The sequence below is a fragment of the Elaeis guineensis genome, chromosome 8 (genome assembly GCF_000442705.2).
Source record: "Elaeis guineensis isolate ETL-2024a chromosome 8, EG11, whole genome shotgun sequence".
NCBI lineage: Eukaryota > Viridiplantae > Streptophyta > Magnoliopsida > Arecales > Arecaceae > Elaeis > Elaeis guineensis.
In genome coordinates, this window is record NC_026000.2 from 128741149 (window position 1) to 128885327 (window position 144179).

Consider the following 144179-nt stretch of genomic DNA (forward strand, 5'->3'; position numbering starts at 1 on the left):
TATAGCCGATGAGCATCCAAAGTCATCCTCTGTATTTCTAAATAACCTTATCTCATTAGTTAAGTTCCCCTATAAGTTTGGATTACCAAATGAATACCTCTCTATGACATTTAAGAGTCCAGAAACACTACGAGGATGTTTATCTATAAGTTTTGAGTCACATCGAAAATAGGATTCAACCAAAACCCCGCTGCATGAAAATTTTAGTATAATTGCAAATCCCATCGAGAATCAATTATCCTCAAATATCCTCAAATAAGGTTTAACTATAACCTTTCTCCTTCTAAATCTCTTGATCCTTTCATCTCTAGCTTGATGTATAGCATGATACAAGTAACCCATTGAAGATCTATCATCACTGTCAACAATCTTCAAAACTCGAATTAAAGGCTCTATTAGTTTAACAATGGTTGCACATTCATTCCAAAAAAAAGAATTAAGCACATCATTGGTGACCCTTTTTTTCCTTTACTATTCTTAGCATAAGCTGAAGTTGTCTACTCTCTAGAAGTCACCATGGCTCTTAATACATCTTTATGGCCCAATATGCTTTGTAAAGCAATAAAATTGATAGCAAAATATGTAGATGCCAGGCGAATTATCTCCACTCTACCAGTAAATTTTCTCATCAAATACAAAGGATAACAATGGTTATAAATATATTTTATGATACTTGCAGCATGGGCTATAGTGTTCTTAACTGAAACTAACTTATCAATATTTTGCATGATGAGATTAAGACAATGAGTAACACAAGATAACCAAAAAAGCATAAAAAAGTTTGCTCCAACTTCTTACCAGCAGCAACATAGTTTGCAGCATTATCGTCACTACATGAACCATATTTTCAGAACCAACAGACATAACAATTTCTTTGAACAACTTGTGCAATATATCAGCTGTCTTTGAGGTATTTGAAGCATCCATACTCTTCAAAAATACGATTCCTCTAGGACAATAAACTAAAATATTAATCAAAGTTCTCCTACACTGATCTATCCATTTATCAACCATGATTGTGCATCCTATTTTCTTCCATATGGCGTGAAAACTTTCAACATACTTTTTCACCTCATCAACTTCTTGGTTAACAAATAACCACAAACAGAATAAAAATTTGGAGCTTTGTAATCAGGCTCCATACTAGATATGGCATCTATCATGCATTGATAATACTTAGAGTTAACAGTATTAAATGGCATATATGTATCTATCATCCATTTTGCCACTGCAAGATCACACCTTTCAACTGCTTCTTTATTTTGCAACAAGCTTTTTATAGTTGGTTGAGCACCAAGAGTTGTTCTTAGCATGAAATAATTTTCAATTATTCTTGATTGTTTTCCTTTTCCATCTTCTATGTTTTTACTTTTTGCATTATCTGTAGACTTGTTTAATGAGGGAGAAATTTCTTGTATGTCATTATCTTCACCTAATTATCTATAATATATTTATTTCTCATGTTCCTTATGCCTTGCACTAAAAGAATTGTAATCTTCACCCATTTCCTTTGCTCTTTTCTTCTTCTCACCAATAGCTTGAATATTTTGTATCATTTGATAGCGAATATCCACCGACACCTTGTGGCATAATTCTACTTCTCCTTTTACTTTTACAAGATGTTGTTTGAAGCGATTGAGCCCACTACCAGCAAATGCTTTTCATAATACAAGCATGCCAACTTCATCCTTTTGGTATTACCACTAAGTTCAGGAGCTCCTCTACAATGATTCCATGCAGGATCACTTTTACATCTAACTCCATTTATTTGAGAGGAGAGGATGAAGTATTATTTGAATCACCCATGGATGGCATAATCTCCTCAATAAAGGCCATTTTGATAATCTACAAAAAAAAATTAAATTGAGCTATAATTTACAAGTAGAAGGTAAAACAACAGCATCAAGCCATCGACATCTTTTTCCACTCCTAACAAAAGAAAAAAAATTTCCCATGGTCCTATAGAGTCAGACTCACGGTCACGGGTCACAGGCAGCAGTTAGACTTGAAAAAGTGGTGCTTCACTGTGACATAGCAATCAGCACCATTAAAAAATATTTTTTTTCCTCCATACTGTCCACGGCTCCTAAGTCCCAACCTCCCAATCCCATGAAGGCAACAGTAAGTCTTCGGTCTTCCAGCCATCATTACCTAGACGGAGGAGGAGGTGGAGGGGGGAGGGGGCCGAGCGGAGGTGGAGGAGGTGGAGGGAGGAGATCCCATATGGAGGAAGAGGAGGAGGTGGAGGGGGGATAGAGCTGAGCGAAGGAGGAGGAGGCAGAGGGAGGATATCCCAGACAGTGGAGAAGGAGGCGGAGGGGGGAGGGGGTCGAGCGGAGGGGAAGGGGGTTGAGCGGAGGATGTCCCGGATGGCAGAGGAGGAGGAGGTGGTGGGGGAAAAGGACCGAGCGGAGGTGGAAGAGGCGGTGGGAGGAGATCCCATACAGAGGAAGAGGAGGAGGTGGAGGGGGGAGGGAGCCGAGCAGAGGAGGAGGTGGAGAGAGGATATCCTGGATGGTGGAGAAGGAGGTGGAGGGGGGAGGGGGTCGAGCGGAGGAAGAGGAGGCGGAGGGAGGATGCCTGGATGGCATAGAAGGAGGAGGCAGAGAGAGGTCCCGAACGGCAGAGAAGGAGGTAGAGGGAGGTCCCGAACGGCAGACAAGGAGGCAGAGGGGGTCAATCGAAGGTCGCAGATGGAGGAGGAGGAGGAGGCGGAGGGGCCAATTTCGGGCCCTATTCATCAAAGATTTGAAAAAAAAAAGAATTGACAGTTACTCACCAGAGAAGGAAGCTCCGATCATCCTCATCGGCTCATCCTCAGTCCCCACCATCGTCGGTTGCTCGGTCTTCCTCCTTCATTGCCGCCACCGCCGACTTGGTCACCAAGGAAGGGAAGACAGGATGGGGTCTTAAACTCGAGAAGTCGAAGGGATTCAAGAGATGATGGACCAATGCACAGTAATTTTTTTAAGATTAAACCGATTTGTTAGCTCAACCGAGTTACTTCGAATCAAACGGTTCGCGGCTAACCGGCCAATTCACATGGGTTTGGCTGGGTTTTAAACGTAAGTGGTTCAATTAGGTTACCGGCTCGATCCCATGGCCAGATCATCGAATTTTCGGTCCGACCGATCGAGCCAGGTCAGATTTAATAACCATGCTATATAAAATTAAATAAGATTATAAATAGAATCGAATATTTGGATATAAATTGTCTATCATATCTTTTTTTCTTTGATGCATATAGTTGTAGATATAAATATTAGTCAGATGCTTAAATTTCTATCCATATTCAAATAGATTTGGATATGAAAACAGATTTTGATGGATATTATCCAATCTACTTTTCACCCCTACCTGCACAATAAAGTTGATGAGGCTATGGAAATATTATTGTTTTATCTAAAAGGAAGAGTCGATCTAGTGGTACCTAACAAGACCCTAAAGAAGAGATGCAAGATGGATAGATAGGTACGCACACGGGTATAATATAAATGTCATGGCCCGGCCCATTGGGCCTTCAACCCAGCCCAATACACAAATGAAAAAAAAAGAAAAGAAGAAACAGAGGAGATCCTCCTCTCACCGACTCCCAACTGGAGTTGGAAAGAGGCCCCCTCCGGCTCTATTTAAGGAGGGGATCCCTCCTCTCTTCCCTCACCGAAAATCCCGAAGTTCATCAGCGGCAATCGTCGGAAAATCATCGCGGAAGACCGACTCTGTGTCCATCCAATTTTCTCGCCAGAAAGCCTCGCCGGCGTCGAAGGTGAGCCTCCTCCCTTTCCTCTCTTCTCCTCCTTTCTTTCCATGCTGGTGTGCAAGCTCGTCGGCGACCGAAGTCGCCGAATTTCTTTGAGAAAGGGTTTCGATTTCATTTGGGTTTGGACGTCGGTGGTCACTGCCGGCCATCGGATTTGTGTTTCCTTAGGTGGTGGGTCGCCGCCCTCCTGCCGATAGTCGCCCCCATGCTAGCATGCGCCACTGATCGGCCGACTAATCGAGGGGACTGTGAGGTCCCCTGTTTCGGCCCAAGTTAAGCCGTGGGAAGAAGAAAAGAAAACGAAGAAGAAGAAGCAAAAGAAAAGAAAAAGAAAAAGAAAAGAAAAAGAAAAAAAATAGAAAAAAAAGAAGAAGAAAAATAAAAAAAAATATATAGACTCTCTGCTTTCTCTCTCTCTCTTCTTCTCTCTACTTTCTCTTTCTCTCTCTAGTCACTCTCTATTTTCTTTCTCTACTTTCTCTCTCTAGATTATTTCTCTCTCCTAAGATTTTTTTTAGAATTTTGAGAAGAATGATGATGAATTTAAATGATCCTAGTGATGAATTTTTGATCTGTGATCATCGGACGGTACACCAGCACCCACTTTAATCAGATCAGGTATTTTTTAGATTTTATTTTTTATGATTTTATTGAATTATCCATATGATAATTTTAGCATGATTTGATCTGATCGATCAGATTTATTGAATTATATCATTTGAAGAGTCCAAGATGAATTTTTCTCTAAAATTTTTTCTCTCTAAAATTTTTTCTCTCTAAAACTGTTTCTCTCTCTTGATCGATTTATCAATGAAATTTTTTTTTTAATATTTCTAATCTGATGAAGAATCCTGATCTATGATTGTCGAACAGCATACTTTTACCTATCTTGATCAGATCAAATATCTTTAGATTTTATCACCCATTATTCTATTGAATTATCCATGTGATAATTTCAACATGATTTGATTAATTTATCTTGATCTGATCAATCAAATTTGTTAACCGTATCATCTAATTAGTACAGATTCATCTTCATGAATTTTTCTCTGTAGAATTATATCTCTTTAGAAGTTTATTTTTTTAAAATTTATCAAGAAAAAAAATTTTGTTTTGATGAGTTTGAGTGATGATGAATTTGAATGAGTCTAGTGAAAGCATCATGATCCATGGTTGTCAAGTAGTATGCCAGCACCTTGATCAGACCATGAATCTTTAGATTTGATCATCCATGATCCCGATCTAGCCATGACTTGATTAGATCATGTTGATTTCACCAATCGAGATATTGGACTAATCGTAATGATGGATTGTGTCACCTGATCAATTCGAATGTACCTCATAAATTCTCTCTCCTCTAATTTTCTCTCTCTACTTGATTTTATGAAACCAATGAAGAAACCTCAGTCCTATCACTTCGAATCTGATTTGATCTGATAGTCAAATTTTGGATCGTTTATGTCCTAATTAGATTTTGAGTAGATGAAATTAGATGATCGGACCTAATCTAAACCATTGAAATATAGTATTCATATTTTTTTAATTATTAAATTTAATTTTGTATAGGTATCGTTGACATCTGATAATCGGATATTGTGATATGATTTATGAACTGAAGAATTTTGAAAGAAAATTTATAGAATTATGTGAATTTATTAGAATGCGTTCGAGATAAGTAATATTTTACTTTTTTAGATTTATTGATAAATTATAATATATTTTTCTGATATAATTTATAAAATGATGCATGAATTGGATGAATGATATTTTATTATAAAAATATCATATTTTGATATGTTATGATAAAACATGATTGAACATATTAATTTCATGATGCATTACATTGATTGATTTTGATACTACATGATTATATATTTTTTATCAAAATTAGAATATAAAATATGATTTATGAAGAATTCTGATATAAGAATAATATGAATTAACAATCTGACTATGTAAAGGACCCCACCAATGGAGGCATATATGTTGGTAATTGATTTATCCTGAGGGTTTATGTCGTCAGAGAGACCAGCGACAAACCGTCAGAGAGACCAGCGATTTCGAAAGACTTTGCTGTCAGATGATTCGCAGCTCACCGCAAGAAGATACGTGATGTTATGATCCTGCCACAGAAAAAATATGGTCATAGCTCATGGTTGACGAAAAGAACTTAAGAATGAAAGAAATTAAAATCTCGAAAGAAACTTAAATTTTTTTTAAAAAAATAAATTTGGCATGAATTAGGTTACATAATTGAAATTGATTTCGAATTAATGAATTCTATATGCTTATTTTTATAAATAATTATTTATTTTAATGCCTAGTAAAATCTGTTGAAAGTAATCATTGCTTACTGGACTATCTAGTGTTGGAAAATATGTCCTAAAGCCAATTATCTAAGTGGTAGATGATTGGAATTAGTATATGAATTATCTAATAATAATAGTTATTTGGCAGATTCATCATAAAAGTTCTATCTTCCTTAAATGAACTCTTAAATTATGATGAAGTCTTTAAAACCATAATCAATCGATAAAGAAAGATTTATCGGATGGTTCTTAAATTATTCACGATCAAATGATAAGTTATTAATAAGGATGATAACTTATCAAGTGTAGGTCGCTGTATGCCATATGCGTTGGTTGTCTTCGTAACCAAGTGGTGTGGAGACACTGGTATGGCATCCAGATGAGATGTAGGAGTACATCTGTATTGAACGTGACCAATGTAACACTCTACTATCAAGAGTAGTTAGCTAAGACCAATGGGTATAAGTGTCCCTCCGACTTGAGATCACCATGGTGACTTGCAAGCAACTCACTGTGCTTTGATGTCGGATTGCCTGTATTTTTAATATAGGTTTGAAAGATTTTTGGGTACAGTCAAGTACTTGTGAAGTCGATGTGTGAGTCAAGATGAGATTAACCACTCCTGATTAATTTCAGAAAAAGAATGTCTCGCTGTGTTTCAATTTAGCAAAACCTAGGCCTGGATAATCCTCGTGAGGAGTCACGAAATTTGTAAAATTTTGAGACACAATAGAGATGACTTGTATGAGTGATTGACAGCATACTCGAAGTCATCTTAAGCATTATTAATCAAAAGGATGAATTATATGGTAACCATGGATCAGGGTTCTTAGAATGTTGCTTTGCATACATTTGATCTATTTGGACGTCGAAAATCATTGCTAGATGGTTACTTCGACTGGTATAGAAATTGATTTCTGTGCTACCAGCTTAGGTTCGAACCTATAGGATCACACACACAAGAGGTTGTAACCTAATCAGATGGTTAATCGACGATTGAGAATCATTCTAAGGTTAAACAATCAATGTGATTGATGTTTGATCTAATGCAAGTGTTCCAGGAGGATCATTAGCAATTGGATTGCTAAGTGGCTCAATCTGATTGAGCAATTGGGCTGAGATCAAGTCTAATTGAATATGATTCAATTAGAATTAGTTTAAATTTAATTGGATTAAGTCTAATTGATTTATTGGATAAGCCAGTTGCAAGGGAGAATAAGTCCCTGTTTGACTAGGACTTGTATGCATCTAATTCTTAATTAAGTTAGGATTTAAATTAAATATAATTTAATCTAATTTAATTAAACTCCTAGTTGGACTAGGATTCCATCTTCTCTTGTGCCACCTAAGAAAATCAAAGCCCACACCCATTAATTAATTTTAGATAATTTTTTTATGATTTCTACATCTAAGGGAAGTAATCTCATACCACTTATTTTAAAGATTTAAATCAGATTTAATCTGGTTCAATATAAAAATTAATTTAGTTCATTGTGGAAAGTGGTTTAGCCTATTTCTCTTTTTGAAAGAGTCCCTCTTCACAAGGACTCTTTCCTCCCTCTCTTGCGCCAACTTTCCCCATGTTTATCTTTTTTTTTGTTGCCCCTTTTGTGGTTATTTTCATGCTATCCACAAAATAAATGAGATAGGGGGCGTCCAAGAGTTGGACGCCCCAAGGACTCCTTGTTAGACTAGGTCTTATGACCTAATCTGCCATATAAAAGGAGGCCGCCCCATATGCCATGAAATAGGAGTCAAAAATTCATGAAAAATTGAGAGAATTACCAGAGGAGAATGAGGAAGACCTGAGAGGTTTTAGACACTAAAATCCATGGAGGAGAGTCCTCTAACAAGAGATCAAAAGTTGATGTCTTGTAGAGAAGAAAGATAAAAGAAAGATTATCTTCTTTTATTGGTTTTCTTTCATATTTTTTTCTCTTTGTTTTTGTATTTTTATGTGATAAAAATATGAGAGAGAAAGAAGAATTACATAGGTGGTTTGAGGTACCAAAATTCTTGGAGGAAAGTCTTCAATCAAGAGATCAAAGGTTGATGTCTTGTAGAGAGAAAGGTAAGAGAGAAGATTGTCTTCTCTTATTATTTTTTTCTTTCATATTAATATCTCTTTATTTTATATCTTTTTATATGATAAAAAATCTGAAAGAGAAAGAGGAATGGCGTGGTGAATTCATGCTCCAAAGAGTTGGAGCATGGTGATCTTATTTTGGACATGATATGATTATGTTCTGATGGAAGAAGAAGAAGAAAAGAAGGTCGTTTCTTAAAGTTTCTTTTAGAATCCTTCTTCTCCATAAATCATGAGATTTTTCTATGAGAAAAATTAGATATCATAAGATCTAAAAACTAAAAAAATATCAAGAGAAGAAGGTCTTCTCATGTCTTAGCATAGAGATATTTTTATGATATCAATTGTTGATGTACTGAAGGAGAAGATCTGTCTTCTCTTAGGATCCTTTTCTATTAAATATTAATTTTGATTTTAGGAAGGTCAAAAGGTTTAACTTCTTCCTTATTCCTCCTTATATTCTTCATCTCTTGAAATGTCCAAGAGATCCGAAGAATATTTTTTAGATTAACCATCCGGAGAGATCTGCAACAAGCTAACACTTCGAGTGGATCTTCGTTCGATGGACCTTCGATTTTGTTGCAGCCTCGTGTGGATCACCTGTAGAGGTCGGACGCATGTGCGGCTCCAAAGGCAATAAAAAAAATCAATCATAGAGTTCTCGACCTGCGTGAAGGTAAGAGATCTGATCTCTTCTTTTATCTAGATGTGATCTAAGTTTTAGATCTAAAAATATTTTAGATCTAGGGTATTGATTTGATCAATACCAAATTTTTTATTTTTTGATTTATAAATACAATATGACATGCTATAGATCCTAATTGTAGGGTTTAGTAATTTGATTACATGCATTTATAGATTAAATTATTTAATTTACATGTTTCGATGCGTTATATTTCAAAAAAATTTTGAAATTTACGCATGAAATCCTGCACCTTATCCAACAGTCTAGCTCATTACCTCCTATTTTACTATTTTTATAGATGTTGAAAAATTAAGATGATACAAGATATGAATGGAAGAGTGATTAGAAGTAGAATCTTTATACTTTTATTTTAAGTTGAAAGTCTTATTGAATTTGATGTAAGGCTATGAGTTATTATTAAATTTATTGAGATATTAAAAAAAAAATTAGATCGTTATATTTTAAATTTAAATTATTGACTAATTATTTCACTGTGAAGTATTGATATCATGATAAGATGCCTTGCATGCTTATGGAAAGAGTTTCCTATGAGTATGCGGTAGTTGCCATAATCCTCGATTCACAATCTCGGATCGCGTGCGTAACAATTAAGATAGTATTAAAGTATTAGTGGATGAACTATAACATATAGAATCAAATATAGAATAAGTGTTAGTAGATAGACACTAGAGATATTATGGTATAGATCTTTGATGATTGTAGTGTAAGAAATTTTTATAATTTTTTGTTAAACATTGAGATTATGTATGAAAAAATCATAAGAGATTATGATATATAGAATTTGAAATATGATGGATAATCTATGGATCATGATATGATTAATTAGATTTTGATCGAAAGTAATTACAAAAGAATTGACATAAAATTTTATTGTGCATTGTGGTTATTAATTTGATCATTGATTATTCAAGTGAATCGTAAGCTCAAATTCGATACAAGAATAATACTATGATATTACTTCTAGTTGAAAAGTTGACTATTATTGATAAAATAAAGATTTGATGATAAAATATTATTTCAGGATGGATTAAGAAAGTCTTTTATGATGCTTGATTAGAATATTTATCGAAATTGAATTTGGTATGTGGATCATATATAAAGTGGCATATTAAGATGAATGCATATTTGAGAGTATTGCAAAGAAGTCTATTTTTATTGATGAAATCGATTATGAGATTATAGGATATTCATTGTGCTGGAATCTTTAATTATCATCTTTAGATCTAAATAATAGATTTTATTTATGTTTTTTGGAGACTACATGATGTGTATAAAATTTTAATTTAAAAATTTTGTATCTAAGTTGATCAAAAGATTTTTTGATATTATTGTTGAGATTATTAATAAAAAATTGATATCTTTAGATTAAGATAAAAGATCTGATTTATATTTATTCGAGATTATGGATTTCATATGAATTTGTAATTTAAAATTTTTGGATTTAGAAATTGATATGAAGTTCTTTTATTTTTGTTAATGAGGTCTCTGATTGAATCTATTAAGTAGAGAATTAATTTTTTTGAGGCTTGTATGATTGTTACAAAAGGATACTTGATAGATATTGAAGATCCTGATGACAGAAACTTAAGAAAAGATAATGATTTGAAATTCATATATATTTTGATTATATCCTAACTCAATGGAGCATCGAAGAATTTTCTCGTTGATTTGACTTATAAAGATTTTGATTTGAAATTATCGAATTGAATTGATATAAAAATTAAGATTTGATTCATACTGATTATAGTAGACCTATATGATAGTTTTAAATATGATATTGGACTCAAAGGTTAATCAAGATTATTGTATACCAGCAAAAGTAGAAATGAGAATAGGAAGTAAATCTTTGGCTTCAATTAAAATTTGAGATTTTAGATCTTTTTCATTGATAAGATAAAGAAATAATTTGATCAAAATTTTTTTTGATGAACTTAAAAATTTTGATTGCTAGAATAGAGTGCGCAGTGGAAGCATGGTGATCTGGATTACTTTGAGTAAGTCAGGAATATTGACTCTTTGAGTTAAAGAATCATGATAAATGATATGATTTGATACAAAAAATTTATTGATATTAGAAAGAATAATATTTTTTTTAAAAAAAATTGGATATCCTTAATGTGATTTTTAAAAGTAGTGCTTCCACCTACTATGCTATAAAAATAATTAGCATCCTAATTCTAGAATGAGTGGACCCTTAATTTTTGATTTTTGATTTAGAATATTTAGAGATAATTTTTTTTATCTTAGAATTGAATTGAATAATTCTCTATTCATTAGAAAGAATTTGAGATTGTTTATCGAATAATAATTTTGATCTTAGATTTTCATACTCAAAAGTTTATCTATGGAGAATGTGATAAAATTTATTTATGATCTTGTGTTAAATTGATTAAATCATAAGCAGTTAAGAATTTTTGGTGAAAAATTTGATATCCTTATCTAGAATTGAGAGATTAATTTCGATGATCAGAAATAGTGATATTGATTCTAATCAACATTGATGATATTGATCTTCATGAAATGACTTAATAATGAAGTTACATCGAGAATTAAAATATCAAAAATTCGAGAATGAGATTGAAATGATAAATCTTCAACCTTTGAAAGTATGAATAAGAAAAAATATTTTTGAATTTTGATTGATTGAGATGTCATTGTATGATTCACATAAGTATGTTTTTCTATCTTATGATGGGTTGATTAATTAAGAGTGGTTAGTATTTTGAGAAAAAAAATGATGATGATGAATGAAATTCTTATTCAAAAATTAAGATATTAATTTTCTTCTATTTACAAGAGATAAGTTTGATTTTGATCTAGTCATGAGGTATTAAACATTATTTTACAAGAAATGAGAGCATGATTTTAAAATTTTAAAATATTAAAAATCTTTGAGATGTTGATTTTGATAATAAGAAATGAATGATTCTGTTTCAGATCGATATTTAATGTATTGATTTTTTTCTTATGAAATGATTTAAGAATGAATTTATATCAAGAATTAGAATATTGAAATATTTGAGAATGAGATTCAAGTAAGAAACTATGAAGACTCAAGAAAGAAAAATTTTGATGATGAAATTTCTTTTAGAGGGAAAGAATGTCATGGTCCGGCTCATTGGGCCTTCAACCCAACCTAATACATAAACGAAAAAAAAAAAAAGAAGAAACAGAGGAGAAGACTCCCAAAGGGAGGAGCCTTCTTCCTCCTCTCACCGACTCCCAATCGGAGTCGGAAAGAGGCCCCCTCTGGCTCTATTTAAGGAGGGGATCCCTCCTCTCTCCCTCTTACCAAAAATTCTGAAGTTGTCAGTGGCAATCATCGAAAAATCATCGCGGAAGACCGACTCTATGCCCGTCCAATTTTCTCGCCAGAAAGCCTCGCCGGCGTCGAAGGTAAGCATCCTCCCCTTCCTCTCTTCTCCTCCTTTCTTCCTGTGCCGGTGTGCACACTAACCGGCGATCGGAGTCGTCGGATTTCTTTGAGAAAGGGGTTTCGATTTTGTTTGGGTGCCGTTGGTCACCGCCGGCCACCAGATTTGTGTTTCCTTGGACGGTGGGTTGTCGCCCTCCTGTCGATGGCCACCCCCATGTTGGCTATGCCATCGATCGGCTGACTAATCGAGGGGACTGTGAGGTCCCCTGTTTCGGCCCAAGTTAAGCCGTGGGAAGAAGAAAAGAAAAAGAAGAAGAAGAAAGAAAAGAAAAGAAAAAAAAGAAAAGAAAAAGAAAAAAAAAGAAAAAGAAGAAGAAAAATAGAAAAAAATATAGACGCTCTGCTTTCTCTCTCTCCCTATTTTCTTCTCTCTACTTTCTCTTTCTCTCTCTAATCTCTCTCTACTTTTTCTCTTTAGGTTATTTCTCTCTTCTAAGATTTTTTTAAAATTTTGAGAAGAATGATGATGAATTTAAATGATTCTAGTAATGGATTTTTGATCTGTGATCGTCGGATGGTACACCGGCACCCACTTTGATCAGATCAGGTATCTTTTAGATTTTATTTTTTATGATTTTATTAAATTATTCATATAATAATTTTAGCATGATTTGATCTGATCAATCGGATTTATTGAATCATATCGTCTGAAGAGTCCAAGATAAATTTTTCTCTAAAATTTTTTCTCTCTAAAATTTTTTCTCTCTCTTGATTGATTTATCAATAATTTTTTTTTAATATTTTTGATCTGATGAAAAATTTTGATCTATGATTGTCAGACAACGTACTGGCACCCACCTTGATCAGATCAAATATCTTTAGATTTTATCACCCATGATTCTATTGAATTATCCATGTGGTAATTTCAGCATGATTTGATTAATTTATCTTGATCTGATCAATCGAATTTGTTGAACCGTATCATCTAATTAGTACAGATTTATTTTCATAAATTTCTCTCTCTAGAATTTATATCTCTCTAGAAGTTTATTTTTTTAGAATCTATCAAGAAAATAAATTTTATTTTGATGAGTTTGAGTGATGATGAGTTTAAATGATTCTAATGAAAGCATCATGATCCATGGTTGTCAGGTAGTATGCCAGCACCTTGATCAGACCATGAATCCTTAGATTTGATCATCCATGATCCTGATTTAGCCATGACTTGATTAGATCATGTTGATTTCATCAATCGAGATATTAGACCAATCATAATGATGGATTGTGTCACCTAATCAATTCGAATTGTACCTAATGAATTCTTTCTCCTCTGATTTTCTCTCTCTACTTGATTTTATGAAACCAATGAAGAAACCTCGGTCCTATCACTTTAAATCTGATTTGATTTGATAGTCAAACTTTGGATCGTTTATGTCCTAATTAGATTTTGAGTAGATGAAATTAGATGATCGGACCCAATCTAAACCGTTGAAATATGGTATTCGTATTCTTTTTGATTATTAAATTTGATCTCGTATAGATATCATTGACACTTGATAATCGGATATTGTGATATGATTTATGAATCGAAAAATTTTGAAAAAAAATTTATAGAATTATATGGATTTATTGGAATGCGTTCGAGGTAAGTAATGTTTCATTTTTTCTAGATTTATCGATAAATTATAATGTATTTTTCTAATATGATTTGTGAAACAATGCATAAATTGGATGAATGATATTTTATTATGAAAATATAATATTTTGATATATTATAATGAAGCATGATTGAATATATTAATTTCATGATGCATTATATTGATTGATTTTGATTTTATATGATTATATATTTTTTTATCAAAATTAAAATATGAAACACGATTTATGAAGAATTCTGATATAAGAACAATATGAATTGACAATCTGACTATGTAAAGGACCCCATCAATGAGGGCATATACGTTGGCAATTGATTTGTCCTAAGAGTTTATGTCGCCAGAGAGACCAGCGACAAACCGTCAGAGAGACCAACGGTTTCGAAGGACTTTGCTGTCAGATGATTCGCAGCTCACCGCAAGAAGATACGCAGTGTTATGATCCTGCTACAGGAAAAATATGATTATAGCTCATGGCTGAGGAAAAGAACTTAAGAATGAAAGAAATTGAAATTTCGAAAGAAACTCGAATTTTTAAAAAAAAATGAATTTGGCATGAATTAGGTTACATAATTGAAATTGATTTCGAATTGATGAACTCTATATGCATATTTTCTATAAATAATTATTTATTTTAATGCCTGATAAAATCTGTTGAAAGTGATCATTACTTACTGGGCTATCTAGCTCATTACCTTCTATTTTACTATTTTTACAGATGTTGAGGAATTAAGATGATACAAAATATGAATGGAAGAGTGATTAGAAGCAGAATCTTCATACTTTTATTTTAGGTTGAAAGTCTTATTGAATTTGATGTAAAACCTATGAATCATTTTTAAATTTATTGAGATATTAAAGAAGAAATTTAGATCGTTATATTTTGAATTTAAATTATTGACTAATTGTTCCGCTGTGGAGCATTGATATCGTGATAAGATGCCTTGCATGCTTATAGAAAAAAATTTCTATGAGTATACGGCGGTTGCCATGATCTTCGATTCATAATCTCGGATCGGAGACATGACAATAAATATATTATTTTTATGAAAAATATAATTAATAGAAAAAGATATTAAAAATTTATTTTTAATAATATTTTTAAAAAATAATAATTTATAGTATCCTTAAAATTAGGAGGTATATAAATATAAAAAGTCATAAAAAAGAGGTACACAAATGGAGCTTTTTGTAGGCAAATACTTCGTGAGGAGTCAAAATCATGGATGAGGAGTTCAAACAATTTTTCTTATAATAATTAAATATAATATGTGTGATACCATCTCCTCGATATCCTCTTGATTATTGCTATATGTGGATTATATTTCGCAAATCAAATTCCAATATTATATGCATGGCTTTAGCAAATATTTTTTTTTCCTAGTTTTCAGAAAAAAAAAAAAAATCTGTTCTCATCTCAAATCCAACCTATCCCCAGCAGCCTCTTGTTCTCAACCTTGACCTCTTTTTCAACTTTTTTTATTTTTTGTGAGTCACCAGCCTCGATGCATTTATAATATATTTAAAATAGTCCTACATATTTGACATCACTGTTTAAATTTTAGTTATAACTGAAACTGAATTTGGCTTTGGCAAATGAGATATAAAATACACATAAATTTAAATTACCTAACCCCTGAGCCATCGGGGGCATGGGGCATATATCAGTTCAATTAAATTAAAAAATATATATATATATATATAATAGATGAGATCACAACTTTTCATTAAATATTTTCATCTTTTTTCAATTATCAGATCCCGCAAAATCATAAACAAGCAAATTATTTATAAACTAACTCAAATTTAGCTCGCTTAATTAAAAAATGAGCTAGAGCTAAAATTAACCTATTTACGTTTGACACGAATTAACTGGAAATACTAATTTACAAATATTTATATATTATTATTTAATTATTATATATATAAATAATTATAAAATAATTATTTATTTTAAATTAATATATCATGCCAAATATAATAAATTTTGATAATAAAATCAAAATATATTAAAATTATTATTTTAAATTATATAAATAAAAATTTACAATAATTCCACACTGCTGGGTTTTGATAAACAACTCGATGTCTGCTCCATCTGTTAAACGGGCGTGTTTGGCTCGTTTCCTCCCCTATTTATAGTAGGAGACCACCGAATCTCTCTCGTGTCCCCCCACGCCTCTAAAGGAAACAAGCGAACGCGAGGAGGCGATCCAATCCCTAAACCCTAGGTCCGTGAGGCTCGCCGAAACCCTAACCACACCACCATGATCTACGATGTCAACTCCCCCCTCTTCCGCTCCTTCCTCAGCCAGAAGGGCGCCGCCGCCTCCGAGAAGCGGTACTCTCTTTATCCCCCTCCCCCCTCCATCTCTCCCTATCACAATCTTTGTTGTTTGAATAATTCCCATCGAAGGAATTTAGAAGCACCGATCTTATTGATTAGATTCTTAACCCGCAACAACGATTTCTCTTCATTCCTTTAGATTTGTTCTTTCACTGATTAGAAGACCTAGATCATGGATACTATGCTTTTTTCTATTTCGTTGCTTTGATTTCTAAAAGGATATCTTTTATTTGCCAAAATTAAGTTCCCTTTTCAGAAAATAGAAGTCTTTTTATTTCCTTCTTTCGCATTTGTTAAGCCAAGCTGTATAGGTTTGAGGGACGGAAGAAGGGGGTGAAAAATTAGAGTTTTTGATGTCGCTTATGTTGTGGCTTTATCTCGATCAAATTGTCATGCTCTCCATCTTTTCTTGAAAGGTTAATGAGGTGTTAAAGATGCTCAAAGGAGGTATTGTAGTTGCTATGATTTTTGTGTTTGAAGTTATGCTGTAAAGGAGCAAGCAGTAGCTCGAGAGAAAAGCTTATGCGAATATTTGGGAGGAAAAAAAAGGATGTATGCTAAAACTCTTGCTGGGAAAGCACCTTCCTTTGATAACAAAGGAGTGGAATTGGTTAGATGAGTATGGTGAAGAAGGCTACGGTCTAGAGTTGATGCAGCAAAAAGCAGGAATGAGCATATAAGTAGATTTATAGACGTGACAATGCTTTACCACTCTGGCTTGTAAGGTAGTGAGTGCTGAAGAGGTTCTAGTGGGTGTTGGAAAAAACTGATGTAGAAAATATTGCTTGAGATATACTTGAATGTAGTAGCATCAAACTGTAACCATTGGCTATTTCATTATTTTTGTTAGTTCATTGTCTCATTTCATGAAGATAGTGACTTTTGGGTGAATCTTGGTGATGAAAAAGTGTCATCAATGGAAGTTGCGTATTTAGAAAAAAATGGAGAATACCATCCATGAGAGGCAATGGATTTGTACCTTGAATATTCAAATGCTTAGATAAAGATGTGATGGATGCACTCAATAAATTACTATTGAGATTGGCGTTATATATATATATATATATATATATATATATATATATATATATATGTATGTATATATATATATATATATATATATATATATATATATATATATATGTATGTATGTATATATATATGTATGTATATATATATGTATGTATATGTATGTATGTATATATATATGTATGTATATATATGTATGTATGTATATGTATGTATGTATGTATATGTATATGTATATGTATGTATGTATATGTATATATGTATATGGTATATAATGAAGCTATACCCTCATATAAATCTTGAACCATGGTATAATAAGTAAACGGCTTCTTATGTCATTTTCTTGCTTGTCAACCTACGTATTTGTTAAGTACTAATCTGTGATGAATATTCATGAATATCACATACGATATTAATCAAACATCTAGAAGTAGCTTTCAAACATCATCTAGGGTTGTAAGCTTATGATTATCATAGGCCCATCCAAAAACATTCATCTCTGATAACTTTTTCAAGATTATACATGTTCTCTTCAATTGTTGCTTCTGGTCTCTAATTTCGTCCACTTAGTTTTGTTGTTGGAACCTTGGCATTCATTCACAATGTTGTGACATGCATCTTATTCGATCCATTTTGTGCTTGATATCTTGGAGAATTATGTTGACTTATTAAAGAAACTAGACTAGCCTTTTGCATGTGTTCGATTGGGCTCTATTTTTTTTTTTTTTTTTTGCTTCACCAAAAATTAATGCAGTAGTTCATGGCAATGTGAGGAATGCTTAACAAGCACTCGTGGAAAAAAATGTCACTGATTTGAAATGTCTATAAATAAATTCATTAACATCATTTGTAAATGCATCGATATGTATCAGAGGAATGGGTCTAAATTTGCACATGTTGCATTCATCCATTTTGTCCTCGGCACATTGGAGAAGTATGTTGACTTAGTAAAGAAAATAGATGAGCCTTTTGCATGTGCTCCACTGGGCTCTATTCTTCTTTTTTTTTTTGGCACCTAAAATTGATGCAATAGTTCATGGCCATGTGGGGAACGCTTAACAAGCAATCATGGAAAAGAATGTCACTAATTTGAAATGTCCATGAATATGTCTATTAACATAGCTTTTAAATGCATCAAGAAGTATTAGAGGAATGGATCTAAATTCACATATATTGCATTCATCCATCTTATGTTCACAAATCCACTCCATGCTCAAAAGAAAAAGCGACTCGAAAGATTGGAAAGTAAAACAATAATTAAGAAGCTCAAATTCACCAATCAATTCTACTCTAATCAAATCTTGTTTCAATAATAAGCAACTGAAACAACCAAACAGAAGTAAAAGGACTGTACCTTTCTAGTAAAAGTTGAACTTCTAACACAAATAAGATAACGAAAGCAACCACAAATCTCAAACATTTTCAATTATATAAATTCAAAACCCTCAATTTCAACATTAGCAAATAGGAGAAACAAAACGATCTCAGAGGGAAAAAGTAGGACAGAACTGAAGAAATAAACCAACATCATCTCCTCTGGTTAAACAGACTAGATGACTTATTGCAAAGAAGCCAGTGGACTGAGAGCTTCCTAGGGATCCACCATATGATGGGGGCAAGAGGTAAGAAAAGATTAGAGAAGACCTACTTCCTAGTATTTAGAGTGAAAGAAGAAGTGGAAGAAGGGAGAGGCTAAATACTTGGTAGACGGGAAATGATGGGACGAGGGAGAGGCTGGTGGAGTCTCAGAAATCCTCTCCTCTTTAAGGGAGAGGAGGTCAATGCCTTCTCCATGGGCTGCCATAGCTATGACCTTTGAGAGAGAAGGGGGGAATGCATCCACCATTATCAGCTTTAGTGCTTGCACTGTCATGGATGGTGGAGGCCATCAGTGCTGTTTCCATGGCCATGGTTGGTGGAGACCATGATTGGTTGGGGAAGATAGAAAGCATGGAGGACCCGTTGGGCCTGGTGATAGTTGGGCCCGATGAATGCTAGAATTCATTTTATGCCACTCTTAGTGAAGTATTTAGTCTATTCAGGATCATTTCCATACTCCAGATTCAGGACCCAAGCACCTCCATGAAGTTTTATCCAATGCACACTAATGATACGCTGGTATTCTTCGGCATCCAAGCTGGGCCTAAATGTAAAGTTGAACTGCATTGTGATGGATGTCTAGAAGAAGATTTTTTTTTCTGCACGTAACCTGTATAGCTACGCTCAAATGCCTTTAAACGTTGTTTGAATGTCCTGAATTTGATATCTTGACATGATCTCCTCTCTAGTAGTTTTTGATTGGGAATTTATTGCTTTCTTGGTAATAGGAAAGCTGAAGAGCAGAAGCCGAAGGAGCAGAAGCCAAAGGCAAGCGAGAACAAGCCTGTGATGACGGAATGACAGTAATTTGAGCAAATGAGCGTACTGCATTGGAACACTCGATTAAACAAGGACTGTATTGCTTATCTTGGTCTATATTGCCACACTGGATTCTGATGTGTGTACCTCATTTATCTGAACCAGCATAACTACTTAAATATCGCACTTTGGAAGTTGTGCATTTAGCATGTTGTTGCAAGGTTGTCCCGCATCTTCATGGAATGGTAGTTTTTCATGTTCTGTAAGTATTTACACTCCTATATCTCTTTGACTGTGACCCAGCTAGGAAGTTTATTGCAGAAAGAGAGAGGTGGAGGAAGCCATCACAAAGTATAACCAGAAAGAATGCGACAAAGCTGCCACCAGTAATCCATGTCTTAGTTCAAAAACTTAGAAATTTTTACTTTCAATGTTTATCTTGATCAGAGAAAATTATACGAAATCTGACCTGATGACGTACTGCAATCTCATTTTTATGGAGAACAAAAATTAGCCATACTGACTCAGAGGGAAGGGCCAACCAGAGTTAACGATAAATTTCTGGAAGATGTAACGCCGTCTAAAAGTATTTAAAGTTTGCATCGTTCTGGGCCTAACTTTGCCCTTGTCTATGCTGGGCTATTTCCATTCTGACAAGTTTGTAGCGGCATAATGTCCCTACGGTGGCGTTTGATATTGGGTAACCTATCAAAGATCAAAGGTGATATGGGTAAACGTGATAAGGTTATTGTATTGATTGCATTATGATAATCATAAGTGGCAGTGATTTCAAATTATTTATACTTTTCAAATCATCGCAATCTATTTTTTTTATGGTGATATTTTTTCGCACGTATATGCGATATTATTTATCCATGCCAGGTGAGTAGTTGGGACATCTTTTTCACAATAAAATCTTTCCTTCATCGTAACATATCTTTTTTTTCGTTGCGACATTTTTTTGCATGTAATCTATTAGATATCTTTCTAAATTTTTTCTATCCTAATCTTCAATCTCAACTTCAAAACTTTGTTGAGAGTGTGACTGAAAACGGTGATTTTATTTCTTCAATTCAATCACGGTAAGGTAATCTCAATTTCTCAATCCAATCACGGTAATCTGAGGTTTTCCTCTTCTTCTTTCTCTCCGTTGTTATTTTTTCTCTTTTCATCTGAGATTTGTCAGAAATATTTTTAATATTATATGGTCAGTGATCTTGGATTCCCATAGTATACCAAACAAGTACTTATACATATTCAGGGATTTTTAACCACTGGAGTATGGTCAATCAAATATAATGATCTTAGATCATTAGATTAGATCATCCCAAGATTTGGATCACCAGTGATCCTAAATTAATATGATGATCCATTTGGATCACCAAATACTCTCTAAGATTGGATAGCCTTTAACTGGAGAGCAGTTCTATCGGAACCCTTCTCAGGTGGTCTCTGCTATTTTGACAAGGATCACAATGATGGTTCTTGCACTTGGAGGCTTGAAAGATCTTGGAGTTTTTATTTATTGCAAACATATTCTTCGGATGAAATGAATATATTATGGAATAGTTTTATGATATTATCATCGGTAATATGAAGGGACCTACATAATTTTCTTAATGTCAGTTTTCTTTATTTGATATGCACAATTATGATTTGTAGCCTGTATAATTTCCCTGTAAAATTCTTCTCTCAATATGTGTGTTGCTATTATAAATCATAAGTTAGCAACAAAAAAAAAAAGGTGGGCTGGCCTACCTCAGTTTTGATTGAGTTTATGGGAATACATATAAGATGAGGTGATAAGACGGGAGCTATCAGTGACACAAGATACCCTAGACATCATTCAGATAGTAGATGGTTGAAAGATGGCAAACAGAATCAAAGTATATGTACTAATTGGCTGTATACTAGCAGAATTCCATGATGCTGAACTCAACAATGTAGCTGCAGACTATCTCCTGACGACTACCGTTCAAATGCCAATCATTTAACAGGGCATCTTCAACTGTTTCCTGAATTAATGTCTAACTAGAAACATGTAGTTTTCTTTCTACATATTGACATAAGAACAAGGATACATACAGATCTTACAAACAAGGCAATAAGAATCCAAGAATGAAAAGTCATCAAGAAAATATTTGGTAGCCAAAAAAAAAAAAGAGCAGAATTCCCTAGTTTTCATCCATGGGTCAAGTCTCCAATGAAAAATGTAGAGGCAGATACAGTCCTTCAAGGAACCTATGCTTTAGGACCGCACCATGGTCCTTGGGAAATGTAATGGCATGTCAAGAGTCACAGTGAAGTTTATCCCAATGAGAACTATTGTTTGAGTTGGCCTTTCCAACTGAACAAAACAGAATTCCCTCATTCTTCTGAAAAATTATAGCCAGGTCCTTTCTCTGTGCTCCACAAATATGGTCAGAAAAGATACCAGATTCATCTCCGTCTTACAAAAATTTCATGGGCTGTCTCATGAGAGTTTCAATTCAAAAATACGAGCCTTGAAGTGTTACTTGACAGACGACAACCTTGACCAAAGAAGGAGAAGAGTCTTTGCTGGTTCACAATTCCTACGAGTTGCTCAAAGCTGGAGGTTCTGTGGTTGAACTGTTACCCATATCTTTTGTCTTGTGAAGAAGGAAAGTTCCCGAAAGAATGGTAATGAACCCACATATTTCAGTCACAATCTGTGATGCATTCTGTGAGTTCCAGTCCTGGTTCATAACATAGTAAATCAGGATACAGAAATATGGAAGTAAGATTAATACTATGAAAAGATGCAGCTTTAGTAAACGACAGTTGTTGCTGAAAGTCTGGAACCAAGTCCAATTTTTACTAGGACATGGCATGTTGAGTGTAAGGCTGAACTGAAAAGCAACAAGGAATGCTGAAACCACATGATAAAGACAGGTTGACATTTTCAAAGAAACTAATGTCATGCATCAGTTTATCTATGAATGAATCACTAAATCTAGAAGCACTCATGGACAGTTATCAGCACAGCCACTAACGTAATCAACCCAATCAGCCAGCTCAAGCCAGATAATCATTGCATTGTTCAACTTGGGAGCTTGAAAGGTACTCTCAAAATTTTGATTAGTGACAGAACGTCATGTTTACATGTGGTGAAACCTATTCAGGAATTTTACAGTTTTTTCGCCATTCACATCAAAGAATTTGGTTATCAAACATTAATGTTTAGTGTTGGAACCTTAATTTCTGAATTGACAACTGGAGGAGTTTAACAGGTAAGGAAAGAAGTGGCCACATGCCAATCCTTTTCTTCAACATGGCAACCGTCCAGTCCTGATAGTGTTATGTGCTATTGACATAGGACAGAGCAAGCTCTGATACCAAATTGACACAGGATGGGCTCGAGGGGCAGGGAGAATAGGGTGCTCTGATACCAAATTGACATAGGATAGGAGGAGGAGGGAGAATGAGAGGAGGAAGGAGGAGGAGAAGGTTAAGAGAGAGCGTGCAACTTAATATCCTGTATTCTGAACTCTCAGTCATACAAACTGTATTCTCAATTAACACAGCAATGAGTTTATGTAGACAACCCCAAATCTTAATTAAAGTCCACATGGAAATAGAATTCTGGAATCTTAAAATTCTGGTCCTAAAGTCTACATAAAATAATTTCGAATTCCCAAATTAAATAAATTTTTCTAACTTCTGTATTTGTGCATATCAAAAGTGTGCCTGGATTTCTCATTAGATGGTCTTCCATCAACTATGCTCTGTTAGCCATTTTTCTCCACCTTCATTTGTGAACATTAATTCTTGCTGCACTTTTTCCCCCAATTCTATTGATATATTTATTCTCTAATCATTTCCGGTCTGTTGATGATAATCTGAATAATTTTTTTCTGGTGAACATGATAAACTAAACATGAATCTGAACAGCATCTACAAACATTAGCACTGAATGCACATGATGCTACTATTATGCAACTATTAATGCTTGTCAAATGTAAACATAAGACAGAGAAAGCTATATGTTTACTAAATCACCTTGAACATGATCATGCTAGCAAAAATGGTGAGAATGGTAAACATCACATAGTAGACTGGAGATATTACAGCGGTATTGAAGGTGTCCAATGCCTGCATAGATGAGTTAAACAGTTATTAAAGTTCCTAGAATATATGTTGATCCCTGGAGACTCGCAATTATATCAAAAAAATGAGAAAAACATTGATAACTTTATGATGGCAATCTGAGTCCCATTTGTCTGGGATATGTACGTATAGGGGAATATTTAATGGACTTCATCACATGAAATATTGAGACATGAGAAATGATGCATTTGCATTACCCATGTTACCATGCATGATTTTTACAGATATGGAATATGGATTATGCATTTCATTGAGTTAGTGAAGTAGCTATGCCCAGGTAGTGTAAGATCCAGTTAGCAAAGGCTGAGTACTTAAAAAACAACTACCCAGGCCTAAGGAAGCCATCATGTAAAGCCCTCTTGGTCTTAATGACATCTTACCTTGGCTACAAATACTCACCATTTCTTTTGGGGGAAGGGGACTGCAAAGCAGGAAGAATTGAGGGCATCCTTTGGGAATATTCACAACAAAGACTTTTAAAGATTTAAGAGGTAACTCCCAAATGCCCTTCCCTCCATCCCAAACAAGACCCCAGAAGGACCCTAAATTTCCTAGGCTCTGCTTGGTTGCTGAGAAAGTGGGAGAAAAAGGTCATTAGAGGAGAAAATGACTTTCCAATGTTTTGAAGGGGATATTCATAAAGAAAATATTCAGCAACAATTACAGTTTATATTATTTCTAGCCACCGTATATTTTTTTTCCCCCTCACCAAAGTGTAGTGTTTTTGGTTAAGAAAGCTAAAAGCTAAGTCATCTCATTTGGATAAGACAACAAAAAACTTGCCCATAATAAGCCACCTCCTGCACAACCAAAATAACAAAAATGTTCTCCACAGCTTCTTTGCTTTTCCTAGTGCAACCAAACAACTAAAAATATCCCACTTTTATTTTTTATTCAAGAAAACTTCTATTTTTCGTTCACTTCCTCAGCAACCAAACAGAGCCTTAAAGTGAAGGGAATTCAAAATCTTTTATCAATTAATATAAAACAGATACCTCCAATTAGATCTGAGATGAATGCAAGAAGAAAGTGATAGGAGGGAGATTGGAAAAGAGAAATGGAAAGTGGATCAATTCTCGAAAGCTCAAGGTTTATTCAACAAAATAAAAGAATCTCTCTCTGTGCTGTGTGTAAATAGTTTACAATGAGAAGAACGAAAAAACACTCATAACTTTAAACTGTTGGATGGGATCATTTTAATTACAATTGAAAATAACTTGCAAATACCAGAATACAAAAAGATTCATCCAGTGTTTCACAAGCTAGGTTCAACCTGGTTTTGCACTTGTTTCTGTCATTCTCTTAATGAAGCCCCAACCTTTTTCTTTTTTTTTTTTTTTGGAAAAAAAAGATTGCCCAACTATTATAAGGCCCCTAACATGGCTCCTACCCAACCACAGAACCACAAGCAACATCCATAATATCACTCTCAATGGTCCTTCAAAGAGGTGTGGTTATGAACAAATTTAACTTCTTTCATCATCTTCTTTCCAAAGGAATATCTTCTGTGTTAATCTGTTCCTCTAAAATCTATCTCGACATATATCTCTTTTCCCAAAGTAGTTGTGAAGATAATATACAATATTTTCCTCTAGTGTCCTCACTCCTCAGGATTTTAATTTATTGAAATAAGGATTTCAATCAAGAGATCTTGACTCGTACAGTTGCAAATATGATTTTCCACTTGGCACATGATAAAAAGGGTACAATATTCTCCTTATATCAAATCTTCTGCAAATTGTCATCTCCCACGAATCTATTTCATTCTGAACTATTTATAGTAAACTTTAAGGGCAATAATACTGTCTTCCATGATTAAGGATATCCTAGAATTCAGTAGCATCTACATTATCAAAGAAATACTATTCTTTTGCTTCTTTCTAATTTTATCTCTATTATATTTTTCTTTACTTCTATAAACAATTCCAACAACATTTTGCCCCTAGAAAATGTCCATTCTCTGCAAACCATGTAGTTCCAAAGCTCTCATATTCCAAAAACATTTTCTACGACTTAGATGGTCTTAGGATACCCAACCCCATCAATTGCTGTTTAACTTTCATCGACACACTGCAACCACAAATATTTATGCAGCAACTCCACTTCATACAACCCACTATTTTTTTTTTTTTTTTTCATTTTTTCATCTAACTCCTCAGTTTTCTTTATGATAGAGTCCAGATACTGGAAAGGTCATTCTGGAGTGTCTCTTGGCAACCAGGTTTGACTAAGCCTCATTGTCATTTGGTGTCCAAAGAAATGGCATTTCATGAATTCTTAGTGAAAAACTGGGAAAAAAAAAACAGTTGATGTAGGTAGCTTTTATCTTCCAAAACCATTTACTTGAAACTCAGCAGTCACACTTATTATTTGAACAGTCATCAATTAGTGCTTTGTTTTACAAAAATTGCATAAACAACAAATCTTCTTTCTTTATACAATCAGTCACTTCATCTATGACAAGTGTTAATGGCTAAAGCCAACAGTCTAAACAACTTAGTAAACTACCAATTAGACTCTTGTATTGTAACATGGGAATTATTTACCAAAGTGGAGAATAAATGGCCAACGTGTTAGGTATCATTTTGCTCTGAATGAGCAAAATTAATCTTTGAAAATACCTTGCAGATTAGTGCATTCATGTTCACAACCACTGATTACCTTGTTTAGATAGTTCATCTGCACAAGACAGCAGATAATTACGACAACTGTGAAAAACCAAGTCTGAGGAAAGACAAATTGATTCATTCCTTCAAACGTAAGCTTTAGGCCAATACCCATAGCTTTTACACCCATAACCTGCACCAAGAACACTAATGAATAATTAGATGCCGAAAGCATGGATACATGCAGATTAAATTAGTATATGAAAGCTGCTGAACATACTGTTAGGGAACCCATGAGCGAGCATATTCCGACATATACTAGCAAATGTGTTTGACCATAACGTGGTGCCATTTGGATGATGAGTAAAATAACCAAGAACACGACCACAACACTATATGCAATAAAACCTGTAGAAACAAAGACCTAGTTGTTAGTTTAATATCTATGAAAGCACCAAGGTTTCTGCAGCTTGGGAGATACACATATACATAAGTACATGTATGGATCTATGTATGTATATGTATATTTGTATGTGTATGTGTATGCAGGTCATGTAGTGCATGAGAAATAATCAAATGCAAACCAAGTGATTTACATTCAATATTTCTAAAGCACAGGATGATTAATCATGGATAATATCAAGCACAAGATGTTTAAAAAAAAAAAAGCTTTTAGAAGACTTCAATATTTCCACGAGCTAACATTCAAGATATAAATCAAACTAATATAATGAATTTGACTGAAGAAGCGATATCAATCTCATAATATAATGAATTTGACGAATGCAAAAAGGATAAACTGACCGTACTGATGTGAAAAACATTTGGTATATATTTGCCAAATTACCTGGTTCAGTAGCAAGATCCCACACTTGTGTAACTGATTCAATATCCCTTTCTTTTGGGGCATGTAGAACAATACTAGTAGAACCCACCACGCAGAGAATGCAACCAAGAACCCCAAATATGTGCAGTTTTTCCTTCAGTATAAAATGAGCTAGCACTGCACTGCATGAAAGTAACTCTCAGTACAGAAACATTGTGTATTTCTGTTCTAAACATTTTCAGTCTCCTTCTGTTTCTGTACCTGACAATAATACTAAGAGCTCCCAACGGAGTTACAAGAATTGCCGGAGCAAATGCATAAGCAGCAAAGTTCGCTATCTCACCAATTATCACTAGAAAACAAAGATGAATTTATAATTTAAGTCACCACAGCTGTCAGAGTATGCTTACATGGCTTTGAGAAAATGAAGGCTACAAGAAGATATGATGTTGGGTGTTGAGAAATTTCTTCAATGATACAGTTGTATAGCATGGAAAGCCAAATTAAAAAGGTTTCTCATCCCAAAGTACAAATGCCTCTACATTACAAGTAAGCTGAAGCAAGATAATCTATTTCTGATAAGCAACTTCCTTAAAAGTCAAAAGAAAGAAGCGTACTTTAACTTTAAGAAAATTTTGTTGGCATGCATTATTAAATAGGCAAGATTCATCTCAAAGTGCCAAGTAATTGGACCACATATTATGCAAACAGAGATAATCTTTGAATTCATATGCCAAGCTGTCAATCTTGATGTGAGAAGATATCTTGCACTACTCTAAAGGATGTCAATCTGTCCCAGGGGCAAAAATTTTCTGCACCTTACCCTTGGACACATTAAGATAAAATTTGCCCCTCAGGGCTTGCCCACCTATAGGCCTATTGAACATCAACTCCAGAAGGCCCCTTGTTTGCTTCTTCTCTCCATGATATAAAGTCAAGATATTCTATTAGAAGTTAATTGCTCCTTTTCAATGCATTTACTTGGCAGCAAAATTGTTTTGGCTCCTGAGACCCTGACTACACAAGTCCACATTTCTCATCATGATCACAGGCTCCATAAGTCCAATGTGCTGAAAGATAAGATCATAGAAGTATACAAGAAGGATGGGTTCAATCAAGAGGGCAATATAATTTGATGGGCTGAGAACTAGAATGGTAGACTTCCTGGTCAAATTTGGGGGATGACGATCAGATTCAAATCCAGATCCTTAGTACCAGCATCCAAAGTCTTTACCAACTGCACTAGTTGACACCCTCAAGTCTAGAAGTAATATTATTGAGCACCAACAATGTACAGGCTTTATCTGTAAGCAGTATGACTTAACCTTTTATAACTAAAGCATGTTGGAACCCCACAACATATGATGACACAGCTAGGTCAAGTCCACTGCACCCAACCAACTGCATGGCACCACATCCAATTATATCCATACATTGCTCATGAAATAATAACAATGACAAGGGGTGGAGCTGCTTTAAATACAAACATGTGCTCTCTGAAGGTTTAAATCTTTGTCAACGTTCAATTCTCCGCCTGCACCTTAGAAGTTCTGATGCTTGAAGCTCTCCAACATTTGTCCCAACAAATAAACATTGATAACTGAAAGAAATCAGAAAGGGTGAAGAACTACACCTAAAACCATCTAAGCGGTCGATCATTGTTCAAGAACATGGAAAATTGGATGTATCAAACCCAAAAATTTTCTCTTTCAAATCATTTCACACTCGTGGCCCATGGACATATTTCAGAATCTTGTAGGCTTGCCACCTAAAAACATGGATTAAAATTTGCATTTACTACAGTTTGATAACATCACATTGATCTGACACCTGGTGTTGGAAAGCTAAAAGATTTGGCAAAGTTCATATAAGTATGCATTTATGTGTGTATATGTACACACGGTTGGGGGGTGGGGGAGGGGGTGAGGGGGTGGGGTGGGGGTGAGACCTAAACTTTTCTCTTGCCTCCTGGTATTCCACAGAGACTCCTGTTTCTCTAACTAATTAGCCACTCAGTCCAGTCATCAAGTGAATCCATGAGTGTCCACTGTGGGTTTGCAGCAAGATTGGTCATCATGAGCTCGTTAGTTGTCATGTGGACATAAACTCAATTGAGAAAAGCAAGGATCCATTGTCAGGAATTCAGAAATGGTTACTGAAATACCTAAGCACTAGCTTATATCTTTGGTGACAGGCTCGATGGACTTGCTTTCCATACCAGAGCATAAGGAAATTAGGTGGGAATCCATGGATCAGCTGAAGGACCATACCAGTCATTTCGAAGAATCATACGCTCTTTTTTACAGATAATAACGACATGGGGAGGTCAGAGCCCATACAGGCTTTGGAAGCAGACGGTATGCATGACATTGTGTGCAAGTTCCCCGGCTATCACTATAGACCAAAAATCTGAGTATTTAGAGACTGGTGCTTCTTTGACCCTTTAACAAAGGCTGTATATTCCAGATGAAGTTTATGCCTCTAGCTCTCAAGTGGGCACATTAACTCTTATGAATGCACATAGGCAGAGCAAGTTTATATCTAAACCCATGCCAACATGTCAAGTATGGGCCACCATAGCCAGCTGAACTGAAAGGATTTGAGTAAGACAGCACCTATCATGAATGAATTATTGACATCACATGGTGAATTTACATTAATGCTCTCATCTAATTTTAAGAGATGAGACTTGCTTCTGCATGAGATCCAAATGTAAAAAAAATATCTATAATGCATTATAACACATTTGCACATTCTATAGAGAAAGTAAATATTAGAATGATTTTTTTTGAAAAAAAAAAACGAAGAATTTTCAATAGTTTGCTTACTAGTAATCATTCCAGCCCACCACATTGGCTCATATAAGTATGAATACCCTCCTGATCCTGCAATGAAGAAAAAGCAAAATGTTGTCACCATTTTCATTCAGTCACATTTCTTCAATTATCTCCTATCTAAACAAAACAAACGTTTCCGAAAGCACCATGCCTGAAGATGAGCCCCAATACCGTAGTACCAAACCCCACAAAAAAAACATATAAAAATATCAGCTTTTTGACAGCCAAATGAGTTCCGATCTTCCCGAATTCAAAAATAAAGAAAAAAATAGGAAAAAATAGATAAATTTGATGATTGATTCAACAAGAACCATATAGAAAAACCCAAATTTCTGAGAAAGATTCAACCTGCCCTGATTCCAGTTGCCCCTGCTTTCTTGAGCCCCTTCTTCTTAATAATAAAGCTGGACCCGATGAAAAAGCTCGACGACAGGGCCAATGCGAGTCCACGAAGATTGTCCGTGGACAACCCCGAGGCCCCATGGCCCCCATGGCAAAACTCAATTTAATTTCCTTCACCTGAATCCCTCGAAACCTAATCCCCTCAACCCAATCCAAATCAACCCAAATCCATAACAATAAATCGTCATTTCTCTCCCAAACATCAAAGAAACATCAAGAGAGAGGGAGAGAGAATGGGAGAAGAGCTCAGACCTTGGAATTTTTGGGTCAGAAACCCTATCAACAGCCACCGAAATGCTCGGGATGGATCGAGGGATTCAAAGGAGGGGGAGATTTGGTGGATTCCGCTGTGTTCATGGGATTTGGAGCTCGAGAGAGAGAGAGGGATGGGACGGGGGTAGACGCGCAGAGCAACGGGTATTTCGGTTACTCGTGGAGTCCAAGGGGATGGTTGCCTCCTCTCCACGATTTAAGATGGCCTCCGAGTCCCGCGTTCCCCCGTGCGGATTCCTGTGAATCTTCTACACCGTGATTTATCTCAGCTGCCTACGGATCCTCCGTCAGATTATTAACATACGGTGCTGATAGGTTATACAGGTGTTTCCATGTGGAGACTCTCACTTTGAGGTGCGGTTAAATTGTTTGCTGAGTTTCTGGAGAGCATCATCGGAGGGTGGGAAGATTTAACAGGTAAACTAAAAATTTTATTAGATTTTGGCACGTGGGAGACACATTGGAGGAGTGTGATCTTTCAGTTTAATTAAAATATTTTGTTTATATAAATTGAGAAATATATTTTCCTTCACAATTAAAAAGGACCAGGAATGTGTTTTCTCTTTTTTTTTTTTTTTTTAAGAACTAAAAAAGAGTGGTTATAATAGTGGACCTGGATGAACATTGGGTTGGAAGCTTTGGGGATGAGTGGCTGATTTTATAGGCTTTTTGAAAGAGTGTTCATTTGAATAAAGTGCTGAAGGAGAAGAGATTTTAAATTTGGGACAGCTAAAAGTATTAGAAATCTTTATATTAGAAATACATTAGAAATCTTTATATCAAGAATCTTTATGGTGTAAATCTTTATTATTTATGATGTAAATCTCTTTAGAAATCTTTATTATTTATTTATGATGTAAATCTTTATTATATTCTTGCTATAATTTAGAGAGAATTTAGGAGAAACTTATAGAAGGAGAATATAGCCTTTCTTCTTGTATAAATATGGTGATATGTTGACAAGTTAATGTAAGAAAAAATTATTTTAATTCTTTTATTTTATATGGTATCATAGTGAAGCTATCTTCTTTCGTTCTAATCTACTCAGTAAGCTCTTGCTGGCACCCATTTTCTTAATTGAAATATTTTTAGTCTCAGCAAGTTGTTACTAGACAAATCAGTCATGTCGAATGTCGACAAAATCAAAAGCCCCAATAGTTCTTCTTCAAGTGCAGCTCATGACCCATCATCACCATATTTATCTCCTCCTCAGAGAACACTCGAAATCCTCTTGTCTCGACCATTCTTAAAGAAGACAACTATATAGCATGGTGGCATGCTATGATTGCAGCCTTACGAGTCAAATGAAAGATCAACTTCGTTGATGGGACCCTCAGATGATCAAAGGATGATTCGCCAAACTAGTTCTTGTGGGACACTTGTAATTCTATAGTAATGTTCTGGTTTTATAGCTTTATTTCTCTTGAGGTCTATGATAGCATTTCATATATAGAATTAGCTCATGAAATATGGGTAGATCTAGAGGAGCATTATTCCCAAGGCAATGCACCTCGAATCTACGAATTAAAGATCCAAATTTGAAAATGTCATCACGAGGGCGGAATGTCTATCGTTTCGTATTATACATGCCTTTGGGGTCTATAGGAGGAACTTGCTGGATATTCAAAAATCTTGAGTTGTTCTTGTGGAGCAACAAAGGAACTCCATGCTGAAAGAGAAGAAAAGCATCTTCATCAATTTCTTTCCAGGCTATGAGATTCTTATGATTCATCACATGATCAGCTATTAACAATGGATCCCCTCCCAACTGTCAATAAGTGGGGGTGGCAATCGGATTGGGTCGGATCATAAACAGGTCGGGTCAGATACGGATTAGATCAAAAAACATCAAATCTGAACCCAGCCTGTTTATTAAATAGGTCAGATTTTCAAACCTGAACCCGACCCATTTAATAAACAGGTCACCCAACCTGACCTATTTAACCTGTTTATTAAACAGTTAACCTGTTTAACCGACCCGACCCAACCCATTTAATACGTTTATCATTTAACCTGTTTATTAAATAGTTAACCTGTTTAACCGATCCGATCCAACCCATTTAACCTGTTTAATAGATGAACAACCTATTTAACCAATCTGACCCAACCCGTTTAACCTATTTTTAAATAAGACAAACATCACAATTCACAAACAGCCAGCATATTTAATTTAAGACAAAATATATCATTTCAAACTGAAACACATTATCCTTAAAGGAGAACAAATGCTACCACTATTTAACATATGATCACTTTAAATAACATAAAGCATGAGGAGAAAATCTGCTCAAGAATTAAAAAAAAAAAAGCTTTCCAACAAAACAAGTAATCATAATGTTTTTAAGTCCAATCTCACATCATGCATGAAAGTATGAAACCTGCAATATCCTATTGTAGAACATAAAATACATATATCAAAATATTAAGTTAACATGTTACTGTAAATAACATCAGAATTCAAAACATATTTTTAAATTACAACCCAGTGATGACAAACAAGATCAACACTGCAATAGTAATTAATCGGAGATGCTTGGGGCTCATGTTGCCCATCATTATAGTTTATAGAAGCTCAGAGCTGATTTCTTAGAAGAAACTTATCCTGGTTCCTGCATGAAAAATTTATATTTTAGCAATGTTCAATTGAGTACAGAAAAAGTGAAGGATACAAATATATGGTACAACTTCAAACATAAGGATATGCTAATTCAGATTCTCATCCATCTCAAAAATGATAATAAGGTTGCTGCATCTAAAAAATATCAGAATAGTAAAGAATAGAAAAAAAAATCCATGCATATCTAGAAAAAGAAGACGAGGCTCAAATCTGATAAAGTGATAATTAATCCACAGCTAAATCAAAATGACTACAATCGATTGCCGATAGAAGAAAGCCATCCAAGATTGTTACCGTTAAAAATAGTTGAGTCATCAAATATATATCCAAAAATCATCATAGCCTCTACAATACATATACATGTTCAAAAACATGAACAATGCAATCCAAAAAAAAAAATGCATAACCATGAAACAACCTATTTAACCGATCCAACCCAACCCATTGAACCTATTTTTAAATAAGACAAACATCATAATTCACAAATATCTAGCATGTTCAATTCAAGACAAAATATACCATTTCAAACTGAAAGTCTAGAAACACATTATTCTTAAAGGAGAACAAATACTGTCACTATTTAACATATGATCACTTTAAATAACATAAAGCATAAGAAGAAAACCTGCTCAATAAAAAAAAAGCTTGCCAGCCAGGCAAGTAATTACAATATTTTTAAGTCCAATCTCATGTCATGTATGAAAGTATGAAACCTGCAATATCATATTATAGAACACAAAATATATATATCAAAATATTAAGTTAATATGTTACTGTAAATAATATCAAAATTCAGAATATATTCCTAAATTACAACCCAATGATGACAAAGAAGATAACAACGCTACAATAGTAACACATATAGAAGATTCAAATAGGATATAATGTTAACTCTAAGCCAAATTTCATTACCAACAATATGGTCAAATTAAACAGATGATAGCGGTCTAAAAGTCAAGATTTTATGAGTTTCAGCAATTAACTGGAGAGGCTCAGATCTGATAATTAATCCATAGCTAAATCAAAATGATTACAATCGGTTGCCTATATAAGAAGGCCATCCAAGATTGTCGCTGCTATAATTATTTGAGTCATCAAATATATACCCAACAATCATCATAGCCTCCACATATAAACTTTAAAACAATCTCAAAATTGCTTAAAACCCAAATAAGTACCTAAAATTTCAAACAAAAATAGCATAACAATATCCATTGTTCTTAATTAAATAAAAATCAAAAAGAAGTTCCAAATAAAACACAATATAACAAGATAATATGTCCGAAAAATATGAACAACACAATCCAAAAAAGAATACATAACCATAATTCATCTCATTATGGGTTGGGATCAATATTGGCCGAGCCTTGAGTTGATTGGACTTCATTGATGGAACTGGAGTTCATGACATCTTCTACAATCTCATCTAACTCGGACTCCAAAATATCTATATTGAAAGATTACAATAGTTAATAATAAACTCATTCTAAAAATATAATAGCAATACAATAATTAAATATTTAAATTATATACCTTTCTTTCCAAATATCTAATCTCGAGTGCAAATCATGGCCTCAACGCCATCTAGTTTAAGTGAACTACGATACTTATCAAGTACCCACCCATCAATACTAAAAGCAGATTCAGAGGCAACTGTAGATATTGAAATAGTTAAAATATCACGTACCATAAGAGAAAGATGAGGATATCGAAAATGATTAATTTTTTAAATTTCAAGGATGTCTAAATTGGACTTTCTATCAACTCTTGGCTCATCTAAATATAATTTTAATTCAAATTTCTGTGCAGTAGTTACAAATTTAAAGCTTTCAAATGTATTAAAATCCTACAACATTATAAAAATAAAATAAGTTATTAATTAGAACTAATATCATGTACAAGATAATAAATTTATTTTGATAAAAAAAAATTTATATTACTTTAGAAATATTTGCTTTTCTACATAGCTCAGAAGTCTCACAAGAAGTACCACTATCAATGTCTGCATTAGTTGATGTACCAACAGCTGGAGTTTTAAAAGAAAAAACTATACACTGATTGAAGAGAAAAAACATACAATCATGGATGCGACAGTCTCGATACAGCCATATCCATACAACTTTCTGTAACAATACTCTATAAACTGAAATTTATATCGAAGATCCAAAATAACTATCATGGCCAAGATTAAACAATAATCTAACCAATATTTTTTAAATTTTCTATACATTTGTCCTGTCATTCATTGTATGAAAGCATCTATACTCTCCATCTCTTGTCTTAAAGTGAGCTCAATCAAAAAAAATGAGAAAAGTATAAATTTGCTGTAGTATACTTAACTCAAGAAAATACAAGAGTAGCATCATAGAATACACTCAACAACTTGTTAATCTTCACAATTTTGTCACACTCTTCTTCAGATGGATAATACTTGTAATTGAAGTCACTTAATTTCAAATGAAAAAAAAATACGTCGATAAGCAAAAGCACTGTTTAGCATCAAATAAGTTGAATTTTACCTTGTGGGAACATCTTGCCTTAAACTTTTTCTACTTTCTAAAGATATTTGTCTAACACATTCTAAAAATTTTTGTTTCCAAACTTATGAACCTCTCACATATTTAACACTTTCATGAACCTTGTAAATAGATTCATCTATCTCTTTTAATCTCTCTTATATAATTAAATTAAGAATATGAGCATAACATCGAACATGAAAGAACTCACCATTTGAGTAAAATATATTTTTTAAATTAAGTTGGATCTTTAATGTATCAACAAAAATATTATTTACTAATGTATTATCCAACGTCATACAAAATAATTATTTTTTAATCTTCCAATCAATTAACAAACCATAGATCATTTCACATAAAGATATGCTATTATGTAGAAAGGCATGAAACGAAAATTAAGAACTTTCTTTTGCAACACCCATTCTTCATCAATAAAATGGACGGTTAAACATAAATATCCATCAGTGGTAATAGAGGTCCACAAATATGAAATCAAGCTTATCCTAGTAGAAATTTAGTGTAGCCATAATAATAACTTTTCTTTTTTTTTTTATACAATTTCAGCATATCTGTCTTAACAGTATTCCTTTATACTAACTTGACATCCTTACAAACATAAGCAAATAAGGATCTAATACCTTCATACTCAACAAATTGAAATGGTAGATCATGCTTGATAATTGCATATGTCAACAATTCATGAAATTTTTTTGGATTAAATTTACTAGACTGTATTGATATGGATCCTTGAGATTGTGATAAAATCATCTGTCCCACATCACGATTCTTCTTACAATTCTCTACATGCTGTTTCAAATTTTCAGTCCTAATCTTACCACCAAAATGATATTCCATGCTACACTTGATGTATTTGCATTTTTTGTTGCTTGATGTATTTGCATTTTTTTGTTGCTTCATGTATTTGAAAAAATTGATAAACTAGTAAAGTTAATTTTCTTTTACGTTTACCAATGGAATCACCAATTGTAGCTATATTTAAAGCTACAAGTGCCGATTCATTGGCACCATCATCATCACTTCTCAGACTAAATTGATGACAGACTTTTTATCCATTTATATCATATAATGAAAGCTTATATTAACCACAAAAAAAATTAAAAATAGTTAGAATATTGAAGAAAGGAAGAGGAAGAGGAAGCTCAGATTTAGTATTTCATCTACCACTGAATCAAAACAACAACAATCAGTTGTTTGTAGAAGAAGGCCATCCAAGTTTATTGATATTAGAAATAGTTGAATCAACAAAAAGATATTTTAAAATCATCATAGCCTCCCTACACAAATCTTAAAACAAACCTCTGCACATAAACCATATTGCACACTTTGACATTCAACATAAAAAATAAAAATAAAAAAAACTCTAAAATATCAGAAAATCAGCACCTTATACCCTCAATTACTGCATCAGAAAATAAAGTAGCAAAGCTATGAGATCAATCTATATCTAATGCCATAGAACAGCCATATCATTTGAGAACAATGAAATGAACAGCCATATCCAAATGCCAGATCGAACAACTATAAATTAGATCAAAATCAAGAAGAAAAAAAGAAATGACTACTAAAAAGGACTAAAATCCCTAATTTAAACCAGTCGAACATAGAGAATTTTAAATAATAAACCAAATCACTATGAGATCCCAAAAATCCTAACGTAAATCCAAGAAAAAATCAGTAAATCGATATATAAATGAGATAATATATAAATGAGACATGCAAGATAATATTTATTAAATAAATCATAAGAGAACAATGATCATCTGAGAGCTAGATCGAACAACCATATCTAAATACCATTGAACCCATAAATTGGAGCAAAATCAAAAAGAAAAAGAAATGACTATTAAAAAGGACTAAAACCTTCAATTTAAACCAGCCAAACAAAGAGAATACCAAATAATTATGAGATCCCAAAAATCCTAACATAAATCCTAGAAAAAAAAAATCCAACTTAAGAACAATCATCGGATCTAGATTGAACACCAACCCTAGATATCGGAAGGGAATACCTAAGCTTTGGACCAGCAGAATCTCATGATTCCTTCGAGTTTATCGTTGTCGTGATGTCACGCATCACAATAGCTAAAGATGGAGGCCAGGTCCTGACCGGTGCTCCCATGAGGGGAGACTAGGGAGGAGCAGCGTCTAAGGGAGGAGGTTGAGGAGGAGGAGGAGAGAAATACCTAAGCTTCGGACCAACGGAATCTTGCGATTCCTCCAAATTTTCTTCAGCACGATCATGAACGAAGAGGAACTGGTAGTAGATGGCTACCTATTGCCAACGGTGGGGAAGATGGTGGGGAATTCTGAGTCGAGAGGAGGGATGGGATGAAAAACCCTAGAGGAGGGAAGGCGAATAGCTGCGGAAGCAAAATCGATCGAACGACGAACAAGTGGATGATCGAAGAGGCGAAGAGTAAAAACTAAAACATTTATTCAGTTTACCCTAAGGCCTAAGGAGTAAAGGGTAAAGAAAAAAATATAACAGGTTAAACAGGTTATAACCCGACCCGATCCGATCCATTTATTAAATGGGTTAAACAAGTTAAACGGATCAGTTGTCTGAAACCTGAACCCGACCCGATTATTAAATAGATTAAATAGGTCGATCCATTTACGATCCAAATTTGTTTAATCCAAATCCAAACCTGTTTAAGATGAATCGAATGCGGGTCGGGTTGGCGGGTCGGATTGATTTTTGCCACCCCTATCAATAAGGCATGTGTGCTTCTTGTTCGAAGAGAGAAGCAGCGAGGGATGGCTGCTATCACCTTCCTCCAACCAACTCATCAGCTCTGGCGGTTAGATTGACTGATGAAAGGGCATATCGGTACAATCAATCACATGCATGATAAAAAGAGATAATCAGTCTCGAGATCATTCTAGAAAACAACTTCATTGTGATTATTGCAAAAAGACTGGACACACTCGAGATCGGTGTTTCGAGCTACACGGTTATCTTTCAAATCGACAACCTCAAAGAATTTCAAAGGACAAAGGCAAGTTGCCAAGATCTGAAGCATCAGAAAGTTCGGCCAATGTCACAAATGTACCAATGAGTTCAGAGGGATATTCTCAAATTCCTGATCTTTCTTTCACACAGTATCAACAGCTCGTGTCTCTCTTGGATCATGATAAAAGCTCAAACTCTGTAAATTTTGTTGGCAAAGTTTCTCCTAATACTTTTTCTCATGAGACTTAGATTCTTAATACCGGTGCTTCTAAGCATCTGACTTTCTGTAAGTCTATTATGCATGATGTTAAATTATTACCTACTGTCTTGCCCATTACTTTGTCTAATGGAACTCATATTCCCATTCATTCCATTGGAAAAGTGTCTCTCCCCAATGGAATCCTTTTGAATCATACTTTACATGCTTCTAATTTCACTCATAATCTTGTGTCCATTAGCAAACTCACACAAGACTGAAATTGTGTTGCTCTTTTCTTTCCCACTTTTTGTGTTCTGCAGGACCTTGCAACGAGGAAGCTAATTGGTCTGGGTGAACTCCGAGATGGCCTTTACTACTTTACAGGTACGGCAATACAAGTCTCAGCTAATAGGAAAGTCGCTTCTCCCGATATGTGGCATGCTCGTCTAGGACATTGTTTTCACAAGCATTTAAAACTCATTCGTTTTCTTTCTCAAATACATTTTGGTTCCAATAATTGTTATGACGTTTGTTATCGAGCAAAACAAACTTGTAGACCTTTTTCGTTAAGTTTTAATAAATCTATTTTTCATTTTCATTTAGTGCATCTCGATATATGGGGACCATATCGCACACCATCACACTTAGGTGCTCATTATTTTTTATGATAGTTGATAATTGCACTAGAACTACGTGAATATACCTTTTACATTGAAAATCTAAGGCATATCAATATTTTCTCCATTTTTATTCTATGGTCAAAACTCAATTTAATGCGATTATAAAATGTGTTCAGAGCGACAATGCATTAAAATTCATATCTGGCCCATTAAAATTGTATCTTCTCAAGTATGAAATAATTTTGCAAACTTCTTGTATAGGTACACCACAACAAAATAAAATAGTTAAACAAAAACACCGACACCTCTTAAATGTTGCACGTGCCTTAATATTTTATGCCAATTTACCTCTTTTTTTTGTGGAAGAGTGTATATTAACAGCAGCCTATTTAATAAATCTTACGCCTACTCCCAAATTAAATGAAAAATCTCCCTATGAAATACTTTTTCACAAGTTACCTTCATATGATCATTTTCGAATTTTTGACTGTGTTTGTTATGTGCATGAGGTTACACACGATAAGTTTAAATCATGATCTCGTAAATATATTTTTATTGGATATCAATTCGAGCAAAAGGGTTATCGTGTTTATGATCTTCAATCTAAACAAATTTTTACTTTAAGAGATGTTGTTTTTCACGAAAATATTTTTTTTTCAAAATAATGACAATTCATTACATGAGTCTGCACAAACTAGTCCACTTCCCAATCTTCTTACTACAGAATCTATACAATTGACATAGTCACCAATTCCAACACAAATATAGACCACTAATGAACATAATTCCGTCCAATCGACCAGTTCGATTCAATTAGCTGAATTTGATCAAATTCAAACTGCTGAATCTAACTAGCCTGTTGGATCTAATTTTTCTACTGCTCCTATTCAGCAGCCCCATCATGATCTATGGAGATCCTTGTGGCTAACGGACTACATTATTGACGTCTCTGGAGTAGGACAATCTTTAGATTCATCTGTCAATTTAGTTTCCTCGGGTAAGCCCTATCCTCTCTCTTGTCATCTTTCTTATTCTAAATTTTCTAATTTCTATCGAAATTTTTTTTCAACCATAACTACTCATGTTAAGCCAAGGACCTTTTCACAAACTATGAAAGACCCTCATTGGCAGTGAGATATGGCAACCAAAATATCTACCCTTCAGGGGAATGATACTTGGTTCTTAGTACCCTTACCTCCGAAACAAGAAACCAATCAGTTCACGCTGGGTATACAAGACCAAATATAAGCCCGATGGATTTATTGAGCGTTATAAAGCACGCTTGGTGATGAAGGATTACACACAAATTAAGAGACTTGACTACACTGAGACCTCTGCATTAGTTGCAAAGTTGACAACTGTTCATTATTTATTAGTGATTACCGCTGCCAAAAATTGGCAACTGCTTCAATTAGATGTCAATAATGCCTTTATTCATGATGATCTTTATGAGAAAGTTTACATGACACCACCTTCAGATTTTCTTAGCCTCGAAGATACTCATGTGTGTCAAGTGCACAAGTCTCTCTATGGTATCAAACAAGCCTTGCAACAGTGGTTTGAAAAGTTTTCAACTGCTCTTATCAAATTCGGTTGTATCCAATCAAAGGCAAACCACTCCCTTTTTACTAAACATGAAATGCACTCCTTTATTGTGATACTTGTTTATATTGATGATGTTATGATCCTTTGAAGTGTCAGGAGCTAAAAGCATTTTTGCGGCAGTATTTTTATATTAAGGACTTGGGCACCCTCAAATATTTTCTTGGATTGGAGATTGCGTGTTCTCTATGTGGGATCTTTGTCTCTCAAAAGAAGTACACACTTGATATTCTTCATGAGTGTGGTATGATGGGAAGCAAACTGGTTGACTTTTCGATGCAACAGCAACTCAAACTTCATTTGGACTCTGGGGAACCCCCTAATGATCTGAGACAATATCGTCGACTTATTGGTCATCTCATTTATTTGACGATCACTCATCCGGATATCACATACTCTGTATATATTCTTACACTCCTCGCGAACCCCATCTTGATGTTGCGCTACGAATTTTGTGATACTTGAAGGGATCACCAGGTCAGGGCATATTTTTTCCTAGCATTAATTCCTTTCAGCTACATGCGCCTATTGCGATGCAGACTAGGCAGGATGCCTGATGACGAGACATTCTACTACTAGATTTTATATTTTTTTAGGCAATGCTCCCATTTCTTGGTATGCCAAGAAGCAGACTACTGTCTCTCGTACTTCTACAAAGGCCGAATATCGTGCCATGGCCTATACCACTAGTGAGTTATTGTGGCTTCGGACTCTTCTATCTGACCTCAGTATTCCTCCTTCTGGGCCCACATTGCTTTATTGTGATAATCAAGCTATGCCATACATTGCTAAAATTTCAGTTTTTCACGAGAGGACCAAACATATCAAAATTGATTGTCACTTTGTTCGCGACTGTTGACAGTCTTGAGTGATTTCTACTCATCACATTCCTTCGCAGCGACAGCTTACAGATATTTTAAAGAAAGCCCTTGGTTGCAAGCATTTTTGAAATATTCTAAACAAGTTGGGCATTCGTAATCTACACGCTCCAACTTGAGGGGGAGAATTAGGAATCTTTATATTAGGAGTGCATTAGAAATCTTTATATGAGGAATCTTTATTATTTATGGGTGTAAATCTTGATTACTTATGGTGTAAATCTCGTTAGGAATCTTTATTATTTATGGTGTTACTCTTTATTATATTCTTGCTGTAATTAGGAGAGATTTTAGGAGAAACTTATGGAAGGCAAATATGGCCTTTCTTCTTGTATAAATATGATGATATATTGACAAGTTAATGTAAAGAAAAATTATTCCAATTCCTTTATTTTACCAAGAGTGCATTTTTTTTTTGTTTGTTTTATTTTAAAACTTGAAGAAAATTAACAAACTAGATGTCATTGACCTTTTCTTGTGCTGTAGAATTATGTAATTATATTTATTTATTTTTTTCTCATGGACAAGTGGATAAACAAAGACTATTCATTTAAAAAGGAAAACCTCTTAGAAAAAGTTAACACTAATGAAGGCCTCAATTACCACAAAAATATTTATCTTTAGTTTCATCAACTCTGGTCATACGTAATGTAGTATGTCATGTGGTATGCTTTTTGTTCATGGATTTCACCATCAATTGCATCTCTGGTCAATTATATATTCTTTGCTTCAAACTTATGTCCTTTGATACATCTTTGAATGGTCCTAGTTTTGTCAGACAATCTAGTCCTTTCTTTAAATTTTGGTCTCTGACCAATCCTTAGCTTTATGTTCACCTTTTAAAAGATTTCCCCTGCTTAGTTGTCCTAATGTTTTGAAACTGATTGTTTTTGTCACATAAATTTCCAAGTCCCATCTTGCATGTAAAAAGAATCTGTGCATCATGATGATGGGGTTAGTAGGTTTTATTTTTTGTGGTTAATAGGCTTTTTCTTTTTTTTTTTTTTTTTTTGCAAGTCCAGTCTTGCATGAAAAAAATCTGTATATCAAGCTAATGGCATTAGTAGGTTTTATTTTTGAGGCTAGTAGGCTTTTTTTTTTTTTTCAGCACACAATTTGCAATTTAATAGTTTTACCGCATGCTTATTAGCCTTTTATACTTAAAAATACTTGAGTCGCCTGCTTCAAAATTCATGACCTAACTTTTGCCATTTTGAGCATCCTCTGGTGGCTCTCTTGCCTAAACAAATCTTGTTGCAGAATTATCACTCTTATCTGCTTGTTGCTGTTTCTTGCCTACTTAGTTTGTTGTTTCTTACAAGCCAGGACATTGCACATCTCATCAATGCAGCATGTCCATGCCAGGTACCTTCCCAAAGGGGCTTTTAACTGTTGGAGCTTCATTTTCTAGGGTTCTTCCATGGTTGAACTTTACGGAGATATCAATCTAGTTGCCTTCAATGTCTTGCAAGCGTTTTGGGGATGCTAGTTCAGCTTTGAGAACCTTCTCCTATTAGAACCAGTTCGCATGCAGATTTTTGCTCTCACAAGCACCTTCTATCTTTGACCTTTGCTCATTGATTATATTGGTGTATTATACTTACTCTCACGAGTCATTTGTTGAATACGTGCATGCATCTTGGCTCATTTTGTGGAACTTGGCATCTTGGCCCACTTGTGTTTAATTTTCACATATCATTGCTTCAACTCCAAATTTCTTCATTCGCAATCAGCAACCTACATTCTATTGTCAGCACATTTATTCATCGGAAACACTTATTATATGATGTATCTCCAAATTTGCGGGAGTCATCCAAGAGGCATGTGGTAAATTTTTGCAAGCATTGGACATGGACATATTTAGCATGATGTCTTATTCATACATTCATTTCTTTGTGGTTCTATAATTTATACGCATACCCATATGCAATCTATATATATATATATATATATATATATATATATATATATGAAGGAAAAGAATACGGTTAAATAAGGCACTTCCAAACCTTTCTTAAAGATAGTGATTTCCCCTTTTATAAATGTAAAAAGACTCCTGAAAATTCTATCCCTAGAATACGATACCCAACACAAAGATGATATAAGATTGCACGTCTTAATAACCTTTAATCAAAAAACAACACCCCAAAAAATTAATGAAGTGCAGAAAGAAAATTTTAGAAAAGAAAAGCATAAAATAGAAAATCTGAATATGAAAACAGTTATTTTGGTTTCACATGTTTTGCAGATTTATAAAAGTTCAAAGATTGCATTAAGTTCAGAAGCGATGCGACTCTTTGGAGTCCGTTGCACACATTTCTTTTAAGAAAAGATGCAATTGAAATTTTTTTTTAAACATTATGGATGTTTCCCAACAGCCAATAACTATCCAAAAGTTTTAAACTTTTAGATAACATACTTCTTATCAGACATAAACACTTAACAGAGTTTTATCTCCTTAAAATCATTATTATCAAAAACACAATAAAATTGTAAATGGATTGTATGCAATAAGTTTGTGCATGCATGCTTTTCAGCTATTTTTTTGTAAAATGCACACCTTTGCAGGAGTTTCTATCTGAATTCATGCTCTAGCAAGATGGTGTGTGCAGTCCACTTGTTTCGCAAGTTTTAACTTTGTCTTCACTGCAAAACAGGAGCTGAAATCCTTTGGTGATGCTTTTATTTGCATTGTCTTCTATGTGAATCTAATGACATCTAATCGGGAAGGGATCATGGATGCGCCAACAACAGTTGGCCCTTGTTGCTTCCTCTGGCCACTAACAAATATTCAGATTTATAAGTTTTTCAAGACATGGAGGCACGTCTGCATATCAGTTGTGTGTAGGAATAATGATTTAATTACAAGTTTTATTGTGCCATATTGATCTAAACTTCTATGGTGAACTGGATTAGTGCATCAAAAACTATAATTGACAGTTGATTGCTCTGTAAGCGGGATTTTGTTATACTTTCAATCATCATAGAAGAATAGTACATAGTGAGTGTCTGAACATCCAATATCTTAGTTCTGGCCAATTGTGATGGAGATGAATGATGCCTATGATAAATTATTATATTATTTGGTGATATTTTCTTGACTTGCACCAAGTGCATATTTTGTTGTTTAGAATGGAATACTATAGTGAATAAACATTGTTTCTCGACATCCGGCAAATTTTATTGCTAGCTGCCTCTGAATCTGAGTTTTGCATGAAGATACACGATGATGAGATATTATATCTCATACAGTATGCACCATGTGGCCATACATACTGCGAATCACAACACTTGTTCCTATAGCGCCGCACTAAGATGACCACTGGATGAATGCAGATCCCCATCCAAACCCAAACTCCTTCCATGCCCAATATCTGTCCCCCACCCTTATCCATGGATATCTTTCTTCCCTTTAGATGTCCTGCCCCCTATCTCGGCCTGTGACATGACTGCCTTGTCTTCACCACCACCCATGCAACCATTTGGGTTTACATAGGTCAAGCCAATCTAAGTTTTCCACTGGGCCTGGGTTTTGGCAAAACTCAAATTCTAAATTCTCTGGGCTTAAACATGACCCCTTGGATCTGTGAAGAAAGAAAAGACTGATAATAAACTCAACAATCCAATAAATAATGAATATCTCAACTAATTTACTGAAATAATAATTATAAAAAAAATTTCTGTTGAAATTAAGAAAATGAGAAAGCACATTATATTTAAATAAGATAATTTTTATAATCAATAATATCCATATTTCCTTGGGTAAGAACAATTTAAAATAAGCAATAAGCTCAACAACCAAAATATCACATTTATACCCGGCTCCAACCCTACTCGGTGATGTTCGATTGGTTGTGATTGTGTCAGTGTTATGTGAACTAATATTCCCTGAATGGGAAGGTCGTTCATAAAATATTGTGTTCATATATTCTGGCTAAGAATTGACAAAGCATGTCCTCTCTGCTATATTAATTTCTTTATTTGTAAAACTAATTGCTATGGGGCGATTTGAACACTTTAATGGTGGTGCGTAGTTGAACTAAATGGCAGTTAAAGATCTATTGGAGCTGGTTATGGCTCTTTTTTGGAGTCAATTAAGAGAATTTACCAAATTTGTAGTTTCTTGTAGTGCCTTTTAGAGCTCTACTGAGAGTTATTTTGAGCTTTATAACCTCAACATAGGTCTTCAAAATTTCCTTGACATCAAATATGTAAATCTGAGAGAATTATTTCTGTTGGGAGTTGATCTCAGCTCCTTTCTTTGAATCTAAGGATTTACTTTGAATTCCGGCTTTAAAATCTTGGGTTATTTTGTTCTGGAATAAGAAAAAGTGAAAAGAGGAATAGCTGTTCCTTCTGTTCCCCTAAATTGTTTTATTCCGGGCTAGGATAAATCTAGGGCTAAGAGGAATTTCATATGCATGAGACAAAACATATAAAAGAGAACTTATTCCAGGAATGAAAGTTCAGCCCACTCGGAATGGTTATTTTAGAAATACGATGTTCGGCTGAAACAACCATTCCTTACGACATCTTCTATCCTTGTTTGATCATTTAGTGTTCGGCATGTGCAGATGGATGTTTACTTTGGGAATGTTAGGTATCATCCCATTTTGGATTTCGGGTTTGGACAATATGGGGAGCGTAAAGGGGACCTGGAAACCCAAATCTTAAAATATGTTGACCATTGGATGTTAACTTAGATTTGGTCAGTTTTGTTGGATGATAGAAGTTTAACACCAAGAATCTGAGCTGTTGAATGTAACCTACCATCTCTAAATTACTTACAAAAAAATCATTTGATTTGAAGATTTACAGCATACACATTAAGTGGTAAAAAAAATAAAAAGTTCAAATAATGCAATATGATGCGTATTTTTCACCATTTGATGCATGATTAAAGATCACTATATCATATAATTTTTTATGTGTAAGTAGTTTAGAGATGGTTGATTATCAAATAAACCATCTGCATTGTGCTTGATAATAATCCAACGGCAAATTTGTGATCTCAGCATTAGGCGTGCCACTCCCTCTGGCAGAGAGGAAACTCTGATAGGAAGTAGCAAAAACACCAATTTTGAGATGAAAAGAAGCCAGGGAACAGAACATAAATAAAACCTCATTCAGCCCTTTGTTAGCAAGAGTTCAAAAGATTTACAAGGTGTCCTTCAAACCTAAGCTGAACAGCCAACTACTAAAATTTCCCCACCAACACTACCTTCTATCTCTGTACTCCTTCCTAACTCTAAGAGAGTCCAAACAACAAAAGCTGACAGAAGCCTAACACCAACCTAGAGAGACTGAAACAAGAGCATAGAACTCTCCTCAATTCTTCAAGGAACGACAACTATCTGCCTCAAGGGATGTGCAATGTTAGTACCCCCAGCATGCCTCACGAACTCCTCTGGTGAAAAGGAGCTTCCATGGCAAACGCAAATGATGCTCACCTCTGACTTTGTGTAGGTGTAGAGGAAACCGGTGATGGTTCTTCCATTGGGTCCATTCCCTGTAGTTGAGACATAGGGCATTCGAGGTAGAGAGGATGAGCCATTTGGGTTCTGATCCTCTGCGCTCGAGATTGGTTTGTTCACCGAAGTTGCACGATCGAGTTTCCCCATCGCTGAAGTGGCCGAGTTCAACACCAAGCTAGACCCTGCAGTGCTGGTGATGATCTTCTCGGTGCCTTCGTCGCTGCCTTTGGGTAAAGGTGATGCATGCCTTTGAGAGTTGCTGACTTGTGATGATGGTTGCGAGCCAGGCTTCTCTGCCATGGTGTGGGTTGAATGGCTCCTTGTATCAGTGCTGATGCACGATCCTGAAGAATCAGAGAACAGTGATTAGTCCTAGAAACTGAGGAAGAGCTTATGTTCTGAATTCAGACATATAGGCATGAACAACGAGAGGATCAAATGCATTTGAGATCATTTCTGCCAAGAAGCAAATGGTAACTGATTAGAGTCTTCCAATATCATTCACATGATGACTTTAGATGCACAAATCGAAAGATTTAGACATAATCTCTTCCATACTTAAGGATTGAAGTCATATATGCATGCAACAGAATTTAAAGTCATAGCATCTCTAACACTGCAGACCTTATCAATCAACCATAGGATCTACCAGATATGAGTGTTTAATTCCAAATGTGCGGAGTGAGCATAGGATCTACTGGGTATGAGCGTTTAAGTCCAAAAAGTGAGGAGTGCAGTGAAGAGCTACATAAACAGGGCAATCATTCACATGATGCCTTTAGAGGCACAAATCGAAAAAGTTAGACATAATCTCTTCCATTCTCAAGGATTGAAGTCATATATGCAACAGAACTTAAAGTCATAGCATCTCTAGCACTGCAGACCTTGTCAATCAACCATAGGATCTACTGGATATGAGTGGTTATTTCCAAAATGTGCTGAGTGACCATAGGATCTATTGGATATAAGTGTTTCATTCCAAAAAGTGAGGAGTGCAGTAAAAAGCTACAAAAACAGGGCATCAAGGTCCCAACAAGTAACGCATCAGTTTCCAACATATAATCGCTCTGTTATTTGGTTAATGTTGCTAATAAATTGTTGGGCTTAATTGCGCGAACATCCTAAATTGCTGGGTACATTGCATTAATTGGCATTCCTTGTGTAGTTAAACTATGAAAGGAGGCAATTTAACACTAGAGTTACGTATACAAAGAACTTAGACATTCTAATCTAAATACAAGAGCCTATCTCGTATTGCTCTTGTTTTCTGGGTTTTTTTTTTCCAAATCACTTGTAAAATTTTCAGATCTTTTGTAAACAACGATGCCGAGCAGGCACTAAATTAGCCAAAGTAGCAAAGTTTGAAGTAAAAATTTAATTTTTTTTTAAAGAAATTCATGATAAAAAATGCATCAAAAATTCAAACCAGAAAAAGGTAAATGATATGTACCTGGAAGCGAACCACTCTTGTGATCGGAAAGCCCCGACGAGCAGCTCCTAGGAGAATTAATCGACAAAGGGGCTCCATTAACCCCAATTCCATTTCCACCCTTCATGTCCAAATAGCGAGCCCCACTGATGCCACCATCAGCACTCACTGCGGCACTGAAACCGGCGAGATCCGGCGAGCCACCTGCTGGAGCACATTCATCTCAGCATCGGTCGACCCATTGGAGGCCACCCGTGAAACCGCCGGAGCCCAGCAAGGCATCACAAAAGAAAATCCGAGCCCATTCGGGATCGGCAGGTACTGCACCCGGTGGTAAGGATACTGCATTGCCATCGCCGTGAACGGATGCGAACCGTACGCCACCGGATTTTGGTTATTAGGGTGAGGGCAAGGGATTCGAGCAATTCCGCCGATTCGGCCGTCGCTCTCCCTCCCCCTCCGGTCGGCCGCGAACGCCTCTCTCTCCCTCGCCTCCCGGTTTCTGGCTCTCAATTCCAGAGCCTGGACCTCCTGCGCCGCCCGATCGTCCACCGGAACGCCATTGCCACCACCAAAGAAACCATTTTTCTTCGCCTCCCGCCGCCGGAGATGGTCTCCGCCGTCGAAGGGAAGACCCTCGCCGGATCCTAACAGGGTAGCGGCTCCGTGACGGACTGGACCTGTATTCGTGGCCCTCCGGGAGCTCCCGCCGATGGAGAGCCCGAGGCTAAGCTCCACTCCTCCGTCCGCCGTCCCCGAATCCGAAAACTCCATTCTTTTCATATTTTTCGCCGCTAACGGGATCGGATCTAAGCTACAACTACATTGCTTCACAGAACTTAGGAAAAGAAATCTATCTCGGTAGAGGGTTGGGTTTTGGATTTGGATCTTGTTCTCTTCAATCTTCTTCTTTCATCGGAAAATTGAGGAACAGAGGCGAGGTGAAGGGCTTTTAAACGAAGTCCGGGCGGAGAAGGGAGCGTCCAGTACAAGCACCCGTCGCCGGATGATATGCCACGTGGCAGGAATTGCTAACTGATGGTCTCTCTGCCTGACACGTACTACCGTCTCCTTGAACTAGCTGGGAAACGTATTCCTCGGTCCTCCCGCTTCTCCTAGCGCCACCCAAAAAACTATCCCGGATCTGCTGAAAAGGGCGACTCACCATTGGATCATACGGAGCGTGGAAAATTCATTTGGATCATGGTGCGTATTTAGTGGGCCCGGGTGCTTCAGTCTCTTTCTTATACGTGGTGATCCTAGAGATGATTCACTACGGTACGTCGGTAGCTTATGATGAAGTCCTCGACTCAAGGTGTTTAACGTGGCCGCCCGCATGGCTGGAGGTCGCAACGTGGTCAAAAAAGTGGCTAAGAACTGGAATCTGACACGTGGCGGTCCTGCAGCTCCGTGCTCGGCGTGGCTTCCGGCGGTCTGGCGCTCGACGCCTGCGGCAAAGACACGCGTCGAGTGGCGAGTCCATGTGGCCTCGGGGCCTCGATACTGTCGCGCTACTCTAGAGGTTGCACTGGCGGGAGAAGTAGCCACCGCATGCAGAAGATACACGTGTCCGGCAGGTTGTGGGACGTTATGGCCTGACGGCTACGTGTCGGAGGGAGACGAGGTAGCTTCTGATTCGATACGGGCATTCTCGCAATGGATGAGACGGTGACTCGTGGGGACTTATGGGCCATTCCAATGCCGTACGTTGCCACGTTGTCAAGCAGGAAGGATTAGCACGAGAAGAGTGCGGGGCCCGCAGAATGTGATGGACGGGATCGGTGGTGACCGATGGCCGCGGCCCACCGGTTTGATTTACTTTGGGTACGCGTTTTGTATGTATTGGTTGGAAAGGTGGGTCCACGTTCTGTGGTAAGTAATACTGCAATCAAACAACGGCACGAGTCAGGAGGACTCTTTTGGTTCGGTCCACGTTCTGTGGTAAGTAATACTGCAATCAAACAACGGCACGAGTCAGGAGGACTCTTTTGGTTTCTTTCTTCAAGAGCGGCAAGAGTTTTTAGATGGTGTGGTTTGCAAATTATTGAAAGTATGCAAGTAGACAAAACATAAATAAAATTAAATTATATATAATTTTTTTAAAATAATAAAATATTAAATTAAATAAATTAGAGAATGATCTACAAGCGATGTACGTCTAAAGATACTATTCTAGAAGTGATATTATCTTCTCACGTGTGAGGCTACTAACAGCAGCTCGTAGAGATACAATGAGCCAACGGATGATCATTCGTTCCTTCCCATCAACATGGCTCTAAAAAAATTAGATGCAAACCGAAGAAACTTTCAAATCCAGCAAAATAAGAGAGCAAAGAAGTAGTAGAATTTCTTATATCTTTTTGTCCTATTTTAGCCAATATATAGATTAGCTACGAAGAGAAAGATGACTCATAAAAAGGAGATTCATAATAGCTAGTCTAATAGAAGCAGCCAAATGAGGAAGTTCCAATAAGTAGATCATTAATAGATCATTCTCAAATTTTTTAAGTTAGCTCATTGGATATTTACTTTATTTGGGCCAATCAAATAGGATAAAATATAAATGATAAAATAAAAAAAAATATTCACAAGATCACTATTCATTTAAAATTTTAAATCACAAAAAAATAATAAATCCAACAATCTTCCATATAACTTAAAATTTTAAGAAAATTAAGTTTGTTTAAAATCATAAAATAAATAAAAATCAATAAACATAAATCTCATATATTGAGCACCCTATAGTATGCAATAGGTAAGGTATTTTTTGGATTTGAACCTCCACTTAGCATTAACTATATATATCTGAAAGCATATGGTAGACTCCGCTTTGAACTAAGCCGGTGAATCAGAATTTTACAAGTTACATATATAGTACAGAGAATGGATCCTCTGCGGTACTCAAAAAGTACCGCAAATGCTGTATATATTTTGGAGATATCCATCAAAAGATGAGTGGGTGCGTGCGCTCACGCTAGCGCGTTAAAATACTAAGAAAAGAGAAATAGATAAATCCCAATTATATTTGAATAGTTTAGATAAACATCACATAACCGTTCTTTTTTTGATGGACGTCTCCGAAATATGTACAGCACCCTATGATACTTTTTGAGTACCACAGAGGATCCCGTTCCTTTAGTACAGCTACTTTATGGTTCAAAGCAAGTTACACTATTAGATGCCTTGCGCAAGTATCTTTTCATGCATATTTTAGGGAACAACCCTCTACTCCCATTGCTGCGGCCTCACAACTCCATGCATATAGTAGGTCTTTAAAGGATATTTGCAAGATAATGCTCTGCCTCATGCATATAATAGGTCTTTAATGGATATTTGTAAGATAAACCCTGCCTCATGGCTCCTCCATCCACCGTCTCTAATTCGAAAACTCCATTCTTTTCATATTTCTTGCTGCTAAGGGGATCGGATCTACGCTACAACTCCATTACTTCTCAGAACTTAGGAAAAGAAATCTATCTCGATTGAGGGTTGGGGTTTGGATTTGGATTTGGATCTTATTCCCTTCAATCTTCTTCTATGATAGGAAAATTGAGGAATAGAGGCAAGGTGAAGGGCTTTGAAACGAAGTCCAGGGCGGAGAAGGAAGCGTCCGGTACAAGCAGCCGTCGCCGGATGATATGCCACGTGGCAGAAATTGCTAACTAATTGTCTCTCTGCCTGACACGTTCTCCCGCTTCCTTGAACTAGCTGGAAAACGTATTCCTCGGTCCTCCCTCTTCTCCTAGCGCCACCCAAAAAACTATCCCGGATCTGCTGAAAAGGCGACTCACCATTGGATCATACTTTGCGGGGAAAATTCATTTGGATCATGGTGCATATTTAGTGGGCCCGGGTGCTTCAGTCTCTTTTTTATACGTGGTGATTCTACAGATGATTCACTACGGTACGTCGGTAGCTTATGATGAAGTACTCGACTCAAGGGGTTTAACGTGGCCGCCCGCATGGCTGGAGGTCGCAACGTGGTCAAAAAAGTGGCTAAGAACTGGAATCTGACACGTGGCGGTCCTCCGGCTCCGCGCTCGGCGTGGCTCCCGGCGGTAGCGCTCGACGCCTGCGGCAAAGACACGCGTCGAGTGGCGAGTCCATGTGGCCTCGGGGCCTCGATACTGTTGCACTGGCGGGAGAAGTAGCCACCGCATGCAGAAGATACACGTGTCCCGCAAGTTGTGGGACGTTATGGCCTGACGGCTACGTGTCGGAGGGAGACGAGGTAGCTTCTGATTCGATACGTGGCATTCTCGCAATGGATAAGACGGTGACTCGTGGGGAATTATGGGCCGAGTCCTTTTCCAGAATAATGTAAAAAAAAAATTTATTTATCAAAATATACTAAAACCAAACTTATTTACCAAACTAATGCAAAACGGAAAAACATCATTTTGAATGGCATTTTTTCCGCTTCCACATCACCCCCCATTTCCACGGTGGCATCCTTCCAAAAAAAAAAAAAAAAAAAAAAAAGAAACGCCATTGCAAATGGCGACTTTAAAAACGCCATTTTGAATGGCGTTTTTAAAAACGCCATTTTGATTGAAATTAATTAATAAGTTAAAATTATAATTTTGATTGAAATTTAAAATATAAAGATTTGAATTTGTAATTCATTAAAAAAATTAATTTAGATTTTTTATTTAAAATATTTTTTAAAAAATATTAAAAAAAATCTTAAGAAATAAAAAAAATATCATAGAAAATAAAAAAAGAGAAAGAAATATGAAAGAAATAATAATTTGAAATTTAATTGAAAAACATCGTTCGAAATGCTTGTCCTAAAATTTTTTTTAAAAAAAATTTAAATAATAAAAAAATTATAATTTAAAATTTAAAAGAAACAAAATTTTAGAGATTAATTGAAATAAAAATAAGCATTCAAATTACTTTGTCAAATTAAAATTAATTTATTTTAAAAATATTCAAAAAAATTGAAAAATAGGCTAAAAAATTTTTATAAAGACATAAAGAATTGAAAAAAAATAGAAATTATAATTATAATTGAAGAACAAAGTTTATAATTTTTAATTTTAAGAAATAAGAATTAAAATTTTAATTGAAATTAAAAATTACTTTTTAAATAACTAAATTAATTGAAATATAAATTTTTCAGAAATATTTTAAATAAAAGAAAAAAAATACGTAATAGAATATCAAAAATATAGAAATGGAAGAAAACTAAAATTAAAATTTAAAATTATAAAAATTATAAATTAGATTAGAAAAAATATATCATAAAAGAATAAAATTATAACGTAAATAATAATATATCAAATATTGGTCTTTGAATTGAATTTTAGAAAAAAAAAATTTTTTTGAAGTAAAGGAAAGAATACGTAATAGAATGCTAAAAAGATAAAAATAGAAGAAAACTGAAATTATAATTTCAAATGATAAAATTTAAAATTATAAAAATTATAAATTAGATTAGAAAAAATATATCATAAAAGAATAAAATAAAAATAAATTAATTATATTTTTTTTTAGGGTAATTTATAAATGTGACTTAAAAAATTTAAATTTGAATTAAATTTTGATAAAAAAAAATACATTAAAAAGTTTAAAAGAATGAGGAAAAGTTAAAAAGTGAAAATTTTTAAAAAGTCACAACAAATAAGGATTATAAATTAAAAATAAAAAAAAATTTAAAGTTTAATTGAAATAAAAATATTTTTTAAATATAATTTATAAAATTAAAATTTATTTAATTAAAAAAATTTTCAAATAAAATTTAAAAATATCTTAAAAAAATTTCATAAAAAGATAAAGAATTGAAAAAAAATAGAAATTGTAATTGTAATTGAAGAACAAAGTTTATAATTTTTAATTTTAAGAAAGAAGAATTAGTAATTGAAAATTAAAATAATATTTTAAATAACTAAATTAATTTAAACATTAATATTTAAAAAATATTTTAAATAAAGAAAAAAAAATGGGAGGAAAATTTAAAATTTAATTTTAATTAAATTTTGATCAAAAAATAAATACAGTGTAAAGTTAAAAAATGAGGAAAAATATGGAAAAAAATTTTGTAAATTAAACTTTAGAAAAAATAATATTTTTTTAATTAAAGGTAAAGAATACGTAATAGAATGCTAAAAAAAAAGAAATGGAAGAAAACTGAAATTATAATTTCAAATGATAACTATTTTAAAATAAATAAAAAAAGTATCATAAAAAAATAATAAAATAATAATAAAATAGGAATTGTAATTATTAATTTTAAAAAATTTAATTTTAATTTAAATTAAAAATTATCATTTAAATTATTATTTTTTTTATTTAATTTAATTTATTTTTTAAAAGATTACAAATACATAATTAAAGAATTAAAAAAAAAAAGGGGAAAACGCCATAGAGAATGGCGTTTTCCCTTCCCCAAACCCTTCTTCTTCCTTCTCCCCTCCTTCTCCCTTCTCCCTCTTCTCCTTCTCCCTTCTCTCTTCTCCTTCTCTCTTCTCCTTCTCGATCTTCTCCGGCGTCTCTCCGGCGGCACGGCGGCGGCGAGGTCTCGGCGGCGGTGAGCTCTTCCCCCTCTCTCTCCCTCTTCCTCTTTCTCTCTCCCTCTTCCCCTCTCTCTCTTTTTCTCATGTCGGCGGCGGGCCGCGCGTCCCGGCGGCGGGCCCGCATCCCGGCGGCGGGACCCGCATCCCGACGGTGGCCCCCGGCCCCCTCCTCTCTCTCTTCCTCTCTATCTCTCTCTCTTCCTCTCCCTCTCCCTTCTCCGTGGCCGTCGGCCACAGACCGCCGGCGGTGGGCCGCGCGCCCCGACGGCGGGTCCCGCATCCCGACGGTGGTCCCCGGCCCCCTCCTCTCTCTTCCTCTCTCTCTCTTCCTCTCTCTCTCCCTTCTTCTTGGCCGCCGGCCACAGACTGCCGGCGGCGGGCCGCGCATCCCGGCGGCGGGTCCCGCGTCCCGGCGGCGGGTCCCGCGTCCCGGCGGTGGCCCCCGGCCCCCTCCTTTCTCTCTCTCTCTCTTCCTCTCTCTCTCCCTTCTCCTTGGCCGCCGGCCACAACGGCCGGTGGCGGGCCGCGCGTCCCGGCGGCGGGTCCCGCGTCCCGGGGGCGGGTCCCGCGTCCCGGCGGTGGCCCCCGGCCCCTCCTCTCTCTCTTCCTCTCTCTCTCTTCCTCTCTCTCTGTCCCTCCTTGGCCGCCGGCCACAGACGGCCGGCGGCGGGTCCCGCATCCCGGCGGTGGCCCCCGGCCCCCTTCTCTCTCTCTCTTCCTCTCTCTCTCCCTTCTCCTTGGCCGCCCACAATCGGCCGGCGGCGGGCCGCGCGTCCCGGCGGCGGGTCGCGCGTCTCGACGGTGGCCCCGGCCCCCTCCTCTCTCTCTCTTCCTCTCTCCCTCTCTTCTCCTTGGCCGCCGGCCGTCTGGGCCGCGCGTCCCGGCGGTGGCCCCCGGCCCCCCTCCTCTCTCTCTCCCCTTCTCCCGTGGCCGCCGGCCACAGACCGCCGGCGGGGGCGCGCGCCCGGCGGCGGGTCCCGCGTCCCGGTGGTGGTCCCCGGCCCCCTCCTCTCTCTTCCTCTCTCTCTCTCTCTTCTTCTTGGCCGCCGGCCACAGACTGCCGGCGGCGGGCCCCGCGTCCCGCGGCGGGTCCCGCGTCCCGGCAGCGGGTCCCGCATCCCGGCGGTGGCCCCGGCCCCCTCCTTTCTCTCTCTCTCTTCCTCTCTCTCTCCCTTCTCCTTGGCCGCCGGCCACAGACGGCCGGCGGCGGGCCCCGCGTCCCGGCGGCGGGCCCCGCGTCCCGGGGCGGGCCCCGCGTCCCGGGGGCGGGTCCCGCGTCCCGACGGTGGCCCCCGGCCCCCTCCTCTCTCTCTCTCTCTCTCCCTTCTCCTTGGCCGCCGGCCACAGACGGCCGGCGGCGGGCCGCGCGTCCCGGCGGTGGGTCCCGCTCCTGGCGGCGGGTCCCGCGTCCCGACGGTGGCCCCGGCCCCCTTCTCTCTCTCTTCCTCTCTCTCTCTCCCTTCTCCTTGGCCGCCGCCCACAGTCGGCCGGTGGCGGGCCGAGGCCCCCTCCTCTCTCTCTTCCTCTCTCTCTCCCTTCTCCTTGGCCGCCGGCCACAGACGGTCGGCGGGCCATTCTTCCCGCGGCGAGCCCCGCATCCCGATGGCCAGGGCGGGCCCCACGGCCCGATGGCCAGGGCGGGCCCCGCGGCCCGACAGCGGTCCTCAGCCCCTCGCCTCTCCCAGCGGTGGGCCCCGCGTCTCGGCGGTGGGCCCAGACGGTTGGTGGGGCCGCATGCCCTGACGGTGGGCCCCGCGTGGCGATGGCTTCGATGCGATGGGTTGCGATGACGGTGGGGCCCACGGGTTCCGACGCTCGTTTTTTTTTATCTCATTAATTTATTTTTATTTTTATCTTTATCTAATTAGATCCAGTTGTATTTTAAATTTTTAAATATATTGCATTTCATGAAAACGTAGACCCGTCAATTGATCAATGTATAATATTCTACGTTATCCATATAAAATATATATGAAATATATATTTTTATATGGATATCGTAAAATACATACATTGGTCAATTGATTGTCCAGTTTGGACAGTTTGAGAATTGCATTTAATTCTATAGATAATTACATTATTCGAATGATATGCGGAGGGTTCGAGAGAAATTTCGGACAGTATTTTTCTTTAGTTCTCCCCACACATTTTGATCGTGTGGGGAGAACTAAGGAGAAATGCTGCCGAAATTTCTTTCGGTCCTTTTTGCGTATCGTTTGATTAATGTAATTAATCTATAGAATTAATGCAATTCTCGAATGGGATAGATCTATCTGTACCTATTTGTTGATGATATGATGCATGTATCATGTAAATTTTTTATAATGATAAAATAATTAATAATATTAAATATTTTAATCTTGATTTTATTATAGGTTTTTTTGAGAAAATGGCCGGTACTCAAGTTCGTGTTTTATTGTATTATGATGGCATGATACAGAATGATCAAACTGGTGTGCAGTATAGTCACCCTGCAAATCGTATGATTAGAATATCTTCATCATTATCACGTCAAGAATTATTGGATCATTTATACAGCAGTATTCCTGTAGACAAAGAAAAATATGAAATAAAGTTGAAATGGAGATCTCCTAATCTGTCGGGACAGTTAATGCAGAGTAAATATATCTTGGTTCCAATTGATGACGATGATGATGTCGAAGAAATGCTGACATTTCCTTTGAAATATTCAGAATGTCGATTTTTAGAATTATATATTGAAAAAGAAGATGTACCAAGCTTTGGATATCATAGTCGGTTTTTAACTCAAGCGGATAATAATGTTGGGCCTTCCTCACCTTTCGTAACTCCTATGATACAAATCGATAGTGCTGAGGCCGGTTTTGCAGAACAACATTCCACTACTGCCGGTCCTAGCTGTCCAATTATTCCAAGTGCTGTGGTGACTTCTCCTGTGTCTTCTGCTATGGTGACTTCTCCTTTGGTACAAGTAATGGCAAGTGCGGGAGACGACACTCATATAGGAAATGATGATTGGGTAGTCGGTGGAATAAATTCTGATAGTCTGGGTTTTGAGTCAGATGAAAATGAAGATGAAGATAGTTGGATGGATGAGGACAGTAGCAGTAATGATGATGATGAAGATGAGAATGATGATGAAGATGTTCAAGCTAATATTAATGTGGAAGAATCTCAATCTCATTTGCACGAACCTCCATAATATTTTAATGATATAAATTTAGATGATGGTGGTTATGTTAGTGCTGGTCGAAGATTGAATTCTGACAATCAATTTTGGGACTCTTCGATGACTGAATTTTCTAAAGGTTTAATGTTTGAGAGTAAAGATGATCTAAAGAGAGCTGTTGATCTTTATCACATTATGAAGCATCGGACATACAATGTAGTTCAGTCGCATTCGAAATTATGGTCCGTACGATGCGCATCATCAGATAATGTTCAGCATTGTAAATGGAGGCTTCGTGCTGCATTGTTGAAAAAATATGGATATTTTCAAATCACAAAATATGAGGGTCCTCATACTTGTTTGTTTACGGGATTGAGTCGAGACCACAAACATGTCAGTGGAAAGATGATTAGCACATTAGTCCGACATATTGTTGAGAAAGATCCCGGTGTTAAAGTTGAAGCTATAGTGGCAGCCGTGAATGATCAATTTCAATATACAGTATCATACAGGAAAGCATGGTGTGGAAAGCATAAGGCATTGGTTGATATTTATGGAGAATGGGAGCATCTTATGCTAAACTGCCGCAGATGTGTACAGTTGGACACGACATATGGACTGCTAGGGTGCCACTTATTTGTTTTGATGTGGTAGAGTGGCATCTTCCCGATCGTGTCCTGCGGCAGTTTGGTCAGACTCAGGGCATTCCAGAGCAGTTTGATACCAGCCAGGGACTTCATCGTATTGATCGACGAGGGAGAGCTCGTATCGACTGGCGTATCAGACATGCACAGTACATCGATATTTGGGATGCACGTCGAGATCACATTGTTCATGGTGATCCTATTTTGAGAGGCCGTTCATATACTGATGACTACATGGCTTGGTTTTTTAGCATTACGGTGCGAGTCATTGGACAGTCTCAGTATGCAGTTTCTGGATACGAGGGCGAGAGTTCTACTGTACGTCTTTTGGTAAGATTACGAAAATTACTTCATGTTATTTGTGTTATATTTTTTTTTATATTGTACACTATACTGATTGTTTTATACTAACAGTTCTATTTTTATTTTATAGACTGATTCTGTGTCGGATCTTGTGTTGGACACTCGTCGTGCTTTATCTACGACTGATGAGGACGAGCGGATTCAGATACTGCGGGAGATGGAGAGAACAGGTTCCGCAGCATTGGTGGCGATTGGTGTTGATCCACATACTGTGCGCCTTGGTATGGAGCAGTTCGGGCGCAGATATGAGTTATACGCCGTCACCATATGCTTCACATATGCCATCACCGCATATTCCGCATATGTCATCATTTGATGCTGCACAGATGCCACCGTCTTTTCATCCACAGATGGCAGCATCTTCTTCTTCCTACATCCCCCAGATGCCATCACGGGTACCAGTTGGCCACATGAGTATGATACTTTTTTTTCAGGTCCATCCGTGTATCCAGATGAGAGAGTTGAACGGGTCTCTCAGTCCGTAGATGATCCGACAGCATCAGTTATTCCTGAGCAGCATGATCAGCAGATCTCCTCCACTGATATAGGAGAGGAGCCATCACAGCAGGAGCAGCCGGCGAGGACCTTCCTGAGAAGGTCCAAGCGACCACGGGCGCCGCGACGTCCTTGTGGGACTTAGTCTTTGTTGTATTTGTATTTAGTATTTTTACATTTTTTTGTACTATTTTTTTTTTTGTACGTTTGACATTTTTATTCTATTGAATAATATTAAATATTGATTTCATTTTATATTATTTAATTTTAAATGATTGGATATTATGATCGGTGCATATGGATACACATACTCGAACGTGTCTCAGAACGTTAGGAGAGAAAATATTATGCTGAAAGGACTATAAAAATTATAACGTAAATAATAATATATCAAATGTTGCTTTTTGAATTGAATTTTAGAAAAAATAAATATTTTTTTAAGTAAAGAAAGGAATACGTAATAGAATGCTAAAAAGATAAAAATGAAAGAAAACTGAAATTATAATTTTAAATGATAAAATTTTTAAAATAAATTTAAAAAAATATCATAAAAAAATAATAAAATAATAATTATAATTATAAATTTAAAAAAATTAATTTTAATTTAAATTAAAAATTATCATTTAAATTATTATTTTTATTATTTAATTAAATTTATTTATTAAAGATTACAAATAAATAAGTAAAGAAATTTAAACATTCATGAGTCGACTCATTGTGTCAAGCAGCGTGCCAAGCAGCTCATTGTGCCATGAGTCGACTCATGAGTCGACTCATGCACTTAAAACATTCATAACTTCAAAAATATAAGTCCAAAAACAATGAAATTTTTACCAATAGATCACAAATCATTTGTTCTACCAAATGATACTATCAAATCAGGGTTTTGGTAAAATTATATTTTTGCCCCTGAAGAGCATAAAGACTTTTTCAAATAAAAAATATTTGTATCCCTTCAATCTGCTTTGTAATCATCAAAATCAATCTAGGAGCAACATAAATATATCATAAAAATAGTAAATAAAAGAGAAAAAATGGTAATAAAATAGATATTATAATTTAAAATAAAAATTTAACTTTAATTTAAATTAAAAATTATCATTCAAATTACTATCCTCATTAAAAAATTTAATAAATTAAAAAAAATAATTAAACAAATTATGAAAAAAATTTAAAAAAATTTAAGAAAAGAAAAAGAATAAAAAAACGCCGAAGGGAACGGCGTTTTTCCTTTCCTCCCTTCTTCTCTCCTTCTCCCTCTTCTCCTTTCTCCCTCTTCTCCCTCTTCTCCCTTCTCCGGCGTCTCTCCTACAGCACCGCGGTGAGCTGCCTCCTCTCTCTCTCTTCCTCTCTCTCCCCTCTTTTTAAAAAATTTTAAAAATAAAAATTACCAGAAAGAAAGTCAAGGGGTCGACTCACAGAGTGTGGCAGCCAAAAATTTTGCGTGCCGTTAAACTTTTTTAGCCATGAGTCGATTCATGGGGTCGACTAAAAAATATAAATCTATTTTTCTTAGAAAATATGCTTCCAAAAATATTGAAATTGCCTCTAATAGATTACACATCTTTTGTTCTTGCTTTTGAGACTTCAGAATTATATCTGATAAAATTATGATTTTTTTTCTTCATTTTTTAACTTTTTAATATATTTATTTTTTGATCAAAATTAATTAAATTAAAATTTTTTAAGTCACATTTATAAAATACCCGAAAAAACAAATTGTAATTAATTTAATTATTACATTTTATTCTTTTATGAAATATTTTTTTATAATTTTTATAATTTTTATTTTTATTTTTATTTTTATTTTTCTTCCACTTTTATTTTTTTTACATTCTATTACGTATTTTTTTTCTTTATTTAAAATATTTTTTAAATATTAATTTTAAATCAATTTAGTTATTTAAAATATTATTTTTAATTTCAATTATAATTTTAATTCTTACTTCTTAAAATTAAAAATTATAAACTTTGTTCTTCAATTACAATTAGAATTTCTATTTTTTTTCAATTCTTTATCTTTTTATGAAATTTTTTTAGGGATTTTTATATTTTATTTAGAAATTTTTTAATTAAATTAATTTTAATTTGAGAAATTAATTTTAAAAAATATTTTTATTTCATTAATCTTTAAAATTTTATTTTTTTAAAATTTTAAATTTATAATTCTTATTTTTTCTGACTTTTTACAAATTTTAACTTTTTAACTTTTTAACTTTTCATCATTTTTTAACTTATTAATGTATTTCTTTTTTTATCAAAATTTAATTCAAATTTAATTTTTTTAAGTCACATTTATAAAAACCCTAAAAATAAAATTATATTTAATTTATTTATTTTATTCTTTTATGATATATTTTTTCTAATCTAATTTATAATTTTTATAATTTTAAATTTTAATTTTAGTTTTCTTCCATTTCTATATTTTTGATATTCTATTACGTATTTTTTTTCTTTTATTTAAAATATTTCTGAAAAATTTATATTTCAATTAATTTAGTTATTTAAAAAGTAATTTTTAATTTCAATTAAAATTTTAATTCTTATTTCTTAAAATTAAAAATTATAAACTTTGTTCTTCAATTACAATTATAATTTCTATTTTTTTTCAATTCTTTATGTCTTTATAAAAATTTTTTAGCCTATTTTTTAATTTTTTTTGAATATTTTTAAAATAAATTAATTTTAATTTGACAAAGTAATTTGAATGCTTATTTTTATTTCAATTAATCTCTAAAATTTTGTTTCTTTTAAATTTTTAATTATAATTTTTTTTATTATTTAAATTTTTTTTAAAAAAAATTTAGGACAAGTATTTCGAATGATGTTTTTCAATTAAATTTCAAATTATTATTTCTTTCATATTTCTTTCTCTTTTTTTTATTTTCTATGATATTTTTTTTTATTTCTTAAGATTTTTTTTGACATCTTTTAAAAAATATTTTAAATAAAAAATCTAAATTAATTTTTTTAATGAATTACAAATTCAAATCTTTATATTTTAAATTTCAATCAAAATTACAATTTTAACTTATTAATTAATTTCAAATTTTAAAAAACCAATTTTTTTATTTTTTCACGATTTTTTTCTTTTTTTTTGGAAAAATATGAAAACGCCACCATGGAAATGGGGGTGACGTGGAAGAGGAAAAAACGCCATTCAAAATGGCGTTTTTCCGTTTTGCATTAGTTTGGTAAATAAGTTTGTTTTAGTATATTTTGATAAATAATTTTTTTTTTTGCATTTTACTGAAAAGGACTCATTATGGGCCATTTCAATGCCGTACGTTGCACGTTGTCAAGCAGGAAGGGTTAGCACGAGAAGAGTGCGGGGCCGCAGAATGTGATGGACGGGATCGGTGGTGACCGATGGCCGCGGCCCACCGGTTTGATTTACTTTTGGGTACGCGTTTTGTATGTATTGGTTGGAAAGGTGGGTCCACGTTCTGTGGTAAGTAATACTGCAATCAAACAACGGCACACGAGTGACGAGGCTCTTTTGGTTTCTTTCTTCAAGAGCGGCAAGAGTTTTTAGATGGTGTGGTTTGCAAATTGTTGGAAATACGACGGTAGACAAAAGATAGATATAATTAAATTATATATAATTTTTTTAAAATAATAAAATATTATATTAAAAAAATTAGAGAATGATTTACAATCGATATATGTCTAAAGGTACTATTCTAGAAGCGATATCATCTTCTCACGTGTGAGACTACTGACAGTAGCTCCTAGAGACAATGAGCCAACGGATGATCATTCGTTCCTTCCTATCAACATGGCTCCAAGAAAGTTAGATGCGAACCGAAGAAACTTTCAGGGCCCAGCAAAATAGAAGAGCGAGAAAGTAGTAGAATTTTCTATATCTTTTTATCCTATTTTAGCCAATATATAAATTAGTTACCGAGAGAAAGATGGCTCATAAAAAGGAAATCTACTAGCTAGTCTAATAGAAAGAGCCAAATAAGAAAGCTCTAATGAGTAGATCGTTAATAGATCATTCTCAAATCTTTTAAGTTAGCTCATTGGATCTTACCTTATGTGGGCCAATCAAATAGAATAAAATATGAATGATAGAATAAAAAAAAATATTCACAAGATCACTATTCATTTAAAATTTTAAATCATAAAAAAAATAATAAATCCAACAATCCCCCTTATAACTTAAAATTTTAAGAACATTAAGCTTGTTTATAATCATAAAATAAAAAAAATCAATAAACATAAATCTCATATACTGAGCATCCTATACTATGCAATAGGTAAGGTATCTTTCAGATTTGAACCTCCACTTAGTATTAACTATATACATCTGAAAGCACATGGTAGACTCCGCTTTGAACTAGGAGGTGAATCAGATTTTTATAAGTCACACATATAGTACAGCTACTTCATGGTTCAAAGCAGATTACACTATTAGATGCCTTGCGCAAGTATCTTTTTATGTATGTTTTAAGGAACAACCCTCTACTCCCATTGCTGCGGCCTCACGACTCCATGCATATAGTAGGTTCTTAAAGGGTATTTGCAAGATAACACCCTGCCTCATAGATCTCGAAACTATTTAGAGCTTAGGCTTTTACTATCACCTTATATTTAAGAGCACATCACCATATGGATAAAGAGTAAAAACAAAACATAGTGCTCCTCATGGTCTTATATTCGATTTATTTCCATCCACTGAATCTTTATCAGGTTGGGCTGCCACTGCTAAAGATCTTTTTATGGGCTTAACCCCATCTCCCTCGATGATTCTAGGACCACTATCCTATACAATCCTTTAGTTAGCTGATCAGATGGATTTCTTTCAAATGTTACAATATTCAAAGCAATTACATTATATTTAATCTTGTCTCTTATTGATTTATGTATTACTTTTACATGATGATTTATTTTTACATCTACATTTTATTGTACACATTTGTCAATTACAGCCCTCAATCACTATAAATAGAAATAGGAGGAAGATGTGTAACAAATAATGGAATGTCATATCAAAATTCTTTAAGCCACTTAGCCCTATTAACAGTTATATCTAGAGCAATCAATTTAGATTCTATAGTGCTTCTAGCAGCTACAGTTTGTTTGGAAGACAACCAAGAGACTGCTTCACCTTCTAGGAGGAACATAAATCCTATAGTAGATTTTATATCTAGTACATCACTAATCTAATTAGCATCACTATAGTCTTCTAGGACAGCAGGATAGCCATAAAAGTACAAACCATATGATATGGTACCCTTAAGTTATTTGAAAATTTTTTCTAAGGCATTCCAATGATCCCTATTCAGATTACAAGTGTATCTACTTAGTTTATTGACTGTATAGACAAGATCAGGTCTAATAAAGTTTATTAGGTATCCCAATGAAGCAATTAATTGAGCATACCTATTTTGTTTCAATGGTTTGCCTAGATTTTTTTTAAGTGTATATAGGAGTCATAAGGAGTAGACACGGGCTTATAGTCAAAATATCCCAAATTTTTTTAATAATTGTTCAACATAATGAGATTGAGACATAATAATTTTCTCAGATTTTCTAATAAATTTAATTTTAGGATCATATTAGCTTGCCCTAAGTCTTTCATGTCAAAATTTTGAAGGAAAAAACTTTGCACATCAATGATCACATTCATATTAGTGCCAAAAATTAGAATATCATCTACATATAAATACAAAATAACTTTTTGATCATTGACTTTATAGTACACACATTCATCAATCGTATGAACATGAAAATCATAAAATAAAATGGTTGCATCAAACTTTTCATGCCACTATTTAGGAACTTGCTTAAGTCCATACAAAGATCTAATTAATTTACATACTTTATGTTTTTGATCATAGACAATAAAATGCTTTGGCTAATTCATGAAAATCTCTTCTTGCAGATCACCATTAGAAAATGCCGTTTTCATATTTATTTGGTGAATTATGAGTTTGTGTATAAATACAAGTACAAGGAGAATCTTAATAGTAGTAGTCCTAGCCACAGATGCATACACATTAAAATAATCTACACCATGCTTTTGAGTGAAGCCCTCAGCAGCAAATCTAGCCTTGTATTTTTTTATGATTGAAGCAAAAATTTAGTGCAGGAGCAAAATGATAATTTTAAAATATTTTCAAAATTACTATTTTACAGCGAAATTATTAATTAATATCATTAATTAATACTAATTAGTCCTACACTAGGATCTAAATATGATACAATAGCATGCATTTAAATTTGAAATTCAAATTTGAATCAGTAAATATTTTACAGTGCTGTGTTCAGAACACATCACCTTTTGCGGGTAGTCGATCACCGCAATCTGATCACCGTCGAGGGGCTCTGATCATCATGTCGCAGTCACACAAATATTTGGCCTCTGCGGATCGTCCACACGAAGCTCCCGTCTGATCAGCTCCTCACGAATGCTAGTTCGTGATTTCACCCTTTTGATGGCAGATGTTGATCGAACTCCTTCGATCGATGTGTGCTGACTTCTCGGATGCTCCGGATCATCTGCACAGTTGCTTGAGAGGCTGATGGATCTCTCTCTGAAATTTGGTGGACTCACGACACTCGTGGCACACCAATCTCACTTCCCGAACCCTAGGTAGAAATCCTAGGGTACACACCAAAAACCCTGCGTCCAATTTTCTCTCTTTTCTTTCTTTTTCTCTCGAAAGGTTTTGGACCTTCACCTTGCGCAGAAGCCTTCCTCACGCCCCAAAGTTTCTCTCCTAAAATTTCTACGCATGTCCCACCTTTCTTCTCTTTTTAAAACAACATCGAACGTGTCTTATCCGCGTGAGAGGATAAAGACAAGAGGTTACACATTTGAATTCAAACAAAAATTAACTTATCCCTATCCTTTTGGGTGTGAGAAGAGAAGGGGCGTGGCTCTTTGTGCATGGAAAATATTTCATGAGAAACCTTTTCTCGTGTAAGTAATGTGGCGCACAAAATGGATAAGGATGAAAGGGCAAGTGATAAGTTATCCATTCAAATTCAAACATGCTTTGAATTTGAATGGCTAACTAATTATTTTATCCATCCATATGGCGCACAAATGAGGGCGTGGGGAAGGGTTTTGCGTGAGAAAAATTTCACGAGAAGTTTCTTCTCGTGAATTCAAATGGGTGCAAGAAAGTTGGGTGTCGCAGGGAATTTAAAACAAGGTGGTTTGATTCAAATTGAGCCAACCTAGTTTAAAATAGGTTAAGCACAATTAGACCAGATTAAACCTAACATAATTAGGCTTAATTAAGCTCAATAAAATCCTAATCAAATCAGGAATTAACTAAACCTAACCCCTGATCAAATCAGGGACTAAACCACCTTAGCGATTAGGTCAACATTTAACCTAATCGGGTCAATCCAAACTGAATCCAATTCAATTGAACTTGATCCAAAAATAATTACTCAATCAAATTGAGTTAATTAGTGATTAAATCACTAATTAAACCTCTCATAAATATTGAGTCCAAATCCGATGGGCAATCAGGCATCAGAGACCATCGATATGAAACCCTGATCAAAGAGTTCAAATTTCAAATTCAAAATTTGAAATTCAAAATTTTGATCCCGATATCCAAAATGTGTGGAACTCATGATTAGAGAATCCTAATTCTCAATCATAGAGTCCCAGATAGATAAGACTCATAATCAGCCATCAGATCAGAAAGAAACCTCTAATGTGTGTGACCCCGCAGGTTCGAACCTAAGCCGGTAGCACAGGAACCTGCAGACCCTGCATCGAATTACAAATATGATAAGGGCTTCCGGTATCCAATACCCAGGCAGTAGTATCACAAATCAAAAAGTTGCAAGGAGTTATCATATAATTACCTTGCTTCTTCTTTGGCCTGTTCGGGTCCAGGGAGGCAATGTATTAAGGACAGTTCCTCTTCCAATGCCCGTGCTTTATGCAAAAGAAGCACTCCGCCTGGCTCTGGTCGTGCTTGCGCTTCTTGGTCTGATCCCGTGCTACTGTCCCAGCATGAGATTGCACCTTCTTATTTTTCTTCTTCTTGTTCTTCTTCCCCTTCCCAAAGGGTTGACGACGAGAAGAAGACCCTCCCACTACATTCACCGACTCTTTATGGAGTGGGTGATCCTTCTCAAAGTTCTGCAGCAACCCCAACAATCCGTGGTAGTTTACTGCAGGCTTTGTCATTCGAAAATGAGTAAGGAATGAGAGGAAGGACTTGGGCAAGGAATTAAGGATCGCATCCTTACCGAGCTGCTCGTGCAGAGGAAAGCCCAATTTGCTTAGGCGCTCCATCATCTCGATCATGTACAGTACATGATCAGTGACTGAGGCTCCATCCCTCATCCGAGCATTGAAAATGGCACAACTAGTTTTGTGCCTTTCAACGTCGTCAGGCGTGCCAAAGGAGTCGTTCAACATTTGAAGCATCTCCTGTGGCTGGGCGTTCTCAAACCTTCGGCTGAACTCGTCATTCATTGCTGCCAGCATAATACATCGAACGGTGGTGCGATCATTGAGCCACTTCAAGTAAGTATCTCGGATCGCCTTACTAGCGTTCGGAGCTGGCTCCTCAGGTGCTGGATCCGTTACTACATAAAGGATCCGCTCATGCTCAAAGACGATTTTCAATTTTCGATACCAGCTATCGAAATTGGGTCCCATGAGCTTGTCATTATCTAATAATGACCGGAGCGACAGGGTAGTGGCCATAGCTGCTTAAAGAAAAACGAGACCTCTATTAGTACATAAATTAATACTAAAGACTTGGATTTTAGTCTAAAATTTTTTTCAATATTTTTACGAACTGGTAGCCTCATCCTCCAATTCGAGAATTACTTTAATTTCTTAATGGGTACTAGAATCCACACAGACTACACACGAGCCCAACTTTGGTTGGTCAACCCATGTGCATCTATGGGTAGGTTCTTAACCAGTTATTTCTCTAAACAACTTCTAGTAATTGATTTTGCCCCAGAACCTAATCAGTAGGCTTTGGCCTCCACTGAAAAGATCTGGTTAGGTCCAACCATTAACATGACTTAATTTAGTGAATCGGACTAATAAATGATCAGACCCGACTTTGGCCGGCCAACCTAACCACCATCAGAAAGACTCAATCAAATTATCATATTATGAATAATAATTCCATTAGCCAATGAGCACCAGGCCTTTGGGCCTCCAATGATCATTGAACTAATGGACTCATTATCACTCACTTAATGGGAGGCTATAACTTAGTTATCATTATAACTTAATCATTTTAGGGACCTAATAATTTTGAGGATTTTATTAAAGAATAGTAGAGAAGAAATCATCCAGCCAATTTCAATCCTCCCACTGACTTCATCAAGTCAGATTAAAAAAGGATTTAATTAAAGCTGGCATTAGGAGTACCTAAATCAGTCACACTGATTTACCTAATGACATGGGTGAGCTCTAATCACCAAGTGATCTAATCAAAATCTAACTTATCAGATTGGCCAGGTAAGTGAGATCAGTGGTGGAGATTTGCCATTAACTCGTCAATGATCGAATCAATGCGAGTAGCTCCCGCTTAAGAACCACTGGTCAAAACTGCCAAACTTACCTTAGACACCAACCGGTTCATTAGTTTTAATTTTGATCAACTTAGTAAATAGGGCTCCACCGCGTAGCCATGAATTAAGTCCATCTTGGTCTAGTTAAAGACATGGACCCATTCAACTACAACTATTGAAGTTGAGTCTAGAGTATTCTTGACCTAATCTAATTCAACTTTTGATTAGATTTGACCAATTACTCCATTTAGTCCATTTTTTAAACTAACCTTAGGTCTAACCCAATTATGGACCTAATTCATCTAACCCATTGACCCACAAGTTTATGCAATTGTCTTAGGTCTTAATTCACAATTCTAGACCTACTAGACAACACTTAATTCTTTTAATTAAGTACTTGGACTGATGGGTCAGGGTTTGGCATTTCGAAAATAATTTTCAAATTTGAAAGATTTTATTTTCTGTTCACCAAATGTGTTAACTCATTTCACAAACGGGTCAGCACATTTCATAAACAGCAATTCTATTGCTCATTTCATAACAGAAAATAACTCAAAATAAATCATAAATTTTCTTTTAGATCTAATCTAACACATTCATGATAAATTTCTTAATTATGTCCTTTCGCTGCTTCATCGGCATGGGATATAATTGCATCGGCACCCCTACCGCCATAGGAGACCCCATCGAATGGGAAGAGAGGGCCTTTAAATCCTACTTTTCTCCTATGACGGACGGCCATGGCAACCAACCCAATTAGATTACTTGCTACTTGGATCAAGTATATCTAAATATATCAATTTCAAAATTTAAATTTTGAATTTTAAATTTCAAATTTCAAATTTTAAATTTTAAATTTGAGATTTCAACCAAATTTCGAATTTCGAATTTCCAATCTTTGAATTTTAAATTTTGAATTTTAAATTTTGAATTTTAAATTTTAAATTTTAAATTTGAGATTTCAACCAAATTTCAAATTTTAAATTTTAAATTTTGAATTTCAAATTTCAAATTTTGAATTTCAAATTTCAAATTTTAAATTTGAGATTTCAACCAAATTTCAAATTTTAAATTTTGAATTTCAAATTTGAAACTTCTAACAAATTTCAAATTTTAAATTTCAAATCTTTTTGAATTTGAATTTCAAATTTTAAATTTCAAATTTAAACTTATAGATTACACCTTAATCTACGCATGCATATGTATATCATATTCTAGAACCTGGCTCTGATACCATTTGAAGCGAAAATTTAGTGCAGGGGCAAAATGGTAATTTTAAAACTTTTTCAAAATTACTATTTTACAGCGAAATTATTAATTAATATCATTAATTAATACTAATTAGCCCTACACTAGGATCTAAATATGATACAACAGCATGCATTTAAATTTGAAATTCAAATTTGAATCAGTAAACATTTTACAGTGCTGTGTTCAGAACACATCACCTTTTGCGGGTAGTCGATCACCGCAATCTGATCACCGTCGAGGGGCTCTGATCATCACGTCGCAGCCACATAAATATCTGACCTCTGCGGATCGTCCACACGAAGCTCCCGTCTGATCAGCTCCTCACGAATGCTAGTTCGTGATTTCATCCTTTTGATGGCAGATGTTGATCGAACTCCTTCGATCGATGTGTGCTGACTTCTCGGATGCTCCAGATCATCTGCACAATTGCTTGAGAGGCTGATGGATCTCTCCCTAAAATTTGGTGGACTCACGACACTCGTGGCACACCAATCTCACTTCCCGAACCCTAGGTAGAAACTCTAGGGTACACACCAAAAACCCTGCGCCCAATTTTCTCTCTTTTCTTTCTTTTTCTCTCGAAAGGTTTTGGACCTTCACCTTGCACAGAAGCCTTCCTCACGCCCCAAAGTTTCTCTCCTAAAATTTCTACGCATGTCCCACCTTTCTTCTCTTTTTAAAACAACATCGAACGTGTCTTATCCGCGTGAGAGGATAAAGATAAGAGGTTACACATTTGAATTCAAATCAAATTTGAATTCAAACAAAACCAACTTATCCCTATACTTTTGGACGTGAGAAGAGAAGGGGCGTGGCTCTTTGTGCGTGGAAAATGTTTCACGAGAAACCTTTTCTCGTGTAAGTAATGTGGCGCACAAAATGGATAAGGATGAAAGGGCAAGTGATAAGTTATCCATTCAAATTCAAACATGCTTTGAATTTGAATGGCTAACTAATTATTTTATCCATCCATATGGCGCACAAATGAGGGCGTGGGGAAGGGTTTTGCGTGAGAAAAATTTCATGAGAAGTTTCTTCTCGTGAATTCAAATAGGTGCAAGGAAGTTGGGTGTCGCAGGAAATTTAAAACAAGGTGGTTTGATTCAAATTGAGCCAACCTAGTTTAAAATAGGTTAAGCACAATTAGACCAGATTAAACCTAACATAATTAGGCTTAATTAGGCTCAATAAAATTCTAATCAAATCAAAAATTAACTAAACCTAACCCCTGATCAAATCAGGGACTAAACCACCTTAGCGATTATGTCAACATTTAACCTAATCGGGTCAATCCAAACTGAATCCAATTCAATTGGACTTGATCTAAAAATAATTATTTAATCAAATTGAGTTAATTAGTGATTAAATCATTAATTAAACCTCTCATAAATATTGAGTCCAAATCTGATGGGCAATCAGGCATCAGAGACCATCGATATGAAACCCTGATCAAAGAGTTCAAATTTCAAATTCAAAATTTAAAATTCAAAATTTTGACCCCGGTACCCAAAATATGTGGAACTCATGATTAGAGAATCCTAATTCTCAATCATAGAGTCCCAGATAGATAAGACTCATAATCAGCCATTAGATCAGAAAGAACCTCTAATGTGTGTGACCCCACAGGTTCGAACTTAAGCCGGTAGCATAGGAACCAATTTCTGTACTAATCGAAGTGACCATCTAGCAATGGTATCCGACGATCGGATAGATCGAATAATCGCAATCGCAACATTCAGAACCTACGTGAATATGGCTACCGTATAATTCATCCCTTTTGACCCCTGTGTTTAGGATGACTCAGGGTTAAACTGTCAACCCTGATGATATCATCCGAATCGTGCTCAACTCAATTGGTCCTGTGACTCCTCACTAGGACTACCCTGGCCAAGGTTTTGCTAAATTGAAACACGACTGTACACAGCTCCTAAACTGGAGTGGTCAATCCCATCTTGACACACGCACCGACAAGTCAAGTACTTGACTACACCCAGCAACCTTCCGTCACTGAATTAGAAATTCAGGTAGTCCAGTGCCTAAGTACAGTGAGTTACTTGCAAGTCACCATGGCGGTCTCAGGTCGGAGGGACATTTATACCCATATCCCATCGGAGCAAATCTTGACAACAGAAATAGCCCGGAGTTGGTCACGTTCAGTGCAGATGTACCATTACATCTCATCTGTATGCCATACCAGTGTCTCCACACTCTTTGGTTATGAAGACAACCAACCCATATGGCACACAATGACCTATGCTCGATAAACGTTGTCGTCCTTGGTAACAACGTATCATTTGGTCGCGAACATGTTTAAGGACTAAGCGACAAATCCTCCTTTGTCGAGTCTAAATAGTCCTAAGGACTTCACCACAACACAGGAGTTCATTAGAAGATGAAACATTTGTGATGAAAAAATATCAAAATAATTTTATTTATTTATAATTCATGTACTAATATAAAAAGGAGCACAACCGTCAACAGACTGACGATTGGCTTTGGGACACTATTCCCAACAATGATTCCATCAAGCTTATATATTTCTTTCTGAATAACCATTTATAATCTATGGGTTTGCATTCGAATGGTAAATCAGTTAATTCCAATGTTTGATTTTGCATGACAGATTGAATTTGATTATTTATAGCTTCTTTCCATAGAGGATAATTAAATGAATTTATAGCATCTTCATAGATATTCGGAGTATATTCTATAAGTAGGGAATAAAAATTATCTCTAAAATTTTTCTCTACTCTAAATCTTTTACTTTTTCTGGGTTGCAAATTAGTTTTTTCATCTCTAATCCTAACTTTATTAGAGCTACTAGTTTGATTATTATTGTTTTAGATTTTATTTTAGATTTTTATTTTATAAAAAAAGATATTTTCAAAATATATTGTATCTCTAAATTTAATTATTGTATTACTAAAAATTTTACTTATTTCTGTATTAATTACAAGAAATCTAGTTGCATTGCTATCTAAGGCATAACCAATGGATATAGAGTCAACAATTTTAGGATCTATTTTCTTTCTTTTATTATCTAGAATTTTAACTTTAACCAAGCACCCCCACACTTTAAGATCTCCTAAGTTAGATTTTTTTTCAAAGTTCATAAGGAATGTTATCATTTTTTTTAAAAAGAGATTCTGTTAATTATATAATATACATAAATAAAACTTTCCCCAATAAGTTCTTAGGCAAACCCAAACTAAGAATCATTGTATTCATTATATCCATTAAGGTTCTATTTTTTATTTCACCTACACTATTTAATTGGAAAGAGCAGAGGGTAGCCACCTTATGAATAATATCATAATCTTGACAATAGTGAGTTATATCATATAGATACACTCCTCTCTTTTATTAGATCTTAAGATTTTAATTTTTTTTCTTGTTGGTTTTCAGCTTCAGATCGATTTAAATATTTTAAAATTTTCAAATACTTCATCTTTTATTTTAAGTACATATAACAATATTTAGAGTAGTCATTTATAAATATTATAAAATATTTATGCCACCTCGGGATACTCTTCTTAAGTCACACATATCATTGTAAATTAATTCTAAGATATCACTACCTCGATCAATAGATTTAAAAGGTTTCTAGATATTTTTGCTTGAACACAAATTTCATATTTATTATCTAAAATATTATGTTTTGGCATTAAATTCAAGTGCATCAATCTTTCAATAAAATTTAGATTCGCATGTCCAAGCCAACCATGCCAGATATTAGAAGTTTCAATGTTTAAAATTTAAAAACTATTATTAACAAATATAGGAAATACATTAAGTTTGAACAATCCATTAGATAGAAATCTTTTTTCAATAAAAGCAATACCCCTAGTAATTATAACTTTATTACATTTAAAGATAAGTCTAGAGCCTTGCTGTACTAAAAGAGAACTACTAATAAGGTTTCTTCAAATCTCAGGCATGTGATGGATGTTGTGTACAGTTAAGATCTTTCCGGATATAAATTTTAACGTAACACGATCAACTATAAGCATACATGCTGTTGCATCATTCTCCATCATTACTACTCCTCCACTTGAGACTTGATAAGTGAAAATTCACAAACGAACAAAATATGCATGAATATTAGCTCTTGTATCTATCAATCAATCATTTATCTCAACGGTCATGATCATGTTAGGAGTGAAAAGAACAAACCTGAAGACTATCTTAGAGGAGCCGGCCCAGAGGTTATCATGTTAACTTGAGGACAACGGGTGCTTGGACCATTCTTCTTAGGCACAGGGGGAGCAAACTTCTTATAAAAATAATCTTTTGCCTAGTGATTGGTCCTCCCATGTACATGAAGCAGCAACGACCATTTCCAGCCTCATACTTTTATTTTTTGTTATTATTATTATTATTCTCACTATAATGAAAATATTTTTTTATTATTTTTAAATTTATTTTAATAGTTTTTATTACTACGAGCTTGGACTGATCTTCTAATATATTCACCTTATGTTGTTTTTAATTAAAGATTTCATCTTTGCTTCTATTTTTCTCTTCAATTCTTATAGAGTTTAGAACATAATTAAAAGAGAGTTCTCTCTAGATGTGATTAATTTTATTCGCATAGCTAAATCATCATGAGGGCAACTTATCAATTAGGCTAGCCATAAAAAAATTTCATCAAGTACATATCATATCACTAGGTTTAAGTTGTTCAACTATATGCTCAAATTTATGCAATTGATTATTCATTGATTTGTTATCCACAAATTTAAATTTTATAAGGTTTAAGGCTTTGTACCTCTCACTACAAAAAAATAGATTATTAGCAATGACAGTCATTTTGTCATCACTAATAGTATTAGCGATAGCCGTCGTCGCTAAAAATTTGATGAAAATAACCTCATTGCTAATTACCATTATTAATGACGGTAAATTCATCGTCAATAATAATGATAAAAAATTATTGCTAATAATTTTATTTTTTTAATTAAAATATTAAAAAATTATTAGCGACAGCCATTATCGTCGCTACTACCATGATTAATAAATTTTTAATTTTTTAATAAAAATTTTAAAATACTATTAGTGATGGCAAATGGTGTCGCTAATAATTTTTAATTTTTTTAAAAATTTATAATTAAATATTTTTAAATCTATTTTAATCATATTAACAAGCAATAATATTTTTTAAAATCTATTATAAATAAAATAATAATTATTTAACATAATTATAAATATAAAATTAATTATATTATATTAAAAATATAAATTATATAATTTTATAAATTTATATTGCTTTATAAGTATCAAAATTAGATACATATAAAAAAAATTATGTAAAATCCTCCTCACCGTTCTCCTCATTCTCCTCATGCTCCTGTACATCCTCTCCAATAACTGATGGATGAGATCCAAATATCCTCCTCCTCCTCCTACTACTCCTGCTCTATGATGGATTATCGAAAGCCATACAGCCCATCTCGAAACCTCTACATGGCCACCTTCTCCAAGGTCCGATAGCCAGCCTCTTCATCCTGAGGAGTCTCAAATCGATAGTACCCCTGTAAGTAGAAGCAACCGTATATTACTAAATAGAATATAAATCTACTATAAATCTAAAAATTAAATATCTTTGACTTACCAGGAATATCTCCCAAGCTACATCACGAGTCCCCGATAGTCAACTGGAGAACTCATTCATCGATTCTGGCACCAATCGTCAAATGATGTCGGTAACCACATGAGACACCCCAGGCTCTGTAAATATGCTGTAAAATTTATTTTGAACAATAAATATTGGACTCTAAAATGATTAAAATTTAAACATATTCGGTGAAGATATATAGTACTTGCGTACGACTTTGAATGTGGACGTGCTCTCTATCCTCCGATCAAGTCAGAGGTGCTATGAGCCGGACGGATCCTTTACCACGCCACTGACTCTGAGAGCCAGATGCTACTCCATGTGAGTGTGGAGTCACTGATGATCTCACATCGTCCGAATATGAGAGTATCAAGACATCATAAAGAATGTTATATTAGATAATAAAAGATAAAATAACATAAAAGAGAATATCTAAAGTATCAAAATTTACTGTATGGTATGTATACCGCAGAACCATGCGAGTTGGCTGCATGAGAGCTTTCTCCTCCAGAGCTCTCTCCTCGACTGTGATGGCTTTGGCCTTGAAAAGTCATTTGTCGTAGATCAAGGATAACATTAAAGAAGTTATATATGTTCATAAAATCTAATCAAGTATATATGAATAAAATTGAATAAAGTCAAGTATATATATTCAAAAAATCTAATCTTTGGTACCCATCAGCTTTAAAATATCATATGGATAGAAGAAAAAAAAGCCATAGCAATCTGTGAAACCAGTCCCTTCAATATCTATTTAGTTTGGATTATCATCAGAAAAAATAAGAGGACAATCATAAGAATATAAGGGCATAAAAATCAATTTGACTTCTACTGCATCTAATACCATCTGCTTAAAATAATGCAGGATAAGTATTTAGATATTTAGTACCCTTCAGATGTTTGGTGCCCTTCAGATGGGTGGTAATGCAAGATAGGTATTTAAAATGAGTCAGAGGTCTAGAAGTTCATCGCAAGCAAAGAGCACTACTCATGAGCCTCTTCAGATGTTTGGTACTCCTCGAATTCTTTATCTGATTTTTTCTCTTCCTCCTCTTCTTTCACTTCTTCCTCTTCTTCCCCTTCTTAGATAGAATGTCTCTTAAAACAAACTCAATATGATCTACCTCCTCATGTTAGCCATCATGTAGGAGAATTTTTGGAGCATCCAACTCTGCATCTATTAAATACTGATAAACTCGTAATGTTTCATCCTCCTGAAGGTATTCTGATAAATGAGGTTTTTCTTCTTTTTCTTCTTCTTCGAGCTCGTAATGAGCGGCTCGAGACTTAACCTTACAGACAGCCCATCAATCTTTTCTTCCTCTCTTTTTTGATGGAAAAGGAGTATAATACATTTAAACAGCTTATTAGGATAACATAAAGGGGTCATTAACATATACTTTTGATCCATATTTGATTTCAATAAGCTTATATCGTAGATCAACCTTCATATAGTTATTGATATCAAACTATCAGTACTTAAACAGAATGATACTATTACCTTCAAGATAGGTCAACTTGATCACCTCTTCAAGGATTCCATAGTAGTTACTCTCCATCTTTGTCTACCAACTGCCCTTTATACACACGCCGTTATTCATTGTACTCTTATAATATCCATATTGCTATATGTGAAATTTGAAATCATTTACATTACAGCCATTATAATATATCACATACATTATTGGCCTGTAACCTAATGATCTTAGCTTCCTAGGTATGGATTTGCCCCTTTGCATGACCTGCATATTATAAAAAAATAAATTAAAAAAATTAAAATAAATAAAATGACAATGATCGCTTACTAGTTGATAGAATCAATTTGTAAAGTTTTGTGAGTATTGAGAAAAAATTTCTTCCTCGCTTATCATCAGGTTGTCCCATCTCAGCATCTCATCATATTGTCTATACATGCATAAGATAAATATAGGATGATAAGTGATTAAAGAGCTAAGATTGTGATGGACACTTACTCAATATATGGGTCGACCTCCGTGCAGTTTAGCAAAATATCTGTCTCTGTCTGTTGAATTTCAGTATCAGTTAATATCCGATGAACCTCGTGTCCAAGTTCATGAGCGAGATAGACAAATATTGAGATCTTCACCTCTGATCCCTGACCACCATCATCATTTCAATCCACTTGAGTCATCTTTATCTACACAATAAGATTAAAATAGTATCAACTGAAATTAAAAATTTTTTCAATTATGTAAGCCTCCACAATAGAACCTTCGACTCTGGCCTTATTTTTTACTTTCTTCTTGAGACTATGCATGTATTTTTCAAATAGACACATTCATCTGTACTGCATTAATCTCTCCATCCTAGCTTCATATGCCAGATGAATCATGAGATGCTCCATGGGGTCGAAGAAACTAGAAAAAAATATCTTCTCTAACTTGCATATAGTCTCTACACTACTAGCTTCAAGACTAGAGATGTGATCGATGGATAGTTCGATAGCACAAATGTCTCTGAAGAAAAGACTAAGCTCGATCAAAAAACTTTATATGAAGTTGGAAAGAAGATCACGCCAAGCCAATGAGAGTAATCGTTGCATGAAGACATGACAGTCATGCTTCTTTAGCCTATAGAATCTGCAATCTTTGACATCGATGCACCGAGCTTGATTACTTGCATAACCATATAAAATTTAAAATTTTACACCATTCACATACTTCTTTCAACTGCTCCTTTGTTAAGGTGTAAGATGCTTTCAACTTTAAAAATTTCTCAGATGACACCTCAACCAACTCTAATAGAGGATGCTTGCATACGTTCTTCATATCTGCTCGAGCCTTGGGGTTGTTCTTTGTCTCATCCTTGATATTCATAACAGTGTAGAAAATATTATCGAGTATATTTTTCTCAATGTGCATGACGTCAAGATTATGATGGATCAAATTGATCGATCAGTACGATAATTCTCAGAAGATGCTATGCTTCATCCAGTTATAAATTCTACAAAAACCTCCAAGGTTCTGCTTTTCAAATAGTATGCCAAACTGAACTTCATCTATTTGGGATACCCTTTGAAATACTTTCATACCACTAAGATGTAGAGGTGTACGGTCTTTCTCTATCTTATTCCTCTCAAAACTGTCTCGTGCTTTTGAAAAGGATGATACTTGAGAAGAAATTGACGATGACAATCGAACTAGCAGGGCTTACGACCATGCTCAAGTTGAAACAATTTTATATTCTTCATGCAATAAGGATATGCTAGCTTTCCATGAGTGCTCCATCTTGACAGTATCCCATAAGCAAAAAGATCATTAATGGTTCACATCAATGTAGCCTTCATTACAAAATTCTTCTTCTTCGATGCATCAAATATATGTATACCATCGGATCATAAGAATTTTAGCTCATCAATAAGAGATCTTATATATACATCAATACTTCTACCAGGATGCCGTGGTCCATGAATAATTAATATAAGAAAGATGTTATGTTCTTTAATGCACATCTTAGGCAACAGATTATATGGAGTAATAAAAACTGACCAACATGAATAAAGAGCCACTACATGACTGAACAGTATAAACCTATCTGTAGACAGATCCGATCGGATATTGCATGATTTCTAAGCAAATAAAGGATGGCAAGCATTAAATTTCTTCCATACCTCACTATCCGACGGATGACTCATCATATCGGTGTGCTTGCGAATCTCTTCTTTGTCCCATCTCATCTGTCTGACAGTACTCTTGAACAAGCAGAGCCTTCGAAGTCTAAGAATGAGAAAAAGGTATTGAAGAACTTTATATGATATGTCTTTTTGATTTCTACCCTCTTGTCTTAACTTAAATCAGCTTTCACCACATACGTCACATATACTTTTCAGTTGGTCCTCCTTATAGAAAAGCATGCAGTCATTATAGTATGCATCTATCTTTTCGTATCTCATAACTCTTTCACTATTTTTTTAAAGCATAGAAGCTTCCAACAAATTTTTCATCTTTCGGTAACATCTTCTTTATTATTGCTACCATCCTATTATAGCAATTGACCGTCATATTAAACTCGATCTTCAAGTTCAACAACTTTGACATAACTGATAATACAATATATTTCACATCCCGGCCACAGTGGTTCATCAGCATCTTTCAACATACGATAGAAATCATTATTGCCAGCTTCTGATTTATCCTCCATATCTCAATTAAATTCAGGATCAACTGCTTCCATAACCATGTCTACCATTCTGTCTGTGTCTCTGTCCTACTGATGACTTCTAACTCTTACAATTGTCTCCAACATCTCCCCATACAGATAGCAATGCTTGTAGTTTGGCATAAATGCACTCCTATATAAATGAGTAATTATTGTATCTCAATCAAGTATTTCTCTATTGACACATCTCTTACAAAGACAACGAATTTGTCTTTGAACTAAGAGTGCAGCATTTTCAAAAGCATAATCACAGAAATACTTGACACCCTCTTTATATTTAGTAAAAATTACTCTGTCGACTACTCAACGGTCCATCCAACTACGGTCCATGGCATACTATCTAAAGATTCTGCATATACAAGTACAAGATAAAATACTTATCAAATATTTTATCATTTAAAATGGCTTACATAATAAATGTATCCTATCATCAACTAATAAATATAGAAGATCTGATCTCATTCAGAAATTACATTAATTCTATAGATCAATTACAGTAATCAAACGATACGTAATAGGGATCGAAAAAAATTTTGACAATAGTTCTCCTTAGTTCTCCCCACATGGCTGAAGATGTGTGAGGAAAATTAAAAAAAAATACTGTCCAAAATTTTTTCTCGAACTCTCAACATACCATTTGATTACTATAATTATCTATAAAATTAATTATAATTTTTAAACTATCTAAATTGGATAATCAATTAATCAATGTACATAATTCTTCAATCTGTACAAAAATATATAAATATACAGATGCTATAGAATATGTACATTGATCAAAAGATGGGTCTATCATTATATGCAATGCAATACTTTTAAAATTTTTAAGATACTGAATTTTTAAGTAAAGGACATATTGCCAACGAAAATGGTCGGGATGCATGTCCCGTGTATGTAGACTTGGAGCATACCAGACGACTAACCCGTGTGAGCACATCAATATGGAATCCAAGCAAATCTCATCCTGGAGGTTCCAAAGTATCAAGTGGGATTGCAAATAGAGCTAAAAATGGATCAGGGTGGGCCAGGCCACATCCCTCCTTGAATCCAGTCTAAAATTTTTTTTCAGACTTCGGACCAAGCCTAAAGCCTAGAGTACAATCATTGAGCTACTCCAGCTACCATCGGAGTAGATGAGTAGACTAAAATCGGTTCGATGGTGGTCCGATCTCGAAACTCTGTCGTCAGAAGCATGCAATAAGGCTATTCTCATCAGAAAGCTTTTCAAAGTAGTTCTACCTTTCGAGAATAATATTAATTTAAATAATATTATGAATAATATTATTAATAATATTATTTAAATTAATAATATTAATTTAAATATTTTTAATATCTAAATTAATAATATTTAAATTCAAATATTATTAATTTAAAATTAATCAAATAAATATAATTTTAAATGTTAAAAATTTAAAAAAGTGAAAATGGGTTGTAGCAATAGCGATGGAGCCATCGTCGCTAAAAATCACCTGGCGGCTCCGACGGTGAGTCGATGGCGAGTCCGACGTAGGTTCGATGGTGGATCGACAGCGTGGCACTCAAGTAGCTAGGCATTCGAAGGGGGGAGGTAAGGGCGACAGTCTGGCACTGTGGCACGGTGATGGGGCACAGGAAGAAGAGGGGAGGTAAGATCCGATAAGGGGAAGCCCGATCCAGTGGGGCATGGTGGCGTGGAAGCAAAAGGAGAGGTCGAAAAGATGAGGGGAGGTTGGGTGGTGGGATGTCGGTGCCAAGATAAGGCCGAAAGCATCAAAGAAGAAAGGGGTGGGGCTCAGAAAGCTTCAATCCGGTGCAGTCGAGGATGTCGGATTTGAGGCGAGGATGGTGGTGCGAGGCTGGGGGGAGGCGGTCGGGGCTCAGGGAGGCAGCTGAGGGGCTCAAGATCCGACGGATAAGGGCTCGAGGAAGCGGCTGAGGGGAGGCAGGTTGGGGGCTCGGGGAGACGGTCGAAGGCTCCAGATCTGACAGATAGGGGCTCGGGGAGATAGCCAGGGAGAGGTGGGCCTGGCGCTTAGGGCTTGGGGAGATGATCGATCGGGGGCTCGAGGAAGCCTGATCCGATGGTGGGGGAAAGAGAGGGATCGAAGGCGGCTAGGGGGAGGTGGGCCGGGGGCTTGAGGAGGGGTCGGAGGCTCAAGGAGGGAAAAATTGGGGGGAGGGGGTCGGTCGCTGGTGGGGGAGCCAACCACTACAAGGAAAGAGATTTTTAGCGATAAATTTATTTACGATGAAAATTATTTTCATCGTAAATACGAATGTCAATAACGTAAAAAAATTTTTGTCAATAATAATAAAATATTTATGATGATTTCAAATTTTTATCTTAAATAAAAAAAATTAGCGACGAAAAAATAACTTCTGTCATAAGAAATAGCATATTTTTGATGAATATTTTTATCATAAATAAAAAAATATTTTTTAAATTATAAATATATAAATATTAGCAACAAAAGTATTTTCATTGGTAATAGTCAAAATTTTTGCAATGAAAACCATATTTTTGTCGTCAATAATCCTTATTTATGACTAAAAATTTTCGTCACTAATAAGTCAAAAAAAATTTAAAAATAAATATTTTTAATTATTTATGATGTAAGTTTGTATCTTAAATAATTTCATTATTTATGATGAAAAATAATTTTATGTCACAAATAAGAATTATTAATGATGAAATTTTCATCGTTAATACTTTAAAAAATTAGATAAGTTAAAAATTTAAAATATAAAAATTATTTATGATGAAAATAAAAATATCATAAATAATTAAAATATTTATGATGAAAATATATTTTTTATAATAAATTTTTTTAGTCATAAATAATTAAAAAATAAGAAACTAAAATAAATTATAAATTTTTTATGACAAAAGCATTTCTGTCACTAATAGTTCAATTATTAGCGACGGAAACATATTTTTTATCGCCAATAAATATATTTTAAAAATTTTAAAATAAAAATAATTTACAATAAAAACTATTCATTGTAAATAATAAACTATTTGTGGTGATAAATCTTGTTATAGTCGCAAATCATCAATTATTTATGACGTAAATTTTTCCTCACTAATATTTGAAAAAATAAAAAATTTTAAATTTTAAAAAACTAAACTATTAGCAATGGATATAGATTTTTTCATCGTTAAAAAATTTTTTAAAGACAAAAAATTTTATTGCTAATATTTTAAAAATTTTGAAAATTTAATAAAGCTTTCATATTGAAGGATATATATTATAATAAATTTTTTTATATTTATAAAAAAATTATAAGATAATTTTAAAAAATAATATGTATAAAATAAAGTAATATAGAATATTAAGATATGTATATATAAAAGGCACATAAAAAGTCATGGCCTATGAAGATTATATTGTCGCAAATATTGGGGCATGGGAAGGTCGAAGGGTGGTTTTAGAATAAAGATGATGATAAATCTAGAGGATGGTAGAGTTGCACTCTTGGGTGTCTGTATTATTATATATATATATATATATATCATGGTAAATTTGAGTCTATCTCGGATCCAGAAATGGTAGCATGTAGGAGGAGGAGGAGTACACTCACAAGTTGGCAATTAGATTTTGATTCTTTTATGTATCTTATTACAGTATTATTCAATTATCCTCTATACTTTTTGTCCTCTTTAAGTATCAATGTAGAGTGCGTGCATACAAGCAAATGGTATTGAATATGTTAATGGGATGCGTAAGGCCTCGTTGGCTAAGTTTTCTATCTTTTCATGATAGCCCAGTGGGTATCGAAGTTCATGCTTCTTGCATGATCCAATCTACATCCAGTCAGAACTGCTACTCCTTTTTCTTTAGTAAAATCACTTTGAACTTAAAATTACTTTGAAAAAGATATGTGCATATATATACATATATACATATACACACAATATATACATACACACACACACACATATATTATCGTATTATTGTGGCTAAGAGATGAATGAAAAATGAATGGAAGAAAATAATACAGAGAATAAGACTTGGTGAGAAGAATTTTTTTTAAATAAAAAATTATTTTTATTGATTATTAGCGATGAAAAAAAAAATTCATCGCTAATTATGTAATTAACGACGAAACTCTATATTTTCATCGTAAATAATATTTTTTCAGAGGGTGAATTTTTTCGACAGAAATTTTTTTTTGATGAAAATTATTAGTGACGAAATTTTTTTGTTCGTTGTAAATATTTTTTATTCAAATTATTTGCAAAAAAAAATTATTACTAGCGACTAAAATTTGCATCGCTAATACCCCACGTCCCACCAACTCCCATCAAAAACCCATTTTTCTTCCTCGTCCCCCAGCAGTCCGACTTCTTCTCCCCCTCCCACAAGCTTCCTCCCCCCCTGACATCCCGTGTGCCTCCGATTTCCTCCGCCGTCTCGATTTCCTCCACCGCCACCATCGAGGTGAGTCGACTTCATATTTTTTTTGGGGGGGGGTGGGTTTGGGTCGGGGATGGAGACGGAGAAAAGCTTAGGGTCGGCGTGCCGGGGATGATACGCCTGGGTCAGGACGGTGGGCCGCGGCCATGTGGGGCCTGCAGGCCCGTGGGCTGCAGCCACGTTGGGCCTACGAGGCAGGTCGGGGATGGGTTGGGGCCGGGATCGGCAAGCTAGAGCCAGAGCTGGTGACGTCGACTTCATTTTTTTTTGGGTGGGTTCAGGTCGAGGTCGGGGACAGGGATGGGGAACGGCACGGGGCCGGCATGCCACGGTCAGCATGTCGGGGATGGCAAGCCTGGGTCGGGACAGTGAGCTGCGGCCATGTGGGGCTTGCGACCCTACAGACTGCGGCCACGTGGGGCCTGCGTGCCAGGGACTGTGGGCCAGGCCGACGACGGCGAGCTGAGGGGCCGGGGTCGGGGTTGGCGACGGTGGGTCGGGGAGGGGCCAGTGCCGGCGACGGCAAGCCGGGAGGGGTCTGGTCGTGGTCGGGCTGGTGACGGCGGGCCAAGGAGGGGCCAGGGCCGAGGCCAGCAGCGGCGAGCCAGGGCGTGGTTGTGCCGAGGACGGTGGGTCGGGCACATGTGGCCTGCGGGTTGCGGGCCGGGCACGCGTGGGTTGGGGTGGGTCGGGCCTGGATGGGGCCGGTCGAACCGGGTCCGGTCGGGCTGGCACGGGTCGGGTGGAGTCAGATCGGGTCGGGTCGGGCTAGGGTCGGGGATGATAGAGCCAGGACGGGGTGGGTCGGGTCTTGCTAGGACTGGTCGGATGGAGCTGGGTCGGGTCGGGTCGGGTTGGAGAGGGTTGGGTCAGGTCAGGTCGGGCTGGGGTGAGTCGGGTGGAGCCAGGTCAGGTGGAGCTGTGGTGCGTCGGGTGGAGCCGGGGCAGGTCGGCTGGAGCCGGGTTGGGTCTGATCCGCGCCCGATCGGGCTAGGGCAGGTGGGGTCGGGATGGGGCGGGTTAGGTTAGGTCTTCATAAGGATGAAATATGATGCTAAATTATTATAATTATTGCATATTATTTTTTAGTATTATTGCTAAGTTAGTTAATTATTTGACTAATTATTTTTTCACTAATACAATGCACATTGCTGTTACTTGTTACAATTAAATTATTGTATGTGTTGTTTTGTATGCTGCTGAAATTATAAATAAAAAAGATATTTCTATTTTAAAGAAAACTCTATTAAAATTTTGATCAGAAAATCTCAATACGAAGTTATTCTTTTTTGATAAATTAGAAATCTATCTTCGAATGCACGTTCAAAGATGGTACTTAAATTATATTGAGCTGTAGATTTTCATTCAAGTTTCGATCTTCATCGAGATCGAAATTTGGATGTTCCATATTCGAATTTTTTAAAAAAGTAATAATATTATTATTGTTAATAGTTGATATTTCATTTCATTATGTGATATTCAGTAGTTATCTGTCAATTATTCTCGGATATATGGTGGATATGATGCATGGGTACCATATCCACATCATATACTTAGAGAATCATGGACAGATGCTGTCAAAATTTTATAAAAATGAGATGAAATATTCACTAATAACAATAATGAGATTATTACTTTTCTGAAAGGGATAGGGCCACACCTGTTAGTAATGATTTGAAAAGGATAAGATCATACATTTTTACTTCATAAAAAAATAGGACCACACATTTTTTGTGTTAATGTTCAGTCTGTATGTCTTTTTTAATGTGTTATTTTGTATGAAGTGATCCGAATCTAGATCCGGATCGAGATTTTGGTTGAAATTCGGAATGCGATTTAGTTTGAAATTTGGATCGAGATCCTGAATACAATGAAACTTTTTTTGATTGTTAATGATTTTGTGTTTATTGTTAGATGAATATCAACAAAAATTGGATGAATGCTAGAGGTATTTTTTTACCTGAATATCAAAAAGGAGTTCGAGATTTTATTAACTTTGCACGGCATAAGGTTGATAGTGCTAGTTGGATATTCTAGATGTAATGCACATTGAAAAGAATATTTATGATAATATCATCGATAATGTATTGAATATTTTAAAAAAAATAAAAGATGGTACAAAAGCTCATCTTAATTTGCAGAAAATGAGAATCCAGTCGGAGTTGCATTTAGTTCATCGAGGTGAGAGATTTTTTATGCCACCCACATGTTATTCGCTGTTTGAAGAGAAAAAGAAGAATTTCTGTGGATGGTTCAAAATCGTTAAGTTTTCTGACACATATGCTTCAAACATATCGCGGTGTATTGAAAATAACGATGGCAGTATCTCTGGCATGAAAAGTCATGACTCCCATATGATGATGCAACGTTTGCTTCCTGTGGTCATGCATGACTATTTGGGTGGTGATGTTCAAACTATATTGATTGAGCTGGGAGTGTTCTTTCGAGAACTATATTATCAAAAATTGAAGATTAACTTACTTAAAAAATCAGAGAAAGATATCATACTCATTTTTTGTAAGTTAGAAAAATTTTTTTCATCATCATTTTTTGATATTATGATGCATCTGGCTGTCCATCTTCCAAAAAAAGTTCTTTTAGTCGGATCGATACATTATCGATGGATGTATCCTATTGAAAGGTAAAGAAGTTATACATATTTTATCATATCAATTATAAGATGTAAATATATTTTTAAAATTTAAATTTATTTTTATTTACTGATTCTTGTGTACCTTAAAAAAGTATGTACGTAATAAAGCAAGGCCGGAAAGGTCTATAGCGAAAGTATATGTAGCTATCGAGTGTCTCACATTCTGTGCGATGTATCTTGATTATATTGAAAAAAATTTAATCATGCAAATCGTAATGCAGACGTGAATGGGATGACAATAAGCCGACGTTGTTTATATTTAAACAAATGGTTCGACCTATTGATGCAAGAAAATATTAATTTATAGATGTGAGCGAACTATCCAAGACATACTTTTACGTTCTAAATAATTATGAAGAAATTAAAGATTTTATTGAGTAAGTATCATCTTACAATACTGTTTAATGATCAAAAATTTTTTTATATCAGTGTAAAATTAAAAATTATAACTTCTCGTAGTGAGCACAAGAGTATACGATGTAGAAAGAATAATACGAATGCCGATGATCAACATAGGAGAGAATTTACAAAGTAGTTTGATAATCTTGTAAGTTGCATTAATGATACATTATTTATTTACTTATAAATATTATTATTTCAACCAACATAATTTTTTATCTTATGATGCAGATGAAACATAAGTATTTCAATAAAAAAGCGGGTGCAACAATGAGTTGCATGATTTAGCATGTGGTTCTGATTGAAGGGTTAATCACTACATATTCTGTATTATTGGAGGAATGAGATTTCATATAAGGGAGCTTGAGATACAATGACGGACTCAGAATAGTGAAATTGCTATAACAAGATATGAAGGAGAAAAAGAGATTGATTATTATGGTGTACTGGTAGATATCATAGAACTGAAGTATGAGTCCAGTAATTCTGTATTTTTATTTCAGTATAAATTATGGGATATTAGTAAAAAAAAGATTGGAATTCATATGATTCATAATTTATCAATGTAAATCTTGCACAAACATGGTACCAAAATGAGCCATATATATTAGCAACTCAAGCGAAATAAGTAATATATTTGAAGGATCTAAAGTATTGAGGTAATTGACATGTCGTACAAAAAATAATATTTAGAGGCATATATGACATACCAATTCGATTAGAGATGGATGAAATTTTGGATTTACATGAAGAGAAAGCTTTTCAGTAAGAAGAACAAATATTAGCAGAGTTTTTGGTTGATGAAGAACTTGTAAGGACACCTTTGAATAGGGCTGATCTTCCATCCAACGAAATTGAAGCTAATTTTGTATTTAATCTAGATGAGTCAGAGGGCGATGATCAATTCATAAATGATGATGAGATAGAAGACGATATATATATCGATTACTGTGATTTGGATGAAGATCTATACATCGAGGAAGATACAAATATTGATGAGTAGATCTTTATTCTTCATTCAATTTTCTGTTGCAATAATGGTATGCGATATAATTGTATTCATTAGAATATTATTTGACTTCTATTATCATTATTTAATATTATATTTATTTACATTTCAATTTCTATAGATATGGCACCAGGAGACAGATGATAATGGTCGCATTCACAGTTACCTGCAGATAGCTTAAAAGTTGAGGTGCCTTCACCAATCTTCGTTGCCTCACTGGCTCCAATGTCAGAAGATTTTACACTGGCAGGTCCTAGTGAACCGGGTCCCAATGAGGTGGATCCCAGTGAGGCTGGTCTCAGTGGTATTAATTATTACACTTTATATATAATAAAATTTGATTTTTTTTTTGGATCATACTTACGATTTATTTATTATTGTTTCAAATCAGTCTATATCGATGGTCAGATGAGGGCAAGGTCCATCAAAGAACCTCGCTTTAAAGTGTTGGAGATACGAGCACCCAGGACAGCGTCTCCAGATCGAGATATCGGCTAGCTACACCAGACCCATTAAGGGATGGTGTGAGCCATGGCAGATCGAGCTGGGCATAATATGCCACAGCTATGCTCTCGTGGTGCTCTTCGATTGGCATCACGTTGTCCCAGCTCAGAGAAAAAATTTTTACACCCACTTACAGGTAAAATAAATTATATTATGAATATTTAATTTACATAGTATTCTTCTAATATTTGTTATTCACATGGTGTATTTGATATCGCTGATTTTGAGGATAATCGTGTGAGGCAAGTGGTCGACGCCCATTATCCTTGCATTTCAAAGATTATCGCCATCACATGTATCAGCATTGGTACCGAGTGGTGCAGGCTCATGGGCAGAAGACAGTGCAGCTGCAGCCCTATGACAGCATCACCCTCGACGATTGAACTACCATATGCCGGCATTACGAGGATCCGACATATCAGGTTACACATCTAAATTTTTTTTTAGACTTTAATGACTTAATCATTTATTTTTAAATTAAAGTTATTATCTACTAATTTTACTGCTAATTTTACAGAGACGATGTATCCAAAATGCAGCGAACCGGGTGAGACAGACCGTGCTGCATTACGGAGGTTCGAGATCGTTTGCTCGCCACATGGAGCACATGGTAGGTATTTTTTTTAATTTTTAATTAGAATATATTTTTTTAATTATTTAAAATTTTTTAATTAATTCTCAAATTACAAAGAGATGCTAAGAGTGGCGAGCTTCTTGATAGGATCGATATCTACCAGCGAATCCACTAGTAATGGTCGAGAGAGTAGACGACGGGGAGTCAGGAGCTTTTTGTAAGTTTTTTTAATTATTTTTTTATTCATAATTTAATTTTTATTAAAAAATTAAAATAATTTTTATTTTTATTTTCAAGATCGTATGACCAACATGAGATTCTAGCCTATCTCTGAGGGCTCGACCGCATCCACAGATAATGAGATCTATGATCGAGTGCTCGATACGAGATCCTTTTATATTAGGAGTCTAGGACATGGGATCACTACTCTCTTATCCTCATAATCATCTAGAACTGAGATCCATTCTGCATGCCACGCTCGGTTGACGGAGGTGCAGAGGCAGGTTGTCAGAGATCGACAGCAGGCTGTCGAGGATCAACAACGAGCTCAGGAGTTGGCTGCATGCATCAATGACTATTAGTACTTTCAGATCCAGATGATGGAGTGGATGACGCAGATAGAGCAGATGATACAACTAATGAGGCAGCAGCAGATCGATCCGAACTCCATCATCGGTCTGAGCTCCGTTGAGTGCTCTCTATCCCCAGTTCGTTCTTTAGATATCGATATTTGATGGCTTATTGATGTATTTTTTTTTAAATATCTTATAATTTTAATTTAATATAATAAAATAATAAAATTTATTTTTTAGATTATTATGTAAATTTTTTATTTTAAATTTTTTAGTTTATAAAAAATATTATACATATAAATTTAAAATATATATTCATAAATTTTTTTAAAAAAATATGACTAAATTATTAATGATGAAATTATTTTTGATAAAATATTCATCATCAAAAATATTTTACTAACATAATTTAATTTATTAATAAATATATAATTAATAGCAATAAAAAATTATTCATTGCAAATAATTATTAGTGACATAAATTTTCATCAAAAATTATCTTATTTATGATGAAAGTTTTCATTGCTAATATTATTTAATATTATTTATTTTTTATTAAATTAATAGCAATGAATTATTTTTATTGTAAAAATTTTTTTTTGTGACGTAAATTTTTCATCACTAAAATTTTTTAAAATAATAATGATGAAAATAATTTCATCGTTATTAATTTTTTATTTATCATCGATGGTTTTTTTCATCATAAATATCTTTTTTTAAATTAAATTTTTTTATCTTTTTTTTAATGATGAAAAATATTCATCATAAATATCTTTTATTAATGATGAATTTTTTTTTCATCATAAAATATTATCAATGATGAAATTATTTACGATGAAATATTAGTGATCAAAATTTCATCGCTAATATGTATTAGCGACGAAAATCGATTATTAGCGATGAAAAATTTTTATCGCTAATAACCTATTTTGTTGTAGTGAACTCAAAAAATGAGAGGGGTGGGGGAAAACTAGGGTGCACAAGGAAATAAAAAGAAAGAAAAAATTTAGGATTATTAGGGATGAAAAAAGCCATCACTAATAAGATCACTCTGTCGCTAATAATGCTATGATCAAATTTAAAAAAATAAAATTATTTTTTATTAGTGATGCAGCTTGCCATCACTAAAAGTGAAAAATACGATCGTTAATAATTTTTTTTGTAACGACATAATTATTGGTCATCATTTGCCATCGATAAAAAGCATTATTAGCGATGGCAAAATTACCGTCACTAATAGCCCTCGATAAAGATCCTTTTTCTTGTAATGTTTTTTACGAAGATCTTCTTTATTATATTTTTGTTCTATGGTTAATCAAAGTTCTTTAGCACTTTTAGTGCCATAAAAAAAAATATCATAGGGCCTCTCCAAAAGGGCACTCAAGATGTGGTTTAGATAATGATAGTCTAAAAGTTATGGTGATAAAGTAGATGAAGAGATGGATTTGGATTCCTAGGTACTATAGGAGAAGGCCCTACATTCTCACCTCTCCCATGATCCCTACCATGCCCACGACCACCTTTAATGGGCTTGATCACATCTAAAGGATGGGATCCACTACTATTATCTTCAATGGGGTCGAAAATGATGGAAATGAGGTCAAAGATAGTTAACCAAAATTTTATTTGATTTTATTACTTACGAAAATTATGTTCGTCAAAAGGGTTTGGTTTAACTGAATAGGGTTCATCCATAAGTTGGATGAAGGGCTTTATTTTAATTTGTAATGATAGACAAATGATCTAAAAAAGAAATGCAAAATCTAGAAATAAAGAGCAATAAAGGATATTATAACTCTAATCTATGCAAGTATGTAGCCCTTTTGTGATCTAAATGATAAATATCTATCAAATACCTGCGACTGTCACTTCTAAATTATTGCAAATATGATAATAGGTAAAAAATAAATAAGATAAAATTACACACAATTCTCTTCTAAGTAATAAAATATCAGATTGAAAAAATTAGCATGCCTAAAGGCATTATCTTAGAAGCAATATCGCCCCCACGTGCGAGGCTACCGGTGGCCTCTCTGAGAGATACAATGAGGTAGTGGATGACTACTCGTTCCTCCTCATCAACATAGCTCCAAGGAAGCTAGATATGACCGTAAAAGCTTTTACAGCCCAGCAACATAGGGGAGCAGAAGAATAGTAGAAAATAGTATAATCTCCTTTATCTTCTTGTCCCATTCTAGCTAATATATAGACTAGCTACAATGGGGAGAGAAAAACCCCATATAAAAAGATGGCTCACAAAAGGGAGCTCCATAATGGGTAGCCTAATAGAAGGAGCTAAATGAGGAAGCTCCAATAAATAGATCGATAATAGATCATTCTCAGGCTTTTTACGTAAGCTCATTGAGTCTTGCCTTATATGGGCCAATCAAATAGAGCAAGATATAAATGATAAAATAAAAAAAAATATATTTATAAGATCACTATTTATTTAAAATTTTAAATTACAAAAGAATCAATAAATCTAACCCGAACACTCATGCAGGGAGATGGGAGCATCTTTACCTTGATGGATGCATCCACGATTTTAGATCAAGAATTCCTTTACTTCTTTTATTTTTTAATTATGAAAACAAGGTCATTAAGATACAAGAGAACAACCATTTTAGGAGGAGAATTTTGTTTATTTTCCTACCAAAAAGAATAAAAAAGACTTCTTCTAGGAAACATGCATTCAACAATGTGTTGTAGCACATGCAATCATCATAGATAAATAGGAGGAAGTAAAAAGGGTGGGAGTAGTCATCCTTAAGATGTATCACCAATGTGTCAATTTATATGCTTTATCATATACCTCGGAGTTAGGAGCAAGAGTGTAATCGAGCCAAGTTAAATTGAGTAGCTGGAAGCTTGAGCTTGACTTGACTCAAAATATTTGGACTCGAAATTCGGCTTGAAATCGATCAAACCTTAATATCCTACGCTCGAGCTCGAGCTCGACTCGATGATTAATAGGCAAAACTCAAAATCTACTCGATTTGACTTGAATATCAACCGATCCATACTCAACTCAAAATCGAGTTTTAGCATACTAATAATATATATATTAATATATATATTATAAATAATATATATATATATATATATATATATATATATATATATATATATATATATATATATATATATATATTTGAGTAGGCTCATGAGCTTTCGAGCCGAGCATCCTGTTATTCGAGCTCGACTCAAACATGAAAATAATCGAGTCGAATCGAGCTCGAATAGCTTGCGAGTAGTTCGACTCATTTGCATCTTAATTAGGAGTGATTATTGATTAGACTAGATCCATCACTCAGCTGATGGACATATCCAACTGTCATTCAATTTGCAAAAGGACGGACTATTAAAAAGGGAGCTACATGCACTTCCCTATGTGTTGCTCGCGGTTGGCCGATACACCAACTCAACAGTGGACTTTATCCAACTAAAACTTTTACTTGAGTTATGCCTCTAGAATGGAACAAATTAAAGAGGGAGTTTCTTAATTACGGTTAGCCCCAACCATTTTCCCCATTACATCTCTCAAAATATAGTTAGCGACAGGTTGGTTTTCATTCATTGAGCTATCAAGTTAATTCCCTGATCTCCAGAAAAGGGGCCAGTCAAAAGACACCAATGATGAACACCATCATAATCAATTTAGTTCCTTATATTATGCTGAGCAAGTCATACATTGGTTGCCACAAAAAACCTCCACATCAAGTCGATAACTAGTAGAAGACATGTTGAGGGGATCTATTTTTGTTGTTAAACACCTAATCATTCTTGGTCTTCTATATGTTCCACTCCACATGGTAGAGCACAGTGACATGAAAAGCTTTGAGATCCTTTGAGTTAAGTAGTTGTAACAAGGATTTTTTTTTTTTTTTTTTGATGAAAAGGAGACTAAGGTATTCCACCTTAGTCACCTAACTTAATTTCAGAATAAGAATATTTACAAGAGAGGAAGAACAGAATGTACACTTACAAATTAAACTTCCCCAAAGCCACGAGAGGATAAAATGGTATAGACATAAGCTTGCTCATGGCAGGGAACTAGCGTCTTATGAACATGAAAGGCATGAGCAGCAAGGTGCCAAATATTCATGACAAAGAAACATTAAATGAGAACGTGTGCAGTGCTCTCAACTTCATGGATCAAAAAACTATAGCAAGAATCATCCAAATTAAGCAAGCTATATCAATGCTGATTGTCGCCACACCGCAACTCTTTTTGATTTTTTGAGGGAAAAGGAGGGGGACAGCCTTGCTTGAATTTTATTAAAAATGAAAATCACAAGAAAATAAAAAAGAGCATAATAAGAAACGAAAAAGTTGGAAAAATTCGAAGATAACATATAGATATCCAGCAATGCTTCCATTGACGATATCACCTACTCTCAAATTGTTTTTGCTAAGGATATAGCTCATTTTTATCGAAATGAGGAGTGTTCTAAGGTTTCTTTCAATTTTTCTTGGATTTAAAAATTACTAGTTCCCATACGAATCAAATGTTTTTGTTGAAAATTACAATAGTCCAGACTTCCTATAAAATGTTCTTATTTGATAAAGGAATTGTAGCTAATATCTCTACTGATTGCGATCTTTGTCTAGGTTGTATCGAGGATTGCCAACATTCTGTGGTGACTCATGCTTTTGTTGTTGCATGTTGGGCTCGATTGGCTAGAATGGTCGATAGTTTGATGCTAGATTCTGTCGGATTTGTAACATTATTTAGCAAAATTTCTTGGTAGAGAATGAAATAAAGGTTATGACTGCTTTTATGGCTTCTATCATTTGGGAAGCAAGGAATAGATGCATCCTTCAGCAGTGGTGTTGTTCACCAAAGGAATTGCTTAGGCAATGCTTGTGTTTTAGCCAGGAAACAGTTCATGTTGCATCATTCTGTTCCTCCACATAGCTTGCTACTCTATAAAAGGTCTGGGATACTCCATAGCTGGTTAGTCAACCTCTTTGGTGTCTTCTCGTGTATCTTGGATATCCCCATATTGAATATCTGTAGTTCTTATAACACCTTGAAACTTGGAATTCTGGATAGAGCTTGGCAAACTTAGCTACAAAATCGCTCCAACAGAGTCATGGCCTCCATACATGGAGGCTGTCCTTATTCTAGTGGCTTCTCATATAATAGTATCTGAGCCATTGCCTCATCTCTCACATCAACACATCCCATGTACAAGTTCTCTAATTCTACTCTACATATGGCCAGGGAATGAGTAGCTTAACTCACTAGCCACCACTTCATTGGTAATAAATAGAGGTAAGCAATAAATTATTTATCTTGGAGAAGGACGAGCAAAATAGCTAATGGAGATGCCAATGGGTAAGGGAAAGATAGGATCCAGTACCATCTTGAGATTGATCACTATCTTGTCCAACCCCTCTTTAGAACTGAACTCTCAAGCTGCTCTTTCGGCCAAAGTTTTTGAAACTGGATATCAAAGCTATATAATAAAGCAAACCAAATTATGCTAGAAGCTATTTGAATCACCGTAAGTGGGTGGACTCACTCATCCTAAGCTTCTTGCAGTGGTTGACATCAAGCCACGTGCTCTCCTTATAGATCATGCTAGTAAGCTGGCTTAGGAAGATAGTAGCCAATGATGATATCAACATCACTTACCTCATCTTGCTCTTACACACTGTGCAAAGCACATTGAGTGTCCCTAGCAACGAAGGTAGAAATCATGTGGTGGATGGAGCTCCTCATGCCTCTTCCCCCATGACTAGCAAATAGCATTCCATTCTCTTCTTACCACTTTAGGTTATTTTGGTTATTTTTTAATTTTTTTCTTGCGTAGCAATCGAATCTCATTTCAAGTTAACAGTTTGATTAACATTCTGTTAACTTACAGATAAAGTGTTAGATAAAAATAAACCTCAAGAGGGTAAGCATAGGTTTTTCAAACTACTAGATGTAAATGTAATTTATCCCTAATTTCAGGAGAATTTATGTAATTTACTCTAACATTTTTGTATTAAATTATCTCTTAAGTTATATCATTTTCATACCCATAATTATTTTGTTAAAATTATCTTTTTTTTTAATTGTGTGCAGTGGATAAAAATGATGGAAAGGAGCTGATAAGAGCTGAAATTTTCATTAAAACACTCAACCACAAAGATGGAACCATTATGAGTTTGCAATCAATAGAGAAAATTGATTGTACATCATGTAATAATAAAGAAATTATCTTATTTAATTTACTGATTTACTAATTAAGATTTATAATGTTAGATGTGCGTCCTAGAAGCCAATCTTGACTGACACATACCTTTCTCTAGGGTATATTTTGTACTTGACGGGCGGTCTTTATAATCAATTATGTCATATATATCCATGATTTGTTCTAAAAATTAAAAAAGATAATTTTATATATTTTCAAAGTGTTAAGAATTTGAGACATACATCATTAATAGTTAATTTATAAATGCTTCTGATTGAAAGATCGTCAAGGAAGATGGTGATCAATTCATTCAAGATCGCTGTATGGATCACCTCCTTTTTCAGACAGATGAGTCTTAAGTTTGTAGTGTAGAGACACTGGAGTGAGAGTGCAAGCGGTTGTTAGAGAATAACTTGCACTGAGCGTGACCAATATGAGAAATCACTTGGATGTCTACTCACTCGTCAGTGATTTTTTTGATGCTGCAGTTGTATGACTGGTCCTTTGACCTGCGGTGTGTTGACTATTCACAGTGAAGCTACTTAATTTGACTGCACATTTCTTTGATCTATAGCCATTCGGATCTTTACTATGTATGTTGGCTATTGTAGGTTCAGGTTCGTTGTTTGGAGTAGGATGCACCTAGATAGAATCTATCGATCTCAATAAAAAAGTAGTTCTATGTGATTCGCAAGACTGAGTTCTGGAAGTCTCTGATCAGAGCAAGAGTAAATACTGAAAAAGAGTTTCCACGGGATTTATAAATAAACTCGAGTCGAGCCAATCTAGCGTATGACTGACGATGAAATTTGATGAGTTTTTCATGACCTCCGTCTAATCGGGACTCACGATAGAAGGATTGTATTACACGATAACTGTACCTAGGAATTCATCTTTTCTGTTTTACTGGATTACTACTACATACTGCTAGGCATCATTGATGGATCGTGAGAACCTACTAGGATCATTTTCGGATCAATGATCCTTGTTGAGGTGAGTTGGAATAGTTCAGCCCATTAAAAGGAGTTTCGATGATACTGTGATGGAGATCACGGTATATCTCACTACCAGACAGAATAGAGCCTAAGGGGTCACATATAAAAGGAGCATGACCTAATCAATAGCTTGGATCATATTCAAATTATCAATCGGATTGATAATTTGAATTTTAAAAACTGGTAATTTATAAGCATTACAGTTTTGGCAGCTGCTAATTGTTAGCACAGAAACTTAATTATAAATATTATAATTTATTGAGTTGATTAAATTATAAATTAAGTCTTAATTAATTTAAATTAGATTTAATTTAATTAGATTTAATTTAATTTAATATTAATTGAATTCAATTATCCAAATCAGATTTGGATTTCAAGCTTGATTGGATCAGGCTTGACAACCTTTCAAATTCGACTCAATTCAGACTCGATTTGAATCCGATTGAGATCAAATTTGAACCAGATGAATCATGACTCAGAGAATCCAGATTCTTTAAGACTCTCTCTCTAGATCTCATGCAAAGAAGAGGAGAGAGTGTGTGAAGATGCATCCCCTTTTCTTTTGCACACGTGAAGGATGGAGAAGCGCCAATAGTTGGCGCCCCATCTTTCTGAGACTCTCTCACTTTAAGACAACTATCCAAATTTGATTTGAATAGATGTCTTATCAAGAAGAGATTCTAATCTGATTAGAATGGGGTGTGAGATAATTTTTTGTGCAACAAAAATTTTGAAAAAAGGTGGGGCGTGCGCTAAAGAATTGCGTGAGAAATCTCACGTGTTTTTTTTCTTTCTTGTCGCACATCCTTTTCCTTCTATTTTTTCACACCACACTTTCTTCTTTTGATAAGATCTGATCTTATTTCCTTTGGGGCATGAAGGCTTTCTTTTTGTGTGACAAAAATTAAGAGAAAAAGAGATGTGGCATGCACTATGGTTAGGTGACCTCCTTTTTTGCCGTATAACAACATCCCAATGCCTTCTCTTCTTTCTCCCCTTCACCTCCATGCCAAGATTTGATAGAGATCAGATCTAAGAGAGAACAAGAGAGAGAAAAAGAGAAGAAAAGTTTTTTTTTTCTTCTTGATGATCCGATTCAGATCCCGTCGGATCAACATGAAGGAGTTCGTGCAGCGATTATCTTCTTCGAGATCTGGAAGAAGAGATGCAGATCCAAGGCTGAGGAGCGAGATCTGCAAGGTGCTAGCACATCGATGATCTCGATGCTCCAATCAGATATCTCTGTATGGATACTAATAGAGGTCAGATATGTGTGCGGCTACGATCAGAACCCCAGAGATCCACAAGATCCGAAGGTATGGAGTCTGATCTTCGATTTTACTGTAACTGACAATTATTTTCTTTTCAGATTTCAGATCAAGGTAGCATGTTCATATCAAGATTCTATGCATTATTTTCAGATCAAATCTGATACATAAATTAAATTAAAAATATTTTAATTTATTTACTTTCATTGCATAAATTTTTAAAAAAGTTTCAAACTACACGTATGAAATCATAGCGATTTCTAACAGTGATATCGAGACAGGTTCTGATACGAACATGAAAATCTCTCAGATCTAAAATTTAATTTATAGAAATCAGATCTGAAGGTTAGTTAGATGATCAATATCATTCTAAAATAAGATTGTCCTGGCATAATTCTGTTATACTAAATGGTTGTCTTAGAATGATGTAGAACATCAATTAATGTTAGATCTAAATTTTCTGCATATTGTAATATGATTACAGAATTATTTCAGATTTAAAATTATTTCATATCTAAAATAAATCATCAGTTATTTTGATCTAAAATTACTTTTAGATCTGAATATATTAATTAAGATTTAATTTGGATCTAGTATGATTGCTGAAATTTGATCAAATTGATTCGTATGTAATGTGAATTGATTAAATCAAGATCGAATTTAGCTCAGTGATTCGAGTCCGGATCTATAGGTTAATCTGATTGATTGTAATCAACCAATTTGATGTCTAAGGCAAGTCTTAGATAGTAGTTCTTTAATTGGTTCTGTTATATGATCTGACCAATTCGTTGGTGTCTAAGAAAAGCAATGGGAGAATCCCCACTCATCTTCACTTACTTGGCCATTTTGAAAGATTACGTTTTGTAATAGATTACTTGTTGACTCGAGTTCACCAATGCTGACTAGATTGGTCAGACATGAGATATGCTGACCCAAACCAGATTATGTAATTAATTAGAAGAGATTTGAACCTAAATCTCCTCATTAAATAATAAATCTACTGGTCTTCCATCATTGTAGAGATGTGGATGCCTTTTTCGATGTTGATCGTTCTCAGTTGGTTGCAGTAGTTCGGTTGCATCGGAAAGGCACAACCACTCTATTGGTATTAGATGCTCTGAGATAAAGATAGAGTTGGGCCTAATAACTGTTACGTGAGGGATCCAATGATGACTTAACACTCGCTAGTGAATGGTGGGTTAGACTTAACTAAGAAATATGCCAATAACCGTTAGGTGAGGCTACAGGACTTAGAGATCAAATTGCTTCAACATGCTTGGAGAAGTATTTGGATAAGCAATTATCTATACATTGATATATATGTCATCAATAACTGTTAGATGAGGTGCCGTACATTGATAGGATCGCAGCACCCACTAGAACCACTTATTGTGTTAGTATTTTCTTTTCTCTACCCGAAGAGTGTGAGAGACTCGAAAAATTAGTGAAAGTCTTTTTTTTATTTTTAAAATTCCTAGAACAAACTATTTCAAGTACAATCATCTAATTAAATTGCTACTCTCTGCAGTTAATTCTTTTGACTTCTAACCCTCTAGCTCCAATCTGGAAATCAACCACTTAATCGAAATCATTTACATATTCTGGCTCAGAAATTTAAGAATAGTTCTTAACTTTTAAAAATTAAGTCATATTTTTTATCAGGTTAGCTCAATATCATCAACTTGTCTAATCCATAGTCAACGAGCTATACTTGAAAAATAGTTAGACATTGACAATTAGATTAGGTGCTATAAATTGGACTCCATAGGTTGATGAAATCCAATATATGCATAAGGATATATAAACTGCCAATGATATGCTGATTCATCTGCAATAATTGTGAGATGATCAGAGTCGCACAACGTATGAGATGCATGATGGACAGTTTGTCCATGATCGCTGTTTGACAATGATCAAAGACATTGAAGAACTTGAGAAGCTAGACATGATCATGCATAAGAAATTACTAATGGATTTGATCATGCAATCTCTGATTCATACGGATAGTTTATGAAACTATTATATGAATAAATATTATAGCACCTTAACTGAATTGGTCAATATGCTGGTAACTAAGGGATCTTGAAAAATTCAGAGGTACATACCTAGAGAATCTAAAGAAAAATTGACACGTCTTTAGAAGATATGTCAAATTGCTCAAATTTGATTTTATGATTTTTTCTCTTTTTCATTGGACTCAAGTGCATATTAAGCACTTTAATATAGGGTCTAAGAAAGGAAGAGGCCTGAGGAAAGATGAAGTGACTCTTTTGAGTCGGCAATGGTGCAAAAGTTACACTATGACCTGGGCACTTAATCTCAGTGATTACCATTTTGGATTTAATTCTTTATCATTTGCATGGTGATGCATTTGTGGACTTATTTAAGTAAATAGTGAATGCCATAGGATTTGAGAAATTCAGAACCAAATAACCTAAAGTATATAGATAGTTCTTTTGGCTAGATCATGTATGAGAAGAAATGATTTGCCGACTGAAAAAAATAGGCCTTTGGGCTCATTGACTGTTAAGTCATATCTAGTTTGTGAACCATCTCTTTGAGGATTAATGATCAAGTTGTTCTTTGTAGGACAAAGGGATAGGACTACTGAAATACTTATTCTAGTACACATATGATGTGCATGGCCCATTTGATGAGCCAGACTAAGAGGTTATCACTACTTCATCACTTTTACCGACGAGTAATCATGGTATCGATATATATGTGAGATACAAATCTGAAGACTTTGAAATGTTTAAAGAATTCAGATGTGAAATAAAAAAATTGAAAAAATCCTAAAAGTATTTCAATCAAATCGATGATGCAATACCAAATAGAAAATTTATCAATTATCTAAAGAAAATGACATAGTTTCATAATAGAATTCTCTTTGTACACCTCTGTTCAATGGGGTATCTGTGAGAAGCAATGGCGCTGTATGAGATATAGTCTGGTTCATCATGAATATCACTAATTTAACAATTATTTCTTTAGAAACAAGATTTAATTTTTAAAATTTAAATTAGATTTCTTCTAAAGTTGATTTCACCACACCACATGAGATATGATATGATGAACAGATTAGAGGATAGGTCTGTGAGAGCTCGTTCATAGGGTATCCCAAAAGAATTTGGGATGTCACTTTCTCTTCCCATTAGTTCACAATGCGATTGTGAGCAATCAAATTATTTTCTTAGAAATAGTGCGAGGATGAACTCAAAGAGAGAATCTCTAAAGAACAACGAGTCATAGGATATATACAACCTATTTAAGATGAACCAGTATATGTAATACCTCCTCTATCTCATTGATCTAGTAGGATCTCCCATCCTTTAGAAGGATACTTGGTATTCTTACAAAAAATTTAGAGAAAATATTTCTCGAGAGAGATTGGGAACATAGAGATGATCCTGAAACCTACAATGAGATGATGTTGTACATCACCCCCAAGAAATGGATGTGTAGATAGCCCTATTAAATGGATATCTTTGAAAGGTATCTATTTACAATGGCCTATGGATTCACTTCCAATGATAGAGGTCACACAGTGAAAATCTATTTATGGATTTAAGCTAAAATCTTGAAGTTGGAATTTTTGTTTTAATAATGTGATTAAATTATTTGATTTCATCAAAAATAAGGAAGAATCATGTAGTTACATGAAGGTCAGTTGGAGGATCCCATACTGATATCGGTTATGATATAGTTACATATAAAATTTTCTTATCAAAGACCTAGGTCAAACATTCTGAAAATAAAGATCTATAGAGATAGATCCTGAAAGGATGTTTATTTTTCACAGACAAGAACATAGAGGAGGTGCTGAAAAGGTTCCGTATTGAAACCTCCAAGAGAGATCCGTTATCCTCTTGGGTATAGGTGTATACCATGCTATGTACTCGACTTGGTATATCTTATTGTGAAAGTCACGAGCAGATATTTGTCGAATCCAGGCTGGGAGCATTGGATTGCTGTAAAAAATATTTCTAAGTACTTGAGAAGCACTAAGAGATTATTCCTCATCTTTGAAGAAGTGTTCGAGCTAAGAGTGGAAGGATACACTAATGTTGATGTAGAATATCTACATCAGCATGTATTCTTGAGTTATATTAGTTTGATGTGTTGGAAGGGTTTCAGGCAATCGACCAATGAAAACTAAATATGCAATAAGTGTGCAAGATGCATTATGATTCTTATGATAGTTACAGAACTGGATGTCATACCATTAGATATTTTGATATTGTACTGCAAAGATAATGATCCATGACCTTCGCTAAAAAATCAAGGTCTCACCAGAAGTGCATGCACATAGAGCAGGGATATCGCGATTATCTCAAGTAGAAATATATGGAGGTGCAGAGAGTTGACTCCACATAAGATGTAGTGGGCTCGAGTCACTTAGCCAGCTAAACACCGAAGCCTGTCTTCAGAAGATGGGGCTCAGATATATGACAGATTGACTTTAATGCAAGTGAAAGTTTGTTAGATGTGTGTCCTAGAAGACAATCTTGACTGACATATATATTTCTCTAGGACAAGTTTTGTACTTGACGGACAGTTTTTATAACCAATCATATCATATGTGTCCATAATTTGTCTTAAAAATTAACAAAGATGATTTTGTATATTCTCAAGATATTAAAAACTTGAGACATACATCATTAGTAATTAATTTTTAAATGCTCTCGATCAAAGGATCATCACGAAGGATAGTGATCAATCCATTTAAGATCAGTGCATAGATCACTTTTCTTTTCGGACAGATGAATCTCAAGTCACTACTATAAAATAGGATATTAGCGACGAAAAAAATTCATCAATAACAATAGATTTTCACCGTTAATAGTTGTTAGCGATGAAATTATCATCGCTAATATTTGATCGTAAATAATACCATTCTTGATAATTTTTAATGATGAAAAAAAAAATTATCATCAATAATCAATATTATCGACGAAAAATTTTCATCATTAAAAAAATTATTTTTAAAAAATTATTTACGATAAAAAATTTTAGTCATAAAAAAGATAATTTATGATGAAATATTATGTCACTAATAAAAAAATAATTATCTATGATGAATATTATTTATCGCTATTAATTTAATTAAAAATTTTTATAAAAATTAAATTTGAAAAAGTATTAGCGACGTAAATTTTTCATCATAAATATTATAATTTTTGACGTAAATTTTTATCACTAATAAATTATTAATTATTTATGATAAAAATATTTTCATCACTATTAACTTAATTAAAAATTTTTATAAAAATCAAATTTAGAAAAAATATTAGTGATGTAAATTTTTCATTATAAATAAGATAACTTCTGACATAAATTTTTATCATTAATAATTATTTATGATGAAAATATTTTCATCACTATTAATTTAATTAAATTTTTTTATAAAAATTAAATTTAAAAAAAATATTAGTGATGTACATTTTACATCATAAATATAATAATTTTGACATAAATTTTTATAAATAATAAATATTTAATTATTTATGATAAAAAAATTTTCATCACTATTAATTTAATATAAAATTTTGATATTTTAAAATTTATTAAAAAAATTATTTATGACCAATTTGTCATCGCTAATATATTTTTTGGGGACCAATATTTCATCAAAAATAATTTCATCGCTAATAATTTATACATATTTTTTAAAAAAATAATTTATGAATATATATATTTAATTTATATTTATAATATTTTTTATAAATTAAAAATAAAAAATAAAAATAAAAAACTATATAATAAATTTATAAATAAATTTTATTATTTTATTATATTAAATTAAAATTATAAGAGGTCTAAAATAAAAATAAAGAGCTACACAAATAGACCACCAAGTGTCGGCATCTACAGTAGGGGAACGGGCTAGGGAAGGAGAGCACTTGGATGAGCTCAGACTGGCCCACTACTATCTTTGCATCATCTGCTCCATCTATGCTATCTACTCCATCATCTGGATCTGGAGCCATTGGTACTCATCGACGTGTGCAGTCAACTCATCAGCTAACTGCTCAGTCTACCTCTGCACCTCCGCCAGCCAAGCATCGTAAGCAGCATGGATGTCAGTCCTGGACGAGTATGAGGATGAGGGAGCAGTGATCCCATATCCTAGACTCCTAATATAACAGGATCTCGTACCAAGTATCTGATCACAGATCTCGTCATCTGTGGGTCCGATCGAGCCCTCAGGGATAGATTGGGATCTGATGTCTATCATACGATCCTAAAAATTAAAGTTATAGCTATTTTAATTTCATACTAAAAATTAAATTATGAATAAAAATAATAATTAAAAAAACTTACAAAAAGCTCTTGGCTCCCCGTCATCCACTCCCCTGACCGTCACTAGTGGGTCCGCTAGTAGATATCAATCCTACCAAGAAACTCACCACTCTCTGCATCTCTCTGTAATTTGAGAATAATTAATTAAAAATTTTTTAAATAGCTAGAGAGTTAAAATATACTAATTAGAAATTACTTACCATCTACTCCATGTGACGAGCGAACGACCTCGAATCCCCACAATGCGATACGATTTGTCTCATCCAATTCACGGTATTCTGGACACATCTTCTCTGTACAATTAGTAGTCAAATTAGTAGGTAACAAACTGAATTTAAAAATAAATGATTCAATTATTAAACTAAAAAAAAATTTGGATGTGTAACCTGATATATCAGATCCTCGTAATGCCTGCATATGAGAGCTCAATCATCCATAGTGATGCTGTCATAGGACCGCTGCCACACTGCCTCCACCCCATGATCATGCATCACATAATACCAATACTGATGGATGCAGTAGTGATACTCCTTGAAATGTAAAGATAAATGAGCATCCACAGCTCGTTGCATGCGATCCTCCTCAAAATCAATAATATCAAATACACCCTGCCAATAAAATATTAGAAGAATACTGTGTTAATTAAATATTCATAGTATAATTTATTTTACTTGTAATTGGGTGTAGAAAATCTCTCTTTGAGTTGGTACAACGTGACGTCAATCAAAAAGCATCACAGGGGCATAGTTGCGGCATATGATGTCCAGCTCAGTCTGCCACGGCTCGCACCATCCCTTAATAGGCTTGGTGTAGCTGGGTGATATCTCAATATGGAGATGCTGTCCCAGATGCTTGCGTCTTCAACACTCTAGAGTGAGATTCTTCGATGGACCTCGCCCTCATCTCACTACTGATGAAAACTGATCTAAAAAAATAATAAATAAATTATTAGTATGCTAGCTATCCAAATAAAAAAAATTAAATTTTATTATATAAAAAATATAATAATACCACTCGGATCCGCCTCACTCGGATCCACCTCACTCGGACTCGTCTCACTGGGACCTGCTAGTGTAGGACCCTCTAGCGACGGAGCTAGGCACCTCTGCCTTCGGGGTGGACTGCAAACACGAACATCATTGTCTGTCTCCTGGTACCATACATGCAATTCTTAACATATAAATGAATATAATATTAAATAATAATAATAATAAATAAATTACATTCGAATGAATAGAATTATATCGTATACCATTATTGCAAGAGAAGATTGAACAAAGAGTATAGATCTACTCATCAATATTCGTATCTTTCTCAATGTATAGATCCTCCTTCAAATCATAATAATCAATATATGTGTCGTCTTCTATCTTATCATCATTTATGAACTGATCGTCGTCCTCTGACTTATCAAGATTAAATACAAAATCAGCTTCAACTTCGTTGAACAGTAGATCAGCCCTATTCAAAAGAGTTATTATAAGTTCTTCATCAACAAAAAGCTTGGCTAATATTTGTTCTTCCTCTTGAAAAGCTTTCTCTTCATATAAATCTAAATTTTTATCCATCTTTAATCGGGTTGGTATGTCATATACGTCTCTAGGTGTTATTTTTTGTATGACATGCCAATTACCTCGATACTTTAGATCCTTCAAATATATTACTTATTTCACTTAAGTTGCTAATATATATGGCTCATTCTGGTACTATGTTTGTATAAAATTTATACTGATAAAGTATGGATCGATATAAATATCAATCTTTTTATTGCTAATATCCCACCATTCACACTGAAATAAGAATACAGAATTACTGGATCCATACTTCAGTTCTATGATATCTATCAGTACACCATAATATTTAATCTTTTCTTCTCCTTCGTATCCTATCATAGCAATCCCACTATTCTGGGTCCGTCGTTGCATCTCAAGCTCTCTTGTGTGAAATCTCATTCCTCCAATAGTACAGAATGAGTAGTAGTTAACTCTTCGATCGAAACCACATGCTAAATCGTACAACTCATCGGTCGCATCCTCTTCTTTATTGAAATACTTATATTTCATTTACACCATAACATAAAAATTATGTTGGTTTAAATAATTATTTTTATAATTATTAATAATAACGTATTATTAGTGCAACTTACAAGATCGCCAAATCATTTTATAAATTTCTTTCTATGTTGATCATCAGCATCTATATTATTCTCTCTGCATAGTATACTCTTGTGCTCACTACAACAAGTCATTATTTTTAATTTTACATCAACATGAAAAAATTGCTTGGAATATTAAACAGTATGCTAAGATAGTACTTACTCAATAAAATCTTCAATTTCTTCATAATTATTTAGAACGTAAAAGTATACTTTGGATAGCTCATTCACGTCCATAAATTCATATCTCTTTTCACCAATAGATCAAACTATTTATTTAAATATAAACAGCATCGGTTTATTGTTATCTCATTCACGGTCTGTGTTACGATCTGTACGATTGAATCTTATTTCGATATCATCAAGATACATCGAGCAAAATATGACACACTCCATAGCTACGTATGCTTCCGCTATAGACCCTTTAGACCGTACTTTATTACGCACATACTTTTTTAGGATACACAAGAATCTGTAAATAAAAATAAATTTAAATTTTAAAAATATATTTATATCTTATAACTGATATGATAAAGTGCGTATAATTTCTTTATATTTCAATAAAATATATCCACTGATATGTATCGATCTAGCCAAAAGAGTTTTTTTTGAAAGATGAATAGCCAGATGCACCATAACATCAAAAAATAATGATAAAAATTTTTTTTCTAACTTACAAAGAATGAGTATGATATTCTTTTTAAACTTCTCAATTAAGTTAATCTTCAATTTTTGATAATACAGTTCTCAAAAAAATACTCCCAACTCAATCAATGCAGTTTGAACATCACGATCTAAATAGCCACACATGACCACAGGAAGCAAGCATTGCATCATCACATGGGAGTCATGACTTTTCATGTCAGAGATATTGTCGTCGTTGTTCCCAACACACCGCGATATGTTTGAAGCGTATGCGTCAGGAAACTTTATAGTTTTGAACCATCCACAGAAACTCTTCTTTTCCTCACCAAACAACGAATAACATGCAGGTAGCAAAAAAAATCTATCACCTCGACAAACTAAATGCAACTCCGATCAGATTTCTATTTCCTGCAAATCAAGATGAGCTTTTGTACTATCTTTTATTCTTTCTGAGATGTTCAATACAGTACTGATGATATTATCCCAAATATTCTTCTTAATGTGCATTACATCCAGATTATGATGAAGTAGTAGCTGCTTCCAATATGGTAATTTGAAAAAAATACTTCAAGACTAAGACCTCACAAGGTTCAGGGAAGATCTATCACAAAAAATTTTCCATCATTTTCTCCTCTATCTAAGAAAGCTACTGTAAAAGGAGAAAAAAAAAAGGTACCTTCCAGCACTTTTTTTTGATTGAATCGACTTCTTCGTCTAATAAAGAAGCATAATGTGCTTCATCCAATTCAGCTTAGCTTCAGTACGTTTTCGCTTGCGAGTACCTGATGTTTTTCCAAATTGGACATTTTCAATGACTTCAAGTTGTTCTAAAACTTCTGCTTCGCTTAACTCTTTAGATGGTGGACGTCGGTCAGACTTACCATCAAAGTATTGGTTGTAATGGATCCTCCAAGAATGATTACCAGGTAGAAACCGTCGATGACCTATGATGCATATTTTTCGTCCATGCTTTAAATGTAAGGAGGATGCATCCTTGTTGCATATTGGACATGCCAGATATCCTTTAGTGCTCCACCCAGATAAGTTTTCATTTACAAAAAAATCATTTATGGTCCATAAAATTGAAGCATGCAACTTAAAATTTTTTCGACTCACAGAATCATATGTCTGTACTCTATTTTTCCATAGCTCCTTCAGTTCATCGATTAACGGTCATAGATAAACATCAATTTTATTACCTAGTACTTTCAAATCCAAAATCAATACTGACATAAAAATAAATAGTTCTTTCATGCACTTCCAAGGTGACACATTATGTATAACTAGTATCACAGGCAATATGCTGTAGCAAGTACTCAAATTGCCAAAGAGATTAAATCCATCTATCGCTAGATCAAGCTGGATATTACACAGGTCACTCGCAAAGTGCGGATGCTTTGCATCGAAGTCTTTCCATACTATGGAGTTAGTCGGGTGACTAAATATGTCCTCTTCCAGAACCTGCTGCTCATGATGTCATCTTATTTCTTTTACTGTCTTTGTGGACATATACAGCCTTTGAAGTCTTGAAATCAATGAAAAATATCTCAAAATCTTTTAAGGTATCTTTTTTTTCTTTTTTGTTATCAGTTTTATACCTAGACTTACCGTATTTCGGATATTCAATTGCCTATTCGTTATTCTTGTAAAATAATATACAGTCATTTTTGCATGCATGTATAGGAACATAGCCAAGTCTCAATTTTCGCATGTATATTTTTGCTTCAGAATACGATTTCGTAAGTCTCTCTCCATCGAAAAGAGCTGCTTTAATCAATGTCAAATTTTGATCAAATGACTTCTGACTCCATCGATTCATGATTTTAATATGAAGTAATTTTATCAAAAACTCTAACTGGAAAGATTTTGTACAAGTTAGATAGAGTGGCTCTTGTGTATCCCTTATAAGCTTTGCAAACTGTTTAGAAGTCCCTTCTACCGCAGGTCGGATATTATGTTCATGATCAGAATTATCTTCAAATGTACTAGTACTCATACGTACATTTGAACAAACATCCTGATGTAAATCATCCAATAGTTCTCCTATACCACCATGCTTGACATATTCAGTAGCATCACTATCATCTTTAGTATTGTCATTGTCGCACACAACTTCATTCGGATCACCCTTCCCATACCATATCCAGTAAGTATACTTCTTATCCATACCATAACATAGCAGATGCTCCTCAACAAGTGTTATATAATGATATATCTTGCATAGATACTTTATCTGACTAGCACTGTCAGCCTTACACCGTACAAAGTCAATAAAATCTCGAACATCTTTTCAATATTCAGGTAAAAAAATATCTCTAACAACAAACACAAAAAGCATTAACAATAAAAAAATTTCAGTGGTATTCATCCGAACCAGATTCTGATCTAGATTTTAGATCGAATTTCGATCCAGATTCTAAATCAAATCCCGATCTAGATTCGGACACGGATCATTTTATACAAAATAGCACACATTAAAGGACACAGACTGAACAGTAACACAAAAAATCACTTTCCATCAATTTAATGAAGCAAAAATGCATGATCCTATCCATTTCAAATCATTACTAACAGGTGTGGTCCTATCCCTTTCAGAAAAATAATAATCTTATTATTATTATTAGTCGATATTTTATTTTATTATTATGAAAATTTTGACAGTATCTCTCCATGGTTCTCCAAATATACGACGTGAATATGGTGCCTACGTACCCTATCCACCATATATCCAGAGAACAATAAACAAATAACTGCTGAGTACCATATAATGAAATAAAATATTAATTATTAATAGAAATAAGATTATTATTTTTTAAAAAAATCTAAATACGAGACATCCAAGAGTCGATCTTGATCAAGATTGACTTTTGAACGAAAATTTATGGCTCAATGTAATTTAACTACCATCTCTGAACATACATTCAAAGATGGATTTATAAATCATCAAAAAAGAGTAACTCTACATTAAAATTTTTTCATCAAAAATTTTAGTAAATTTTTTTCTAAAATAAAAATATTTTTTATATTTAATTATAATAAGCAAAAGCATATAAAACAACACACAAAATAATTATATTGTAATAAGCAATAGCAATGTGCATTGTAAAAGTGAAAAAAAAAATTATAAATTTCAGTAGTAACACTAAAAAATTTATGCAATAAATATAAAATAAACTATAAGTAGTTGAGCATGCAAAATAATATTAACGTAAAATAATAATACGAAACCTAATCCCAAGGGCCCGATGGTTTTTTTCTAAAATATTTTTTACCTAAAAATAATAAATAAATTTTTATTTTTCTAAATATTTTTTATCTAAAAATATTTTTTTCAAAATATTTTTTCTCCTAAACGAGCTCTGGACTCGGCCGCCCATGGCCCCCGCTCCCATGGCGCCGGTGCCATCACCTAACCCGTGCCGCCCGAACTCGGCCCCCGCGACCCCCGCAATCGCGATGCACCGCCATCACCTACTTCTCGCGACCCACCCCCCACGGTGCCGTCGCCCTCTCCAACCACTCGCGATCTAGATCCCAACTCGAATCCTGATCAGATTTCGATCTAGATCCCAATCCGAATCGGGATCTCGATCCAGATCTCGACCTCGATCCAATTCGGATCGTGATCCAAATTTTATTTTTATTAATTAAATAATAAAATATTTAATTAATATTTTAATTTTTATTTTTTTTTTTAATTTTTAAATTTTTTATTTTTAAATTTTTTAATTTTTTTTCTCCCTTATTTCTCTCCTCCTTTCTTCCCTCCCTCCCAGCTGTTACCCATCCCTCTCCGACCGACCCCCTCCCCACCGTCACCCATCCCTCCCCGACCGACCCCTCTACTGATCGAACCCCTCCCCAGCCCGGTGGCATCACCGACCGCCCACCGCCCCCTCCACACCCTTGTGTCGCCCCCGACCGCCCCCCACCCCCGTGTCACTCCCGATCGGCCCCCCGACCCCATCCCTGCCCCCGTGTCACCCTCGGCCGACCCCCTCCTTGGCCTCGCAGCATCGCCGGCCACCCACGGCCCCCACCCCACCCCCGTGTCGCCCCTGACCACCCCCCGACCCCATCCCCACTCCTGTGTCGCCCCTAACCGACCCTCTCCCCTGCCCTGTGGCGCCGCTAGCCACCCCCAGCCCCCTCCCCACCCCTGTGTCGCCCCTGGCCGCCCCTCGAACCCATCTCCTCCTCCGTGTCACCTCCGACCGCCCACCCCACCCTGTAACCCCCTCCACCGGCAAACCCCCTCTCCGGCCCCATGGCACCACCGGCCGCCCACGAACCCCCCCCCCCCCCCGCGCAACCCCCTCTACCCCCCAGTGGCCCGATCAATCCAAAAAAAAAGGGTTGGAAGAATCCTTACCTCTGACGAACGACAACGGCGGTGCGGCAATGGTGCAGACGACGGCGATGACGATGGAGATAGCCTCGTCGACTGTAAGAGGAGAGGGAGAGCTCGGAGAGGGAGAGGGAGAGAGGAGAGGGAGAGGGGAGAGCTCAAGGAGAGAGGAGAGGAGAGGGGAGAGGGGGGAAAGAAATGGGTTTCGCACGAAAGGATATCGAGTTGACGTACATTGAATGCAAAACTATTAGCAACAAAAATTTTCATCGCTGATATTATTATTAGCGATGAAAAGTCGTCAATAATTTTTGTCAAAAAAAAAATTCTACTACAAAAATTTTTGCTCTTAAAAAAATTTATTGATGATGAAAAAAAAATTTATTATTAATAAATTTATTAGCAATAAAAATTTGATTTTCATCGCTAATAATTACTATCAAAAAAAATTTCACTAAAAAATTTCTTCACTAAAAAAATTTTTTCTCTTAAAAAAATTATTGGTGATGAAAAAAAATTCATCATTAATAAATTTATTAGCAATAAAAATTTAATTTTTCTCATCAATAATTTTTGCCAAAAAAATTCTCCATTAAAATAATTTTCTCAATAAAAAATTTTTCTCTTAAAAAAAATTATTGACGATGAAAAAAATTTTATTATTAATAAGTTTATTGGCAACAAAAATTTGATTTTTATCATCAATAATTCTCATAAAAAAATATTTTACTAAAAAAATTCTCTCTAAAAAAATTTTATCCAAAAATAAATTATTGGTAACAGAAAAAAAATTTTATCGTTCATAAAATTATTAGCAATGAAAATTTTAACTCCATTGCTAATAATTACCGTCAAAAAAAAAAATTCTCTAACAATTTTTTTCCCTTTAACAAATTTTTCATTCATAAAAATAGATTAAAATAATATTTTTAAAATATGATTGCCGATAAAAATTAAATTTTCATCAAAAATACATTTTTATAAAAAAATTTATAAAAAAATTTAAAGAATATTTGTGATGAAAATTGGTTTTACTTTGTATATAATTAAATATTTTTTCAATCATAATTTTATAAAAATTAATTTTAGATTTTTTTTAACCAATAAAATTTTCCATTCAAAAAATTTAACAAAAGAATGACATTAAAAAAATATTCATGGTGAAAAATAAAATAAATTTTTTTTAATCTAAAAAAATTTTGGTTTAAAAAATTTTTCAAAATAATTTCATCAAAAAAATTAATTTTTTATTAATCAACAAAAATTTATATAAATAGTTAATTTATGATTTTTTCTCTAAAAATAGCTTTTTTCTTCAAAAAAATTATGTACATAAAAAATATAATTACGTTGAAAAGTTTAATTTACGTCGCTAATAATTGTTATAAGAACAGCTCTTTTACTTCCGCAATGGAATGGGCACTATGAAGATCAATAGCTTTGAAGTCTTCTATCTTCAAGGAGCTCATCTTCTTCTTGGAGTCCTCATTTCGAAAGTCGAAGTTCTCATTCTAGAAGCTCGTATATTGCATGCATGTAAGGATTGAGATTGAGAAATTCATTAAAAATTGTGTGAGCATTAAAGATCTAGCAATTAACCAGAATCAAAGCAGACCTACGGGTAGTGTAAGTTGTGTTATAAAGCACAAGCTCATATTTATGCTTCGCATTACTAGAAAGATGAGTGCCTGTATTGTTTATCTTCTCATGATTAGAACTCTTATAGAGATACATTTGAGCATCGATCGATACGAAAAGCGTGGTACCTTTCGAGATCGTGGAAGCCATGCTAGAATGTGCTACTTAATTATATGATTTTTGCATGAAAGGAGACTCTTTTCATGTAGCTTAAGACAAATACTCCATCAGAAAGATTCATTGATATCACTAGTAACAGTGACAGCGATGAACAGATGAATTTTACGCACAAATAAATGTACAGCTCATTTTATTCAAAAAGATCTATTCATTCTAATATGCGAATATTATCCACTTTCATATGATTTTTTCATACAAAAAGATCGATCTGAATCATAACTCATATTTATTTCTTTATCATATAAAAAGATAAAAGATATATACAGTTATTATAAAAAATAGATGCAGTTGCCTTACATAAAATTAGAAATTCAAATTTTATGATTTTTTTAAAGTTTTATTTTTTTTAAAATATTGATGATAAAAATATTTTCATCATAAATAAATATATTTATAATGAAAATAAAATTTTTATTATAAATAAACATTATTTATGATGAAAAAATTTATCATAAATAATAAGCAACTTTTGATTTTGATAAATTTTTTAATTATTTATAATGAAAATATTTTTATTGTTAATAATCTAGTATTTATGATGAAATTTTTTTCATCGTAAAAGATATTATTTACAATGGAAATTTTTATCGCAAATAATGATCAATTTTTGATTTTTTTGATTTTTTAATTTTTTTAACCATTGATGATAAAAATATTTTCATTGGTAATAATCTTGTATTTATGATAAAAAAATTTATCATAAAAAGAGATTATTTACAATGAAAAATTTTGATCACAAATAATGATCAACTTTTAATTTTTTTAAATTTTTGATTTTTTTAACTATTGATGATGAAAATATTTTTATCAAAAATAATCTCATATGGATGATGAAAATTTATTTTTCATCATAAAAATAGCTTATTTATGATAGAATATTTTCATCATAAATAATAATCAACTTTTATTTTTTTTAAAATTTTTTTTTAACTATTGAAGATGAAAATATTTTCATCGAGAATAATCTCGTATTTATGATGAAAATTGATTTTTCATCATAAAAAGTGATTATTTACGATGAAAAATTTTTATCATAAATAATGATTAATTTTTTATCTTTTTAATTTTTAATTTTTTAACTATTGATGATAAAAATATTTTAATCAAAAATAATCTCATATTTATGATGAATTTTTTTTCATCATAAAAAGAGCTTATTTATGATAAAAAAAATTTATCATAAATAATGAGTATTTTTTGATTTTTTAAAATTTTTAATTATTTTTTAACTATTTATGATAAAAATATTTTTCTCATAAATAATTTTATTTATGATAAAAATTTATTTTTATCATAAATACTCAATTATTTATGATGCAATGATTTCACCATAAATAATCTATAATTTTTGAATTTTTTAAATTTTTTATTTTTTTCAAATATTGGTGATGAAAATATTTTCATTAGGAATAAATTTATTATTGATTAAAAAATTATTTTCATCATAAATACTTGAATTATTTATGATGAAAATATTTTTATCATGAATATTTGATAATTTAAAATTAAAATAAATGATGAATTATTTATGATAAAAGTTTTTATTGTAAATAATTTATATTTATGATGGAATATTTTTTTCATCGCTAATATGCAATTATTCACAATGAAAAATTATTTTCATCAAAAATATTTTATTATTTATGATGAATTTAATTTTTCATCGTAAATATAATTATTGATGATGAAAATATTTATGTCATAAATAATTCCATCATAAAAATCTTCTTTTCTTGTAGTGAGTCTACGGTGTGGAGACACTGGGATGAGTGCAGGTGGTTGTTAGAGAATAACTTGTACTGAGCATGACCAATACGAAAATCACTTGGATGTCTACTTACTCATCAATGATTTTCTCGATACTGCAGTGGTGTGACTGATCTTTTGACCTATGGTGTGTTGGCTATTTACAGCGAAGCTACTTAGTTTGACTGCACGTTTCTTTGATCCCTAGCTATTTGGATCTTTATTGTGTATGTTGGCTATTGTAGGTTCAGGTTTGCTATTTGGAGTAGGATGTACCTAAATGAAATCTATCGATCTTGATAGAAAAGGAGTAGTCTTATGCAATTCACAAGACTGAGTTCAGGAAGCCTCTGACTAGAGCAAGAGTGAATACTAGAAAAAAAATTTCATTGGATTCACAGATGAACTCGAGTTGAGTCAATCTAGCATATGACTGACGATGGAGTTTGACGAGTTCTTCATGACCTCCGTCTAGTCAGAACTCACGATCGAAGAATTATATCACATGATAACTACACCTAAAGGATTTATCTTTTTTGTTCTGCTGGATTATCACTACATACTGCTAGGTATCACTGGTGGATCATAAGAACTTATTAAGAATATTTTTTGATCAACGATCCTTGTTGAGGTGAGTTGGAATAGTTCAGCCCATCGAAAGAAGTTTTGATGATACTGTGATAGAGATCACGGTATGTCTCACTATCAGACAGAATAGAACCTGATAGGTCATACATAAAAGGAGCATGATTTGATCAACGGCTTGGATCATATTCAAATTATCAATCGGATTGATAGTTTGAATTTTGAAAACTGTTAATTTGTAAGCATTACAGCTTTGGCAGCTGCTAATTGTTAGTACAAGGATTTAATTATAAATATTATAATTTATTGAGATTGATTAAATTATGAATTAAATTTTAATTAATTTAAATTAGATTTAATTTAATTTAATTTAATTTAATATTAATTGGATTCAATTATCCAAATCAGATTTGGATTTCAAGCTTGATTGGATCAGGTTTGACAGTCTTTCGAATTCGACTCGATTCGGATTCGATTTAAATCTGATTGAGATCAAATTTGAATCAGATGAACCATGACTCAGAGAGCTCAGATTTTTTGAGACTCTCTCTCTCCAGATCTCATGCAAAAAATGAGAGGGAGCGCATTAAGACGTGCCCCCTTTTCTTTTGCACGTGTGAAAGATGGAGGGGTGCCAATAGTTGGCGCCCCCATCTTTCTGGGACTCTCTCACCTTAAGACAACTATCCAAACTTGATTTGAATAGATATATTATCAAGAAGAGATTCTAATCTGATTAGAATGTGGCATGAGATAATTTTTTGTGTGACAAAAACTTTGGAAAAAGGTGGGGCATGCACTAAAGAATTGCGTGAGAAATCTCATGTGTTTTTTTTTCTTTCTTGTCGCACATTTTTCCTTCCATTTTTTCCACGCCACACTTTCTTCTTTTGATAAGATCTGATCTTTTTTCCTTTGGGGTGTGAAGGCTTTCTTTTTGTGTGACAAAAATTAAGAGAAAAATAGATGTGAAGGCTTTCTTGCCGCATAACAGCATCCCAATGCCTTCTCTTCTTTATCCCCTTCACCTCCATGCTAAGATCTGATAAAAATCAAATCTAAGAGAGAAAAAGAGAGAGAAGAAGAGAAAAAAAAAGTTCTTCTTCCCTTCTTGATGATCTAGTTCAGATCCCATCGGATCTGCACGAAGAGTTTGCACAGTGATCATCTTCTCGAGATCTGAAAGAAAAGATGCAGATTTAAGGCTGAAGAACGAGATCTACAAGGTGCTAGCACACCGGTGATCTCGGTGCTCTGATCAGACATCTTCGTGTGGATACCAGTAGAGGTCGGGCGTGTACGCGGCTACTATCGAAACTTCGGAGATCCGCAGGATCCAAAGATATGGAGATTTGATCTCTGATTTTATCGTAACTGACAATTATTTTCTTTTCAGATTTCAGATAAAGATAGTATGTTCGTGTCAAGATCCTATGTATGATTTTCATATCAGATCTGGTACATAAATTAAATTAAAAATATTTTAATTTATTTACTTCCGTTGCACAAACTTTTAGAAAAATTTCAAACTACACGTGAGAAACCATAGCAATTTCTAACATATAAAACCATTATTACATGCTGAGCTTGGAATGCTTACAAATTTGCAATCAAACTCTATAGACAATGTCAACTCAAATGATTTATTTTCTCTAATCTTCCATAAGAAGAAACATGATCATGTTGGAACATATGGATTGGATGTTTTCCCTGCTGATCTTTGGGGCAAAGTTCCAGCTATATGGAGAGTATAAAGATGCAAATATACATGATAAATGATGCTCGTGAACCTAAAGAAAAGCTGTAATATGTTCAAAAAAAAATGCTGATGTAAAAATTCAGTTAGTAGATTTAAAAGTATCGGTGGAATCTATGCGAGGCAAATAAATTGAGGCTGGCATACATGTTACAACTTCTCATATTAGACAAATACATTTACTTTTAATATATATTTTTTTAATTATCTAATTTAAATGTACATATGAACTTTAACTTTTTATTCAATATAGGATATTAATACCTCTAATAATAATGATGAGACATCGATGCACAATAACTCATTTTCTTCAAGCAGTCATGTTGTTACATTCAGCAAGTATTCAGTTATATCTTTAATTTTGGCATTCTTATTAGTCTTTTTTTTAAAATAATGTATATCCTTTTTTAGTTCGACTTTTATGCTTCTAAGATATGCTATGTGCATGTCACTTATGACAAAATGATCTCATAGGTTAGTCAAATACTTAATACACTTATATATGACTTTAGTTCCTCTAATTGCTAAACAACTTTATTTCTTATTCTAAAGCCATATTTTATATACATATATATTCATATACAATTTAAGTCAAGTTATATCTTTTTTTTAAATTAAAATAATTTCATCTATTTAGATGCAGGGTATCTCAAAAAGGGTAAAGTTATAACATTCTATTTCTATTAAGATAAATTAAGTACTTGTTATGTTGCTCCAAGATTGATTTTGATGATTACAAAGCAGATTGAAGGGATACCAATATTTTTATTTGAAAAAATCTTTGTGCTCTTCAGGGGCAAAATCATAATTTTATCAAAACCCTGATTTAATAGTATCATTTGGTAGAACAAAAGATTTGTGATCTATTGGTGAAAATTTCATTATTTTTGGACTTGTATTTTTGAAGTTATGCATGTTTGAAATCCATGAGTCGACTCATGAGTCAGCTCATGGTACAATGAGCAGCTTGGCACGCTGAATTTTTGGCTTGGCACGGCCTGTGAGTCGACTCATGAGTCGACCCACAAGGCATGAGTCAACTCATGAGTCGACTTCTGCAGTTTTAGGCCAAAATTTCCAGAAACCCATTTTCTGGTTGTTGCAACAGAGGTCGACTCATGAGTCGACCCCTGAGGCATGAGTCGACTCATGAGTCGACCCCTGCGACGAGATTTCTCCGCAACGGCTAGTTTTTAACCCGTTTTAAGTGCTTTAAATGCTCATTTAATGTGCTCTAACGGCTCTTTTTCTGTCTAAAATATTTTCCTCTATTTCTTAAAGCTATAAAAAGTTTCAAAAGGTGGAAAACAAAAAATAGATTTGAAAGAGTTAAGGAAGACATTAAGAAGAGAAAGAAAGAGATTTGAAGAGCATTCAAGAGAGCATTCAAGAGCATTCAAAAGAGAAAGTGTTTCTCAAGCCTACTTTTCAGCCCTAATCAAGAGCTCATTTAAAGTCTTCAAGAAGCCATCAATCCAAGCTCACCAACTCCTCAAGCGTTCATTCAATTCTTCATCCACTTTGAGAAAATTCAAAAAGGGGTTTCTTCACTTGAGTAAAGTGTATTTAAAGTTATATTCGCTCATTAAATGGGCTTTTCTTGTACTTATTTGTGCTATTATTGTTTTACTCATTTTGAGCAATTGTTTTTGTTTTGGAGGAGTTTCAAAACAAGGGAAGGTTGATCCGAACCTGAAATCGGAGTGTATTGGGTTGGCTTGTACCCGAGAAACAAGTGGACTAGCTTGGAATAGCTAGTGTCGGAGTTTCTGACGTTTGTATTCGGGTTGAATACAAGTATAGTGGATTGGAATTCCCAAGTAGGAGCTTGGGGAGTGGATGTAGGTGCAAGGTTGGCACCGAACCACTATAAATCTTTGTGTTTGTGGTGTGCATTATTGCTTCTCTTTAACTCTTCATTATTTTCTTGCATTCTTGCTTTAGGCAAATTAATCTTGAACTAAGGTTTATCTCCTCATTCATTTAGCTATTGACAAATATTTTTCATAAGCAATTAGTTAAGTTAAAATTTTTAAAAACCCAATTCACCCCTCCTCTTGGGTTGCATAGCTGGGCAACAAGTGGTATCAGAGCCCGGTGCTCTAGCCCTTCTTTGATCTAAACAATCAAAGAGCCAAAGATCTATGACAACCCATGTCGGTACTTCTCTAGCCGAGGGGCAATCCACCAACCGACCTCCACTTTTCAATGGGTCTAATTACACCTATTGGAAAGCTCGGATGAAAATATTCATACAAGCACTCGACTATGATATGTGGAGTATCATAGTGAACGGTCCTCACACACCCACTAAAATTATAGATGGTGAGGAGTCAACCAAATCCGAGAAAGAATGGGATGAGGTTGATAAGAAATTGGCACAATTAAATGCTAAAACAATGAATGTACTTTATTGTGCTCTTGATGCTAACGAATTTAATCGCATTTCTACTTGTTCATCTGCTAAAGAAATATGGGATAGGTTAGAAGTAACCCATGAGGGAACAAATCAAGTAAAAGAGTCTAAAATAAACATGCTTGTGCATAAATATGAATTGTTTAAAATGGAGCATGATGAGTCCATAACTGCAATGTTTACTCGCTTTACTGATATAATTAATGGTTTGAAGAGTCTTGGCAAGTCCTATACTAACAGCGAGCTTGTAAGAAAGATTCTCAGGTCATTGTCAAGAACTTGGAAAGCCAAGGTGACTGCCATCCAAGAAGCGAAGGACTTGAACACTCTACCTCTAGAAGAGCTTCTTGGATCCTTGATGACTCATGAGCTAAGCATGAAGCAACATCAAGAGGATGAAGTCAAAAAGAAAAGAACCATTGCCCTCAAATCTACAGCTCCTCCTGATGATGAAATGGATGACACTGAAGATGAAGAACAGGATGAAGAGATGGCTCTCATCACCCGAAGATTCAAGAAATTTTTGAGGAAAAAGAAACAGGGGATGAAAAGGAGGCCATTCACAAAAGGGGAACAAAGCAAAGAAAAAGAGAAAGACCAACCCCTTATCTGCTACGAGTGCAAGAAGCCGGGATATTTCAAATCCGAATGTCCACAACTGAAGAAAGGTCCCAAAAAGTTCAAGAAGAAGGCAATGATGGCCACATGGAGTACGAGTGATGACTCAAGCTCCGATGAGAAAACCTCAACCGAACAAGCCAACCTGTGCCTTATGGCACACGAAAATGAGGTAATTTCTGAAACCCCTAGTGATTTTACATTTGAAGAATTACATGAAGCATTCTATGATTTAGTTGATGAATTAAAGAAACTAGGGATGAAAAACAAAGAGCTGAAATTGAAAAACCAATCCTTAGTGAAACAAGCTGAAAACTTTTCAATTAAAAAATCCATCTTGCTTCAAGAAAATCAAAGCTTAAAAAATAAAATTGACAAACTGAAACCTATAGTAGATAAGTTCACCTTAAGTTCAAACAAACTAAATATGATTCTTGATAATCAAAAAGCCGTATATGATAAGGCTGGACTTGGCTGTAACCCCTTGAAGAAACAAAAATTTCTGAAAAATATTTATGTAAACTCTTTAAGTAACAAATCTACCAATATTACTTGTTTCAAATGTGGTAGAGTAGGACATAAGTCATACACTTGCCTCTTTAACAAATCTGCAAACACAACTATAAAGAAAATATGGGTTCCAAAAGGAACCATTTTGACTAACCAAAAAGGACCCAAGAAAGCTTGGGTACCTAAAACAAAAACTTGACTTTTGCTTGCAGGTGTATCTAGCATCCCAAGGAGGAAACAGGAAATAGTATCTTGACAGTGGATGCTCGAGACACATGACTGGTGATGAATCACAATTCATCACGCTTGATGCTAAGGATGGAGGGATGGTCACCTTTGGAGATAATGGCAAAGGAAAGATCATCGGGATAGGTAACATTGGTATCACTCCCTCCAAATACATTGAAAATATTTTGCTAGTTGAAGGTTTAAAGCATAATTTACTTAGCATTAGTCAATTTTGTGATAAAGGATATAAAGTTATTTTTGAATCATCTGTTTGCATTGTGACTAGTCCTATTAACGATGGCATCAAATTTATTGGACATAGACATGGCAATGTTTATATGGTAGATTTAAATGATTTAGCCAAAATAGACATGCAATGCCTAGTATCCTTGAATGCTAAAGTTAATGAGACTAGTTGGCTTTGGCATCGTAGACTTGCACACATTAGCATGCATTCTCTTTCAAAATTAATTAAGAAAGAATTAGTTCTTGGTTTGCCAAAACTGAATTTTGAAAAAGATAGAATTTGTGATACATGCCAATTAGGTAAACAAACTCGAGTTTCATTTAAATCCAAGAATATTGTTTCAACTTCTAGACCTTTAGAGCTTTTGCATATGGACTTATTTGGACCAACTAGAACCACAAGTCTAGGAGGAAAACGATATGGTTTTGTAATTATAGATGATTACTCTCGTTTTACTTGGGTTTTCTTTTTGGCACACAAAGATGAAACTTTTCATATTTTCACTAAATTTTACCGAAAAGTCACCAATGAAAAAGGATTTTCAATTCAAAATATTAGAAGTGATCATGGAACCGAATTTGAAAATCAAGACTTTGAAAATTTTTGTGATGAAAATGGAATTGGCCATAACTTCTCTGCTCCTAGGACACCCCAACAAAATGGGGTAGTTGAAAGAAAAAACAGAACCTTAGAAGAAATGGCCCGTACCATGCTTTGTGAAAGCAACCTTCCAAGATATTTTTGGGCAGAAGCAATCAACACATCATGTTACATTTTAAATCGTGCCTTGATTAGACAAATTTTAAAGAAAACCCCCTATGAGCTTTGGAAAGAAAGAAAACCTAATATTGCTTATTTTCATTTTTTTGGTTGCCGATGTTTTGTGTTAAATAATGGTAAAGAAAGACTTGAAAAATTTGATGCTAAATCAGATGAAGCAATCTTTCTTGGTTACTTCTCCACTAGTAAAGCTTTTAGAGTTTTTAACAAAAGAACCTTAGTAGTAGAGGAGTCCATACATGTTGTCTTTGATGAATCTAACGATCTTCCTTCAAGGAAGAATGAAAGTGTTGATGATGCAGATCCTCTTATAGAAGGAATGAAGGAGATCGCTCTGAAAGATTCAACAATTCAAGAGGATAAGGAACATGAAGACAAATAAGATGAGGGAGGTGAAGAACATAAAGAACAACCTCAAGGTACAAATGATCTACCCAAGGAATGGAGGTATGTTCACAACCACCCTAAGGAGTTAATTATTGGTGATCCTATGCATGGGGTAAAAACTCGTTCTTCACTTAGAGATGTATTTAATCATTGTGCTTTTGTATCTCATCTTGAACCTAAAACTATTGAAGAAGCTGAAAATGATCATAATTGGATTAATGCAATGCAAGAGGAACTTAATCAATTTGAAAGAAATAATGTTTGGACTTTAGTATCAAGACCTAAAAACTATTCAATAATTGGCACAAAATGGGTCTTTAGGAACAAATTAGATGAACATGGTAATGTAATTAGAAATAAAGCAAGATTGGTTGCTAAAGGATATAATCAAGAAGAAGGAATTGATTTTGATGAGACCTTTGCACCTGTCGCTAGATTAGAGGCCATTAGACTTCTACTTGCATATGTTTGCTTTATGAAATTTAAATTATTTCAAATGGATGTCAAAAGTGTATTTTTGAATGGATATATTGCTGAAGAAGTCTATGTAGAACAACCCCTGGATTTGAAAATCATGCTTTTCCTAATCATGTTTTTAAATTAAATAAAGCTTTATATGGATTAAAACAAGCACCTAGGGCTTGGTATGATAGGCTAAGCAAATTTTTACTAAATAATGATTTTTCAAGAAGTAATGTAGATACAACCCTCTTTATTAAAAGAAATCAAAATGATATGTTAGTAATACAAATTTATGTTGATGACATAATTTTTGGGTCTACTAATGAATCTCTTTGTCAAGACTTTGCTAAGCTCATGCAGGGGGAGTTCGAGATGAGCATGATGGGAGAACTTACCTTCTTCCTCGGACTCCAAATCAAACAAACAAAAGAGGGAATCTCCATCATCCAAAGCAAGTACACCAAGGAACTACTCAAAAGATTTAGAATGGAGAACTCCAAACCAATTGGCACACCCATGAGCCCCTCATGTAAGCTTGACAAGGATGATGAAGGTAAATATGTAGACTTAAAATACTATAGAGGTATGATTGGCTCATTATTATATTTAACTACAAGTAGGCCTGATATCATGTTTAGTGTTTGTTTATGTGCTAGATATCAATCTAATCCTAAAGAATCTCATTTGAATGCTGTTAAAAGAATCCTTAGATACTTGAATGGTACTCAAACTCTAGGGTTATGGTACTCTAAGGACTCACAAATTGATTTATTAGGATATTCAGATGCTGATTTTGCTGGATGTAAATTAGATAGAAAAAGCACAAGTGGAACTTGCCAATTTTTTGGAGTTAACCTAATCTCATGGTTTAGCAAGAAACAAAATTCGATAGCACTGTCTACGGCTGAGGCCGAATACATTGCAGCCGGAAGTTGTTGTGCTCAAATCTTGTGGATTAAGCAACAACTCGAAGACTTTGGAATCAAACTTAATGAAACACCAATAAGATGTGACAACACAAGTGCCATAAATCTATCTAAAAATCCAATTCAACACTCAAGATCCAAACATATTGAAATAAGACATCATTTTATAAGAGAACATGTTCAAAACAAAAATATAATTCTTGAATATGTTTGCACTAAAAATTAATTAGCTGATATCTTTACAAAGGCCCTTAGTGAGGATAGATTCTGTGAAATTAGGAGAAATCTAGGAATTCTTGATCCTTATGCCTAAATATTTCTCAAATTCCAAAGATTTGATGTCAAAAATTCTTTGAGCTTAATTTCCATCATCTATCTTGGTCCCAAAAGCTCAAGTTTATCACTCTCATAACTTGTCATTGAGCAAAATTCTTTCTCCCAAAATTTTAAATTTTTTTAGAATTTATTCATATTTTTTCTGAATTTCTAAGTTTCATGAGTCGACCCCCTTGAGTTGACCCCATGGCAAACTTGTAATTTCTGCCAACTTTCCACGGGCTCCTTCTTTTTAATTGGAATCCTGTTCGTGAGCCGACTCATCTCTTCATCTTCCTCCCTCCAAGAACCGCCATCTCCATTCCCATTCTCTCCAAAACCAAGGATCTAGCTCAAGATTCTTCTCCCTTCTCCTCTCCACCATAAATCGCCACCTGGGAAAGGAGATTTTCGTGTCTTTTCCCTTTGATTGAAACGGTTGGAGCGTGCCCTAGCACTCCACCGTTCTTCTCAAATCCACCTCTTCTCTCCACCAAAATCCCTCTCCATTCTTTTGTAATTCTTCTTCCACTCATCCTCTTGATCCTCCAAGTCTCTCTGCCTGCTACTGTGGTGAGAATGGCTCCGAAGATGAAGCTTCCTCAAAGAAGAAAGTCGGTCCGTGAGCTAGAAGAAAATGTCCGGAGAAAAAGGCAAGCTGCTCAGTCCTCCACTGCTCCCACTCCGGCTTCTGTGTCAGCTCAAGGTCCTTCTCAATCATCCCTAAGCCCCAGTAAGAACCCTCTATCTGATAGGAAAGTTGAAACCGATAAAAATGTGGATTTTCGATTCTTTGAAAAAGAGGGTTTTACATTTGGAACAAAAATTAAAAACCAAGGATGGGGTTTCTACTGCTCCCTTAAGGAAGTCACTTTTGTAGACCTAGTCAGAGAATTCTATCAGAATCTACATTATGGGAATGGGTCAGTGACTTCAACAGTCAAGGGTGTTGATATTTGTTTGGATCCTAGTATATTGAAAGAAATACTACATTTGCCTAGTGAGGGTTACTCTTATATGGAACTCCCAGTAAAGGAAGAGGGGATCAGTGTTATTCTAGGGGGAGCCTACTCAGGGAGTTTGAATAAATTGGAAGCAAAAATTTTGTCTATTGAGATGAGGATCCTACATCAGTTAGTGACGAAGCTCTTCTTCCCTAGGAGTGGTAGGTATGATCTACTTTCCAGCAGAGATATTTGTATTATGTTTCATGTTATCACTCAAACCCCCCTGAACCTCCCGGCACTAATGATAGAGGCCATGAGAGAGACTTTGAACAGATCCAAGGCACACTTGCCTTTTGGTTTGGCCCTTACTCGAGTTTTTAGGAGGTTTGGAGTTAGCTGTGAGGGGGAGGCATCTACTAAGCTCTCTCATGCAGACACCTTTAACCAACACACCCTGCACCGTATGGGATTTACAAAAATTGATGGTGGTTGGATCAAGGGTTCTGAAGAGAGAGCTGAAGACAGAGTAGAAGACAGAGCTGAAGAAGAAGGTCCATCATCTCCTATCCATGACTTCAGGGCAGCTTCACCAGATATTCAGTTCATTCCAGATCCAGAGGCTGGCCCTTCAGAGTTCACCAGGAGGCCCACACCAGTACATCAGCCAGAGAGCAGTGCACCTACATCAGAGTTCAGATTGGCTGATGATCAGATCGAGCAGATATCACAGCGTGTGGCTTCTTTGCTATCTAGACAGTGGAGCACTACTTCATTTACACCAGGGGCCACTTCATCTGATCAGACCATGACTCCCCATATCTCCACTGTGTTTCAGTTGATCACAGATCAGTCTATCCGGATTCAGCAGCTTGAGGACACTGTTTGAAGACTGACTGGGAGAGTTCTTGACTTGCAGGGGCAAGTCCTAGCTTTGGCCCATCCTCAGCCATAGGAGTCCACTATTGAGGTCACAGACCTTACTACAGAGGCTGGCAGGCTCAGAGGTGCACTGGAGGGTGGATATGAGTTACTGAGGAGAGAGATCCGAGGCTCGAGTGAGCATGCATCCACTCAGTTCACTGCTCTACTTCAGTCTGTTTTCAGAGCACTGAACGTTCTTGATTCCATCAGACTCACTCTATCAGTCCAGTCCTTGGCCTCGCAGCGTTCTCAGCCTCCTAGTTCATCTCGCTCACCTGCTCGTGCCAGAGGCAGACGGGGTAGAGGACGTTCTTCTGGTCGAGATCCATCAGCTCCTCATCCCATATCTGACGACTCCGATCCTTCTAGTCATGATCTTTACTAGATCCTAGGTGTTAGTGTCTTGTTCTTTCTAGGATCTGTATTTTGGGGCCATGTAATGACATTAGCTAGTTGACTTTTATGTTATGAAATTTGTATTGAAACAATTATGGTTTTAATCATCTTTTACTTATATATCTACTCTTTGTAATGATGTCAATCATCTTTTGTTTACATATCTTCCCTTTGTTGAAACTAATATCTTCTCTTTGTTGATGTTTGCTGTTAATAATTGCTATATTAAGGGGGAGCAAACATTAATGATTAGCACTAAAAGTATTAAAGAGAAAATATATTCAGAAAAAGAGGGGGAGTTATCCATGTTTGATGATGTCAAAAAGGGGGAGAAAATTAAAAGCAAAAGAAAAAGCAAAACTACAAATTATGAGAAAAAGAAACCCATCAAAAGCAAAATTATGCAAATGAGCAACCTTTACAATTTCTTCTTTAAATATGCTCTGATATGCTTTAAAATTCTTACTTGCTCTGATACGTCTTAAATTTAAATATGCTCTGATATGCCTTAAAATTTAACTTGCTCTGATACATCTTAAATTTAAAATGCTCTGATACACTTTACAAATTAATTCTTAGACATGCATTGGTACACTCAATTATTTTTGCTCTGATACTAAAACTAAATAATCAAATGCGAATGAGCAAATTTTCAAATCTTTAAGCAAATGGGCAAACTATTTTTGTATATAATCATTTGTATCACATGCCAAAAGAATCATTTTTCTTTTCAAGCATATGCACTTATAATGTATTCCTTTGGAATTCATATTTCACATAAATACTTTTGTTCAAGTGTTTTGTCATCATCAAAAAGGAGGAGATTGTTGCTCCAAGATTGATTTTGATGATTACAAAGCAGATTGAAGGGATACCAATATTTTTATTTGAAAAAGTCTTTGTGCTCTTCAGGGGCAAAATCATAATTTTACCAAAACTCTGATTTAATAGTATCATTTGGTAGAACAAAAGATTTGTGATCTATTGGTGAAAATTTCATTATTTTTGGACTTGTATTTTTGAAGTTATGCATGTTTGAAATCCATGAGTCGACTCATGAGTCAGCTCATGGCACAATGAGCAGCTTGGCACGCTGGATTTTTGGCTTGGCACGGCCTGTGAGTCGACTCATGAGTCGACCCACAAGGCATGAGTCGACTCATGAGTCGACTTCTGCAGTTTTAGGCCAAAATTTTCAGAAACCCATTTTCTGGTTGTTACAACAGAGGTCGACTCATGAGTCGACCTCTGAGGCATGAGTCGACTCATGAGTCGACCCCTGCGACGGGATTTCTCCGCAACGGCTAGTTTTTAACCCATTTTAAGTACTTTAAATGCTCATTTAATGTGCTCTAACGGCTCTTTTTCTGCCTAGATGTTTTCCTCTATTTCTTAAAGCTATAAAAGGTTTCAAAAGGTGAAAAACAAAAAATAGATTTGAAAGAGTTAAGGAAGACATTAAGAAGAGAAAGAAAGAGATTTGAAGAGCATTCAAGAGAGCATTCAAGAGTATTCAAAAGAGAAAGGGTTTCTCAAGCCTACTTTTCAGCCCTAATCAAGAGCTCATTTAAAGTCTTCAAGAAGCCATCAATCCAAGCTCACCAACTCCTCAAGCGTTCATTCAATTCTTCATCCACTTTGAGAAAATTCAAAAAGGGATTTCTTCACTTGAGTAAAGTGTATTTAAAGTTATATTCGCTCATTAAAGGAGCTTTTCTTGTACTTATTTGTGCTATTATTGTTTTACTCATTTTGAGCAATTGTTTTTATTTTGGAGGGGTTCCAAAACAAGGGAAGGTTGATCCGAACCTGAAATCGGAGTGTATTGGGTTGGCTTGTACTTAGGAAACAAGTGGACTAGTTTGGAATAGCTAGTGTCGGAGTTTTCGACGTTTGTATTCGGGTTGAATACAAGTATAGTGGATTGAAATTTTCAAGTAGGAGCTTGGGGAGTGGATGTAGGTGCAAGGTTGGCACCGAACCACTATAAATTCTTGTATTTGTGGTGTGCATTATTGCTTCTCTTTAACTCTTCATTATTTCCTTGCATTCTTGCTTTAGGCAAATTAATCTTGAACTAAGGTTTATCTCCTCATTCATTTAGCTATTGACAAACATTTTTCATAAGCAATTAGTTAAGTTAAAATTTTTAAAAATCCAATTCACCCCCCCCTCTTGGGTTGCATAGCTGGGCAACATGTTAGTCTTTAATTTAATTTTTTAGTCATATAATAATACTAACAATCTATTAGACTTTTTTTGCATTTAATTTATTTTGTTTCTTGATAAACATTATAGATTGAAAGTAAGATTGTCCTGAAAAGCTATAAGTTTCTCTATAAATCAATTGCATGAGGAGTTCTTCTTAGTAATGATCCATTCACTCTAGTGGGAAAGGATGTACTTGGATATCAATTTTCAGAAGTAAAGATTAATCTGGCTCATTTACCTTGAGAGCCCCTAATAAAGCCTCAAGATTGACTAAGAAGAATTGTAGATACTATGGAATACTTAATTGCCTAACCTTCCACCTATATATAATACTAATACAAACTATTTATGTATTTATTATAAATTTATTTTTTTAATCAATAAAATAATTATCTATCATAAGCTAGTTATGTAATCCTTTATTTTTGTTGATAATACATGCTAAAGATGAACAGAAGCATGACTTATATTTGCTTTAGACTGATTTGTTCATGAATGTTATTTAGTATGTGTTACCATGTAAGTGAACATCTCTTGTTTTGGTTAATTACACCCAGTTTTTACTATATATTTGGTTCTTATGGATATCAATGATAAATCATATAATATGTCTTCAATAAAATATATGGATATTTTATATAATATTTTCATAGATTTAAATGCCACTAGAATTATCACAAAAAAAATCTTATGAAACATTACAATAAGTACTAAAACCAACATTTTCAAATTCAACAAAATGCAAATAAAAATTTTATTATGTATGTCTTTTCCAACACTTCCAAATACAGATGAAAATCATGATAAAGTTTCCCTAAAAATACTAAGTCCTCCATATTAGAAAACACCATAAAAAGAAAGTAATATTTAAATAAAATAACTATTATAGATAATTTTTTTTAATACTTACAAGTACCGACAAAAACTACGATACTCTATACATGTTGAAAAAGATTCACTTAAAATATCGTGAAAAGAACTAAATCTTTCACATTTCACAAATATGGGGATACAATCGCATACAGCACATTCATCGATAAATATCCAATATTTTTAAGACATACGGGGGATATGGTGGATAGTATTTTTTTTATTTTTGTCAATGTTTTTGCAATACTGGGGACTCCACAATATTTGTAGTTAAAGTGGAAATTTAGTTACACTTCAAGCTTGCCTGCTAAACATGATCGAGTTTGAAATGTGTGTTGACTATTTTATTTAGGAATATACTTAAAATCTATGTCAAAATTCTATTTTTTTGTATCACAAAATCTATTCTTTTTTTTGGTAGATCCAAAATCTACTCTTTAAAACGCAGAAAAAAGGTAGACATATGATTGCATTGATGTCCCTGAAAATTATACCTACACACAGATTACGAAAGAGAATTTTGACAAACTTTATGGGGTTTAACCTTATCTTTTGCATAGAGAATGTTTGATTGCAAGAATATGGCTGAAGTAGAAAGAGACCCTTTCTGAAATGTATCCTTTTGAAAAATATTATTTGCTAAAAGTGGAATTTTGATATTTAGCTTAGCTACGAGTAAACGTCAGAGAATACAGCTTCAAAAGTTTGAGCACTTGATGCAAAAAATAAAATGGAGCTTGATATTTATATTATCTCTCTTGTAGAATATATATTGATTATCTAAAACAATATTCTTTCATTATTAATTATGTGTTTAACATATTTAAATATATTATTTGATATTTATAATTAAAAAATAACCACTATGGATATTTAATACTTGTAATTAAGTATAATATAACATTATTGGTGGAACAAAATAATATTATTTACTATTTACTATGTTTAGTATTTAAATAATGAATATATGTCGTTATTCTTGCCGCTGCATATATCGTCATCTATACCATATATAAGTTGCTTCACCCCCTCCATGCGAAAGCGGAACAATAAGCTTGAGGTTGGAACACGTGAGTGAGACCATTCTGATCAAAAAGTCCATCATAAAATCTAATTAAGCCCTACATAATGTGAATCCAATAAAAACTTCACATTTGAATATCACCTTATGCTCTAAAGCAAAATTAGGTTTTCTACCGAACATAAACCCAGTCTAGAAAAAGCAATACTATACGAAAACTGCTCGAAAAAATAACATTGAATGTACATGTTGCTCAACTATGTTGTCTACTTGCATGTATACAAGCTTGATCACATTCCAAACATGGTATCCCATCCTCAAAAAAGAATTATGGCTGAAGACAAATTTAATTATCTTCCTATTATGACCATAATTACTATTGTTATTAATTAATTTTTTCATATTTGCTATATTTTTTCCTTATTCATGGATGACTTGTGTATATACATATAGCCACCTTTTTCTTTCTGCTTTACTTATCACCTTCCAACACTACCTAGCTATTTAACCCATTTTGCTATGATCATTCCAAAAAGTCTTTTCATAGTAATGGCTTGCCGATGTTTTGTACTTACGTTGCTCATCCTAGGTGTTTGGTTCTCTGGAGCCATGGCTCGTGCTATTAGCAACACACTCTTGCAGACAAAGTATGAGCTATAGATCGCTGAGCATGGCCGGGTCTGCATGGATGCAGTAGAGAAGGAGCAACGATTCCAAATCTTCAAGAACAACTACAATTACGTCGACTCCGTCAATAAAACTGGCAATCATACATATATGCTCACCCTCAACAATTCCACAGACATGACCACTGAAAAGTTTCAGGCCTCTTATATATGCATCCAAGCAAACTCCAAGCATCCAAAGTCCTGATAGGAAGCTTTCGGTATGCCAACTTCACCGACTTACCTGGCTACGTGAGCTAGAAAGCCAGCGGTGCAGTCACTCCTGCTAAGGCTCAAGGTAAATGTGGTAACATATAGTGCACAACTTGTGTGGGACCTGCTCCACGTGGCGGGGTTGCCTAAACTGTGAATGAAAAAGAAAAAAATACATCATGAATTTAATACCTGACTATTAGTAATTTTTTTTAATTATAAGATTAAGATATGCAAATGAAAAATATATCTTTTGATTGATTTATAAATAATAATATGAATTAAATCAACCCCAAAAATTATACCTTTAAATAAATTTCTGTTTCTTTGGTCCTATTTGTTGAGCTCGTCCAATGTCTCTGTTTTTTCAATCCCATGGCTTCTCCCACATCTGTACATAAGATAGTCTAAGAGAAAGGAATGAAAATGGCCTAGATTTTATTATTTATTTATTTATCTTATTGCTAGGATGGCAATCGGATCGGATCAGTTATAAATGGATCGGGTTAGACATGGGTTGACTCAAAAAACTGTACACTTAAATCCGATCTGTTTAAATAAACAGGTGGGATTTTAAAATCCAAATCCGATCTACTTAATAAACGGATTATCCGACCTGATCTGTTTACTACTCATTTATAATAATCTATTAAAAAAAATTAATTGGACCAAAACCAACCCGGCAATCTATTTAAAAAGAAAATAAAAATAAAAATCTGAGAGCTCTGTCCTGTCGGATCTCCGTCCGATCGCCCTTCTCCCGCTCTGCGCCTCCACCCGACTGCCGCACTGTCCCCCGCCTCCATCTTTGTCCGACCACCGCACTGTTGACCGTCCTTGGAGCTCGAGCTGAGCCCATCTATCTTCACGCCTGAAGACAAGCTCATGATGGCAGATGATGATGAGGCCATGGTCGATCTCCTCGAGCTTCGAATCTAGCTTTGCTAATCGAAGAAAGACGAACAAGAGGACGAGGAGAAAGAGAGGAGGAGCGGCACCGTTATGGTGGAGGAGCAAGGCGGCAATGAGGAGGTGCAGAAAATGGCCGGCAGAGTGCAGGAATAGGGGGCCATCACCATCGCAGGCTTTCTCCGAGGAGGAGGAGGAGAGAGGGAAGGAAGGGGACATCGCGACCATTGTCATCGATGCGAGCGGCGAAGCAAACAGCTGCAGGGGCGGCGCAGGTGTTGCGGGGGCGATGGCGTGGAGGAACTCGCACATCGGCGTGGAAGAAGGAGGTGACGGAGGGTGAAGCGGTGAGAAATATTTAGAACTTTTAAGCTTTTTGGGGAAGAAGAAGAAGAAAAAAGGAAAGTATTGTTGGGCCGCTCAAAATTTTCAAGAAGGGATCAAAATTAAAACAGATCGTCTAAATTTTATCAAAATTTAAATATTTTAAATAAAAAATATAAATGAGTTAAACAGATTGGATAGGTTGAAAACTTTAAATCCAAATCTGATTTATTTAATAAATAGATTAAACATGTTGATCCATTTTCGATCCGAATCTATTTGATACTAAATTCAAACTTACATATGATGAATTAAATATGAATCGGATTGATACATCGATCATATTTTATCATCTCTATTTATTACTCTATTTTAATATTTGAAACCCTTCTTCTTCCGTCGAAAAAACACTGATTTTTTTTTCCATTTCAAACTAAACGTGCCGGTACTCTTTCTCTTAATTGAGAGATAAGGTGCACCTCTGAAAAGACGTTTCCCAATCCACTAGCTTTTTTTCCCGCTCTTTCTCTTTCCATAGGATTGCTGATGTGGCATTGATATGGTAACTAACGTGGACATGACATGATGTCGATGTGGATAATTGTTGCTAATGTGCCACAGACGTGACACCAGATTGCTATAGTTCTTTTTAAACACATCCAATTATGCACCTCCCCTTCTTTTTCTTTTTCTTTTTTTCTTTCTTTAGGGCATGGCAGAGCCGCAGAGTGAAAGCCTAAAGCTCATCTATAATGACGACATGTATCTCATCTGAGATGGCAACACATGCCATTATAAAAAAATTTTAAACTCCTCTTTCATATACCATATTGATATATGCTATAGTATCTCTATAAAAATTAAATAAGTATATAAACAAAATGAGATAAATAAAATCAAACTAGTTAAACTTGAGGATTTAAATTTCAACAAAATATTACATGAGACATTGGAACGAGATACTATACTATGTGTGCTAGGATAGAGCCACTTCTTCATTATCTTGATCAGCATATCTTGGGACATCCCCGATCTCAAATGTCGGAATAGGGCGAGATGATAATGTATTCTATTTCATGAGATAAGCGGAGACATCTCTGTCCAATGGAATAAAAAATTTTTGTTGAACTCCATCAAACCTCATCTAATACAGAAAACTCAGGCTAATTTATCCCGCTACACAAATTTTTTGATTCATTTTGTATAGGTAGGCTAGTGGCTAATTTCAGCTGGCTTATTTTTCATGGGATTTAAAACTGATCAATCCAATGACCGATCCATATCCTAGTACACAATGGTACCTAATTGAGGTGACTGACCAAGTTGCAACTTTTTGGGAGTCCGAGCTGGCACATGAGATGGCTTGATCAAATTACGGGATGGAGCATGAGAAGGCCAACAATCCATGGTCATCCATAACCAAACGTGGACTCAAGTAGACGAAGTACCTGGGCTTGAGGCAATCTTAGCCCAGCCTGCTTTTTTTAACCGTGAGCAATACTTTGTGCACCGGGCGCGGTGATTGGATCGCGCGCGGTGCAATCGGAATTTCGCTTTGACCGGTGGTCGAATGACGGTGGGCCAAGGAACGATAAATATTAGTCCCATATCGGAAGCTCGAAGTTTGCTGGGTAACCCGTTGGCCTATAAAAGGGAAAGCACGGGGCTCGAGGAAACTATCTTTGCGCTTGGGGCAATGACGCAGCTAGTGAGGTTATAACCGAGGCGCGTCAATTGCTGGTTGAAAACTATTTCCAAACCCCCTCTTCGGCCCGGGTTCAGCCCGGTTGCCGTTGAGAATTTCTGGAAGGGCTCCCTCTAATCCAGGGAAAGCCCTACAAAACTCAAATATAAATTTTATGCATATATTATCGAACTCATATAAAATTTATGTTTAAGCATCTTTTTGTAGATAAAATTAATATTTTAATCTTATTTTATTATTGATGTTTTTAATTTTTGAGATATTTTATAGAATGCTATACAAAATTATTGCTGGCTTAATTACTAGCAGGCACCGAAGAAAATAAGATGGGTGATCCAGCGTAACTATCATTTCTGGATGTAACTATCTCTCCTTAGCATGACCATAAAGCTCTAATTTTTATTGAAGAATATTCGATTCGAATAGCAATTTTTAAAAAGAGACTCCTCCTTCCCATCATATGGATTGATCTATGATCAAGTCCAACAGATGAGTACGTCATCCAAGTATCATCGTGAATTAAAAGATCAGAAATCTCTTTCAGATGCCGTATTTGACCCAAGATCGGCTTTTTTTTTATAGTCATACACATCTTGATATTTAATCAAAATTACAGTGGACGGACCGGACCTGCACCGTTTGGTTGGAAGCCAGCGCCCGTTTCACTGGATTGCAACCGTGCTGCCAAACAGATATTGTGGCTAATGGATGGGACAAAGCGAGTATTGTTTGACATTTGTATGTCAAGTACTTATAGAATCATAAGCATGTCTTAAAAGATGAGCTTTAATTTAATAAAAATTGTGAAAATAAAGTTCAACTATGATTAACTGGTTAAATTAATTAACCTAAGTTGAGGACGACTCATGACTTACATCATCTTTATACTTAATTTGTTCGATAAAGATGAGATTCAACCAATGCTAGAATTAAAAAGAAATTTATTTAGTTGGGAAAACAAAACTGCAATTATTAGTGAAAATAAAAGGATCTGCCATCGAATGTAAATGAAGGATATTACCAATACTTCACTTACAAGGTTAATCTGTCAAACAGTTAGCTATTCTGCTTATTATAATGCTTTCTTTTTGGCATTATATATCAGGGAACTTAATAATTATAAAAAATTATACCCATGGCCAGTCATTTCTATCTTAACTGGTTAGCATTTCTCTCACCTTGTAAGACGTTTAGGATTCTCTCTGAGACTTGCAAAGAATCTGTAACTCCTATTGATTAAATTGACATCGTCCCTATCTCAGTATCTCTACCCTTGCTTGACAATTTAAATCGCTAAGAAAGCATACATATGTCAATCAAAACTATGGTTGTGCCACAATTTGAAAGGTAATAGTTGATTTGACCACCTAATTAAGTTCTCACCAGGCTTGACTCCCAACTTTCGAACTATGGTATGGTTCATGGAGTTGTACCAAGATTCTTACCTATCAAACTATCAGAAACTCACAAGCTCAATTTGCCTCCACTTATCACCTTGCTATGCTGTGCGACAATCATAACTATACTTCTATAATGGGTAGGTATTCCCACAAGGTTTCCCTCTTCCAAAGGAACACTTCAATGTTTAAAACAAAACAAATTATATGAATTATAACACCTTGGAATGCTAGAACAATAACAACCTAGAATAAATTTAAAAAAGAAACACGGATATAACTGAAGAACATTTAATTAAAAAGAAAAACTAATATTCGTTAATAATCTAACTCTTAAATATATTCTCTATTACATGTCATGTGAAATATTGAAATCTATATTCTTGCGGCCTTTGAAAGAACGCCAGGACTATGAGATTCAAAATGCATAATATATTTCAATTAAGTTTCTAAAAAGTTACAAAAATTAAATCCACAAACCAAATAACATATCCATTTGATCAATAGTATTCCCATATACATCTATATCATGATTGTGTGCCTTCCTTTCTAATGCTTTTGTTGAATTTCATCAATATTTTAATTATATAAAAAAGGAAAAAAAAATGCTGATTAGAGAAATAGAACGGGTAGAAAGAGTCTTTATTGATTTGGCAAACTAAAAAAGAAGATAAAAATTGTTGATAAGAGAAATAGAACAAGATAGAGAAAGAGAGAGAAGGGATGTAGGGGAATGTGTTTCAAGCATGCGCATGGCTGCATAGCATCCACATGTTAGAGAACCACAAATCCTAAAGCATCTTGAAAATCCACACTTCATTTCTTTCTTCCCTTTGATGCTTTAGGATTGCTGTCCTTTAACACGTGTCAATCTCATGCGATGATGCATCAAGTCTCCCATGGATTGGAAGTGGACCCACGCCAGGGCTAATTTAGGTGGGACCATTGCCTAGACTAGAGATTGTCCTGGTTGTGTTTTAACCTAAAAATAGGACTCGAATGGATTTCAAACCAAGCTTGGATCAATGCTTGGTTCTTTTACTTGCTCGCTTTGTAATTGGTGGCAACCCTGCCAAGATGGCATATATGGAATACTAGCAAAAGCAAGTGGTCTCTTTCAGGACCTCTCCCATCTTTGAAGACTTTTGATGTGGCGACATCAAGTTGTCACTCATCACCCAAGCGATTTAGGCCTCCACCATCCACCATGAGTCCTCCCTCTCCTCCACCTGTAACAAGTTTGCAATCACCTCATTCATCCACCATTCCAATAATGAGAAGTTTTCTCTCTCGATAAGGATCAGTTCTTCTCCTTTTGCCTTCTCTTCATTCTCCTCAACATTGTCCTGTTTTTAGGAGTTGTATTCTTCCAAATTGTTATCTAAAGTAGGATTTCTATTGGATTACATTTAGGTCCACTCTCTTACTTGATGTCATGGATTACACTACCACCGCATCCGAGTGGACCATGATGGTAAGATCGACTTGTTTGGCTATGCCACCACTTGTGTGCTCCCAAAGATGAGGGCCTTCTTGACGAGCTCAACGAGCTCAATATAGTGGGAGTCAAGGAGGGTGACGGGGATAAATTGGGTCAACTCAATCTTTTGGCCCAAATAGTTTAATTTGGTGGTTTGATTGTTTTTCGAGTTAGGATTAGGCTCAAATATGGATTGAGTTTGAGTCCAGACTCTGAAAAGATGCTAGAATCTATGCTCGCTTGAAGCCCTAAAAAATCTCAAGTTGGGTCTTGGCAAGGGCATTGTCTAGCCTAGCGCAGCTTCGTTCCAATCTACTTGTGCATGGTTCCACACTCAAAACATAGATTTTCTTTTTTGAAACATGGAAAGGAGATGACAAAAAAAATAATTATGGAAGGTGAGAGGAGTATCAGTGTGAGATAAAATGTTAGATTAATAATAAATTTTTAGATTGCATGCTAATGTATTTGTCGGACAATTGAATTAAGAAAATGTTCAGAAATATTTATATTAGGGTATGTGAGAGGCCTAGTAAATGTAGACTGTGAGTCCTCATTTAAAAATGACATATTAAAGAAAGAATATAGATTAAATTCAAGTTTTTCATTTCTTTAACAATTTAGAGAGAGGATGGAGAGGTATCTATAAGTCTAATCTTTTCCCATTTTTTTTTGTCTCCCCTGCTCTCTTCATATTCACATTATTATATAAGAATTCAAATTTGGTGCAATGCTACATGATTTCCATCTCATGCACATGAGGAGTTCTCTCAACTACATGGCAAAAAGGAATTGATGCAATTAGAAAATTATTTTAACATAGCAAGTAGTTAAATGCTGAGTTAGCATATTAGTTTTTCAGATTATGCTATGGATGCTCTAGAAAGAATCAGTTTTTTTTTTATAAAGACTAAAAATAAATCACTTTTTTTGGCTTTTGGAAGTATTTTCAATCAATTGAACTAAATAAAAATAATTTATATTTGATAAATTTCATTTGCTGATGATTAGCAGAATGATGGGATTTTGAAGGCCTTTACAAATTTTATTCTTTTATAGTGGTGCTAATATGGCACAATGATAGCATTTAAAGATCCTTATGAACTTTTATTTTTGGGTTTTTATGGAACAAAGAACTTTCTGTCCCTCCCACTTTCTCTTTCCTCTTGAGTCAGGATACTTGTTCCCTGTGAATTTTCTGTCACTCTTGAAAGTTCTTGAAAGAGAAATAAGTACATTGGTTTCCATTATTTCAAAGTTTCAAAGCATCTTTTTCTGTTCATACTTGATTAGGATGAGGAAGAATTGTTTGGTGAAAATCTAGTCAAGATCTAGGGAAGATGGAAGTGGAACTATGGTCATCTATATCAGTTCCAAATGATTTTAACAATAGCATTGGTTGACATTCTTGGCAACCACTCACAAATATCCATCAAATAAATTAAAGTTGAATGAATAGATTTTATTTTGATCCACTAAAGTTATTTGGGAACCAGATGGGCCCTGTTCTTTTTCTCATTGAGCTAAGACGTACTAAATTGCACACAATTCATTCAAATAAGAACAAATTAAACCAGCATGACAATCTTGTTTAGCTCTCTCCCTGTTACTTTGATGTTCAAAACCGATGCATTTGCACATATATTCATTATTACTAATTCTATCCTCTCTCATCGATGGCATCGAATTAATGCCAATTATATTTTTATGGTGATGATCCAGGGTGCAATCATCAATAATTTTGTTATATTACGGGGAACAATATCTTTTTATTTCTTAGATCGTGATTTTATTATTTTATTATATTAATAAATATATATTATTAAAATTTAAATGGTCATAATATATTATTTTTGTAATTTTAAAAATTTATTTAAAAAAAAGAAATCTATATTTATATTTCTTATATTCTATATATCCTGCGGACCGTAAATTCCGACACCAAACCCACACCAACGTATCAGGAAAAAGAAAAAGAAAGAAAAAAAAAAAAACTCATATTTCCTTTTTCTTCCCTCCACTTCCCCTCCCCCTCTTTCGTCGCCATCCCATTTCTATTACGCGATATGCCTCTCTGGAAACCCGCTGCTCCTCCTCCTCTTTTGCTTTATCATTCGAGAAGCATCTCAAGTCCATGGTCTCCTCCACCTTTTCCTCCTTTTATTATTCCCACCCTCTACCCAAAACCCTCCCCCACTGCTCCTTCCAAACCCTGGCCTCCGCCCCTCCTCTCTTCTCCCTCTCCGCCGCCGGTCGCCGTCTCTCCCTCATCTACCAGTCGCAGCCGCACCGCCGCTTACGTCTCCTCCTCGCCTCCTTCCACCCCGCCCCGAGGGCCTCCTCCGGCCAGGAGCTCGAGTGGCGCGTGGACCACCACCTCCATCAGCGACCGCAGGAGTATCACTCGCTCTCACCAGCGGCGCCGTCCTGCTGCGATGATGACGACGATGGCGGCTACCAGGACCACCTCCTCGAGCTCCGGCAGGAGAAGCGGAGCCGCTTTATCCCCGTCAAGGCCTACTTCCTCTGCACCAGGTCCTCCGCCGCTCCGCTTTCTCTCTTTCTCTCTCGCTAATTTCTCCTTTCTCTAAAGTTGATTCTTTACTTCTGTAACTGCAGTATTGATTTGAGAAGTCTGCAGTCTCAGAATGCTTTCAATGTCATCCCCCTGAGCTCTCGCGCCATGAACTATTTGGTTCTCCGATACTACGATGTTAAGGGCGATCCTCAAGTAGGTTCTTTGCTTCTTGTTCTGTACTTAATAGTTTCTTGTTCTTTGTATGGATTTATTTTTCTGTGATTTGATGTATATAGCACAGATCTGCAGTGAAAAAAAAAAAAAACCTCCGATGATATGGTGTGTTCATATTCTGTAAGTTCTGCTGCTTGAATTGGATAATACTTTGCTTAGTTGTACATATACCTGCTTAGAATTCCTGCTCAATTGCATATTTCATGCTTGCACTAAGCTGATGGAACTTGAATGCTATTTCAGTAAATGTGAATCTTAATTATTGCAGAGCCTACCTTAATTTGTTCGACCTCAAGAGGGTTGTGGTATTTGTAAAAGGCAAACAATGATATTTATTGTTGAAAATTTATTTCAATCTATATCAGTGATTTTTCCAGGTTGATTTTCTGTTTTAGGCTTTAATTAACGTGCTTTTGGTCTTTCCCTACAAACTTGATAATGTTTATCTGTATAGACACATTTTCTTTTTGTTGTTAAAGGCAACCATTTTTCTGCATCACTGAGACTGTTTTATGTTGCCACATGCTTTCATACTGGAGGTTCTTTGGAAACTAATAGAAGTATTATCATAATATGCTGCATAATAGGCTGTGGAGTCACTATAGTATGTCAAGCAAGTAATGCTGGTTAGAAACAAATTTAGACCATGTGACACTATCTAATGCATTCCTGATTTCAGGGTCTGGAAGTTGCTTTTGGAAATGAGAGTAATTGCCATTATATGGTAGTTTTTCAGTATGGTTCGGTTGTCTTGTTTAATGTTTCTGACCATGAGGCTGATGGGTATCTGAAGATTGTGGAGAAACATGCATCAGGTTTGCTGCCAGAGATGAGAAAGGATGGTAAGCATGCCAAAATTGCTTAAACCTCTTAGCTTCCATTTTACCAAACCAACTCTTCTCATCAATCCTTTAATGTTCAACTGCTTGTACATTTTTCTGGAAGAATCCCAAGCTAAGAAATTTGGAAAGGATATATAACTGAACCATGCATAGGTGATTTCTTGATAAGAATTTTTTTGAATGCAGTGCATGTATGCATCTCCGCTTGGATGTGACTCAATTTGAAAAATGGTTCAGTGCAAGATGTGTTCAATTTTTTATTGGTCCATAAAATCCTATTACTCTGGTTGAAGCATAACGTTGTAAATGATAGGAGCTCGAGGAATCATACAACAATGATATCATTATTTTGATGAAATGTTCATGTAGGTTGCGGAATGTGCATAGCAATTTGGATCATCATGGCCCTTAAAAATAACCACGGTAAGCATAAAACTGAATAGATAAAACTGCTATAGATATATTTTAAAGAAAACAAAAAAGGTAATACTATATTGTTGCTAATGCACAATCTTCAAGAAAGTTATAACCTCATATTCTAATAATAGAAACCATTTTTTGTTCTTCTTAGTTTTAAAATTTTGCAAGAGTTGATATTACTGTGGGAGAAGGTGGTCAAATATCTGTAGTGTGATGAGGGGATTTTTAGATTCAATATCTGAACTGGGGCCGAAGTTCCATTTTCAGGATATCGTTCGTCATTTCATCTCATGACTTGACAACCCCTTAGTTGTAATCAACGTAAGGTTTTCTCATTTTTGGGACTAGTAATGTTTTCTGGATTTTTTTTGTCTTTTCATTTATTTGTTATCAGTTGAAGAATTTACATCATTCTATGATATGTTTATCTCTGTGATATCGAATTTTGTTGGTTTTGCATTAATTACCATAAGAAGTCCTTAATTCTCTGTGCTATCAGATTTTGAATCATGCCTTAACTGTAGTCTTCTTGTCTCTTTTCATTATTCCAGGCTCAGCAAGTGCTTGATGTCAGTCTTTTAACAGTCTTTTTCCCTTAAAGAAGTATGCCTCTTTTCTGATTGCTACAATTTTCAAAGTTTTTGAGGTCTATTATTCTCACCTACAATAAGAAGTCTTAAATGACGTCATTTATTTGCACCTTCAATTTACTAACTACGACCTTGTTTCATTTCGCCCTCTATTAGCTTTGAGCATATTCGTAAATGCCACATCAAGTGCCATGAGATCCAGATCCTTTTCTTTTCAAAAAAAAAGATCTGCCATCATATTTGTTCTCAAAGTTCAAATTTTCTTTATTTGGGGGCAGCCTGGATTTTAAAAACATGCTTTTATATGTTTTTGTTGTTATTCTGTCTCTGAAACAATCTTATGGATACAATGTTTGTATCCTTTCCCTAGTAAAATGCTTAAATTCGTTGTCTTGCTAGTTTGTCCATTATTTGATTCTCAGTTTAGATTTTGTCTATTAACTCTTATGGTCCACTAGTTGTTCAGCTGCTATGTTTCACCATCCACGGTGCTTCCTTAAATTCTCCTAGTGACATTATTTGTTAAACTTTCTAATACATTTTTCTTCTTTTCCATAAAATTGACATGGCCATCCTGTGAAGACTTGGTATTTGCATTATGCACTTCAGTTTATATGCTTGATGAATAAATGGGGAGAAGTAGTCCTGAAAACAGCTGGCCACCCATCACTTCACAGTTTGCAGAGTCTTACTGATAAGTAAAAGATAAAAGAATGGATCCTTAAAATAAAAGCAAGAAAATTGACACTTACGGAAAACAAAGCTCATATGGAAGGAAATAACTAAATAGGTTCTGGTATCTTTGAACCTGGATCCCAGAGGATTTGTGTGGCTAGCCCTACAAAGAACCTAAGTTGACTTGTCATCCACAAAGGAAATGTGAGTTACTGGTAAGATGTCTTTCTTAACCTTTGCCACTTAGTGTACGTGTATGGACTTGCACTTCTTAGGCTAAGAAGGAAGAAAGTAGGTCAAACTGC

General features: G+C 34.8%; 3 protein-coding genes, 2 non-coding genes and 2 pseudogenes across 8 annotated transcripts; 4 read left to right on the plus strand and 3 right to left on the minus strand.

Moving 5' to 3' along the window:
- Window positions 1-15999: 15999 nt before the first annotated feature.
- LOC140851084 (wound-induced basic protein) lies at window positions 16000-19835 on the plus strand. Its single transcript, XM_073242539.1, has 2 exons — window positions 16000-16233; window positions 19596-19835. The coding sequence occupies exons 1-2, from the start codon at window positions 16160-16162 to the stop codon at window positions 19666-19668; spliced, it is 147 nt and encodes a 48-aa protein (XP_073098640.1). The 5' UTR covers window positions 16000-16159; the 3' UTR covers window positions 19669-19835.
- Window positions 19836-21588: 1753 nt separating this feature from the next.
- LOC105032388 (probable magnesium transporter NIPA2) lies at window positions 21589-30893 on the minus strand. Of its 4 annotated transcripts, XM_010906833.4 has the most exons (9): window positions 30678-30873; window positions 30372-30558; window positions 30015-30071; window positions 27448-27538; window positions 27208-27368; window positions 26641-26768; window positions 26416-26553; window positions 23647-23739; window positions 21589-22343 (listed from the first exon to the last, which is right to left on the minus strand). In XM_010906833.4, exons 3-9 carry the CDS (start codon window positions 30037-30039, stop codon window positions 22200-22202), a joined length of 780 nt encoding a protein of 259 aa, XP_010905135.2. In that variant the 5' UTR covers window positions 30040-30071; window positions 30372-30558; window positions 30678-30873; the 3' UTR covers window positions 21589-22199. The 4 variants fall into 4 exon arrangements, with proteins under 4 accessions (XP_010905135.2, XP_029116848.1, XP_073117923.1 ...); XM_029261015.2 differs by lacking the exon at window positions 30372-30558 and having other exon boundaries at window positions 30678-30893; XM_073261822.1 differs by lacking the exon at window positions 27448-27538 and having other exon boundaries at window positions 27208-27363.
- Window positions 30894-34652: 3759 nt separating this feature from the next.
- Window positions 34653-35587, minus strand: LOC140851237 (zinc finger BED domain-containing protein RICESLEEPER 1-like; annotated as a pseudogene).
- An 11628-nt stretch (window positions 35588-47215) lies between these two features.
- On the minus strand, window positions 47216-49924 carry LOC105032389 (uncharacterized). The gene is made up of 2 exons (XR_012133890.1): window positions 49029-49924; window positions 47216-47922 (listed from the first exon to the last, which is right to left on the minus strand). It is a non-coding gene; the product is annotated as an uncharacterized protein (transcript).
- Window positions 49925-59233: 9309 nt separating this feature from the next.
- Window positions 59234-89691, plus strand: LOC140851238 (uncharacterized). The gene is made up of 4 exons (XM_073242796.1): window positions 59234-59647; window positions 59751-59901; window positions 89366-89497; window positions 89585-89691. The coding sequence occupies exons 1-4, from the start codon at window positions 59234-59236 to the stop codon at window positions 89689-89691; spliced, it is 804 nt and encodes a 267-aa protein (XP_073098897.1).
- A 46000-nt stretch (window positions 89692-135691) lies between these two features.
- On the plus strand, window positions 135692-135848 carry LOC114912811 (U4 spliceosomal RNA). The gene has a single exon (XR_003798716.1). It is a non-coding gene; the product is annotated as a U4 spliceosomal RNA (small nuclear RNA).
- A 4813-nt stretch (window positions 135849-140661) lies between these two features.
- Window positions 140662-144179, plus strand: part of LOC105032390 (protein RETARDED ROOT GROWTH, mitochondrial-like) — a 10055-nt pseudogene continuing 6537 nt past the window's right edge.

What these genes read in the sequence shown, in the direction of transcription:
- LOC140851084 (XM_073242539.1), top strand. Translation starts at nt 16,160, where the DNA reads ATGATCTACGATGTCAACTCCCCCCTCTTCCGCTCCTTCCTCAGCCAG. An exon ending in GCCGCCGCCTCCGAGAAGCG is followed by an intron (nt 16,234 to 19,595) that starts GTACTCTCTTTA and finishes TCTTGGTAATAG; the next exon opens with GAAAGCTGAAGAGCAGAAGC.
- LOC140851238 (XM_073242796.1), top strand. Translation starts at nt 59,234, where the DNA reads ATGGGAGCATCTTATGCTAAACTGCCGCAGATGTGTACAGTTGGACAC. An exon ending in TCCACATACTGTGCGCCTTG is followed by an intron (nt 59,902 to 89,365) that starts GTATGGAGCAGT and finishes AGTTACCTGCAG; the next exon opens with ATAGCTTAAAAGTTGAGGTG. An exon ending in CAGTGAGGCTGGTCTCAGTG is followed by an intron (nt 89,498 to 89,584) that starts GTATTAATTATT and finishes GTTTCAAATCAG; the next exon opens with TCTATATCGATGGTCAGATG.
- LOC105032388 (XM_029261015.2), bottom strand. Translation starts at nt 30,039, where the DNA reads ATGTGGTGGGCTGGAATGATTACTA. An exon ending in GGATCTTGCTACTGAACCAG is followed by an intron (nt 26,769 to 27,207) that starts GTAATTTGGCAA and finishes TTGTTTCTACAG; the next exon opens with GTTTTATTGCATATAGTGTT. An exon ending in AGATGAACTATCTAAACAAG is followed by an intron (nt 23,740 to 26,415) that starts GTAATCAGTGGT and finishes TCATCTATGCAG; the next exon opens with GCATTGGACACCTTCAATAC.